The sequence below is a fragment of the Pistacia vera genome, unplaced genomic scaffold (assembly GCF_008641045.1).
Source record: "Pistacia vera cultivar Batoury unplaced genomic scaffold, PisVer_v2 Contig484, whole genome shotgun sequence".
In the NCBI taxonomy this organism is placed as follows: Eukaryota; Viridiplantae; Streptophyta; class Magnoliopsida; order Sapindales; family Anacardiaceae; genus Pistacia; species Pistacia vera.
In genome coordinates, this window is record NW_022196317.1 from 119,291 (window position 1) to 263,469 (window position 144,179).

General features: G+C 35.6%; 5 protein-coding genes across 7 annotated transcripts; 1 reads left to right on the forward strand and 4 right to left on the reverse strand.

Moving 5' to 3' along the window:
* Positions 1-62,747: 62,747 nt before the first annotated feature.
* Positions 62,748-70,979, forward strand: LOC116146892 (histone deacetylase 15). The gene is made up of 16 exons (XM_031432330.1): positions 62,748-62,963; positions 63,134-63,242; positions 64,565-64,641; positions 65,229-65,304; positions 65,437-65,501; positions 65,858-65,913; positions 66,563-66,686; positions 66,773-66,898; positions 67,728-67,778; positions 68,199-68,267; positions 68,388-68,496; positions 69,314-69,393; positions 69,761-69,843; positions 69,959-70,004; positions 70,383-70,554; positions 70,678-70,979. The coding sequence occupies exons 1-16, from the start codon at positions 62,763-62,765 to the stop codon at positions 70,794-70,796; spliced, it is 1,563 nt and encodes a 520-aa protein (XP_031288190.1). The 5' UTR covers positions 62,748-62,762; the 3' UTR covers positions 70,797-70,979.
* A 271-nt stretch (positions 70,980-71,250) lies between these two features.
* LOC116146889 (transcription factor MYBS1) lies at positions 71,251-72,737 on the reverse strand. The gene is made up of 2 exons (XM_031432326.1): positions 72,182-72,737; positions 71,251-71,970 (listed from the first exon to the last, which is right to left on the reverse strand). The coding sequence occupies exons 1-2, from the start codon at positions 72,658-72,660 to the stop codon at positions 71,475-71,477; spliced, it is 975 nt and encodes a 324-aa protein (XP_031288186.1). The 5' UTR covers positions 72,661-72,737; the 3' UTR covers positions 71,251-71,474.
* A 3,870-nt stretch (positions 72,738-76,607) lies between these two features.
* LOC116146888 (protein DENND6A) lies at positions 76,608-81,169 on the reverse strand. 2 transcript variants are annotated; one of them, XM_031432325.1, is made up of 4 exons: positions 80,687-81,169; positions 78,893-80,573; positions 78,549-78,741; positions 76,608-77,345 (listed from the first exon to the last, which is right to left on the reverse strand). In XM_031432325.1, exons 2-4 carry the CDS (start codon positions 80,503-80,505, stop codon positions 77,196-77,198), a joined length of 1,956 nt encoding a protein of 651 aa, XP_031288185.1. In that variant the 5' UTR covers positions 80,506-80,573; positions 80,687-81,169; the 3' UTR covers positions 76,608-77,195. The 2 variants fall into 2 exon arrangements, with proteins under 2 accessions (XP_031288185.1, XP_031288184.1); XM_031432324.1 differs by having other exon boundaries at positions 76,608-77,351; positions 80,687-81,168.
* A 4,399-nt stretch (positions 81,170-85,568) lies between these two features.
* LOC116146893 lies at positions 85,569-93,651 on the reverse strand. The gene is made up of 14 exons (XM_031432331.1): positions 93,355-93,651; positions 91,614-91,704; positions 91,353-91,437; positions 90,999-91,083; positions 89,832-89,901; positions 89,153-89,222; positions 88,429-88,474; positions 88,040-88,289; positions 87,765-87,970; positions 87,590-87,664; positions 86,974-87,043; positions 86,690-86,770; positions 86,214-86,293; positions 85,569-86,086 (listed from the first exon to the last, which is right to left on the reverse strand). The coding sequence occupies exons 1-14, from the start codon at positions 93,612-93,614 to the stop codon at positions 86,008-86,010; spliced, it is 1,548 nt and encodes a 515-aa protein (XP_031288191.1). The 5' UTR covers positions 93,615-93,651; the 3' UTR covers positions 85,569-86,007.
* Positions 93,652-97,073: 3,422 nt separating this feature from the next.
* LOC116146891 (DNA mismatch repair protein MSH2) lies at positions 97,074-106,115 on the reverse strand. 2 transcript variants are annotated; one of them, XM_031432328.1, is made up of 13 exons: positions 106,011-106,115; positions 105,831-105,880; positions 105,475-105,507; positions 103,340-104,413; positions 102,316-102,870; positions 102,136-102,246; positions 101,941-102,030; positions 101,769-101,840; positions 101,369-101,479; positions 100,224-100,350; positions 99,271-99,473; positions 98,023-98,175; positions 97,074-97,716 (listed from the first exon to the last, which is right to left on the reverse strand). In XM_031432328.1, exons 4-13 carry the CDS (start codon positions 104,342-104,344, stop codon positions 97,516-97,518), a joined length of 2,628 nt encoding a protein of 875 aa, XP_031288188.1. In that variant the 5' UTR covers positions 104,345-104,413; positions 105,475-105,507; positions 105,831-105,880; positions 106,011-106,115; the 3' UTR covers positions 97,074-97,515. The 2 variants fall into 2 exon arrangements, with proteins under 2 accessions (XP_031288188.1, XP_031288189.1); XM_031432329.1 differs by lacking the exon at positions 101,369-101,479.
* Between the last annotated feature and the right edge of the window lie 38,064 nt (positions 106,116-144,179).

Sequence of the window (144,179 nt, forward strand, 5' to 3'; positions counted from 1 at the left end):
CTCGGTCAATTGTTCTATATTCTGCCTCAAACAATCTTCTGAAATCGCCCCAAGTCATCAAAGCTGTATCATGAGTATCCTTCATCAATTCCCACTATATATGGGCATCACGCCTAAATAAGAAACTGGCATACTGAATCTTCTCCCGGTCTGTTATAGGGAAAAGTGTTGTCGTACGCTCCACTAATCTGAACCACTCATCTCCCACTATTGGATCCACAATACTCCTGAATTCTGACAGCTGGTGTTAACTAGGCAACCCATATATTTGCTTAATATTATTTTGCACTACTGGGGGTACCTGTTAGAGTAGATGCCCTAGAGCCAATCAATTATTGTAGAATTGACTCTTTGTAATCATGTTTATTGATCAATAAAAGGTGTTTTATACTATATCGCGTAAATCATCATTGTATGTATTGATATATGTCCTTAGAATGGTATAACCGTGACGAGGGTATCAGGTGTTTCAAATCTTGATAGTAAGAACCCTATGAGCACATAGGATGACCATTCTAGAAACGTCCGTAGCCCTAGTATTATTCTGAAGTAAGGGCACAGATAATATGGTAAGGCTATCATAGTGTTGAACGACCATGTCGAAAGGTTATGACTGATCTCACTTGTCAAGGTTGTTTGGTGACAACCTGGTGTTAGAGTAGATGCCCTAGAGCCAATCAATTATTGTGGAATTGACTCTTTGTAATAATGTTCATTAATCAATAAAAGGCATTTTATTCTATATCGCGTAAATCATTATTATTGCAATATGTATTGATATATATCCTTAGAATGGTAGAACCGTGACGAAGGTATCAAGTGTTTCAAATCTTGATAGTGAGAACCCTATGAGCACATATGGTGGCCATTCTAGAAACATCCGTAGCCTCAGTATTATTCTGAAGTACGGGCATAGATAATACGGTAAGGCTATCATAGTGTTGAACGACCCTATCAAAAGGTAGTGACTGATCTCACTTATCAAGGTTGTTTGTTGACAACCTGGTGCAACACATGGGTGCTTGTTGTAGGCGGATATACCGCAGCAAGTTCACTGGACTGACCCACCAGAGGATTCCATTTGGATGGTAACCCCAGTGTATATGGAACAAATCCTCTAACGAATGGTGGTGCATGTGATCCTTAGACTTGAGATCACCGGAGCGCCTTGTGCACCGATTGGTATAGTTTGACACTAGCCTAACGCAGTTCTATTCAGAGCTGTCAGTACGGTGGTGATTGGCTGTATCAAGGAGTGTATCAAGACTATGGTGGATTGATAGAGGATTCATCACTCCCGAGTGCGGGAAAAGTTATCTCACGGCGCAATTCAGTATATGGCAATGACATTAAAACTGTGGCCACAGTGGGATTGAGTTGTTGCTCTATCCGGATTATAATACAGGTCATTGGTCTACAAATTGAATACATAATATCGAGAGTAACCGGAGGTTGACACTGTTTCTATGCCTTCATCTCGTCGAGATAACGTATGATGAAAGGATCGAATTGTACGGTAACCATATCGTTGGCAGGTAGCTACTTTCCTGAATTCGAATCTATCGGGTGGCCATGATGCCTTGCTAGGGCCAATCTTGGTCTGTGTATAAGTGAGACGATTAATTGGTGCTAATCGCGATACTATACACTACCGGTATGATGAGGAGCCTATGGGTCACACACATAGAAGATAATTTAAGAGCTAAGAAGAAAGAAGGGCGTTTTCATCTTTTTGGGCAAAAAGATATTTTGGTAATTTCACAGTGCAATTAAATTTGCTGTGGTCGTAGCCTTTTTTTAATTTGTTAGAAAAAATTAAATAAGTGAAATTACGGTTAAATGTGTGTTCGCACATATTTAATTAAATCATCATTATTGTTAAATGTTAATTAAATATTAATTGATTTTAATTGAGATAATGATGATTTATATTAAAATATCTAATTGGGAGTGTTTGGCAAATTTGGGTGTGTTTGGGTTAGAGCCCAAGCCCATTCCATATGGGAATAGGGCAACTAAAATAAGACTATAAAAGAAAAAGGTTTTAGTTAAAAAACAGAGAAAGTGTGTTATTTTATTATTTCATTTTCATTGAAAAAGGAAAAACCCTCAAGCCCCAAATACTCTCCCACGCCACTTTACTGTTTGATTGAAAATCAAACACTTTCTTTTGTTTTCTTCTTGATTTCTTAAGGCCAAGGAGGATCTAGCAAATCCCTCATTGGTTCTTGTTAATTGTTTTCGTGTGGACCTCTACGGTTCGATCCTACACTTGGATCGATAGCAAACACGTTCAGAGACAATATTGGTCTAGCCTCCAAACGTGGGTATGGTTTCTTAAACCTTGAACTGATTTTTCTGTAGATCTGATTATTTTATACAAACTGTAATTTTTGTACCTGGATCTTGGTTCTAAGGAACGATTCATAGAGTTTATGTTTTTGTTTTCTGCTGCATAACTGGGTCGTTTACTAACACTTGGTGCAACACATGGGTGCTTACTGTAGGCAAGTTCACTGGACTGACCCACCAAAGGATTCCATATGGATGGTAACCCCAGTGTCTATGGAACAAATCCTCTAACGAATGGTGGTGCATGTGATCCTTAGACTTGAGATCACCAGAGTGCCTTGTGCACCGATTAGTGTAGTTTCACACTAGCCTAACGTAGTTCTATTCAGAGCTGTCAATACGGTAGTGATTGGCTACATCAATGAGTGTATCAAGACTATGGTGGATAGACAGAGGATTCATCACTCCTGGGTTCGGGAGAAGTTATCTCACGGCACAATTCAATAAATGGCAATGACACTAAAACTGTGGCCACAGTGGGATTGAGTTGTTGCTCTATCTAGTTTATAATATAGGTCATTGGTCCAATAACTGAATACACAATATCGAGAGTAACAGAATGTTGACACTATTTCTATGCCTCGGTCTCGTCGAGATAACAGATGATGAAAGGATCGAATTGTATGGTAACCATATCGTTGACAGGTAGCTACTTTGCTGAATCCGAATCTATCGGGTGGCCATGATGCCTTATTAGGGGCCAATCTTGGTCTGTGTTTAGTGAGACGATTAATTGTTGTTAATCGCGATACTACACACTGCCGGTAAGATGAGGAGCCTATGGGTCACACACATAGAAGATAATTTAAGAGTCAGAAAGAAAGAAGGGTGTTTTTGTCTTTTTAGGCCAAAGGGTATTTTTGTAATTTCACAGTGTAATTAAATTTGTTGAGGCCGTAGCATTTATTTAATTTGTTAGAAAAATTAAATAAGTTAGATTACGTTTAAATATGTGTTCGCATATATTTAAATAAATTATCATTATTGTTAAATGTTAATATATATATTAAATATATATTAATTGATTTTAATTGAGATAATGATAAACAAAATTAAAATATCTAAATAGGAGTGTTTGGAAACAAGGGGTGTTTGGGTTGGAGCACAAGCCTATTCCATAAGGGAATAGGGCAATTAAACTTGCACTATAAAAGAAAAGGTTTAATTGATTGAGAGTAAGATTTTTCATTAGTTTCATTTCGTTGAAAAGAACAAGCTACAACCCCTTGAAAACTCTCTCACGCCAGATTTGGGTTTTGGTTTTAAATCAAATACACTTCATTTTCTTCTTTGGTTTTAAGGCTAAAGAGGATCTAGCAAATCCCTCTTTAGTTCCTTGCGATTATCTTCGTGTTGACTACATTGGTTTGATCCTACACTTGGGTCGGTAGCAAAATACGTTCAGAGACAAAGTTGGAGGAGCCTCCAAACGTGCGTATGATTTCTTAAACTCTAAATTAATTTTCCGCAGATTCTTACTTTGATATAAACTGTAAATTTGTGCCCTAATCTTGGTTCTATGAAATGATCCATATTCGTTAAATATTTTTGTTTTTTGCTATGTTACTGGATCGTTTCCTAACAGTACCGACCTTTCTTTCTCCTCTCTGGGGGTCGGTACAATAACCAGGGTCTCAACTCTCTCCGGTATGGAGCCTCCCCAATTTTCTGCCAAGACTTGCTGTATAATATCACGAATCCTTGCTTCATCGAGGATAGGGGGAGCACATTCTAGAGGGTTGGAAGGTTCACCGTGCTCATTTCCTTCCTACTGCTTCCTCGGGTTTTACGTCTCATCTACATAAACCAACACTTTTAATCAACTCTATTAACTCATCTACTACAAGTAAGGAAAGAAATAACTTACAGCGGTCGGCTACGGAACATCAACGATGCAGGAGAGGCACACTGCCAAATCCCAAAACCTTTACTCTAATACAAAAAATGTAATACTTTCTTTCTAGCTAGTATAGTCGTAAAATAATCAGTAAAACTCATTAAAAATATATATAAGAAAAAGCACATATAAACAAGTAATAAAGTATGGGTCCATATTTAATTTTTCTTTATATACAAATATTTACAAAATATACTCAAAATAGCAGCTTGACAGTGTAGCCCAACCCTTCCACCGCGTGACGTTTCGAGCGACCGCAACTCACCTATTACCTACAAAAACATTAAAAACAATAGAGTGAGCACTAATTACTTAGTAAGTAAACCCGCTATGCTACTCTTCTCTCTATGTTGCTTAAATTCTGAATTTTCTTTTTCCTTACATCTTATTTCCCGATTATTCTCTATTCTTCCTCTGTTCTTTCTCTATTCTTTCTCATCCTTTCTCTGAATTTTCTAATTTTTCACTACTCACAATAATGAGCATGGTATTATGCATATTCAATGTGCAAATGCACAAATGCATAGATTGTGCATTTTCTTTTCTATTTTTCTTATTCTTATTCTTATTCTGTTTCTTTTTCTTTATTTCTTTCTTTCTATTCTTTCATTTCTTTCTTTCTTTCTATTCTTTCTTTTCTTGCCGATCGGGCTTGGTTGAGGCATGGATTTGGAGCCTTGGCCATGTGAGTGAATTCTCTAATTCTGGGTATAGTCCTCATCCACATGCACTTCTAACAGATTGTACAATTCTTCTTTTTGAATTATGAGGCCACTCAATAAAGGCGGCATACATGTGGGGCTATGTCACTCACGGGCTCCTCATCGCAACAACCTTCTCTTCTTTTTATCTTTTTACACTTCTTTAACTAAAAATTCAGATTTGAATATCTTTAATAATCTCATTTCTTTCTATTTTCTCTTTAACATATTGTAGTGCTTTCTCATACTCTTATGAATATGTATGCATGTAGATTGTTTCATGCTTATAATTCTTTCTAAATTCACATGTTTAAATGCAATTATGCATTATGGAATGCAAACATATCATTCTCTACCATCTATAAACTCATCCCAAAGTAACACATAATCATACTCATACATGCACTTCTCTTTGACATTTCATCAAACAATTCATGTGCACAAATCGACACTAATTCGACTACACTTCTATCTCTTTTCTAGGCCACCAAAAATTGGGAATAAAATTCTCCATAACTAACGCCAAATCTGCCCAAAATACACACTTCAAAATTTCCACTTCAATTCTTGCAAATTTCAACCAAACATTCATCAAGTATCAAATACACCAACACAACTTTTCATGGATAGGTTCTAATCATCAACACCAAATCCATCAACAATTCTACACATAACACATATATATGCATAAAGAAAATTCTCTACACAACATAACTTAAATCATACTCAGGGTAGGATTTACTTACTTTTGATATGAGCAATCCAACCCTTTAAGAATCTCCTTTGATCAAACTCTCTTCCTCTTAAATCCTATGAGCACAAACCATCAAAATTCAACACTTTAAAAATTAAAATCACTTCTTAGTGCAAGGATCTTACCTAAAGATGCTTGGGAATGAAAATCCACTCAAAAATACCCAAAATCTATGAATTTCTTTTGAAAAAGAAGTGAAGAAATTTAGAGGATTTGAAGGAGAAGGTGGCGTGAAAATGGGTTGAAGAGTGGCTAGGGTTTCACTCTTCAATCCTTGATATAACATAAAATTATATATAGTTTCCCATTTTGCCCTTGTACTTTCTTTAAAATTCCATCTATGTCCCTTAGTCAATTGCCATAATGCCCTCAGTTTTATTGCATTCTCCATGAAATTCTATCTCTTTTCACTCCCCACAATTTCAACTAATTTTGAGTGAAAAGACCATTTTACTCTTAATGCAAGTTTAAGGCATTTTCTTCACATTTTGTCAAACTAACTTTAGCAAAACTCAACTAAAGGTATAAGAGCATAAATTAAATTACGTACCTTCATGTGGGCGTTACATTCTTCTAGTGGCCAGGCTTGCCACAATAGAAGCAACTACCTTCCCACCTTTCCCAACTCCACCTATAGGCTTGAGAGCGTCCTGTCCTTTAAGCTTGGGCTTGGGATTGGCCTTGGCCTTTCCCTTGCCCTTACCCTTTCCTTTACTGGCAGCTACCAATAAAACAAGCTTGGACTTCTTCAAGTCTTGCTCTGTAGTCCTTAGCATGTTCAAAAGCTCTGACAGGGTTTTCACCATAGCGTTTATATTGAAGTTCATTATGAACGGTGCATAAGAGTCAGGCAAGGATTGCAGAATTAAATCCACTTGTAATTTTGCATCCAACTTAAACCCCAAAGTCTCAATCCTCTCTATGTGCCCAATCATTTTGAGCACATGAGGGCCAACTTGGGCTCCCTTAATTAGGCAACTTCCAAACAGTGCTTTTGACACCTTGTACCTCTCGTGTTGAGCATTCCCTTCGTAAAGCTCCTTGAGGTGTAGAATAATGGCAGCAACACCCATATTCTCATGCTGCTTTTATAGCACTAGTGTCATCAATGCTAACATCAAGCATTGAACACCATCAACATCATCAAGGAACTTTTGATAAGTATCATTTACTTCCTGAGTGGCATCAAGATCAGGCTCAGCCATGTATGGCTTATCAAGGATATACAATTTCTTTTCGGACTTACGTATAATATGAAGATTACGATACTAGCTCGAAAATTGGATCCATCCAACCTGTTTTCTTTCGTGATTATCGGTCGCAAGTTCATAATGCTCATTTTTAAGTGAATCTACAATTCAGAAAAGTAAAGTCAATATAATGTTTATTATTTCTTAATATGGTCTTTTATTAAAAAAGCACTCCCACTATTTTTCTCAAGCCAATAGCCCTCATTATTAACTTGGGAAAGCCAACGATTGAAATCCCATCTGGCCCATTTAACCTTCGTTGTGGCAAACAAGCCAAAATGGGTTGATTAGGTAGGCCAACAAACTTAATCCACACTAGTTGATAGCTCCCACTACCATCTTCAAATGTGAAGTAAGCCAACAAGCCAATCACACAATCCAACGGCCTAGCCATCGTCCTCAAGTGTGATTCCCAGTATTAGTAGAGTTGACACTACATGTCGCCACGTACACTCAACATGTATACTTCTCTACTATGCCTATGACGTGTTTATCAACCTTCGCTGTGGCAAACCAGCAAAACTGTCATTTTAAGTTGACCTATCATCATTAAGGAAAACTCCAATGAATTTTAACCTCCCACTGGCAGAAGTGTACCCTACGCTGTAGAGAACAAGGTTCCAACAAACAATGGATTAATTAAAACCATGGTGATGGAAGGCATACATGACTTAATATATCTTATTTGAGAGTTTTTATTTAATGTCTCACCAGATTATTATCTTTGTTAGAATGACATTGTTTGGCATGTTATTGAATATTCAACCTTAGCATGCATTCTAAACAAAAAATTAAACATGCTATAACGCCCACATTGAGGTACGTAACTTAACTTATGCCTTTATACCCTTAGTTGATTTTTTGTTAAAATTATTTTGAGAAAATGTAAAGAAAATGCCTTAAAATTTCATTAGGGGTAAAATGGTCTTTTCACTCATAATTAGTTGAAAAAGTGGGGAGTGAAAAGAGAGAGAATTTCATGGAGAAGTTAATAAAAATGAGGGCATTATTGTAATTGACTAAAGGACATAGATGGAATTTCATAGAAAGTGCAAGGGCAAAATGGGACAATAGAAGTAATAAATGAGATATCTTGGGTTCATTCTTGAAAACACTATCATTCTTTACTCCCTCACACGCCACTTTCATCTCCAAATTCTCTCATTTTCTTCATCAAATTTCCAAGGTAATTTACAGGATTTTTGGTTGGATTTTGGTAGATATTCAATCCTAAGCATTCAAAGATAAGAGTTCTTGCAATATGATGTGAGATTAATTTTTAAAGTGTTGAATTCTTATAGTTATATGCTTAGGACTTAAGAAGGAGAGGAGATCTACACAGAGAGAGTTTCTAGTGTGGAACTACCCAAGATCAAGGTAAGTAAATCCAACCCTAAGTTTGTAGGGATTGTACATGTATGTATGTGCTTATGTTTTTGAGAAGTTTTGATGAGATTGATACTTGATGATAATTAAAATTCAGCCATGAGAATGTAGACTTTGCCTATGTGGTGATTGATGGAAGTTTGGTTGAATTTAGAAAGAGTTTGAGTAGACTTTATGGAGTGTATTTTCCTGGCCAAGTTTAGTGTTGATTTAAGGGAGTTTTGCTCCAAATATTGGTGGCTTGAGAAAGAAGTATAAGTGTAGCCAAATTAGAGTTTGAGTATGCATGCAATTTGTTTGATGAAAATCCTAAGAGAAAACATGTTACCATGGTTGCCTTGTCACAGCCGTGACCTTCTAAGTGATTTTTGGGCATCTTACCAATTGAATTGGGTTGAGACCTAAAAAGAAACATTGTATTCCTGTTTCTAAGCTTTAAAACGAGACCAAGATCATAGCAATCCAATGTGTATAACTTGAGATACTCCTTCTTGAATATAACCTGTGCAGAATGATTGATTTCAAGTATGGGAATGTTGTTGGTAAAAAATACTGGTTCTCTAATGATATTTTTATATGCCATAATGCATTCTCACATTCTCACATTTGCATTTAGAAAGAATAGCAAAGAATGAGCATAGTTCCATGCACATACACATGGATGAGAATAGTAAAGAATAAAGAAAAAGAAAGAAAAGAATTAAAGGTACAAGTATTATCTAAAGAAATATACTTAAAGAAGAATTCAAATCTGAAATTTTACTTAAAGAAATGTAAAAAGAAAAGAGAAGTGAAGGTTGTTGGGATGGGGACCCCGTGAGTGATAGAGAAGAATAGTCCCACATACACGCTGCCTTCAGTGAGCAGCCTCAGAATCAGAAAGTAGTAAGTGTACAGTTCGTTAGAAGTGTATGTGGATGAGAACTGTACCAATAGAATTTACCTATATGCACGCCGCCTTTAGTGAGCGGCCTCAGAATCTGAAAGAAGAGTTGTACAGTCTGATAGAAGTGCATGTAGATGAGGATTGTACCCACTCACATGGCTAAGGTTCCGAATCCATGCCTCAACCGAGTCCGATTGGCATAGAAAGACAGAAAAGAAAGAAAGAATAGACAAAAAGAAAGAATGAATAGAAAAAAAAGAATGAATAGAAAAAAAGATAGAAAGAACAGAACAGAACAGAAAGAAAGAAAGAATAGAACACAGAAAGAAAGAACGGAATAGAAAGAAAGAAGAGAAATAGAAAATAGAAAAGAAATTGCATTCTTTATGCATTTATGCATATGCATCATGGCATTCGTATTATTTAGAATTAGTTTCTCCAGTTCTGCTTACTTGTTAGTAAGTGAGAAACAAGAATATAGAAAGAACAGAGAGAAAGAATATAGAAAGAACAAAGAGAAAGAAAAAGAGTTGAGAAAGAACAGAGAAAAAGAAAGAAATGTGTTGTAAGGAAAGAAATTTAGAAGTTGAACAACGGAGAGAAATGAGTAGCCTAGTGGGTTTACTTACTGAGCAATTAGTGCTCACCCTATTGTTTTCAATGTTTTTGTAGGTAGTAGATGAGAGGCGGTTGGAAGGATTGTCAAGAAGCGGAAGGAGCAGGCAACACTGTCAAGACTATTTTGAGAAGTTTGATTACATGATGTAAAGTTTTGTTTAAAAAAAAAAAAAAAAATTGGGCCCATTATTTTAAACTCATCAGCATGTATATTTTCTTATATATATTTAGTGAGTTTTACTGTTATTTTACGAGTATTCTAGCTAGAATGAAAGCATTACATGTGCCAGTACATGGCCCACTAAAACCGATTTCCTCTAGCCTAGAGAAATCGGTAGGTCAACCTAAGGTTTAAAAATAAATCTTGGATCTTCAAGTTATTCCTCTTCATAGCTCCTTCGTTTCTTCTTCTTGATCATTACAAATAATTTTATAATAAAAAAACCTATTCTAATTTACATCAATAAAATAGAAACCTGGCGTTACATACGAGGGGAGTGAGATAAGGAGAAGAAATACATGAGATTTAAGAGAGAGAGGCAGGATACGCATGTCCTATTTGTTTATTAAAAAAATACAAACAAACCCAATAAACAATAAACAATAGGTCTACAGCTCATGTACCAAGCACCATGCAGTTATCAAACAAGAACATGGCATACATTCAAAAAAAATTCAATTTTTGAATTGAGTGGGTTGAATTATCGAGTTACCACCTTAAACGTGTAGGTTTCTTGCCGTGGTGAAGAAATTCTTCGCCCTGGCAAAGTTCATGCACACATGGTCGCTATGGCGAAGTTTTATTTTGCCGTAGCGACCATGAACTTCCAGAAAGCACAAATCGTTCCAGAGAGTTTTATGCAGCGGCAAAGCTTTATTTTGCCGCAGCTAGATCTACTTTTCTGGAATTTCGCCACGGCAAATGTTTATTTTGCCACGGCCAGATTCACTTTTTGCATCTCGCCTCGATGAAGTGTTATTTCACTATAGCCAACGTCGCAAAACTGTGAATTAGGCATAGTAACGTCTTTTGCAATTTTTCACATAAAGACATGGATCCAAATAAAATCGAATGCTTAAACATTCGACCAGGACACCAACCAACCAATACACATTCAATCAACACATTATTTAATCAATTGATCAATTAAGACATTCAACATACAAAATTTTTCCAGACTTAAAAAAACTTCAAATCATGCAATAACATGTTATCAAACATCAATTAAAAATATAATCTAATACCCGAGGCTCTGATACCACTGTAAGTAATTGATCTACCATACTCAGCAGAAAACAAAAATTCAATCGGTAAATCAATTACCTTTCTTTGCCTAGATTCGAGTATAGATTGTACTTATGTACGTTTGGAGGCTCCTTTGAATATCTCTGATTTCGAACAGGGACACTGTTCATAGTTATTGTTGATGTGATTTTTCGCTAATTGATCCAAAGTAGGATCGCACTCATAGAAGTTCACACGAAGATAATCCACAGAACCCTTGATTATTTTGCTAGAACAATCAAAAGCTTCAAGAATCAAGAAAGAAGAACAAGAAAAGTTTTCTTCTTGAGAGAGAAAGAGATAGGGTGGCTAGGGTTTCAATTGAATGAATAATTCTCTAATGTTTTAATTTTAAGTTGCACTTATATAGTGCAACAATTAAAACCCTATTCCACTTAGGAATAGCCATGGACTCCAACCCTAGTTTACCCTTGCAACCAAACACACCTTTTATGGTATTTTAATTAATTAATTAATATTATAATTAAAATCAACTAATATTTAATTAATAATAATAATTCATTTAAATATATACATAGATATATTTAAATATAATCTCACTAATTTAATTTTAATATTAAAATTAAATACAGGCAACAACCTCAGCAAATTTAATTGCATTGTGAAATTACCAAAATACCCATTCATCCTAAAAGATGAAAATACCCTTCTCACAAATTGATTCTTAAATTATCTTCTAAGTGTGTGCCCTGTAGGCTCCTCATCATATCGGCAGTGTGTGGTATCGTGATTAACACCAATTAATCGTCTCACTACACACAGACCAAGATTGGCCCCTAGCAAGGCATCATGACCACTCAATAGATTCAGATTCAGTGATACTATAGCCTGTCAACCGTATGGTTACCATGCAATCAATTCCTTTCATCAACTGTTATCTCATCGAGACTAAGGTACAGAAATAGTGTCAACCTCAGATATCCTCGACATGTTTGTATTCAGTTGCTGGACCAAGGACAAGAATATTAAATTGGATTGAGCATCAACTCAATCCCACCATGGCCACAGATTTAGTGTCATTGCCATTTACTAAATTACCTAGTGAGATAACTTCTCCCGTACCCAAGAGTGATGAATCCTTTATCGATCCACCATAGTCTCGATACGCTTCTCAATGTAGCCAATCACTATCGTATTGATAGCTCTGAATAAAACTACGTTAGGCTAGTGTCAAACTACACCAATTGGTGCACAAGGCGCTTCGGTGATCTCAAGTCTAAGGATCACATGCACCACCATCTGTTAGAGGATTTATTCCATAGACACTAGGGTTACCATCCATATGGAATCCTCTGGTGGGTCTGTCCAATGAACTTGCCTCTAGCAAGCACCCATGCGTTGCACCAGGTTGTCGGTAACCTTCGGTTACTCTTGATGAGATGAAGGCATAGAAATAGTGTCAACCTTCGGTTAGTCTCGATATTATGTATTCAGTTTCTGGACCAATGACCTGTATTATAATCTGGATAGAGCAACAACTCAATCCCACTATGGCCACAGTTTTAGTGTCATTGCCATATACTGAATTATGCCATGAGATAACTTCTCCCGTACCCGGGAGTGATGAATCCTCTATCTATCCACCATAGTCTTGATACACTCCTTGATGCAACCAATCACCACCATATTGATAGCTCTGAATAGAACTGCCTTAGGCTAGTCTCAAACTGCATCAATCAGTGCACAAGGCACTCCGATGATCTCAAGTCTAAGGATCACATGCACCATCATTCGTTAGAGGATTTGTTCCATAGACACTAGGGTTACCATCCATATGGAATCCTCTGGTGGGTAAGTCCAGTGAACTTGCTGCAGTGTATTTGCCTACAGCAAGCACCCATGTGTTCTACCAGGTTGTCACCAAACAGCCTTGACAAGTGAGATTAGTCACTACCTTTTGACAGGGTCGTTCAACACTATGATAGCCTTACCATATTATCTATGCCCTTACTTCAAAATAATATTGGGGCTACGGACGTTTCTAGAATGGCCACCATATGTGCTTAAAGGGTTCTCACTCTCAAGATTTTGAAATACTTGATACCTTTGTCACGGTTCTACCATTCTAAGGACATATATCAATACATATTGCAATAATAATGATTTACGCGATATAGAATAAAATGCCTTTTGTTATTGATTAATGAACATTTTTACAAAGAGTCAATTCTATAATAATTGATTGGCTCTAGGGCATCTACTCTAACACACCTCCCCCTTGGCGAGCACTTTACTCTGCCTTAGTCCCTGCACATCGGTACAAATGTGAGTACCACATCGTGTGCCAATGACCCAAGATGTTGAGGGAGAGAAGTTAATCTCAATCATAAATATACCTGAAGTCAAAGCATCTGACTTCTTCTTACTTGCGAGGAAAGCCTTGCAGTGTTTCCTTCAGTGGCCAAGCTTGCCACAATAGAAGTAGACTACTTTCTTGCCCTTCCCTATGCCACTCTCAGGCCCAAGAGCACCCTGTCCTTTGGGCTTGGGCTTAGGCTTGGGCTTGGGCTTGGCCTTGGCCTTACCCTTGCAGTTACCCTTTCCTTTACTGGCAGCAACCAGTAAAATAGGCTTTGACTTCTTCAAGTCCTGCTCTGCAGTCCTCAGCATGTTCAAAAGCTCCGACAAGGTTTTCACCATTGTGTTCATATTGAAGTTTATTACGAACGGTGCATAAGAGTCAGGCAAGGATTGTAGAATCAAATCCATTTGTAATTCTGCATCCAACTCAAATCCCAAAGTCTCAAGCCTCTCTATGTGCTCGATCATCTTGAGCACATGAGGACAAACTTGGGCTCCCTCGGTTAGACGACTTCTAAACAGTGCTTTTGACACCTTGAACCTCTCATGTCGAGCATTTCCTTCAAAACGTTCCTTAAGGTGTAGAATAATGGTAGCAGTGTCCATATTCTCATGCTGCTTTTGAAGCACTGGTGTCATTGATGCTAACATCAAGCATTGAACGCCATCAGCGCCATCAAGGAACTTTTGATAAGTGTCCTTTACTTCCTGAGTGGCATCAGGTCAAGCTCAACCATGTATAGCTTTTCAAGGATATACAATTTCTTTTCTGACTTGAGTATAATCCGAAGATTACGATACCAGTCTGAGAAATTGGATCCATCCAACCTGTTTTCTTTCTTGATTATCGGTTGCAGGTTCATAATGCTCATTTTGGTGAATCTACAATTGCAAAAAAGATAAAGTCATTATAAATTTCATTATTATTTAATATGGTCTTTTATTAAATGACGCTCCTACTATTTTCCTTAAGTCAATTGCCCTCACTATTAACTCGGGAAAGCCCGTTGACTTTCCTAATGGATTGAGATCCCATCTGGCCCATTTCAAACCTTCGCTTTGGCGAACAAGCCGAAATGGGTTGATTAGGTAGGCTAACAAACTTAATCCACACTAGTTGATAGCTCCTACTATCAACCTCAAATGTGAAGAAGCCAGAAAGCCAATCACACAATCCAATGGCCCCAGCCATCGTCCTCAAGTGTGATTCTCAGTATCAGTAGAGTGGACACTACGTGTTACCATGTACACACAATATGTGTACTTCTCTACTATGCCTATGTCGCGTTTATCAACCTTTGCTTTCGCGAACAAGAAAAACCGCCATTTTAAGTTGACCCACACCATTAAGGAAAACTTCAATGAATTTTAACCTCACACTGGTAGAAGTGTACACTTCGCTTTAGCGAACAAGGTTCCGACGAACAGTGGTTTGATTAAAACCATGGTGATAGAAGGCATAGGTGACTTAATATAATTTAATTGAGAGGTTATTATTTAATGTCTCACCAGATTATTATCTTTGTTAGAATGACATTGTTTTGGCATGTTATTTAACATTCAACCTTAGCATGCATTCTAAACAAAATATTAAAACATGCTGGTACATGGCCCAACTAAAACCGATTTCCTCGAGCCTAGAGGAATCGGTAGGTCATCTAGGGGTCTTGCAATAAAATCTTGAGTCTTCAAGTATGATTGTCTCTTCTTTGATACATCTTCAAGTACATTAGAAAGAACATCATTCTAAATTTACAGTGAGTATAATTATACAAAATTCTTTACGTCAATAAATTTAGAAACCTTGATTTACATTCGAGGGGAATGAGATGAGAAAAGAATGTACATTGAGAAGGGGAGAAAGGCAGGACACGCAGGGGTATTTAATAAATTACAACCATGCATACCCAAAATTTTTAAAACATTCACCATACGTCTAAGGCTCATGTACTGGGCACCATGCAATATACAAACAAGTATATGGCATACATTTAAAAAACAATCAATTTTTGAATTAGGTGGGTTAATTATTAATTACGCCCTGACAATTTGCAGACCCATATTTGGTCCAAAAGTTTTGAAACTTTTCACTTTGGCCCCTACGCCCTCGAAAGTACGCTTGCTGTGGCAATGGATAAGATCGCCACAATGTGCTGATTTACGTCGCGTACATGCACCACGTGTGATTGTTGCGATGATGGGTTATATCATCGTGGCGAGCACTGATTTTTCTCAGCACGCACCTAAGACTGCAATTGCCGTGGCGATGAGTTATATTGCCAAAACGAGTGCTGATATTCAATAAGCGATCGCGGTAAAGACGATCGCCATAGCGAGTACTAATTTTTCAATCAGCGTGTATGTCAAACAACAATCGCCGCCGCGGCGAGCGTACACTGATCTGTAGCATCTGATTAGTTCAAGCAGCCACCAAAAATACGCTAAACGGATTTGTAAAACCCCCATCCAGTCAGATATCCTCTGAATATCCGTCAATAAGAATCCTGGGGATACATGTCTGGAGAACGAGTTATATTTTGAAAAAAATTATGTAAGGATAATAATAATAATATCCAAAACATGCATATAAGATGTCATGCAGGATCCAAACTTATAATTTTATAAAACTTTAAGAATTTATTCGGAAATTACACAATCAAAACATATTTATAGGGTGGAAGCTTTCAAAGGTGTTTCACAAACATTTATCATTTACATTATTTGCATCAAGATAAAAACATCAAGATGACAATAAGTCATCTCCCCTCACGTGTGGCCCCGCTCTCTTTAGCATCCTTCACTTCTGGTCTACTTACAAAGCAATCAACAATGAAAGGGAGAGTGCTAATCACTCAGAAAGGAATGATCCATTCCATTCTAAATGTGCTATTTGACCCTCATTTAAACATATTTGTTAACACACCACTTATCTTTTACATCTAGGTATGCTTCCCTTTTCTTACTAATTAATATGTTTTTCATCATTTTATCCCATAGCGATACAAACATCAATGTATACACATACAAATAAGTATGTAAACATCGTACACACGCATCACATGTCATGATATAACATCTAAAATCATCTAACGTGAGTATAAATCATCTCATGATGTAAACAACATCATAACTCATGTAATACAACCAAATGCATATGAAGCATTTAACATGTAGCCGATCAGACTTTTCTTAGCGTCTTAAGCACTTCATATCATCTAGCCTCAAATTCATCTAGAGTGCATATCATCAGGAGGTGTAACAACTTCTTTCTACTATCATACTCGTAAAATATATTAATAAAAAGACAAGTATATTTATCAAAATGGTTGGGCCCAAAAATTTTCTTTACTTAATAAATACATTCTTTACATAGTACAGCATCATTTGTACAAAAAGACTATCAAAAAAAGTGGACAGTGCAGCCAAGTCTCCCTGCTTGCCGACGTCCATCTGACCATGTCCTCACCTATTATAATGCCCCGCTTGAGGTACGTATTTAAGATTTGCTATATTACTTAAAAGTTTATTGATTCAGTTTCAATTGAGTTTGTATGTTGTATTGGTTAAGTATTTGCTTTGAAATTGGTTGAGATTTGGTGAATTTTGGAAATCCAATCTTCGCCGGGGCGAAGAAGAATCTTCGCCGCGGTGATGAGGTGCTGCACCCACGGGTAGATTTTGCCGTGTTTCGCCGGGGCGATGGAATGTTCTTCGCTGCGGCGAAGAGCCTAACAACAAGTTTCTTGAGTTTTCTAGAGAATTCTTCTTTTGGGGCATAATGACCATTCTACCCCTAATTAGTAGGAATAGTGGGGAGTAAAATGTAAGGAAATTAAGTAGAGAATGTGTTGGTAATAAGGGTGTTTTTGCAAAGAATCAAAGGATATGGATGGAATTTCCAAGGAAGAGCAAGGGCAAAGGCAAAATGGGAAATGATGGTTATAATATGAGTTAAAAAGAGTTAAAGTGTAGAGAAACCTTTTATTCATTCATTTCCACTGCCATAACCATTCTCTAACTTCTCCCAATTTTCCATCCAATCTTCCAAGATTTCCAAGGACTTTTTGAGTAGTTTTGAGTAGATTTTTAATCTAAAGCATCCTTAGGTAAGGATTCTTGCTTTAGATGAGAGTTTTAGTATGTTTTGGTTAAAGTCTTATGTTGTTGTTGTTGTTGTTGTTGTTTAAAGTTGTAGAGAGAAATCAAGCTACCAAAGGAAAGGAAAAGTGTTAGAGAAGCTATTCCCTCACAAGGTAAGTAAATCCAACCATGTTGAGTTTTGAATAAGCTTTTGAGTAGAGATTTATTTTAACTATGTATGTATATGTTATGCCTACTGAAAAATTGAGATGAGATGGGTGCTTAGTCCTAGTTGTTGGGTATGATTAAATTATGAGAAGTGTTTTTAATGTGTGATGAGAGAGTGAAATTGAGTTGAAGTTGGAGGAGTTGTGTATGAATATTTTTGGGAGTATGACTGTATGAGGGAGTTTTCCTCCCATTTTGGATGATTAAAGAGAAGAGTAGAGTTATAGATAAGTAGAGCTTGGGTATGCACATGAGTTGTTTGAGGAAATGCCTAGGTGAAATCTGCCCTGTCACAGCCGTGACTTTCTAAGTGAATTTTGGGCATTTTACGGATTGAACTGGGCTGAGACCAAAACGTCAAAGTTGTAGCCCTGTGTTTAAGCTTTAAAACGAGACCAAAACCGTGGCAATCCGATATGTATAACGCAAGTTATGCTCTTTTTAGTACAACCTGTGCAGAATGACTGTTTTGATGCAATATTGCATTTGGCATTTCATAAGTGCATTAGTGAGCATGAGTTGTCCTTATACATTTTTCTTATGCACTTAAGAAGTAGCTTGAGACATAGTAGAGAATGTAAGTATAAGCTACTTTAAGAGCAAAGAGAGAGAGAAAAAGAGTATGAGCACTAGAGAACGAAGAGAAAAGAGAATAGAGTAGGTTATGCGATGGGGAACCCGTGAGTAATGGGTAGAGTTTCCCGCATGTACGCCACATTGAGAGAGCGGCATGAGTATGAGAGAGAGAAAAGTGGTGTAGCCCATGAGAGCGCATGCGGATGAGGGCTATACCCGAGTACCCGAGAGAGAGATTATACACTCACATGGCCAAGGGTTCCGAATCCATGCATAACCGAGTCTGATCAACTAAAATGAGTAGAAGTCACGTAGAGTGGGAGCGAGTCCCGGCCGTGCCTCCGGTAAGATGAGGCCGTGACTACTAAAGAGAGTTAGTAAAAAGAGTTATGAGAAAGAGAGAGTAGAAGAAGTATAAAGAGAGAGTACATGAGAATTGTAAGGAAAGAATTAGAGAGAGATAGTTACGGGGATAGATGTGTAGAGGATTTACTTACTGAAGTTGTGCTCACCCCGTTGTTTTTCATGTTTTGCAGGATCTAGGTGAGGACACGGTCGGATGGGCGTCGGCAAGCGAAGGGAAATGGCTACACTGTCCACCCTGTTTTGATGTTTTGTACATGATACAACTCTTTGTATTTAAAGAATGTATATATTTAATAAAAGAAAAATTTGGGCCCAACCTTTTTATGTTATTTTATATATATTTTATTATGTACATGTTTTATGAGTATTTGAGTGGAAAGCGGCTATTAACCTATGACCTGTAAAACATAGAAAACAACGGGGTGAGCCCAAAGATGCTTAGTAAGTAAATCTTCTACTCTATAATCCCCGTGCATTACTCGTCCATTCTTTTCGTACTCTTGTCACTTTCTCTAATTCAATCTCTCTTGTTCATTCTCTACTTCTAGTTCTCACTATTCTTTTCTTTCGTTCTATTCTCATCACCCATGGAGAATATCATAACCATGCATGGATGAGACACTAAAGCATAACAATGCAGTTTCTTTCTTTTCTTTTTTTTCTAATCTTCTCTTATTTTTATTCTTTTTCTTTCTTTTCTTTTTTTTCTAATCTTCTCTTATTTTTATTCTTATTCTTTCTTATTCTTCCTTATTCTTTGCCGATCGGTCTTGGTCGATGCATGGATTCGGAACCCTTGACCATGTGAGTGTACTCTCTCTCGTGTATAGCTCTCATCCGCATGTATTCTCACGGCTATACAAATTCTTTTTCTCATTCTCATTCCGCTCTCTCATGGCGGAGACCGCTCTCTCTCATGGTGGTTTACATGCGGGTAACTCTACACTCACGGGTTCCCCATCGCACAACATATTTTCTTTTCTTTTCTGTAGCACTTAATATTCATTTTATTCTCTGGTGCTAATTCTTTCTTTCTCTTTATTCTAAGAGAATTGGTTCTTTTCTTTATCTCTATTCTTAGAGTGTTTCTTTCTCATTTCTCATATTTCTTTCTTATGTCCTTACTCAATTAAACATATGCATATGGATGGCTCATGCCTAGAATCTTTCTTATATGCATTCATGAAATGCAAAAATGCTATGTTGCAAAAAGTAAGGTTCTCTACTTCTACTCATGCTTCTTTTAGGCATTTCATCAAACAATATGGGTGCATACATAAACTCTATTCTAACTTTACTTATACTTCTTTCTTAACTACCAAAATTGGAGTTCAACTCCTTTAAATCATCACGCATCCTGCAAAGAAAGCACACTTCAAATATTCCTCTCAAATTCTTCTAATTCTATCCATACTTTATCAACACATTCCACCCTTCTCATGGTGGAAATTTCTCCATAAATCAACATTAAACTCATTCATAAATTCATCAACTCATTTCAAACATAAAAATACAAGCATTAATCATATATAAAGCTCTACACATCATTCAATCATGCAAATCACAACTTAGGTGGATTTACTTACCTTAGGCTCAAGTAGAATCCACTTAAGCTCTCTACTCTTGATGGCTTGATACTTTCTCTTAAACCTTAAACACAAACTCAATAAGGATCCTATTCTTTCACCAATAAAATTCACATCTAGAGTAAGGATTCTCACCTTTAAGTGCTTAGGATCAACTTGTATCAATTTCTAGTCAAAAGCTCTTCAAAGATCCTTGGAAAATTGAATGAAAGTTTGAGAGAATTGAAGGATGAAAGAGGCGGTGGAGAAGAATGAATGAAAGGGTTTCTAAAGCTAAACCCTTAATATCTCATATTTTCTCCACTCTTTCCTAATATACCCTTACTCTTTCTTTGAAATTCCACCTATGCCCTTTAATTCTTTGCAAAAAACATCCCCATTCAAACTATTCTCCTTGCAATTTCCTTGCATTTCACTCCCCACTTTTCCTGCTAATTAGGGGTCGAATGGTCATTGAGTCCCAAAAGGAAGAATTCTCTAAAAACTCAAGGGAAATTTCAGCCGAGTCTTTGCTGCGGCGAAGATATTTCTTTGCCCCGACGAAAACTCACAGCAGCTACACGGGGGATGTAGCACTTCATCGCCGCAGCGAAGCTTGTTCTTCGCCCCGGCGAAGACTGTAACATTAAGATTTCACCAAGTCTTACAAATTTTTAGGGCAACCACTCAACCAAACCAATACTAACAACATACAGACTCAAATGAAGATAAATCAATAAACATTCAAGCCATTCATCAAATCTTAACTACGTACCTCAAGTGGGGCGTTACAGGAGGCGTGCTTACGCGTTATTTAGCATTTAAAGCATATATTCATCTTTCCTCAACCGGTATACGAGGATATGCTTATGCATTTTCCAACATGTCTATATGCATCCCTATCATGTTTATATGCATCTCTAACATCTTATGGCATGTAAATACATATTTTTTTGAGCTTAATACTTTTAATTCATCTATGGATTATCAATCCATTTACATTACCTCTTGCTCACATACATCATCTTAAAACATGTATTGCATTGAATCTTCATGCCATTTCATAACATTAATCATGCATTGACATCATGACCATGTATATCTTTCAAAGATCATCTAACTAATGGGTAAACATTTGTACATGGCTTAATCACGTCAATATATAATCATTTCCTAATCATAAGAATTAATTATGTTAAATCTTAAACTTTAATAACTAGAAGCTTATACTTCAGGCCATTTTCCATCCATTTTCTAAATGAATTGGCTCTTGGCCTAGACACAAACGTTGTAGGGCTATCTCTTAAATTTCTAGTGCTACAAGAATCATCTCATTTCAATTTTTATAACTCAAGTTATAGTCGAAATACTGAAGCATGTTTAACATTACCCCTAAGCTTACCAATCCGAATTTTTCATATTAAACTATGTCACATCAATTCCTATTGACAATTAACCAATAGGTCAACTTATGGATCAAATAAACCTCCCCTTAATAGTCTTTAACATCTTAAAGGAAGTGTAAAATCCCATTCCTATAATCATCCATTATTGTTATAACATTGTAGGCTAATGCAAACAACATATCAACACTTCTAATAGCAACCATTCAATACCATGTGGCCTCCAATACTACAAGTTTTGCCACAATCAGCATCCACACTTTATTTTCTTCAATCAAACATAACAACTCATAAAACATAAATAGCAATAACTTCATGTATAATGAATTCAAGGCAATAAATAGAATAAATGAGTTCAACTACACTTGCCATCAACTAATTCTATGCCTTAAAGCGTTAATTTAAGGTTTCATAAAAATCTATAAACCCTAGCATAATCCCTAAAGTCATGGGAGGTTTTTCCTTACCTTTTTAAAGAAATCCTCCAACAAATCATTTGTCTTTGTCTTCTTTTATACCTTAATCCTACATATATAACATTATACCTCAACATCTACTTCAAATCTTCAAATCACATCAAAACTAGGGTTTTTAATCCTTACCTTAAACCCTTCAACTTGAAGATCCAAGGCTCCTATCTTGTTCTCCTTGAAAAATTATGCAAAACTCCTTTAAAACTTAGAGAGAGAAAGCTTGTTTCATGGCAAGATTTGGGAGAAAATGGAAGAAAAGTTGAAGAAATGATATCTCCCTTGGCTTGAACGAATTCCTCTCCACTTATAAGAAAATATTTCATTAATTTTCTAAAATTATGCTATTGGCCCAATTATTTTATTTGTATAACTCAAAGTCCTTAATTCTTCATATAAGGACATTTCGGTCATTTGGCACTAAACATAATTATTACTTAATTAATGCCATTAAATGCAATTAAGCCTACTCATCCTTAACTTTTACAATGTTTATCCATAGGCAAAATGACTATTTTGCCCCTAATACCCTTTTATGGATAATTAATTCATACCGTTCCAAATGAATTGACTATTTTGCCCTTTGTTAGATTTTATGCTTTTTAACATAAAATTATCATCTAAAGGACTACTTTGAGTTGGGAACATACCTTTGACATCTTGGGTATTACATGACTTGGTTGGCGGCATTGGAAACAAACATTGGTCCCCACTAGACATTCACCCCTGTGTCTTCTCCGATATTTTTTGCAGTAACTGATCTCACCTTTCCTCTGCTAGCCCTTTTTCTTCATATCCTTCCTGTTGGCTTTAGGTGCGACCCCTTTCTTGCCTTTACCTTTATCGTCCTTGCCAACAACTTGTTCTGCACCACTGGACTGGCCAATCTGGAGAGGACTACTTGCCACTGTTGGGGGAAGAGCTAATCTGGTTTCCTTCCTTAAGTACACCTCTACTTTGATGGCTTTGGCGAGTGCTTCACTATATGTTTGGGAGGGTTGCTAACCTGATATAACATTTTTGGCAATAGTGGGATGAAGTCCACCCACAAATCTCTCCAATCGGGTCTGTGGTGTACTGACCAGTATGGGTGCAAACTTAGCCAAGGAGTTGAACTTGATTGAATACTCTTTGACCGTCATATTTCCTTGTTGCAGACTAATAAACTCTTGTATTTTAGAGGTTATCATATTTGCCTTCCGTTACTACTCTCAAACAATTCCTTGAACACTGACCAAGTGAAAGTGGTGGTATCTTGAGTCTGCTCCATAAGCTCCCACCATGTCATAGCATCTCCTCTCAATAGGTACGTAGCATACCGGATCTTCTCTTAATCTGCCATAGGAAATAGAGCAGTAGCTTTCTCCATTGTTCTGCTACTACTGGATCATTAGTGCCACTAAATTCTGGAGGCTGATGTTTACTTGAGAGGCCATAAATCAGTTCAATCTGCTTTAGAGGAACCTTGCTTCTGGGGTACCCGTCCCTGTTGCTTGACTTGGTACCACATTGGTCATCATGGTTGTCATCGGAGTACTTGTACTTTCTGGTGGGCTTCTCCTTAAAGCTCTATTAACAGTCTCTTGGATCATACGCTCTAATGTTGCAACATCTAAACCCGAAACGCTTGAAGTAGCAGCTGTTGGGTTAAAAGCTTCAAGTGCAGTTGGAACATCTTGTGCATTTGAAGCATCACTACAACCTGAATCCATTCTCTTGGTTTTCCTCATATTTATTCCCTATCACAGTTACACATATAACGTTAGTCATCTAAATCAATCCTTACATAAAATCAGGTAAACATACTTACAGCGATTGGACAACTAGAGCAGCGGAACTTTACATGAGGGATATTGTCATTAACTCTCATAAATGCATGACTCTGCAAACATCTTAAAACACCCTTTTTTAAAGTAACAAAATACTTACTCTGATACCAAATGTAAAACCCCCCTCTAGTCAAGTATCCTCTGAATATCCCTCAATGAGAATCTCGGGGATACATGTATGGAGAATGAGTTGTATTTAGAAAAGCTTCTGCAACGATAATAATAATAATATCCAAAACATGCGTATAAGATGTCACACAAGATCCAAACTTATAATTTCAAAAAACTTTAAGAATTTGTTTGAAAATTACACAATCAAAACATATTTATAGGGTGGAAGCTTCCAAAGGTGTTTCACAAATATTTATCATTTACATTATTTGCATCAAGATGACAATAAATCATCTCCCCTCACGTGTAGCCCCGTTGTCTCTAGCATCCTTCGCTTCTGGTCTACCTGCAAAGCAATCAATAATGAAAGGGTGAGCGCTAATCGCTCAGTAAGGAATGATCCATTTCATTATAAATGTGCTATTTGACCCTCATTCAAACATATTTGTTAACACGCTACTTATCTTTTACATCTAGGTATGCTTCCCTTTTCTTACTAATTCATATCCTTTTCATCATTTTATCCCATGGCTATATAAACATCAATGTATACACATACAAATAAGTATGTAAACATAGTACACACACATCACATGTCATGATATAACATCTAAAATCATCTAACCTGCGTATAAATCATCTCATGATGTAAATAACATCATAACTCATGTAATGCAACTAAATGCATATGAAGCATTTAACGTGTAGCCAGACAGACTTTTCTTAGCGTCTTAAGCACTTCATATCATCTAGCCTTAAATTCATTTAGAGCTCATATCATCTGGAGGTGTGCTTACGCGTTAGTAGCTTAACTTATGCCCTTATACCCTTAGTTGATTTTTGTTAAAGTTATTTTGAAAAAAAAGTGTGAAGAAAATGCCTTAAAATTTCATTAGGGGTAAAATGGTCTTTTCACTCAAAATTAGTTGAAATTATGGGGAGTGAAAAGAGATAGAATTTCATGGAGAATGCAATAAAATGAGGGTATTATGGTAATTGAATAAGGGATATAGATGGAATTTTAAAGAAAGTGCAAGGACAAAATGGGAAACTAATATATAAAATTATGTTATATGAAGGATTGAAGAGTGAAACCCACTCTTCATCCATTTTCACGCCACCTTCACCTTCACCTTCATATGCTCTCAATTTCTTCAATTCTTTTTCAAGGGAAATTCATAGATTTTGGGTACTTTTTAGTTGATTTTCAATCCCAAGCATCCTTAGGTAAGATCCTTGCACCAAGAAGTGAGTTTTAATTTTTAAAGTGTTGAATTTTGATGATTTGTGTTCATAGGATTTAAGAGAAAGAGAGTTGGATCAAACAAGATTTTTTAAAGTGTTGGATTGCTCACATTCAAGGTAAGTAAATCCTGCCCTAGTTATGATTTAAGTAATATTGTGTAGAGAATTTCTTTTATGCATATATATGTTTTATATGAAGAACTGTTGACGGATTTGGTGTTGAATGATGATTATAACTTATCCATGAGAAGTTGTGTTGGTGTATTTGATGTTTGATGAATGTTTGGATGAAATTTGGAAGAATTGGAGTGGAACTTTTGGAGTGTATATTTTGGACAGGTTTTGCATTAAATATGGAGGGTTTTATTCCCAATTTTTGGTGGCTTAGAAAAGAGATAGAAGTGTAGCCAAATCAGAGTTTCTTTGTGCACATAAGTTGTTTGATGAATTATCAAAAAGAAGTCCCTGTATGAGTATGATTATGTGTTATATTGAGATGAGTTTGTAGATGGTAGAGAATGACATGTTGCATTCCATATTGCATAATTGCATTTAAACAAGTGAATTTAGAAAGAATTATAAGCTTGAAACCATTTACATGCATACATATTCATAAGAGCATGAAAAAGCACTAAAGAATGTTAAAGAGTACATAGAAAGAAATGAAAATATTAAAGAATTTCAAAACTGAATTTTTATTTAAAGAAGTGTAAAAAGATAAAAAGAAGAAAAGGTTGTTGCGATGGGGAACCCGTGAGTGACAAGAACAATTTTTCCCACATGCACGCCGCCTTTTGTGAGCGGCCAAGAATAAGAAAGAAGAATTGGTATAGTCCGTAAGAGTGCATGTGGATGAGGGCTGTACCCAAGAAAGAAGAATACACTCACACAGCCAAGGTTCCAAATCCATGCCTCAACCAAGTCCGATCGATAAAAGAATAAGAAAGAATAAGAAAGAAAAGAAAAGAAAAGAATGAGAAAGAAAAGAAAGAATAGAAAGAAAGAAAATGTAATAACTGCTTGATACTACTATACTCATAAAAAAATATGTATAATAAAATACGAGTACATTAATAAAAATAGTTGGGCCCAAATTTTTTTTATTTAATATACATATTCTTTTACAAAAGTCAGTATCCTTTACAAAAGTTCACAAAAGTGTGGTGGACAGTGTAACTACTCCTCCTCGCCTGCCGACATCCATCCGACTGTGTCCTCATCTAGAACCTGTAAAAACATAGAAAAACAACGGGGTGAGCAAAATAATGCTCAGTAAGTAAATCCTCTACTCGTCTATTGTTAGAGTAGATGCCCTAGAGCCAATCAATTACTGTAGAATTGACTCTTTGTAATAATGTTCATTAATCAATAATAAAAGGCATTTTATTCTATATCGCGTAAATCATTATTATTGCAATATGTATTGATATACGTCCTTAGAATGGTAGAACCATGACGAGAGTATCAAGTGTTTCAAATCTTGATAGTAAGAACCTTATGAGCACATATGGTGGCCATTCTAGAAATGTTTGTAGTCCCAGTATTATTCTGAAGTAAGGGCACAAATAACATGGTAAGGCTATTATAGTGTTGAACGACCCTGTCGAAAGGCAGTGACTGATCTCACTTGTCAAGGTTGTTTGGTGACAACCTAGTGTAACACATGGGTGCTTGTTGTAGGCGGATATACCGCAGAAGTTCACTGGACTGACCCACCAGAGGATTCCATATGGATGGTAACCCCATTGTCTATGGAACAAATCCTCTAACGAATGGTGGTACATGTGATCCTTAGACTTGAGATCACCGGAGCGCCTTGTGCATCGATTGGTACAGTTTGACACTAGCCTAATGCAGTTCTATTCAGAGCTGTCAATATGGTGGTGATTGGCTGCATCAAGGAGTGTACCAAGACTATGGTGGATTGACAGAGGATTCATCACTCCCGGGTACATGAGAAGTTATCTCACGGTGCAATTCAGTATATGGCAATGACACTAAAACTGTGGCCACAGTGGGATTGAGTTGTTGCTCTGTCCGGATTATAATACAGGTCATTGGTCTAGAAACTGATTACATAATATCGAGAGTAACCGAAGGTTGACACTATTTCTATGCCTTCGTCTCGTCGAGATAACGTATGATGAAAGGATCGAATTGTACGGTAACCATATCGTTGACAGGTAGCTACTTTGCTGAATCCGAATCTATCGGGTGGCCATGATGCCTTGCTAGGGGCCAATCTTGGTCTGTGTATTAGTGAGACGATTAATTGGTGTTAATCGCGATACTATACACTACCGGTATGATGAGGAGCCTATGGGTCACACACATAGAAGATAATTTAAGAGCCAAGAAGAAAGAAGGGCGTTTTCGTCTTTTTAGGCGAAAGGGTATTTTGGTAATTTCACAGTGCAATTAAATTTGCTGAGGTCGTAGCCTTTTATTTAATTTGTTAAAAAAATTAAATAAGTGAAATTACGGTTAAATGTGTGTTCGCACATATTTAATTAAATCATCATTATTGTTAAATGTTAATTAAATATTAATTGATTTTAATTGAGATAATGATGAATTAAATTAAAATATCTAATTGGGAGTGTTTGGCAAATTTGGGGGTGTTTGGGTTGGAGCCCAAGCCCATTCCATATGGGAATAGGGCAACTAAAATAAGACTATAAAAGAAAAGGTTTTAGTTGAAAAAAAGGTGAATGTGTTATTTTATTATTCATTATTTCATTCTTGAAAAGGAAAAGCCTCTAGCCCCAAAAACGCTCTCCCACGCCATTTTACTGTTTGATTGAAAATCAAACACTTTCTTTTGTTTTCTTCTTGATTTCTTAAGGCCAAGGAGGATCTAGCAAATCCCTCCTTGGTTCTTGTTATTGTCTTCATGTGGACCTCTACGGTTAGATCCTACACTTGGATTGGTAGCAAACATGTTCAGAGACAATATTGGTGGAGCCTCCAAACATGGGTATGGTTTCTTAAACCTTGAACTGATTTTTCTGTAGATTTGATTATTTTATATAAACTGTGATCTTTGTACCCGAATCTTGGTTCTAAGGAACGATCCATAGAGTTTATGTTTTTGTTTTCCGTTGCGTAAATGGGTCGTTTACTAACATCTATCCCTATACTCTTTCTCTTAATTCTTTCCTTACTCTCTTCTCTTCTCATTTCTGTTCTCTTTCTGTTTCTATTTCTGTTTCTCATACTCTTTTCTATATACTCTTTGGTGTATGTCACGGCTTCATCTTACCAGAGGCACGGCTGGGGACTCAACCCACTCTTCGTGACTTTACTCATTTTCTCTTTCTGTTCTTTCTATTTCTCTTTTTTCCCATTCTACTCATGGGAATGTCACGGCCTCATCTTACTGGAGGCACGACCAGAAACTCTCCTGCTCTACATGACTTCTACTCACTTATGTACCGATCGGATTCGGTTATGCATGGATTCGGAACCTTTGGCCATGTGAGTGTATATTCTTTCTCTCTATCTCTCGAATGTCACGGCCCCTTCTTACCGGAGGCACAGCTGGAACCTTATATTCCACTCTTCGTGACAGTCACGGCCTCATCTGACCGAAGGCACGGCTGGGGATCACAAAGCACCCACTCTCGTGACTTTACTCATCACTCACGGGTTCCCCATCGCACAACCTACTCTATTCTCTTCTTTAGCTCTTAGAGTAGTTTAAGCACAAAGGTCTCTACTCTTTCTCAAGCTGATGCTCATAGTGTGGAAATTCTCTACTTTTCTCAAGCTACTTCTTAATGCACAATTAATGCATAGGATGGTTCATACTCATTAATGCACTTAGGAAATGCCAAAAGAATAAAAAAAAAAAATATATAATAGAAATGATTGAAAAGAAAGAAAATGTAAAAGCCATAACTAAAGAATAGTAATGGGTCATGCAATCTTGAAACACCTGTACATAAATCACATGTATGGTTATAGATTTGTCTAAAAATAAAACAAGAAGCATGCCCTCATGTTTTGGTGCACTTTTTCCATAAATATGTGTTGTATGTATAACGGAATAAGTTAAAAATGGCCAAGAAATTTTTGGAAAGAAAGATTTGCTATCTCTTACACTCTGTCTAAGGGCATCTCTAACCCAATTGCTCCAACCCAATACCAAAAATCACACCAAATTAGTATAAATGAATAGTATCATACCAAATTTAGCGTAATATTATTCTTCCACATCAATTTGGTGCGATACTATCCATCTACTACAAAACATATTTTATTTCTTTATTTTTGTCAGTTAATTTTTTTTAATTTGAATTTATGTTAATTATATTATTATTTATAATAAAAAATTCATAATAATTATATAATTCAAAAAATAATGAAAAATTAAAAACAAAACTTCATTCAATGTAAATATTAAATTACAATAACTCAAAATAAATTAACACTAGTTTAAAAACACTAAAATTAAAAGAAAATACAATATAAACTAAAATAATAATTTAGGATTCCAGTAGATTAGTTTCAGATCCTCTAAGATCATCAAAATATTGAATAGCACTAAAACTATTTTGAGATCTTTGACCTTGTTGAACTCTTTTGTGCATAATTTTTTATTGTTTATTTTGAAAAAACTTAGACAGGCTCAGACTGATTATGAAATTCAAATTGTTAAATAAAATGTTGTTATCTTCTTGATATTATGCCAAAGCCAATTTTTTCATTTAGAAATTTACTTTTGTTGTGTTGTTGTTGACTTTTTTTTTTTTTTTTTTTTGGGTAGCATTTTAAATTAGATGTAATGATTTTATATTAAATGTAATGTTTAATTTTATTAAATTAGTATAATTGACAAAGTTATTATTATTTAATAAAAATATTATTCATAATATTTAATTAATATATACAAAAATAATTAGTGAAATAAATTAATTGTTGATTATTAATAGAAATAAAAAAAAAAAAGATTCTTGTATAATATTTGGTGTAATGGGTTAGAGATGCAATAGTGAAATACACCAAAAATCACACCAATTTGGTGTTTGTGGTTGGAGATGGTCTAACATCTATTATTTTGTTGTTGAAAGCCATTCTTTTAATTCTTTTTTTTTAATTAAATTAGAGTTGGTTATAAGGACTCATTTTTTAAATAAAAAAGATGTGTTGATTAAAAATTAAAAAAAAGAATATATATATATATATATATATATATATATATTATAGATATGAAGATTGGCTCCATTTGGATTACTTTTAAATACTATTCAATTTTCCCATAAAATAAACAAAAAAATGCATTTGTATCATATTCTCAAAATCTTATTTTATTATCATTCATAAATATTAATAATTACTTTTTTTATAAAGATATCTAATTTTCTTTTCTTAAAATACATATCTAAAAATCATCTAATAATGAACCGAAGGAAGCCTAATTATTTTTAAACTCTCTTACATAATTGCGTACTAAAATGAAATCACCATGCGGCCTTATACCTGATGCTTAATTGCTTATTATGATTGTACATTGAGGACCTTCATGTCCTTGATAATATGTTCTTGTTTTCTTAGTGTGAGCAGAGAAAAAGCAGAATTTAATAACCAAACAGAATGTTACCGCCCCACGTGGCAAATCTAATCCTTACCCCCCCGCTTTGACTCTTATCTTTAATCAATCAAACAAATCCCAATCACATCCTTGCCCTTGGCCTCACCCTCCTACTCTGTCAGCCCATACTTGTCAGCATTGTCTTTTCTCTCTTTGTGCCATCATAGCCTTGGAGACTTGTACCTAACGATAAGGAATTCAAAGAAATTAGTTTAACGTTTCTTGTGACTTAACTCAACGTTATCTTAAGCAATGCTTAGTTTCAAACAAAGTACTATTCATTTTACATCAATGTGATTGATAATGATTTTTAGGCTTGCACAATGCAACACTGTATAATCACTTCAGGGAAAGATGTCATATATATATAATCAACGTAATAGATACATATATATTGATCAACGAGAAAGAAAAAATAATATAATATTAATGAAGATATTTAGATGTGCATAAAATATGTTAATAATAATAAAATTAAAGCATGATAGCAACTTGTCAATCGATTATCAATGTTCATTATCTCATTAAATTGAAAAAATATTATAAATAAGAATTAAACGATGGTAGTAGTATAGTCCTAATATAATCAAATAAAGTAATTTCTAGTAGACATCCTTTTGTAAATTTGTTAGGACAATGTTTAAATGTCATGTTTTTTATTCTATCAAGACTAATATGGTATTTAAACATGGTTCTCTCAAAATATACATAAGAATGTCTTATTATATATATTAAAGACAAATGCCCTTGAATTAACAATAAAATTACACTTCACTTGCAAGTTAACAACTCAATTATCTCCTTTCCTCCTCTTTATTTCATTCAAATTAACTCATATCATTTGATAAGCACACACCATGAATAGAAGCCATTTGTGTAAGGTTAAACTAGTAAAATCATAATAAATATTAATGCCAAAAATAATCAATGTAATGTCGGTAGCAAACATTTTTGATAGTGATACTATAGTTAAGGATAATGTCTTTTTCATTAATAATTTGATTTTAGAGATTTGGTCATGGGAGGGACCATTTTTCATAGTGTGTTGAAACAGGGTGTAATCGAGCCGAGCCTAAATTGGGTTAAGCTCAACATTTGAAGCTCGGTTGAGCTCAACTGTCTAGCCGAGCTCGAGCTTCCCAATTCTCGGCTGGCTTTTACACTCCTAGTTGACACCACAAGCAAAATTTAGCGGTGTGAAAGGGTTGGGCTGGCTTCTTTTTGAAGTTCATTGGTTAACAAAACCCAAATACTATTTGATCGTCAATTAAACCCTTAAAATGGATCAAACATTGGACCAAACCCAATTGGGCAAACTTGGGCCTAGAGTATCCAATAAAATCAAGCTTCAAACCATAATTATATATAATTTTGGTGAATATTGATTTGCTAGCTTGCTTAGCTCAATAATTTAGAGGGGAAACGACTTATACCTACCCAAAGTTTACTATAAAGACAAATTGGTACTCAAAAGGTTTGAAAATGACAAACAATCACTTTCTGTCATGTTTTGTTAGAAATTTCCAACAAAAATGGTGAAAAAGACTGGAATGCCCGTAGAAGTTTGATATTATATTTTTTTTTTATCAATGTATAGGAAATCAACTAATTTAATTACGTAAATACCCACTCATTATAATAAATTATAATTATGCCATGAAGTTGTTATGGTTTATAAAATGACGTGTTTGTCCTATGAGTTTGTAAAAACTTAACGTTGGGATTTTTGAAAATTGAGAGGTGACAAAAGACCAATTTATCCCTGTTTTGGTAGCAAATTACAAAGTGAAGATATACAAAGAATGCGGCACAATTAAAATGTTTCATTTGCAGCTAAAGCAATTTGTATTGACATTCATCATGATTTAAAAGAAAGAGTAAACGACATGTTCCCACCCAAGGTTTATTGAAACTACAAGTTCTCACCTCAGGTTTCATAAATTCTAAATTCTCACCCTTAAATTAACATGGTTAATAACTTTAAGAATGCAAAGGGTGTTATTATCAAACAACCCTGCAATTTTCTTCATCTTTATATGATCAGCCAAATTCCCTCTCATCTTCTTCTTCTTCATCCGATCAGCCAAACTCCAAGAAAAGATTTTCAGATTTCTCACCCTTTTCAACACTATAATCATCAATCACCAAACACTTCACAATATCTCAAACTACATGAGACTTTTGTTGTTGCTTGATGTGTTTTTGTTGAGATTTAGAAACGACAGGCTCAAAGACGTCAATATCAACCCATTAAAACAGCAACCGTAGTTTCATGTTGAAGAAGAACTATGCAATTTCTCATCATCTTCTTCCACAAACCCCTACTCGATTTCATCCACTGTTCGTCGGCCACAATATCATCATCATCATCACATGGTTCTTGCAATTTTCTTGTCGCTGCGGGCATCGAAAATCAGCCACTCTGCAGCCAATTGACTCACTGAAACCTCCCAACAAAAACCCCTAACAGACCTAACTCTCTCTGTTCGCCGTTCACCTGCCGATTCTCCTTCTAGTGTTTTGCTTTTTCAGAGAAATTGGGGTTGATTGGAGTTTTGTTTGTTGAGATTTTGAAGGAGATTGTTTGTGTGTTGTTTGGAGGTCGTTTGGGATTGATTAAGAAGTGTTTTGAGTTTGTTTTATGGGATTGATTGAATTCGAGGAGGATGATCAAAGCTTTGTAAATTTTGGCACTCTACCTGTTTGTAAAAATTCCCAAGTTTTTAGGTTATAACTCTATATTTGTTATTTTCCAGCCTATACTCTATATGTGCTATTTTCCGGTTGATGGTGATAGTTGTATAGGGTGGGTTTGGTGGCATCTCGTTTTCAGTTTGGATCTAAAATTTGAAATGACATTTTTACCCTTTGACCGTTTAATTAAACAAATTTCTGTTAATTTAAGGGTGGGAATCTGGAATTTATAAATCCAAGGTTGGGAACTTGTCATTTAGCTTTACCTTGTGTGGGAACATGTTGTTTGCTCTTAAAAGAAATCTTCTTTCAAAAGAACATAAAATTTGCAATGAAATTCTTCCTGAGTTACAAATAACACAAAATATGAATTCAATACAGCAAAAGGAGTTTACAGTGAAGAAATACCAAAAAAAAAAAAAAAAACAAAACAAAAAACAAAGCAATTTCAAAATGGTTATGTTAGCAGCTCTTAAATATTAGCATAAATCTTGAACATCATTGTATTTGTTGAGTTACATCTTCGAAAATTCAATTGCTCTTTAAGTCTGGCATGTTGCTCTAACATAGGCTTATAAACTATTTCCTTCATGGGCTTTGCCAATCTGATCTCCAGAAAAGCGTAGACAGAAAGAATATACTATGGTTTTCAATAACAAAACAAAAAGATGATCAGAAAATAGAAATATAGCCTCATCAGATAAGATTAAGAAAGAGTTCACAAACAAATAAAAACACAACAGACTAAGTCTTACATGTGACTAGATAAAAAAACCACAGCTATATTGCAATAATCACAGACTAGAGGATCATGAACTCATCCCTGTGTTGCAAAAGCCACAGCTACAATACTAAACCCTACTTAAATATACACAGGCCTGAAAATTAAGCATCCTTAAGACCATAAACAAACAACCAATTCTTATTAAGCAAACTTATAAATGAAGATGAAACAAGAGACATTCCAATGATAGCTTATTTAAGAATCAATCAATTATCTCCATCCATCAATAGATTTTTTTCAAGGAAAAACTCTAACTTGGAAAGAATCACATAGAGCCAAAACCAAAACCAATGAAATAGTGATATTAATAAACATATCAATATGAAAAATCTCTAGAGTACGTCAAAACCAAAAACAATTCAACAATTTAATAAATTTATCAAATGAAAAAAAAATATAAAACACATCATCAAACACAAAAGGGCATGCATACTGAACCAAATTTACTTGAAACAAAAACTAAATTAGACACATGATAAATGACAATGAAAATCGTCATCAAACACAAACCCACCAATCAAAATCAAATATTGCCAAAGCCCATTGCCCAAAAACAACAATTTTTGGCTTAATCTAAAATTAAGAGAAAACAACATCCAAGGCTTTAAATTTTAATCCATGAAATTCAAAGTCCAACCTACATAACAAAGAATCAAAATCCTATTTTCACAGTAAAGCAATTCCAACCCTTCTTTCCCTTTCGTCTCTCTCCAACACGATAATGGGTTCTTTTTTTTCTTTGTCTCCAAACCCACAACCAAAAAAAAAAAGCTACTGGTTGGCGGCCATGTGAGGAGGAAGTGAAGAAAAAAATTAAGTGGTCATGGCAGAAGAATGCGATTACTTTGTGATCTCACTCGATCTGCCACAGTTTGGCCTTGAACCACCACGATCTGGTCCAGATTGTGGCGGAAACCCTAAGTTGTGGTGGATCTAGAGCAACAAATCCACCGTGATGCGATCTGGTGCTCCATATCGTAACCAGACAGATCGTAGCAGCTGAATTTGTTTCCGGTGGCTATGATATCTTTTTTATGACTTTGATCCGCTCAAACTTTTTTGGTTTAATCCAAGAGAGAAGAAGAAAGAGGGAAACAAAGAGATGGAAGAAAAGAGGAGGAAATTTAACTCGCCAGACCTCCCAGATTTGCATTTAAAAAAATGACCCCGAAAAAATTTTGCAATTTTTTTTTTAAGTTAGAAAAACTGACGTGGCACACTTAGGATTCATTAAACATGTAAAATAGGTTAAACTGAAAAGATTTAAACTTATGTGGGTAATATAATAATTAACAGAAGTTTGTTTAAATTTTGAAAATTAAAATGACCCCTTCCCTTGAAAATCGCTTAATCGAGCAATATACCCAAAAAACTATTGACAAAACACCTTCAATTTCTCTGCAATTTTTGGTGATAAAAGCTCCCTATTTCAGGCCAATATTCGATCCTAAGGATTCGTTACACAAAATCATGACTGATATTCACAAAGAAGAGGAAAACTCAACCCCACTCCAAATCTTAGACTTCGGCAACGACGGCTGTTCAAAGGTTGTTGTAGAAGACGCTTCGGTGGATCATCCGATGAGTCAAGGTGGTCCAGAGGCAAAAGAGACAACGACGGCACAAGAATAGAGAGAAGAATCAGAAAATGGTTTTAAAGAGGAGGATGTCGGTGAGCATTCAAGCGAGGAGGAGGACGCCGATGAAGAAAAGGTACGTTTTTTACTGGTGTTTTTGAATTTGATGAATAATTTGATTGGTTTGTGCAAATTTGGGGGATATGTAGTGTAAAACCCCCCTCTAGTAAGGTATCCTCTGAATATCCCTCAATAAGAATCCTGGTGATACATGTCTGGAGAATGAGTTGTATTTAGAAAAAACCTGTGTAAGGATAATAATAATACTATCCAAAACATGCATATAAAATGTCACATAGGATCCGAACTTATAATTCAGAAACTTTAAGAATTTATCCGGAAATTGCACAATCAAAACATATTTATAGGGTGGAAGCTTCCAAAGGTGTTTCACAAATATTTATCATTTACATTATTTACATCAAGATGACAATAAATCATCTCCCCTCATGTGTAGCCCCGCTGTCTCTAGCATCCTTTGCTTCTGGTCTACCTGCAAAGCAATCAACAATGAAAGGGTGAACGCTAATTGCTCAGTAAGGAATGATCCATTGCATTCTAAATGTGCTATTTGACCCTCATTTAAACATATTTGTTAATACACAACTTATCTTTTACATCTAGGGATACTTCCCCTTTGTTTTTTCCTTTCTATTTCATATGTCTTTCATCATTTTATCCCATGGCTATATAAACATCAATGCATACACATACAAATAAGTAGGTAAACATAATACACACACATTACATGTCATGATATAACATCTAAATATCATCTAACATGAGTATAAATCATCTCATGATGTAAATAACATCATACCTCATGTAGTAAAATTAAATGCATATGAAGTGTTTAACGTGTAGCTAATCGGACTCTTCTTAGCGTCTTAAGCACTTCATATCATCTAGCCTCAAATTCATCTAGAGCTCATATCATCGGAAGGCGTGCTTACGCGTTATTTAACATCTAAAGTATATATTCATCTTTCCTCAACCGGTATACGAAGATATGCTTACGCGTTTCCCATCATGTCTATATGCATCTCTAACATCTTATGGTATGTAAATACATATTTTGGTGAGCTTAATGCTTTTAATTCATCTATGGATTATCAATCCATTACATTACCTCTTGCTCACATACATCATCTTAAAAAATGTATTACATTGCATCTTCATGCCATTTCATAACATTAATCATGCATTGACATCATGACCATGTATATCTTTCAAAGATCATCTAACTAATGGGTATACATTAGTACATGACATAATTACAATAATACATTAATAATCAATTCATAATCATAAGAATTGATCATGTTAAATGTTAAACTTTAATAACTAGAAGTTTATACTTCAGGCCATTTTCTGTCCATTTCTCAAACGAATTGGCTCTTGGAATACACATAAAAGTTATAGGTCTATGTCTTAAGTTTCTAATGCTTCAAGAATCATCTCATTTCAAGTTTTATAACTCAAGTTATGGTCAAAATACTGAAGCATGTTTAACATAACCCCTAAGCTTACCAAATCCGAATTTTTCATATTAACTATGCCACATCAATTCCTATTGACAATAAACCAAAAAGTCAACTTATGGATAAAATAAACCTAACCTTAATAATCTTTAAAATCTTAAAGGAAGTATAAAATCTCATTCCCATAATCATCCATTATTGTTATAACATTGTAAGCTAATGCAAACAACACCTCAACACTTCTAATAGCAACCATTCAACACTATGTGGCCTCCAATACTACAAGTTTTGCCACAATCAGCATCCACACTTCATCTTCAATCAAACATAACAATCATAAAAAATAAATAGCAATAACTTCATGTATAATGAATTCAAGGCAATAAGTAGAATAAATGAGTTCAACTGCATTTGCCATCAACTAATTCTATGCTATAAAACCTTAATTTAAGGTTTCATAAAAATCTACAAACCCTAGCATAATCCCTAAAGCCATGGGAGGTTTTTCCTTACCTTTTTAAAGAATTCCTCCAACAAATCCTTTGCCTTTGTCGTCTTTTACACCTTAATCCTACATATATAACATTATACCTCAACATCTACTTATCAAAACTAGTGTTTTTAATCCTTACCTTAAAATCTTCAAATTGAAGATCCAAGGCTCCTATCTTGTTCTCCTTGAAAAATGACGCAAAACTCCTTTAAAACTTAGAGAAAGAAAGCTTGTTTCATGGAAGATTTGAGAGAAAATGGAAGAAATGCTCTCTCCCTTGGCTTGAACAAATTTCATCTCATTTATAGGAAAATATTTCATTAATTTTCCAAAATCATGCTATTGGCCCAATTATTTTAATTGTATAACTCATAAGTCCTTAATTCTTCATATAAGGACATTTTGGTCATTTCGCACTAAACATAATTATTACTTAATTAATGTCATTAAATACAATGAAGTCTACTCATCCTTGACTTTTTCAATGCTTATCCATAGGAAAAATGACTATTTTGCCCCTAATGCATTTCTTTGGATAATTGATTCATACCGTTCCAAATGAATCGACTATTTTACCCTTAGTTAGATTTTATACTTTTTAACATAAAATTAACATCTAAAGGACTATTTTGAGTTAGGAACATACCTTTGACATCTTGGGTATTACATGTAGTTAGTTTTATTGTTATAGTGGTTGTGGCGTTTTGTCGAGCAGTTGGCGGGCATTGGGGGAGTGGATTTGTTTGGGTTCTAAAGGATAGGGGAAGGCAAGGGAGGCCGTAGGGAGGTTGTTTGTAAGAGGTTGGAGGCTTGGGGATGGTAGGAGGTGGCAAAATAGGGGGGCTGGAGGGCTGCCTTGCATATTGCAGGGTTGGCCACGCACAGCTACGCGTGCGCCATCCTCAGCCATCTTTAGTCATGGAACTTGCCATAACAGCCTCTGTAGGTTTGCATTGGCTTCCTCGATCCTCTTGAAACCAAAAACACCCACTCCTCGATGCCCTCGAAGCCTATATCCCCAAATTGGCAGCTTATTGGTTATTTTGGTTTCTTTTTTTGCTGATATTTAGTTTATATCGATTGTGCAGATTTTTCGAAGCGTAAATTATAAAGACTATGGGTTGGAGGTTGTAAGCGATAAGGTACCGTACTTCTCTTTAAGGATGACAGTTAGGTCGAGTAGGCAAGTTTTTTATAAGAATAAAGGAGATTTTAGAGGAACAAAAGAAGGGTATGGACCGATTCAAAGAGAGTTATTTCGGTCATTTTGTAGACATCGAAGAAAATTGGAAAAAGGTGTTCTGGGGGCAAGGAGTGCATTATATGTTGTTGCACTTAGTTAAAAGCCAAATAAAAAAAAATGAAATGTGGTTTGTGGTGGATGGGAAGCCACTACGTTTTGGGATGATGGAATATGCTTTGATGATAGGCTTAAGATGTGGGGCATTTTCAGATGTGAAAGAGCAAGAGAGAATAACGAAGAGTAGGGCAATAACTTGGCTAAAAAGGTTTTTGGGGGGAAGGCGTCTATTACGGGACGCGATTTAGAGGAGAGGTTAGGAGAATGTGGGTATACCTCTTCAGAGAAGTTCAAGATGTGTCTGGTATGGTTTGTGCATTCGATCCTAATGGTTTCTAACTCAACAAAAGCCGTTAATATGAATTGGGTGAAGTTTGCAAGCAACATGGACTTCTTTAATGCTTATCCGTGGGGACGGGTATCATTTCAGCTAACCATCGACTCCCTACATGGAAAAGACATGGTGATAAAACATCGCCAAGCTATCGAGAAGGATAGACCGAGCACGTACAATTTGTTTGGCTTCCCAATAGGCGATGCAGGTAAATATTAATAGTTTTTTGTTATATTTTTTGTATTATATGTGTTTTAATTATGATATGGACTATTTTTTTTTTTTTTTTACAATGTGGCTTGGATGTATGAGGTCGTCCCTATTAGCTAAGGCGGGGAGGGGGGGGGGGAGGGGGGTGGGGGGGGAGTGAGCCCCGCAATTTTCTAGGATGTTTGGACATCGAGAAGTGGACCCATGAGATTACGATAAATAGAAATGGAAATTCAAGCGGCTCGGGTAAGATTAAAAGATTAATCTTTGAATATGCACTCGTTTTTAAATGTGGTTTAATTTGATTGATTTTTTTCTTACTGCAAGGAGTCATCCGTCCCTTCCTCACCCTACTAGGGGTGAAGTGGAAGGGAGTATGCTATCATTCAGAGCACTAGACGATGTAGCAGATAAAGGGATATACTGCTAATGCAGGACCTAGGGTCACGCATGTAAGTGCAACTGTAAGAATCATGCTTAGAAAGGGGTAAAATTAGTGTAAAACATAGTATAAGGTCATATGACATATTATTGAAACTAAAAGGGTGAAATTGTTACCTTTTATGCTTTACAACTCTTGTAACTTGAAAAGGAGTTCAAGATCTTCAACAAATTTGATGCAAGATGAAGAAAAGAGAGCCGGCCATGAGAGCTTCAGAGAGAGAGATTTTCAATCCAAATGAAAATTAGATTAAATTTGGGAATATCACTTATTTATATACAAGGACCATTTTGCTATAATTTGAAATTGTTCTCAAGTCCTTGAATTAATATGAATCCCATATTAATACTTAATACAAATTCAATATTATTTTCAAGTCCTTGAAATAATTTCAATTTAATATTAACTCTTTAATATTAAATCATTATTGATCCTAAGTCCTTGAAACAATTTCAATTTAATATTAACTCTTTAATATTAAATCCTTGATTTAAACAAATTTATAATCAAAGCATATAAAATAATCCTTTAATATTTAACCCATTATTGAATCCAATTCAATAATATACTTTAGTCCATCATTGAATCTAATCCAATAATGACCAAATTACCTTATTACCCTTGGTAAGTGCTAGCTTCCATGAGTAATCATTTCTCACCAATACATAAATTCTGATGCACATGTTTACATCTGAACATCGTTAACCTTTAATGATATGTATTACTCTCTCTTCTCATATTTGGTTTTTAAGTGTGACCACTTAGGTTCACTGTAACCTAGTTGATGGCCCAATATCACAATCCAATATGTTTCGTCATAACTCTTTATGATCGAAATTCCCACCGATCATGGTAGTTATCTAGCAATGCTTCATAACCCCTAAGCCACAATGAAGTTAAACTCAAATGAACATTTTCCCCGATCGTATGTTTTATGCAGTAAAATCCCTCCATCGTCTAATCCCGATTAAGTATAGGTTCATGGTATGTTAAAACCCTTAACTTAATCTTTATCCGAATTGTCAATCAATACAATGGAACGTGTCATCATGAAACTCCTTTTCATATGACTATTTTGTACTCTGGCCAGATATTTTCTTTTTCTAATGTTTATTGACATTCGTTTGAGAACTTGGGACCAAACTATTTCGAGTCAACAAATCCCATCTTGACCACCACTTGTCCTTGCACATGAATAATATATGACCAAACATGTTTCTTACACAAAAACATGACTAGTCTCGTGTGTATACACCATATGAATCATATGCATCCTATGTCGAGTCCAACTGTGATGTCTCAAGTCTAAGGATCAGTGGTACACTAGTACGATCTTATGATTTATCATTGACCACATTCTAAATGTCCATGTGATTCATTGTAATTGGTCATATTCGATAAACAGTTCACCAACCTTTTATCCATGCCAATGCCCTAGTGATATACCTGTTATAATCATCCACACTAATATCATCACATGATATTCAATGGAGGCATTCAGCATGCCCACTATGCAATATTATTGCCCAATTAACATTACTTACGTAAGGAATGCTTCGATGATTTAATCTTCTAAAGATCCGTATCATCCAGACATTTCACATGCATTATAAATAATACAAATGAAGCAGTAAACAACATGTGAAATCATAACTCTTTCTTCCATTCTCAAAAGAGTATTTACAAGATATAATGCCCTGAAACTGACAACATGATTGGCTCTTAGGGCATCACTAACAGTAGCTGCAGGGATACGGCTTGAGAATGTTGTTGAGGCTGAGGATGATAAAGCTCAAATCGACGGGAGGGAGGAGTAGGAGGAGGATGAAGAGGTTTTTATGCCTCCACCCAATGGAGGAAGGTAAGGAGGAAAGCGGAAGAAGTGGGGAAGTGAAAATGGAGGAGGGTGAGGCGGGATGCGAAGGAAGTGTGGAAGTGAAAATAAAAGAGGGTGAGACAGGACGCAATGGAATTAGGGAAGTGAAAATGGAGGAGGGTGAGAAGGAAAGAGGAGGAAGTGGGCAAGTGAAAATGGAGGAGTTAAAGGTCGATTTGTATAGGCCAATAGATGAGAAAAAGAAAAAACTCTTTTATGCCCATTACAATGATTTTGGAAGTGATGGGCATGTGAAGTGCAATATCGAGGATTATCCCGGGAGTGCTTTGAAAATATGTTAACAATGGGCAGGTGACTCAATGACTCGGTGAGTTATTTTTTCTTTTTTTTCCACGAGGTATTGTATACTTATCATGTTGTTTTTATTTGATGCAGCATATTGATGAGGTATTGTCACTTATGAGGCTACGACAGAGCAGTAATGGTTATATTTTGTATTAGCACCGTGCCATCATTGATGTGGCCTTTGGCCAAAGGCTAGTAACTACATATGACACTTTAATAAAAAAGACCAATGGTGGAGGTGCAACAAGGGGAGGTAAGCGGAAAAGATTGGCCACATATGGCTTTAACGGTGTCTTTGTGATTTTCAGTTTGGTGAGAGGATGATGCAGTATGTACGAGGGAAAGACCAAATATGGCAACAGTTGGGCAAACGTTAAAAGAGTATATTGCATCATGAACATCAATGATATGCATTGGATAGTCGTCATTTGGGTACTAGAGGAGGGCTTGCTACAAATTCTTGATTGCAACCTGAGTATTTGTCGAGAAAGGCAACTGGAGACAGAGTTGCAGCCGCTGTGTATATTGTTCCCGTGGCTGTTGCGCAACAACGGGATGTTTCAACACTTAAGTGATGAACTACTGATGGGAAAATGGCCACTCAAGTGTCTTCTCGTCCCGATAAATTACTCAAGGTAAATTTTGTATAAAACTTACATAATACAATTGTTCTATAAGTTGATTCTAATACTAATGTCTTTCTCCTATTGTAGTGCTGATTGTCGGGCATATGCACTAAAATTTATAGAGTTCAACATGACTAACACCCCAATGGACAGGTTGAATGATGAAACAATGAGCAACTTTTGAGAGCGGTTGGCTGTTGACTGCTTCCATGGGCATATGGATCCCTTTTGGCTGACCAAAACACAATCCAAGTCATTATTGATGTTGCCATCAAAAGGTATAAAAGTTGGACTTAGAGTTTTGTAATTTATGTGAAATGCATTTCTTATTGTGTTGTCTTGAATAATTGGATTGTCTTGAATTGGATCAGCTGGTGTTATTAGGCGTCAGGTTATTGATACTTGGGTTGTGGTGTTGTGTATGTTTTGTGGCCAAGGCCAAGGCTGGATAATGTTGGAAGGGGTGTTGTAGAAGAAGGCAAAGAGGCTACTGATGCTGAAGGTGTGCTGGATAATTGTGGAGAATGGGGAAGTGGCTGAAGAGAATGATGAAGAGGAAGGATGGAGGCTGTCGGCGCTGCTTGTATTTTGGGTGTATATAGGACATTTATTTGTTGTATATAATGTTGTAATTTAATGTAATTGACACACTTCAGATTTGTACAAAAGCAATTTAGTATTTTTTTTCCTCTTTTGAGTTTGAGTTTATTTAGTATTATTGTTAAATGACATTAATGTGTGATGTAATTAGGTTGTCAAATTCAGGAGAAAAGATGAAATTAATATTTGTTAGTGATTTTAGTTTGTCAAAATTCAGGAGAAAAACTGAAAAAAATACGTGATGTCCATGATCACTTAAGCGACTATATATATCGCTTAAGCGATCAAGGGTTTTCTATACATGATCGCTTAAGCGAGATCGTAAATCGCTTAAGCGATCGTGTACCTGGGATAATCTTGATTCTGCCTTGGATTTGATTGCTTAAGTGATCGTAAATTGCTTAAGTGACCAGGGCTAAAAGTGAAGAATCGCTAAACGAGACCGTAAATAGCTTAAGCGATCGTGCACTTGGGATGATCTTGATTCTGCCTTGAACTTGATTGCTTAAGTGATTATAAATCGCTTAAGCGACCAAGGCTAAAAATGAAGAATCACTAAGCGAGACCGTAAATCACTTAAGCGATCGTGCACCTGGGATGATTTTGATTCTGCCTTGGACTTAATCGCTTAAGCGATCGTAAATTGCTTAAGCAACCAAGGCTAAAAGTGAAGAATCGCTTAAGTGAGACCCTAAATCGCTTAAGCGATCGTCTATCTGGGATGATCTTGATTTTGCCTTGGATTTAATCACTTAAGCAATCGTAAATCGTTAAGCGACCAAGGCTAAACGTGAAGAATCGCTTAAGCGATACATAAATCGCTTAAGTGATCGTATGTTAGTAAACGGTCCCGTATACGCAGCGGAAACAAAAAAATAATATAACAGGATCGTTTACATGAGCCAAGATCAAGGGTATGATTTTAACAATTTATATTAAATAAAATCTGCATAAATATACAACATGAGTTAAGAGAAACAAACGCACGTTGAAGGCTCCTCCAAATTTGTCGTCGAACGTTTTGCTACCGATCCAAGTGTAGGATCGAACCTGCGTAGTCCACACGAAGACAATCTCAAAAGAACCAAAGAGGGATTTGCTAGATCCTCTTTGGCTTCAAGATTAAGAAGAAAAGAAAAATCAATTGAATTGATTTTTAGGCTTAAGATGTTACTGCCGTGGGAGAAGCAAAAGGGCTGCTGTGTGTATTTTGGTTTTACAAAAAAAACTCTTTATTAAAATCACACACACTTTTCCTTTTATACTTAAAAATAATTTGCCCTAATCCCATACGGAATAGGCTTGGGCTCCAACCCAAACGCCCCATGTTGCCAAACACTCCCAATTTGATTTATTTTAATTTCCATCATTATCTCAATTAAAATCAATTAATATATATATTTAAATATATATTAACATTTAACAATAATGATAATATATTTAAATATGTGCGAACACACATTTAAACGTAATTTCACTTATTTAATTTTTCTAACAAATTAAATAAAGGCTACGACCTCAGCAAATTTAATTGCACTGTGAAATTACCAAAATACCCTTTCGCCTTAAAAGACGAAAACGCCCTTCTTTCTTCTTGCATCTTAAATTGTCTTCTATGTGTGTGACCCTTAGGCTCCTCATCATATCGGCAGTGTATAGTATTGCGATTAACACCAATTAATCGTCTCACTAATACACAGACCAAGATTGGCCCCTAGCAAGGCATCATGGCCACCCGATAGATTCGGATTCAGCAAAGTAGCTACCTGTCAACGATATGGTTACCGTGCAATTCGATCCTTTCATCATACGTTATCTCGACGAGACGAAGGCATAGAAATAGTGTCAACCTTCGGTTACTCTCGATATTATTTATTCAGTTTCTGGACCAATGACCCGTATTATAAACTGGATAGAGCAACAACTCAATCCCACTGTGGCCACAGTTTTAGTGTCATTGCCATATACTGAATTGCGCCGTGAGATAACTTTCTCCCGTACCCGGGAGTGATAAATCCTCTGTCAATCCACCATAGTCTTGATACACTCCTTGATGCAGCCAATCACCACCGTATTGACAGCTCTGAAAAGAACTGCGTTAGGCTAGTGTCAAACTACACCAATCGGTGCACAAGGCGCTCCGGTGATCTCAAGTCTAAGGATCACATGCACCACCATTCGTTAGAGGATTTGTTCCATAGACACTGGGGTTACCATCCATATGGAATCCTCTGGTGGGTCAGTCCAGTGAACTTGCTGTGGTGTAATCGCCTACAACAAACACCCATGTGTTGCACCAGGTTGTCACCAAACAACCTTGACAAGTGAGATCAGTCACTGTCTTTCGACAGGGTCGTTCAACACTATGATAGCCTTACCGTATTATCTGTGCCCTTAGTTCAGAATAATACTGGGGCTACGGACGTTTCTAGAATGGCCACCATATGTGCTCATAGGGTTCTCACTATCAAGATTTGAAACACTTGATACCCTCGTCACGGCTCTACCATTCTAAGGACATATATCAATACATATTGCAATAATAATGATTTACGCGATATAGAATAAAATGCCTTTTATTGATTAATGAACATTATTACAAAGAGTCAATTCTACAATAATTGATTGGCTCTAGGGCATCTACTCTAACATCGTACATCTAGGATGATCTTTATTCTGCCTTGGACTTGATCGCTTAAGTGATCATCAATCGCTTAAACGATCGTACATCTGGGATAATCTTGATTCTGCCTTGGATTTGATCGTTTAAGCGATCGTAAATCGAATTAGCGACCAAGGCTAAAAGTGAAGAATCGTTTAAGCGATTTATCACTTAAGCGATCGTGGATCTGGGATGATCTTGATTCTACCTTAGACTTGATCACTTAAGCGATCGTAAATCGCTTAATCAACCAAGGCTAAAAGTGAAGAATCGCTTAAATGATGTTGATTCTGCCTTGGACTTGATCGCTTAAGCGACCAAGTGTAAAAGTGAAGAATCATTTAAGCAAGAGACCTTAATTCGCTTAAGCGATCGTGCACCTAGGGTGACTTCATTTTGCCTTGGACTTGATTGCTTAAGCGATCATGTATCATTTAAGCGACCAAGGGTAAAAGTGAAGAATCGCTTAAGTGATCTTGATTCTAGCTTGTACGTGATCACTGAAACGACTAAAGCTAAATATACTAGATCGCTTAAGCGAGACCTGAAATCGCTTAAGCGATCTAGTATATTCAGATGATCTTTATTATGCCTTTCACAAGATTGCTTAAGCGACTTATATTATCACTTCAACGACGAAAGCTTATAAACACTGGATCGCTTAAGCAATCCCTTTTTTTTTTTTTTGGAATAGGTTGTCAACTCCATATTAAATGACGTTAATGTTAACTTCGGATGTTCACAACATCACATGATTTTTAACGTTAATGTTAAACAACATCGGTTATTAACACATATTAAGGCCAATTAAGAAGGATTATTTACAACATAATTCCATCAACACATATTAAGATTATAACCGTATGATATATGGATGAATGTCATAGCGCACTAGTGTGACACGTTAGTAGAAACGTACCTCGTTTCACAAATATGGATAGTGTATCTGAGAATGATTATAGTGCTTTTTTTACTTACCAAAATGCAGTCAAATCTTGTATAATATGGGGGAATAGATTGAAATAAGCTTGAATTTTGATTATACGATTAGTTTAGTGGACCATTATCTATTTTGTATCAACTGATTTGATTATTTATATCACTTAATCCATTTTTTTTAAATTATATTTTAATTAAACTAATTTTTTAACGTGTGTAGATAAACGTGGAAAAGAAATATTAAAGTATAGAATGATTCTATATAATACAAATTTTAATGTTTTTAAAGTACCAAAGTAAATTAGTCTTGATCGCTTAAGCGATATATTATTTCGCTTAAGCGATGTATGTTATCACTTAAGCAATCTTGTCAAATGCAGTATAAAGATCATCCGAATATACTGGATCGCTTAAGTAATTTCAGGTATCGCTTAAGTGATCCTATATATTTAGCCGTAGTCGTTTAAGCAATTCACAGTCGCTTAAGCGATCACGTACAAGCTAGAATCAAGATCACTTAAGCGACTCTTCACTTTTACCCTTAGTCGCTTAAGCAATCAAGTCTAAGGTAGAATCAAGTCACCTCAGATGCACGATCGCTTAAGCGATTTAAATTCTTGTTTAAGCGATTCTTCACTTTTAGCCTTAGTCGATTAAGCGATTCAGGATTGCTTAAGTGATCAAGTCCAAGGCAGAATCAAGATCATCCTAGATGCACAAGCGCTTAAGCGATTTATGTATTGCTTAAGTGATTCTTCACTTTTAGCCTAGGTCACTTAAGTGATTCAGGATCACTTAACCGATCAAGTGCAAGGCAGAATCAAGATCATCCTCGATGCACGATCGCTTAAGTAATTTATGTATCGCGTAAGCGATTCTTCACTTTTAGCCTTGGTCGCTTAAGTGATTTACAATCACTTAAGTGATCAAGTCCAAGGCAGAATCAAGATCATCCCAGATGTATGATCGCTTAAGCGATTTATGTATCGCTTAAGCAATTCTTCACGTTTAGCCTTGGTCACTTAAGTGATCAAGTTCAAGGCAGAATCAAGATCATCCCAGGTGCATGATCACTTAAGCGATTCTTCACTTTTAGTCTTGGTCGCTTAAGCGATTTACAATCGCTTAAGTGATCAAGTCTAAGGCAGAATCAAAATCATCCCAAGTGCATGATCGCTTAAGCGATTTACGGTCTCGCTTAAGCGATCATGTATAGAAAACCCTTGATCACTTAAGCGATATATATAGTCGCTTAAACGATCATGGGCAACACGTATTTTTTCCAGCTTTTTTCCTGAATTTTGACAAACTAAAATCACCAACACATATTAATTCCGTCTTTTCTCCTGAATTTGACAACCTAATTGCATCAACACATTAATGCCATTTAACAAGAATATTAAATAAACTCAAACTCAAAAGAGGGAAAGAAATACTAAATTGCTTTTGTACAAATCTGAAATGTGTCAATTACTTTAAATTACAACATTATATACAACAAATAAATATCCTATATACACCCAAAATAAAAGCAGCGCCGACAGCCTCCATCCCACCTCTTCATCATTCTCTTCAGCCACTTTCCCATCCTCCACAATTATCTAGCACACCTTCAGCATTAGCAGTAGCCTCTTCGTCTTCTTCTATAGCATCTCTTCCAACATTATTCAACCTTGGCCTTGGCCACAAAGCATACATAACACCACAACCTAAGTATCAACATCTTGACGCCTAATAACATCAGTTGATCTAATTCAAGACAACCCAATAAGAAATGTATTTCACATAAACTACAAACTCTAAGTCCAACTTCCATACCTGATCTTATCTATAGATCTTACGGAAGGTTGTTGCTTTCTTGCATCTGATCGATTTGAACCTAATTTTTTAGGTCTGCATATGATTAATTACTTCTCTTGTGGCCAGGTTGCTTGCAAATAGAGCACTTATTCATCCTTTGGGGAGCCTCACAAGGTGATGGAATACGCTAAACTCTTTTTCTCCCTTTTTCTGTCTTCTTGAATGGCGGATCGATGATAATGTCAACCAACTCTAGCGGCACCACCCACTGCTCTTCTAGAGGAATTGAATATATCATTTCTGAAAAAGCTAGCATGTAGTGGTTTGCCATATAGAGAGGGGATCAAAGTTCCATGTAAATTCTTGAACCAAAATTCGGCTTTTGTTGGTGTTTCTGTGATGCTAGTGCATGAGGACAAGGTAAACATTGAATGTCAAGCACAATACAGCTACAAGTTTTACGAATAAGGTTAACTAGGGCATCCGAACCATAGCCGCGCACGGTGAACTCTTGATCATTGAGAGGATAGGCAAACAGTGCATTTGACAGTTCCATACGTTCTCGCAATAATTTTTCAGCTAACGGAACAAGGGTTGTGGTAAAATTATCTGACTCCGTACGACGCTCATGGAATCATCGTGACAATATCCTCTGGATTGCATAAAAAAGGGCAACAATTGGAAACTCTTTTTCTATTAACAACTTCAAATTTATAGACTCGGCTATGTTCATGGTAATGACATCAAACCTTCTTCCATGAAAGTAAGCTTTACTCCATCACTCGAAACCAACATCATGCTCAAGATACTTAACAATTCTAGCATCCTTGATTTGGATTTGCCACAAGTGCTCCTCAAACTCATCAACTCAATAAGTTTTTGCTATCATGTAGTATGTCTGAAGGAGGCCAGCACACTTAAACTTTTGTTTTATGTTCTCGCCAAGGTGCCTCATACAGAATCCGTGATGTGCTTGAGGGTAAATAGTGGCAATCCTCTTCTTTATAGAGTTGTGCCTATTGGATATTATGCACAACTATGCATTGTTAGACACTATCGTAAGTAATTGCTAGAAAAACCAAGTCCACGACTTGCCTTTCTCAGAATCAACCACACACCATGCAACGGGATATGTGTGATTCTTGCTGTCCTGTGCAGTGGCCACCAACAATGTACTTCCATACTTTCCTGTAAAAAAGTAATCATCAACAGCCAACATTTTTCTCATGTTTACAAAACCCCTTATAGCAGCACCGTAAGCAACAGAAAAATATTTAAACCTCATATTCTTATCCTATTTCAAAGTCGTCTTACTACCTTGGTTTGTTAACTCAAGCATATAATGGTACCTTTCTAATATTGCGTACTTGTGCTCTGGCATGCCCCTTACAAAATCTTGTGCATGTTGTCTCCCTTTCCAGCATTTTCAGTAACTAACATCATATCCCAAATCTGTGCGCACAAGTCTTTGAATGTCCTTAGAAGATGGACCTTTCCCTTCAACAAACTGACTTTTGATAAATTGTCCAATAACATCAGTGGAGGCTTGTCGATGCTTGCTTAAAATATGTCCCAACCCACATGTGTGCTCACGGGTATATGTGCTAACAATAAATTTTTTGGACTTCGCCAACCTTCTACAATAAACCTGCCACTTGCACTTTCGGTCATGACATACAACCGTCACTATCGATGAATTAGATTTTTTTGTGATGAACTCAAAATTACCTCTTACGGCAACAAGTTTTAGCTTCCTCACCACTTCCTCATTGTTTTCAAATAAATAACATACGCGCAAGTCCAATCCATCAGTAAAAACGTGAGCTGATTTACTACTACTCGCAATTACCACCTCTGAACCTGTATAGACGACCATAGTGTTCTTTTCCTTACAAACTACACCTTTTGTATAATCTGTATTTATAGGATTCTTTACATCTGCGGGAACATGTACGTGGTCCTCCTCGTCCACATTTTCATTCTGCCCCACACGAACAACTTCTTTTACAGTGTCCTCCTCACCACCCAAATCACCGTCTACCCTTGATTTTCAACAAAGAAATCAATGCCCTCGTAGTTAAAATTAAAACCAGCATTCTCCCCCCTCAAATCACCACTTACTCTTGAACTAACTTCCAAAGCTTTATCCACAACTGAAACTGTTAAAATCGGCCTCGAACCATTATCGCCCACATCAGGCATAAATAACTTCACATCTTCATCAGACATTAATACAACAGGGGGTACCTTAAAATTTCAAAGACCTTTGCTTAAAACATACTTCACAACTATATCACTACGTAAACAACTCAACCCACCTCTTCTAATGATTTCTTCAATCAACTCATTAAAACTAACTTTTGTACTCACAACAATTGCTTTAACTTGTTTGCTCTTCCCAATCCACTTCCAACAACTTTCTTCCTCCACCCACTCACCAAAATATTCAACACTCAAAACCACTTGTCTCATGTTTAATAATAGTCAAGTACCAATAATGCAAGAAAACAAAAATTATTAATCTATATATTAAGGGTTGACAAATTTTAAAAAGCATCTCCAAAGTCGCTTAAGCGATGTGGTGTATCGCTTAAGCGATTTGGTATATCGCCTACTGGATCACTTAAGCGATCAAGTATATCGCTTAAGCAATCTGGTATAAATTAGCCTGATCGCTTCGTTTAAGTGATATGCTGCCATATACCAAACTTATAGTAGATTGCTTAAGCGATCTTCTACCATAAACCTGATTGCTTAAACGATCTACCATCTACTGCATTAAACCAGACATACCATATCACTTAAGCAATACACAAGATCACTTAAGCGATCCATAACACATTTTCAGTCATCTCCACCTACAATCGGTGCTACCACCCTCAGCTACCCACAATGCAAGAAAATATTCAACAAATTTCACTCCTTTGAACTTGCATTACATCAAACACAACCCAACAACCTAAACAACTAAATTAAAATCATAACCCAAACCTAATCCATCATTAAATTTTTGTAAATCAAAATTTAAAATGCAAAGAGGAGATCCACAAACCTGGACGAAATGTCAGGAGGAGGAGGAGGGGGATCTTTGACGGAGAAGATGTTAATGGTGAAGGAAGAAGAAGATGTAGACGAAGAAGAAGATGGAGAGGAAGAAGAAGATGTAGACAAAGCTTAGAAGAAACAGCAACCAGGAGAGGTGCATTAATGGCGGGAGGAAGAAGAAGAATGTGTTTGGGTTTGTTTGCAAGAATTTCGGCTTTTTGGGGACATATTATAATTTTTAAAAGATTACATAATACTTCATTGATCTTAATTAACCACTAATCATGTTTAATTAACCTTAATCAATAATAAGGCTATTTACTTAACACTTTAAAACTACATGACCTTTTAATTAAATTTGAACTTGATTTGGTCTTTTAATAAAATGCCCTAAGAAAAGAGAGACAAAAAGGAGAGGAGGAAGTGAAGGGAAAAAAAAAAAAAAAAGAATAGAAGAGAATGGATACAAAGAAAGAGATTTAAAAATTTAGATGGTATTACTATATTGTCCATTAGCAGACGGAAATCCTTAACAGAATATGACGGAAAGTATTTGTTTGTCATTTCCAAACCTTTTGGGTACCAGTTTGTCTTTATGGCTAACTTTGGATAGGTGTAAGTCGTTTGGCCTAATTTAGATTGTTGGTTCAATTCAACTTGAAAAGTTAGAAGGGTTTCAATTTAAGTTCATGAATATAATGAAACAAATTAAAAGCATTTGGTTACAATCTTATATTACTATGTTACTGTCTTTTATGTTACTCTCTAGTATTAGTATTGATGTAGTATATTTTAGACATGTCGGACTCATATCTATATTAAAAAAAAACTCCAATGAGATAGAATATATCATATTATCAGTATACTCATCAAATAAAATGATTATAGAAAAGTATTTATTTTTCTTTTGTTTATAACCAGGTGCAACCATACTTAGTTATAAAATTAATGCAAATCTATCATTACATTACACAATTGCCCTATCTCTCATCCAAAATTTTATTAAAGAAATAAGAGTAAACGACATCTACCCACCCAAGGTTTAGCGAATCTACAACTTTCCACCCATGGTTTCATAAATTCCAAATTCGCACCTTTAAATTAACATAAAACCGTTTAATATAATTGTCAAACGGTGTTTTAAGTCTTTTTATCCACAAATAATAAACGCTAGTCTCTCTTTTAATTGGTTGAATGTAAAGGTAGAACAAATGGGCCGGGTTAGGCAGGTCAACCCTAACCCAGCCCGCGTATACCCTGTCGGGCGGGTTGGTCCATCATAGGCCAACCCAGCAACCCGACGGGTTATATATATATATATATATATATAATATAAGATATATATATATATATATATTAAATATATATAATATATATATATATATATATATATATATATATAATATATATATATATATATATATATATATATTATTTATTTTAAACCCATCCAACCCGCCAGGTTGGGGGTTTTACCCAGTGGCTTGGACAAAAAAAATAAAAAAAAATAATTAATTTTTTTTTTGCAAACCCATTTACCTTGAAATATAGTCGTTTTATAGCAGTTAGAGTGGTCTTTTGGTCATTTTCTTTTCCCATTTTTTCTATAAATAGGGCCTAAATCTCATTTCCTCACATTCCAAATTCTCTCATTCTCTCTATTGAAATTCTCAATTATTCCTTTGTTGTCAATTTGCTGTCATTTTAATTTTTATTAGTTTTTGCAATTTTCAATTCATTTCCAAACTCCAATTCTCCTTCTTAATTATTCATTCTTACATCCAAATTTTTTTTTTTTTTTTTTTGAACTAGAATGGATAGATATTTTCACCCATCAATTTCGATGATGAAGGAAATTATCCTAGTCCCCGAATTTACTAACGTAAATGCAGCAAATTCAAATAGTCTCGCTTTCCATCCTCAGAATCCGATACACCTTAAATATCCCCCTTCCTTCCCATGCGCTACAACTTAGTGGTTCTAGAAGTCGTCCTCGTAATATCATCCTTGTCCAACTCCGTCTCAAGCAAAAATGGGTCATAACTGCAGTTGAAACTGATGACAGGCATATATCAGACGTTTGGGTGTATTTTGATAAGTTTTATGAGACAGAAAAGGAGAAGAAAGCAAGATGGAAATATTTATTGTAACGCCACTTGAGGTACGTAGTAGATTATGTTGTATGTTGTATGAATACTTACTGTTTTGCTCTTATTTGAGATGGTTATATGTTAATATTGTTTGGTTGGTCTTTGGTTGAATGGATGTATTGGGTTTGGTGAGTAATTGCCTTGGAATTGCTAAGACTTGAGGAATTTTGGAGTATAAGGCTTCGCCGGGGCGAAGAAGAAGCTTCGTCGCGGCGAAGAGGTGCTGCAGCCCACGGAGTAGCTACTGGAGTGTTTGCCGCGGCGACGGGCGGCCAAAAAAAGTTTATTGAGTTTTAGATATTTTCTTCCTTTGGGGCACAATGACCATTCTACCCTTAATTAGCAGGAAAAGTGGGGAGTGAAATGCAAGGAAATTTCATGGAGAATATGTTAGAATGGGGGTGTGAGTGTAAAGATTGAAAGGACAAAGATAGAATTTTCAAGAAAGAGCAAGGGCAATATGGGAATGAATGATTATCTTTTGAGCTAAAAAGGGGATAAACTTCATAAACCCTTCATTCATTCTTCTCCACCGCCTCTTTCATTCTCCATTCCCTCTCAATTCTTCTTTCAAGATTTCAAGGATTTTTTAGGGTTTTTAGTTGGTTTTTACTAGAGAATCAACCTAAGGCATCCTAAGGTAAGGATCCTTGCTTTAGATGTGAAATTGTGCATGTATTTGAGTATTGAAATCTCATGGTTTTATTGTTTAAAGGGTAGAAAAGAAACAAGTCTTGTAAAGGAAAGGAAGTGCTAGTGTGATCTCTTCTTTTCAAGGTAAGTAAATCCCAATCCAAGTTGATAATTGTGAAATCCCTTGAGTAGAGATTTATTTATGCATGATATATATTGTGTTAGTGAGAACTTGGGTTGAGATGAGTATTTATTTATTGTGGTTGTTAAATACATTTCAATTGAGGAGTGTGATGTGTGAGGAGAATGTAGTTTGGGATGAAATTGGAGGAGATTGAGAAATATTTTTGGAAGTGTTATGTTATAGCAGGAATTATTGCTTGGTGAGGGAGTTTTCTCCCATTTTGGATGGTTCAAGAGAGGGATAAACTTATAAATAAAGTGGAGTGCAGGTATGCACACTAGTTGTTTGATGAAATGCCTAAGAGAAGTATGAGCATGAATTGTGAACCTTAATTTTTTGCAACATTACATATTGGCATTTCCTAAGTGCATTAATAAACATGAACCATCCATATGCATTAATTGTACATTTGAGAAATAGTGTGAGAAAGACTAGAGAATTTTGTGACTAACCTACTCTAAGCATTAAGTTACACTATGATTACTAGTTTGAGAAAGAGTAGAGAATTGTGTGAATGAGCTACTCTAAGAGTAGAGAGAATGAGTAAAGCTAGGAGAACGGGTTAGTGCTTTGTGATCTCCACCTGATAGGTATGAGAACGGGTTGGTGCTTTGTGATCTCCACCCAATAGTAGAAACAGTAAGGGGTTGATGCTTTGTGATCTCCACCCGATAGTAGAAACAATAAAGGGTTGGTGCTTTGTGATCTCCACCCGAAAATCACGAAGAGTGGGTTGGTGCTGTGTGAACTCCACCCGGCCGTGCCTCCGGTAAGATGAGGCCGTGATATATAGCGGAAGTTAAGTAAGAGAGCTGGGTGAAAGAGAAAATAAATGAGATGAGAAAAAAAAAAAAAAAAAGGAAAGAATTAAGAGGAAAAGTTACAGGGACAGTCGAGTAGAGGATTTACTTACTGAACATTGTTTTGTGCTCACCCCGTTATTTTCTTTGTGGTTGCAGGTTCTAGGTGAGAACGCGGTTGGACAGGCGTCGGCAAGCGAGGAGCAATAGCTACACTGTCCACTGTTTTAATATCATTTTGTACATGATACTCTGTTTTGTATAAATAATGTTTATATGTAATAGAAGAGAATTTTGGGCCCATTTACTTATATATATTCTACGTGATATTTTTATGAATATCCGAGTATAAAGCAGTCATTACATTTATAAAGCTTATGCAGGTAATGGTATTAGTACGTTAAAAAGGTAAGCTAATAAACATATTACTCAACATGGAAATAGAGAAACCAATCAAACTCAAATAACTAATATGAGTACTACTTGGTGTTATAATTCAAATGTATATAGGGAACAATTAGCTTTATATATTACTGCAACTGATCAACCTATTAATATGGTTGAAGATAAATATTTTGAAAGATTTATTAAAAAATCATTTTTTTCAGGATTTAAAAGTTATTCTAAAACTGCAACTAGAAATGATTTAATAAAATTGTTTGCGAAAATGAAATTAGAATTAAAAAATAAAATACATAGCTGTCATGTTGGTGTGGCTCTAACCGTCGATATTTGGAGTGGTAGAGTTAAACAAGAATATATTTGTATGACTAGTCATTATTTTGATAACGAATGTAAATTAAATAAATCTTTATTGAGATTTAGATTAATAAATGTGGATCATAGTGGTCAACAAATTTATAATAAAATTGTTGAAGTTTTAGAAGATTATAATGTTGTTCACAAAGTGATAAGTTTAATTTTAGATAATGCAAGTGCTAATAGTAGAGCTATAAATTTTTTTAAAATAAATTTTTCTTTTTATGACAATTTGAAGTTTTTTCACCAACGTTGTGCATGTCACATTATTAATTTAATTGTGAAAAGTGGTATGAAAAAAATTAGAAATAATATTGATAGAATTAGGGATTCTTTAGCTTTGATTACTAGTAGTAATAGAAGAAATGCTGAATTTCAAGATGTTTGTATAAAATCAAATATGTCTTCTAGAACTTTTGCATTAAACATGTCTGTTAGATGGAATAGTACTTATTTAATGTTTGATTCATGTTTACCTTATGCAAATTTAATTAGTTATTTTGTAACAAATAATAGGGGTCCTCATTATTTGGTAAACAGTGATTGACATATAGCTCAAAAATTTCATTCTTTTCTTAAAATGTTATATCAATCCACTTTACAACTTTCTGATGTGTGTTATCCTACTAGTCCATTGGTAATACATACAATTATAAAAATTTCAGACTTATTTTAAAAAAAATAGAAACAATGAAATTTCAGCGGGACCAATAGAGGCCATGGAATTAAAATTTAAACAATATTGGAAACTCATTCATTTTTTTGTTGTTTAGTTGCCATATTTGATCCTAGAATTAAATTAGTGCGTTTAGAAAATGGTTTAGACACGTTAAGTGAAAATTTACGAGACGAAACATATGCCAATCAATTAGGAGAGATAAGAGATTCTTTTATAGAGGTATATTTGCAATATAAAAACAAGTATGTGAACAAGCGAAGAGGCGAAATACTCGAGCAAGTACCATCAGAAGAAACAAAAGAAGACTTCGACTCCTGGAGTGCACTTAATAGGCCAACGAGGACCCAAACCCGAAGCACAACCTCCTATTCAGAAGCATCAACAACGAATGTACTGTCCTCCATGCAGCTACAGAGTAATGAGCTTTACCAATATTTGAGAACCCCTGACGTGCTACCAGCAGATCCACAACAAAAAGCCAACTTTGATGTCTAAGAATATTGGAAAACCAGAAAATGTATTTTTCTGGTATTATCAAGACTTGCCTTGGATGTTTTCTCAGTTCCTGTCTCAACCGTCTCATCTGAACAAAACATTTAATACAAATGGAAGAATTTTAAATGAAAGGAGGACTAAACTTTCACAAAAAATGATTGAAGTCCTCACATGTCTTCAAAATTGGGAATGGTCGTGCCATCAGGATCAATACGAGGGTATCGACGATACTTTAATAAAATCATTTTAATTTTGTAATATAGATGATACATATGAGGGAGGTCCTAATCAACCCCCAAATTAGTTGTTTTGTAACTTTGTAATTTGTAAATTAATTGTTAATTATTACATTCTTTTTTCCTTACCTAGTTTTTGTCCCAATTAGGTTTTTCTTGGTAAGGTTTTAATAAGGCAATAATTGTTGTAATTTTTTATTTTATTTTTTGTAAATGAATAAATCTAATTTTTCTTATATTACAATTTAATTGTATTAAAATTGAATTAATATTTGAAATGTTAACAACAAAAATTAATTGAATTGAATTATTGATATTCGAAAAGTTAGTTTAAAAAAAAAAATTTAAAATATAAAAAATTCAAGGTCAACCCGCATCAAAACCCGTCGGGTTAGGGTTGGCAGGCCAGCTTGGGCCAACCCTTCTAGCCAAAAGACGGGTCTAACCCGGCCCGGTATGCCATTTTGCTTAACCCGCCACGGCTGGACGGGCGTGTTATTTTTCCACTTTCAGTTGAATGTCTGGCCGATTTCCGCCCACCCCCTGCGCTCCAGCGACCCAGATCTGTAGTTTCCAGGCGCTGCAGCGACAATTAAAGCTGACATTTGAGACGCTGCATTTAGTCAAACATTCTTAGAACTTATATCGTGGTATGGGAAGACTTTAAGAAGCAGATTGCTTAATAATTACTGGGGATTTTTTTTATGAAAAGTCATACTTCAACTGGAACGAGTATAATATTATACACAAACAATTATAGCCAATTTAGCTGGTTGCTACAAATTTGCTAAAGGTTATTATAATCAAGAAAACATGGTTTTCTGTGTTTTTGCTGCTTCTCTTGTTTCTATTTTTTGAAATCCGTTTCTCTAAAGGGTCTGATACAATCTCACCAAGCCAGACTCTTTCAGGAAAACAGACGTTAATCTCTGCGGGTGGAATATTTGAACTGGGTTTCTTCACTCCAGGGAACTCTCGCAACTACTATATTGGCATATGGTACAAATCATTTTCCCTTGCGCGATTGCCGCTTGTTTGGGTGGTCGTGGTTGCTAACTTGATGGTTTTGGGGGGGGAGATGGTGGTGAAGAAAGGCAGATTGCGGCGGATCTAGGGTCACAGGGGCGCGAGAGTCAGATTTCAATCTAGGGTTGAAGAAGAGGGTGTTATTTAAATAAATTTGAAAGTAATATGGTTATCTTTTAATTATACTGATTTTGGGGGTTAAAAAGAAATTATTAATTTATTTGTTAAGGGTAATTTGGTAGTAACACGTTTTATACCAAAAAAATCACTAATGGTATTAATCTATGGGTGAGAACCTGGAATTTATGGGTCCATTTAGATAGTTGAATAGGGTTATTATTACAAGGTAAAATTTAAAAATTAATTAAAAAAAACCTTATGTTTGCTAATTTAACTAAACACCCTAATATATAAAAATTTTATAAACTGACAAAAACACTCTCACCTACCCACAGTGCTAGATTCTGGCTACTACCGTCGGAATCTGACGTTACGACGCAAACCGATCGGATCTGGCCGGACGTGCGTCGTTCTGGCCAGATCCACCACGAATCTAGCTGGAAAATGCCAGATATGGTCGTCAACGGCTGCAAAAGGTCAAATCTGGCCGTTAGCGACAACCAAAGATATGGCGGTCAGATCTGGCCTTTTTCGACCAGATCCACTTTAGATCTGTTTGAAAAAGGCCAGATCGGCGAATTACCGGCCTGTTTCGGTAGTTTGTAAGCCATTGTGACAGATTCAAGCTACCATCGACGGTGGTTGCCGAAATCTAGCAACTATGGGTGGGTGGGGATATTTTTGTTAATTTTTAAACTTTTTTAATCTAGGGATGTTTAATGAAATTAATAAACTTAAAGGGTCTAAAGAATTAAAAAAATATAATAGTATTTCCTAAATAATTAAACAAACAGTTATTTTGGAAATAGGATTGGGAATAGGGTATGAAATAATTAACCAAACGGACCCTATAAAACCATACGTGGAACCTAGATTTTATGAAACCATGGGTTGGAACTGGTAGATTCATTAAACTTTGGGTGGGTAAATGTTGTTTACTCCAGAAATAAATTCACAAGGGGCGTTAACGGAGAATCACTAAAACCTATTAGGTCCCAACAGTAATAACAAAAATTAGGGGAAAACGTTAAATACACAAAATAAAGAGCGCCAAATGTAAAAACGAAAGATTATTAGAGTCCCTACAACAATATAGCATAATTTTAAAGTCGCCACCTTCTCTCCTCCCTCAAATTTATCGAATTTGCATCGAGACACCTCCCGATTTGCCCTACTCCGCCCCTGGTAAGATCACAAAACCCTTTAAACCTCTGCAAATTCCGATCTTTTTAGCCTTACTCATTTTTCATTTCGTTTTTATCAGTTTATCTTCATCTTCCGGTACAAAATGCTCATGCTTTGCGTATTTTTGCTGTAATTTTTAGCTTATTTCACATTTTATTCACTCATATCCAAATGGGTTTGTTGTTTGTTTTTACTTTCACTTATGTGATAATTTTTTTTAGTTAGGTTTAACTGTAAGTTATTTGTTTACTGTCGCTTTGCTTAGAAAATCTTCCAACTAAGGCAAAAATTAAACTTTTAGTTATAAAAAGAAAATACATTGTTAACCCTTAATTTGTTTTTACTCATTTATAAATGGGTTTTTTTTTTCGTTGTTTTTATTTTTATTTTTTTATTTTACACTTTCACTCGTGATATTTTACTGGGTAAGTTTGGCTGTGACCTGTTTGTTTACAGTCGCTTTGTCAAGAAAATTGTCTCGCAAAAATGAAAAACATTAAAATTCTAGTTATAAATAGAACATACATTGTTAACCCTTTAATGTGTTTTAAAAACCCCTTAAAATTTTTTTTTCATAAATTTTTTAAGTATGAAAAAGGTTGAAACTTGAATTACAGAAGACGAATTTTGGCAAGAAGGATAGAGACGAAGAGGGAAAGAAAAAATAGTTTTATTATTGTGCTATAGACAGTATCAGTCAAAATAAAGAAATTAGTTTTAGTGTTTAGGTTAATAAGTTTTTTTATCTGGTTTGCCTCGTTAGTTTTACTATTGCAGCTGTCGCCTTTAGATTAATTCAGTACACATTGAATCAACAGTTATTAGATTTCACAGTGTATTTTCTGTGCATTCACTGCAAATGGAAGAAGTTATTTTGAAACCTCTGTTGGAAGTAATAGATTTGGGACAAGAGAGTTTGCTTGTATTGTCTTGGCATCATTTGAATTGGTTGTCCAATGTTCAAGGCAATATATGGACCTTTCCTTGCAATGAAAAAAAAAATTATAATGCAATGGATATGCACAAAACAGTTATAATACTTTTCCAATGACATGTAGTATATGAATATGATATATAAAATCGTATTACTTTGGACAAGCTCAGTTTGCATTAACTCTTATGTATTCAGTATCAGGTTTAAATGATTAATTATCTATTTGGAGAGATTTATTACTTTTTACATACTGTCAGAGTAGAGACTGAGATTCATTTACTGTGGCCATTTTATTATTTTAGACAATATCACTTAATGTAGTTTATGTAGATTTCATTTATTCATTTGATTTATCTAGTTGAGCAGACTTTTAGTAGCTGAGATAACATATGCATAGCCAAATCTTGATAATACATGCCAGCTGGAATATTGGTCAATCAAAGTGCTTCGTTGTAATAGCTATGCTTTAATAGCTACAACTTATGAAGTAATCTTGTTTAAAAAGGAGAGGGCCATTTAGTATAACCTATATACTGTATATAGTTAAAATTTGAAGGCTTGTCTGGAATTTGAAAATGATTAAAATATAACCTAATGGTACCTGAGCAGCCCAATCTGTGTGTGCTTTTACACTTTCTATTATAATTTCAACCCTTACAGATCTGATGATATTTGGCAAAATATGATTAGTTAAGCCAGATGGTGGTGAATATTATAAATGTTATGTTGGAATTCAAAATTCAACTTCTTTGCTGATTTGCTGCCTGCATTTTTTCCATTAAGAGACTTCATTTTCTATTGAACTGTTGATTTTTGAGCATTGTAGTTTCTGGTACTTCTTTTACCTGCAAGTTTCCTCACATTCTCTATTTTTTCTGTTTTTACCCACTCTACCCTTTTGGGCCCTTTCACTGCATATTCTTTCTTTTCTTTCGTGTGCTAGAGAGTTGTCCTTTTGATCTAATTTTTATAAAATTTTGAGAGTTTGAATATCATATTAATATATTCAAAATTCTTTGAAATTATTGACTCATGATTATATTTTTAATGAAGGAATGATTTTGGTGGAAAATCACATGTGAACTCTGGACACAATATGGCTACAAAAGCACTTCCAGCAGGTCGTTTATCAAATGGAGAGGCTGAGAACAGTCTTCACAAAGAAGGTTTACAGAACCCACATCAAGAATTTAAAAGAAGACATGCAAATTTGGGCTCTGATGGCACCATTGCTACTCCTGATGCTGAAAATTGTACTGAGGTACAAATGGTATGAATTCAGCTGAGATGCAACTGAAGATGTAGATACGAACACTCAAGCAATGTTGTATTTGTATGTGAAACACTATATGTGTTACACATTAATAAATTTGATTGTCTGGAACTGTGATTTATGCCCAAGTTTTGAATATATTATGCATTATGTTATTTATCTGCAGAAGAAGGCAAGGGTACAGAGGGAAATGACTTTACAAGATATGTACAACCAAGACTCCTTTGATGACGACGATGAGGAAGACAGTGACTGGGAGCCCATGCAAAAGCATGTTGAGATTATGAAGTGGTTTTGTACCAACTGTACAATGGTCAACCTGGATGATATTGTGCATTGTGATGTATGTCTACCAGTATTATGCTTTTAGTGGAAATAAATTGATAATATTTGCAATTGGAAAAAAGAAAAAAAAAAAATCTGTATAACGCAATTCTGACGTTATTCTGCCATTTCATTTATCTGTTTCAAAGAATAATCGGGGCTCTGATTTGGTGCATTTCGTCCATGCAGATATGTGGGGAGCATAAAGAGTCTGGTATTCTAAGGCATGGATTTTTTGCTTCTCCTTTCCAAGATGGTCTTATGGATGTTGAATCAGAAGTTAAAGAGAAATATAAAGGTGGTTTGTTATTAGATTCTTTAGATATGGCTACTATTGTTAAGAAAACCTTTTGTCTTTTTTTTTTTTTTTTTTTGGGCTAAAAGTCTTCTGTATGGTATTTTCATTGTCATGTGGCCAAATCTTATTGAACCCAAATTTTTTTTATTGTTTTCTACCTTTTTATTTTTCTTCTTGAAATATGCCAATGAAGTTTCGTATTCAAATTATATAAATAGTTCTGGATTCTCTAGATAGGATATTGAAATTGCTTTATTGTGTTATGGGATTATTTATTTTGATTAGAAATAATGGTGTTTGTGGTTAATCATGTTGAGGGGGCATCATTTCTGTGTGGACCCTGAGCATGTTTCATTATGACTGAAGCACCGTGGGTCAACCATCTGGCATATTTTGTGTAGTAGTGGAAAAATAGAAGCTTGCACGTGTTGGCCTAATCTGTGGAATTTATCATTTACTTGTTGAGTATTAAGCCCTTATAGAGGCTATTGCAATTTTTCATCTATAATGGCCTTAGTCATTGCTTGACTATCATCAGTTTTTCATTGAACAGGACGCTCTCATTTCAAAACCAGAGTCTTTTATGCTGCACACGTCCTATGAAGCAGCTTTGATTTAATTAAATTATCTTTTTTTTTTTTTTGCGGGGGGGGACTCTGCTTAGAGCATTTAAGGTGTTGTTATCAAAGTTAAGAATACGGAAATCAGGTTTCTACTTTTCTAACCAGTATAGGCATTCAAGCCTCCATTGCTAAACCGTAAAACATCCCTTAGGTCACAGGTTTTCTAACCAGTATAGGCATTCAATTTTAAACATCTGAAATAAGTGATTGCAGTGCTATAACATTTTCTCTTACTACTACACAGACAAAATACTCGCTCGGACATAATCTACTTCATGTTCTTGCTTATAAGTTGACAATACTTTCAATCTGTTATCCAAGTTTGAAGATGGTTATCATTCTCACATATCCACCATTTGAGTATTGAACAAGTATTCCAATAATTACATATTCTATTTGACCAATGGACGAATATGCAAGCTGACGTTTCATGCTTCTTTGAGTAATAACAACGAGATTCCCTAGTATTTCGAGTGACTATATTTCTCTTTAGATATTAAGCTAATGCTATCAATATGGAATTTATCTGATCAGATATTGACTTAATATGTTGTCATATTTTATTATCCTGTGTTGATATTATGGTTTTCAACATTCTCAGTTTCTCTTTCCTTCCTCACCATGAACAAGGATATTAATATTATCCACTGGTATAATTGACATACTGCTGCCGTACTTTTTTTTTCTTTGTCTTTCCAGAATTGCGCTCAGGAGTTTCAGTCTCCAGCAGTTGCACGGCAATAGGTTTTGATGAGAGAATGTTGCTGCACTCAGAAGTATGGTTTTGTGGCTCAACATGCTTTGTTAAAACGTCTAATTGAATTGGGATTGACATGGAATTACGGTTTTTATGTAATAATATGTATGTGCATGAACATTGCAGATGATAAGTTTTGGCGGCCAAAAATTCTAAATATGGAATGATAGAATTTAATTTTTAAATCCCATATTTATTTGTATCAAAATATTTTTAATAACCTTTTCTGATGAAAATGGTAAGTTCCATAAATGGTAGCTTTCAATCTAGTGGATTCGCAATCATTGGTGGGATTCCGTCTTTTTTTTTCTCCTTGAATGGTAATGCACATTCGTTTCATGAACTTGAGATCTACAAAACTAATTCCATGGTAAATTGGTATATGGAAAAATAAAACATTTTAGAGTTCTAGAAATGCATATTATATTCAATTTCATAGTTTACATTTATTAGTATTTTGAACCTTTAAAATTTATGATACCCCATATTCTGTTTATCCATCTTTGTAAGTGGCTGGAAATTGCCTCTCTTTTAACTTTTTTCTCTTCATTTTTTTAAATATTTAAATATTTACACTCTGATCTTCTTGTTGCTTTGCTAGAGTAGGTTGAGATGAAGTCACATCCACATCCTGAAAGAGCAGACCGTCTTCGAGCTATTGCTGCTAGCCTGGCTACTGCTGGTATTTTCTTTGAAGCAAATCTATTTTATGTTAGGGAATTGATTATTGTTGAACTGGTTATCTCACCTCTTCCACTGCTTTCTGCTAATCCTTATTTCAAGTAAACATATTGACAAGCTTCAACCTCTGCAGGTATATTTCCTGGAAGATGCTATCCGATACCTGCAAGAGAAATAACGCGAGAAGAACTTAAGATGGTGAGTGGCCAATTATTAACTCAAATGGCATACTAAGGCTCTGTTGGGTATGCTTAGCCTTTACTGATATTGTTTTAGGGGTTTATGATCTGAAATCATTAAGCAGAAATGTATGGTAATGAGAGTGAGTTTGTCAGTTAGTGATATTCTGGATTGTGGCATGTCGTAGATACAATTGCAATAGCAAGTAAGGTTTTCTGTCTGTGTATTTTGTTCGAGCTGTGGTGCCATGAGAATATGTTACTTTGGTGGTCAACTTGACCATTTTATTTTCTATTCTTTTTCAAGTAGAAATATTTTATTTCTTGGGTGATAAATTTATAATATTTCTGATTTTTTAATTTGGGAATCCATAGGTTCATTCCATGGAGCAGATTGAAGCAGTTGAACTTACAAGTCATATATATGCTAGGTTTGTCAATTGACCATCTTTTATTAATCGCACTCATTGTCTTTCTTTCTCTTTCCTTCACTCAAATAAAACTGTGATCTGCTAGTAACTGTTGTTCATAATGGAAATTGATGCTTGATAGAGAAAGTTTGGTTGGCTTAGTTTTTGTAATAAGAACTTTAAGGTGGTGGATTATATCCATCTAAACTTGAAAAGATAATTAAAGTTACTGATAACTGATTCAGAGAGCTAGTCAATTGTGGTCAGTTTGTACATGTTCCACATTGTAGAAAGTATATTATATAGGTTGAGGGCATCTGTTTATATGTCTAAAAGGTTGGGGGCAATATAAATCTATTTCTAATTCAGTGGGGAGTTTAGACCTGAAGAGGAGGCGGTCAAATCTGATCTAATTTTGCCTTGTAAGATGAGGCAGTCATTTTTTAAATTGTAGTCCTTGGAATGGGTGAAGGGGAACAAGCGATGCCAGTATGATTTTATAGTGGTGAGTATCTCTCATTAGGTAGTTACTATCAAAGAGTTAGTTTGCGATAAAATTTTTTGAATTGCACAATCCCATTCCTTGATGTTGCAGTCTAGTGATCCAGGATTGAAGACTTTGAGGAAATGAGATTGGTTCCTTGGCTAACTGGCTATTCTTGATTGACAGTTACTTTACTCCTGACACATATGCTAATGAGCATTCAGCGCGTGCTGCTAGGCTTGCAGCAGGATTGTGTGCAGATCTTGCTGCAGCAATTTTTTCTGGACGTGCCAAAAATGGATTTGCTCTGGTATGAATAGTTATAGTTTGTATATATGTTGGAATCCTTACCGAATCTAGTGTTAATATTTTCTGTAAAATATTTTAATTTGTCAGGTTCGGCCCCCAGGTCATCATGCTGGTGTAAGACAGGCCATGGGATTCTGCCTCCACAATAATGCAGCAATTGCTGCATTAGCAGCTCAGGCTGCAGGGGCAAAGAAGGTTCTTATTGTTGATTGGGTAATTTTCTTCCTAGGTACTCTTGATGCTAGATTTGCTTTTATTGAAAAACCATTTTAGTCCAAAAAAAATTTAAATAGATCAAGTAGGGTTCAATAATAATATTTAAACTCTTAACATGCCTATCATGTGCAAGCCAGCTTTAATTAACATGCTTTTCATGGCTCAGGTAGAAAAAACTTTCTAATATAAACACAGACATAACTTATAATCTAATTAATATACCAAGGAGATTCACATATATGACCTCATAATCAACCTGCCCCTGACACCTACTGAGAAATCAATAATCCCAGAAGTTTAAGATGATAGGTAAGTGTTTAACAATATTGTTTAATTTGACAACACTTTACATGTCTCAAGGAGCATAATGTTGCAATCTCTTATCCATTGAAATATGTTGGAGGTTTATAGAGCTATGTGTGCATCATCACCTAGACTAGTCTTTTGGGCTAGTGTCTAGCTTATAATACAGCAGTATGAGAGTGAGTCCAGAGTGTTATCTGCTTTTTGGTCTTCTCATTTAAATGCCAAGGGCTTGAAAGGTTTTCAGGTGGGTAGGATGGGGTGAGACATGAAGAGTACGTTACATGATTGGGTGGTAGAATGTTTATCTCATATTAGGTAGAAATGTGTTAGATTTTGGGCTTAATAGGGTAAATGTTTAATATCACCTAATGTGCTAGTCTTTTCTGTTGATGGCAATGGCTCAGGTTGTAGTAACTTGTTCCAAGAGGCATGAGAATAAGAGAGAAAACCATAAGAAAGTACAAAGATATGCTAGGTGCTTTGGGACTTTCAAATAATTTTGTTTTCCTGATTACTGCAGGACGTTCATCATGGAAATGGTACTCAAGAAATATTTGAGCAGAATAAATCGGTATGTTCCATGATAATGAAATACTAATATCAGAATGGATTGTTTTTTTAAGTGTACTACCCTTTTCCATTGAATGTTTTAGTTGGTAAATGTGGAGTGGTTTTGGCTGTGCCAATTTTGTGGTTGGGATAATGAAGAATTAATTTTAATACTGTACTCTCTAGCTTGTAGAATTTTTTTTAACATTGGGCTACTGAAACCAACATGTAATTTCTATATACATTGTTGAGGTTCATAAATACTTTTCTTTTTCCTCAAATTCTGGTAAGGAATAATATGAAAAAAATTAGTGTACTGTAAGCCTTTGAGTGTTGTACTGGACTTATCCTCTCCTTCCTTTTTAACCTTTGCAATGGAATGATTCCAGCTATTGTTGTTTTGGTTCAAATTTTCACTGCTAATCCTTGGACCCATTTATAGGTTTTGTATATATCTTTACACAGACATGAGGGAGGAAAGTTTTATCCTGGTACTGGAGCTGCTGATGAGGTACTTGGTTGCTTACACAATTTTTTTTAGGCAAAATTAAAATGAAAAATCAGATAAAATGCACATTTTTATTTGTTGTTATTTGAACTACATTTTTATTTGATGATGTTATTTCTGAAGGTTGGTATTCAGGGTGCTGAAGGATACTGTGTGAACATTCCGTGGAGTCGGGGTGGAGTTGGAGATAATGATTATGTTTTTGCATTTCAGAATGTTGTTCTTCCCATAGGTTACTATCTGTATTTTATATATTTTTTTTTTTTTTGGTCAATTAAAGAAGAGATGTTCAAATTAGTATCTGTACTGTGGTTTCTCCACTCTTAAGGAACCATTATTAAAGTGGTATTTGCATGTCATCTGATTATCTTAGTGTATGGTATTGAAGAAATTTGTGTTTCAGCAGTGCCAATATTGGCCAACTGCTTATTATCATGGCTCACCAATGGTCAATTAATGGCCTTAAGGAAAAAGTATGAAGGAATATTGTTTGATATCATTGTTGTCGAGTAAAAATCTGTTAGTCAGGACTGAAAAGTGCTTTTCTGTTGCTTTTCCCTTGAGTTCATGAACACTTTTGTTAGAGGCAAGAAAGCAGAAGTCTTGGATATAGAGCTTTACTGGGATCTTTTGTTTGATTTGGAATGTGAGAAACAGTAGGTTTTTTGAAGCTAAGGGAGTGGAAAACATCAGTTTTTTGTGGGAGAGAGTTTGGTTTTTACCTTCTTCATACATCTGAATCTAATCTTGTGATGCCCATGTATTGACTTATGTGTGAGATTCTAAATATAGGTTTCAACTTATAACTGCTGCTGGTTTAGGAGAAAGCAGTTTGAATGGAAGAGTGTTGGTGGCTGTGCATAATGTTTACACTAATCTGTATGTATATTACTGGTGATCATTGGCTTAGCTTGTTGTATACTTGTAAAGCGAAAGGCAGATTCTGACCTTGTGGTGTTAGATATTTGAAATATGTTGCAGGTGCAGTTCTCTGCACTTTATTTACTTCAAATCAAATTTAATGATTCTCCAACCACATTTAATTGCAGCTTCTGAGTTTGCTCCTGATTTCACAATCATATCAGCTGGATTTGATGCTGCCAGGGGTGATCCACTGGGTTGCTGTGATGTAAGGATTTATCTGTCTAACTCTGTCCTTATCATTCCATTTTAGACCATTCAGTTATGTATCACTACTAGCTATGCTGTTGTTTCTGCTGTGCTTTTTGTGAAACTGTTCATTAAACTTTCTAAAAGGTCTAGAAAGATTAGGCAGCTCCTATTGTATTTCCCTTTTAATTGTCTTTCGCTGTTTAGAATGCCCGTAATTGAAGAAAACTTTGAATTCAATGCCTTAAAAATTCACTAGCACACAGAACTTGAAAAAGTAATTGGTTTGTGTGAGTCTGTTGTTTTTTTGGATGTCTGCATCTATAGTTTCCAAATTACCTCCATTTAAAATTTTTGATTTTGTATTTTACATAATTGTGTTGTAGGTCACTCCTGCTGGCTATGCCCAGATGACACATATGTTGAACGTTCTCTCTGGTGGCAAGTTGCTTGTTATTCTAGAGGGCGGGTTTGTAGTTTTCTCCATCTTTGGTTCTACCTCTTTATCATTAACTTAAGTGGAGTTAACATAAATATATGTACCTTTGATTTGTGGATTTACTAATAACAATGTTTATTGGCAGCTACAATCTCCGGTCAATATCATCTTCTGCTACTTCAGTGATTAAGGTCAATGTTTTTCCCAATACCTGAAAATAAACATAGTTTGAAGTAGATAGATTTTCACTTGGATATCTTGCAACCTTCTATTGCCAACTCAAAATCTTTCACTTCACCAGATTTTTTTTTTTTCTTTTTTTTTTGTATTCCTTTTTAAGCGAATGTCACTTAATAGGTTGGGGACTATATGAGAAGTTAGTGTATTTGAAATAACATGTGCTATGCAGATAACTTGTTCCGCTATTCCAAAGCAATAGTGTTTTTCCTGTCTTGGGAATACACGAGTTTTGTCATACTTTCTGTTCACTGATGCGAGTGTCTCTAGTTCGTGATTTCTTTCATAATGCTATATATATTTTTTTTTGACATGATGACTTGGTAATAAAGGTACTGCTGGGTGAAAATCCTGGATGCGAATTGCACCACTGTGCTCCTTCTAAAGCTGGCCTACAAACGGTTCTGGAAGTTCTGAAGATTCAGATGAACTTCTGGCCTACTCTGGCACCACACTTTACAAAATTGCAGTCACAATGGGAAATATATGCTTCTAAAAGCAAAAGTAAGGAATTTGTTTTCAAGCTTCTCTCGTCATTTATGTGTTTACAGTCCAAGTTTAGTTTGTATTCTTGTTTTATACCTTTCATTTTGTTGGATCCCTTACATATGATTCCTTGGCTTGCAGAAAAACAAATTAAAAAGGTACGGCGGGCTGAAGCACCAATATGGTGGAAATGGGGTAGAAAAAGGTTATTGTACAATATTCTTAAAGGGCATCTTCGTGTAAAATCCAAGGGATATTAACTGACTTGAGGTTGTCATCTTCATGTATCCCTTTTATCCTGTAATTTTGTGCATTTTGTATACCAGTTAGGTTCGCCATGATGTTTTAGTGGCATAGGATTTCTTCATGCATCAGTTTGAGAACAACCGTTGTTTTGATCTTTTATTAAATCCTATTGTGACTTGGACGAGAAGTTGAGGAAATCCCTTGGCCTTTACTCTTTTCTGCTCACTGGTTGAAGGTTTCATATCATTACTTATTGATGTCTGTAAGTCCCTAGTTGTGTAAAATTTTTCTCAACGACCTGCATCTCATGATTCTCAATTCCCGTAATGTTGATGTCAGCTGGAATTTCGGTAACTCATTTGATTAGATTTTGATGTCCATCCGCATTAGATTTTTCATTAATGTGTTCCTTCGATTCTGAATTTTGAAAAAGGAGCATGCAATAAATTTACAAACTCTAAGAGACTGCCTTGGCTTGAGTACATTATGAACAAACTTTAATTAGATAGACTGTTTTATTAAAGATTATTTGAAACTTAAAAAAAAGAAAAAAAAAAAAAAATCTATAGCTTCTAATTATGAACGAATTTCAAGCTCCCACGAATTTTCAATACTTTTCTCTTAGTTTCACTTTCACCAACCTCCTCCAAAACTAAAACTGCAAACTGATTTACATGAGAGAAACGGTACTGTTATTGGTGCATTGCCGGTGGTGGTGCCATTGGATAAGCCAACGGAACAACATAAGGAGGATGAGGATGAGGGTGAGGATGATGGCCTGGAGGAGGAAGCATAACTGGAGTCCCAACAGCAGAAGCCATATGCCCAGGAGTTGGAATTGGGTGGCCAACAGGAGCTCCATACATTCCCAAACCAGGCATATGCGGCTGACCCCCCCTGTGCTTCACCGATGCCCCCATTGCCGGACCCCCTCCTGGGTTTGTGTTTCCCTGTTGACCTGTTATAGGAGCTTGATGATGATGATGATGAGACGACACCTCCCCATTGTTCACACTTGTTATATCATGAATGCTCGACCTCCTCCTGTCTCTGTTCATCGAGTTCAACCGTATGAAATACTTTTGTGCATGGCTAGCCACCTGTGTTGGAGTTCTTGATATCACAAAGTTTCTTGAAATGCTTCTCCAATCCCCTTTCCCAAATTTGTCCAAACCAAGTAGAAATAACCTGTCAAACAGATAAAGGATAAAAGAGTAAGCTCTCCAATTTCTGCAAAAAAATCTGACCCAGAAACAAAACAGTTTTCAGAGAACCATGAATCTTAATTGTCGAAAAGAAAAAAAAAAAGCCCCATAAAAGTCAGTGACAGTTAAAGACAGTTAAAAAAAAATTGACCAAAAATGGAAACTTTAATGAACAATAACTAAACAAAAGATACCTATGTTCTTCTTCTGTCCATGGAATTCCTTTCCTCCTTTCTTGGTCAGACCTCGAGCCTCCTTTGCCTCCATGCCCACTTGACTCATGGCTTAGGCCTTTGAACCCACTTCCATAACCACAATTTGATCTCTTATCTCCATTCACTGAGCCTGAAAAGCCATGAAAATCCTTACTTGATGAAGATGTTGCCAACGTTGCACCGTCTAATTCTCCTATATAATTTGGTAGAGGCACGTGTCCGGCCTCTATTGCCTGCACATCCTCCATTAACAACTGGTAATGTTGCTTTAATTCTTCAATAGTTTTAGTAGGAAGCATTGAAGCAATCTTTTGCCATTGCTCTTCTGATGATGATGGTGAGGAGGAGTCTTCTTCACTTGTGGTGCTACTAGTACTAGTATTCCAATGCATTGCTATGGCGTTTTCAAAAGCTTTTTCTTCCTCTCTACTCCAAGAAGAAACTGAATTATTGGACATGGTGCTTTTGTCTTTTGTTTTTGTGTTTGTGTTTTGCAAAAATGTTTTTAAAGTTATAGTTGTGTTTTGTTAAGTTATGGTGGTGAAAATGTGAAATGGGTTTCAATTTAATGTCAATTGTTTTGTGTTAATGTGTGGGGCTTTGGTGGCTTTGTTTTATTGGGAAAAGAAAGAGAAGGGGTGCGCAGGATAAAGACGGGTGTGTGTGAAGAATTGATTGATGAGGACCACTATACTATGTATGGTTATGGTAATCCGTCATGCTCATCTCAAAAATCATATTAATAATTAATAAATACACCACCCTTTTTTCTCTTTTCATAATTAAAAAGTACAATATGTACACTTATTATACATTTATTGTAAATAGTATAGTTTGAATTTGGGTTATATATATTTATTATTTGTGTTGAATTTACAAAGTGGGGAATGATGGTGGATGGGAAAAGAGAATCTTGGCAATGACAACAACCTTTATCACATTCACATGCAATCTTGTATTGGTCCTTTCTTTTTCCATACGCGCATTCTTTTCACTTGCTTCTCTTTTTCTTCATTACAACCATTGTTTTAAAACCCGATCCGGCTCGGTCGATTGAACGAGTTGAATCAAGACCCAAGGCTTTCACCGAACTAGGTTATCAATTTTCCTATTCACTCAAAACCTTATAAATTAGGATGATAATTGACAAACAATTGAAGACTGAGATGTTGAGATTTTTGAAGATGAAGGGTCGGTGAATGCCATGATGACGATGGAGGTGATTTTCGTTGAGTGAATCAGTCGAAAATCGAAAAAAATCAGCGGGGGCAACAGTCGGCTTTTGTCAACAATTGGCAAGGCGAATGAGGGGTGAGATGAGATGGGTTTTGGTCAAGAGACTGAAGGGAGTATTTTCGTAGTAATGGGGAGAGTTGTCGACGCTAGCGATGGTGAGATCTGGCTTGGGTTGTCGACGTCGGTGTCGGTGAGATCTTGCCAAAATTGGTTAATTTCGGTCAGATCTTTCATAGATTTTCTAAGGAATGGGCTCAACGGATGATTGAAATTGTATTTGGTGTGTCGACCGCTGATTTGTATTTGGGGTGTGTTTGCTAAATTGCAAACTTGTAAGGGCTTAACTACTTTTAGGGGCATATTTGTTAAATTTTAAACTTTTTGACATCCAGTTTGATCGGCTGGTCAAACTGGTTAACCCGGGACCTAACAACTTTACCGAGTTTCACCTCGAATTGATTATTAAAACTTTGATTATAACACAAACACCCTTTTTTTTATTTTCTATCACTCTCTCACACTTTTATGAACTTTTTAAGCTTTCAAACACTATAAAACTTAGGATTAAACCTAGAAAATCAATAAAATTTCCTTCCATCTTCGATACTATTATCAATGGTCAATAATTTGTTTCAAAGAAACTCACAATTAAAAATTATATTCATATATAGTTTAGAAAAGGTTATCATCAACCAATCCTATGCGAGTGGAAAGCACGCGCTTAAGAAGAAAGTGGAGGAGCCGACTTTGTAATTTTGATTGAAATGTCTTGTCTTGTCTCATCTACGTGGCCAATTCTCCATTTCTAGTTTTGGGTAAAATTGCGCCACTTATAATTCCTCTACGATTTGGCCTTATTTCCTCTTTCAAAAAAATTAGTAAAGTAATGTTTAATTATATGAAGAATAAAATAATATTAACTATTCAAATTTCGGCTCAAAACTTGATACAAAGTTCTGTTAACGAGTGTTTATAATTATAACATCATTTAAAAAAAACATATTTAGCATTTAGTTACAAGATTATGACCAACTTAAGATAATATGGATAGATGCATGGTCTCATATTTAATTTTTGTTCTAAATATTATAATTTAAATAAAAAGTTATAACAGTATGTTACTATGTTAATCTCTTTCAAAAATTAATCAAAATACATATAAGTTAATTCGGATATCTTAGTTTTAATTAAATAAAAAAAAAATTATTTATTTATTTAATGCAAGCCATTCCAAGTCTTTAAACTTGCTTTTATTGGTCAACTTAAAACTTTGATGGAATAAATTTGTCTGCATTCTAATCAAATGATTATGACCCAGTGACCCACCAAAGAGGTAATATTATTATTATTATTATTATTATTAGTATACATGAGGGTGATAGGTGAACATATTTAAATCTTTAATGAGTTTCAAAAATTAAAAAAAAAAATAGAAATGACAGAAATGTATTAATTCAAAATAAAGAGATGAAATACAATGATTACCTATTTTCACAATCACATTTTCTACACTTTTCCTTACCAATTGAATTCCGCCACTCACATCTATATCATAAATTATTTATTTTACATAAACCTATGAAAAAAATACACATTGTGAGAATTATATAACTACATAAAGAGTTTATGTTAATTAAAGAATCCTATGTATACTATTATCATGATTAATAAAACAACTTTCATATCCAGTTGCAAATTGATTGATCACGCCTGGAAATTGACTCACACTTCACACCATTATATTAGTATTGTTATCAAATATTATAAATACTAATATGAGTTAACTACTTTTTCTCACCCAAATAATGGTTTAATAACACTTTCCCACCTACAGACTTTTAAAATACCACTTTTTCACCCCAAAAAATACACTTTCCGATTCGGCTACGAACGGAAAGCAACTCGTTCCATGATGTTAGAGCTTTTAAAAATGGGAGGCCGATAAATCTTTTGGTTGTAAAAAGTTAAATTTTGGTGGTCGTGATTGGTCGAAATTTGACTTTGGAGGGGCAAATGCGAAAACCCTAATCGCTCGGTTGCCAACGATTGGCAAGATCGATGGAAATAAGGTTTGAGAGGTTTGGGTTAGTGATAATTAGGAAATAGAATGATGGTAGTGTGGAGTAGCAATGATGCCGGAATTGGTTGGCTATTAGCTGGATAAGTAATGTTATACTTACAACTGAGTCATACAACTATGCATACAAATAGACAAAAAACATAGGACAAAGTAGTCATTTTACTTAAATTTTACTCTTTGTAAAGAATAATATTACTCTCATACAACATTATGTGACAAGATATGATTGAGTGAAAGTTTAATTTTAACTTTAAATTAGCCAATCATATCTTGCCACGTAATATTGTATAAAAAATATTGTATGAAAATGATGTATGTGTAATATTACTCTTTTGTAAAAATTTTATCTATTTGTATGTTGATTGTATATCTAAGTTATAAATATAACATTATTCTTAACAGAATAGGTGAAAAAGTGTCATTAAAAGATGGAAAAGTGATATTTTAAAAGTACGTAGGTGAAAAAAAGTAATTAAACCATTATTTGGATGGGAAAAGGTCATTTACTAGTATTAATATATTAAAAAAAAAAAAAATTAATACCTAATAATATTATAAGTTTTAATATATTAAAAAGAAAGCATAAACTTGTTTTCGGTTTAAGTGACCAATCATAGAAAGGCGAGGAAGAAAAGGACCCACCAGAATTTACAGTGAATGGAAATCAAAGATATAAATATGATTGAAAACAGGAACATTTTCAAGAATGTCACCTTCAAAAAATAAATCTATCATACTAGATATAAGACTTCATCTCATTGTGGTCCATCTACACCTTGTCAATCAAGGATGGAATCTAATGAAAACCCTATATGTGAAAAAGTAAATTTCAGAATCTATTGCAATTTGCTTTTGCAGATTTTAGTAAGAGGAAAATTTCACCTATCATTAACATGAAAAAGTCTTTCTTACAATACTTGTATTTACGACCGATAGTATCAGTAAGAAAATAAGTATGAATGGTAAAATTTTAGAGGTTGTTAGAAAGTAATTCTTCCATGAATCTTGCTCATCGCTTGCTGGATTAATGAAAAAAATTCAATGAATAGACCAAAGTTTCCTTCCCCTATTCCTTTCTGACAAAATCTGGAAAAACAAATCAAAACCCAACTGCAAATATTGAAAACAATTTTACATGACAAAAACCAAAACCGGGAGTTCTGCCTGGCATGATCATACAACAGTTGTAGCTTTGCAGACAGTTCCCTGAGGTTGAAACAACATGAATCTTCAACTTTTCATAAAATGGAAAAATGCCAATGCACCATGAGGAGTAATCTAATCAACTTGTAGTTTTACAATGTTATCTCAGACTCAGAAGTGCGCAGGAGGAGTGTGATTCAAGATACAGATAGTGATTCTCACATATCTGGAAAATGACACAGGATCAAGCGAATTCTATTAAATTGCTTGTCGTTAAGGTGAGGAAAAAGTATAATCATTGTGAGAGGATAATAGTCTCACCTAGATGAAAAATTGTGCCTAAAATTGGAGAAATACTCCCATGCCTGGTAATTAAGGATGCTACAATATAACTACAGATGGTCCAATCCTTTGGAAGTATGAGACAACACTCTATACCTGAAGCCACCTCAATTGTAGCGGTTCCTCACATAATACATTAATGAAGCAGATGGTGCTACCTTGACTTGAAAGTGGGGCAGGCAGGAAGTTTTATCAGCTCTGGACTTGTAAAAAGGCTGCCCTCTGTGGGTTCATAAGCAGAAGCTGCTGCACATCCTTAGGAAGAACATTGAACACTGCCTGTAAATCTCCCGTCAGCTTCTGACAAATCGTTGCAGAATCATCAGCAGCCCATCCAGATTTCTGCAACTGAAAATTACATTTAACAAGTAAAAATACTGCTATTGAATAACGTTACCCATTTCATGACATGTACATATGTGTTCAGGCATGAATCATAAAGCATAAAAAATATCATAAGTACACAAATTTCAGTATCCAGTCAGAGCATTGTTTTCAATCAGGTTTCCCATTCATCAAATACTTGAGATGATACAGAGTTTTAGTATCAAGACAGAGAGAAGAAAACGTTTTCAGCAACTTCAGAGTTCATTTTTCAAAAATAATAACTTCCTTTTGGCATTTTTGAATTTTTTTTCATACTTGAAAGACAATGTTTCACAAAAATGTTTTCCAAATCTTATTACCAAACTTTTTTTTGGATTACAAATATGAAAAACACAACCACAAAACAGTGTAAACAGCAACAAAGGTTTTGGAAATGAACCTTTATCTGAAATGCGTCATTGCAAGTCAGATAAATCTAAGAAAACTACTACTGCAACAGCCTGTTGCCCATCTCACATTCGTTAGAAATCTCTGCTTTTGATAAGCCCTCATTTGGAACACTTTTGAGGGTTTTTGATAAGAGTAAAAAGTGGTAATACTATACTAAAACTCTTTCAGTTACGGACTTTTTGCTTTCCGACTTTTCCAGCTTCAAAAAAACATTCAGTTTTCATTTATCTTTATCATTCCTTTCCAACCCTAATCAAAAGAAACAACATCTCCAAAAAGAAATTTGCAGAAACCTGATTGTCATGTAAGCACAAGGAAGATAATTAGAGGAGAGTGTTCAACAAACAATGTATCAATGAGTCAGCCTAACATTTATAATTTAGATGAAATTCAGTACAAATATATTAATCCTTCTTGAACTCAGCCATAATTCTCTAATCCCTGTTGAGGCACATTATTAGAGGAAAGAGCCCTTTATAACCCTATAAATGCTACAACAATCTTTACTCAATCACCTTTTCCTTTGTACACTATCTTTAATGCAATAACAGTTGAAACTTGACCTGTTCCTCCCCAGACCATATGAGTTCTGGTGTAACAAAATCAGTTTTAGGCAGTATTGTTTACAGATTTTTTAAAAATATAGGTTCTCTCTTGAAAAATGGAAAATTCTTTCAGGTAAATATTCATAGATAGAGCAACAGCTTCTAAAAAAAAGGTTCAACCAAACAGAAATCGGCATTTTATTCTGAAGAAAGAGAAATTTACCTGCATTTCTTCAGTAAGATGCCTCTCAATAGCATTGAATGAATCAACAATTTCCAACTCAGACATTTTAGAAATTAGCTGCTGTATGTCTGTCCTCATTCTTGCCAGCCTCCACAGTCTATTCTGTTCTTGTTCTGCAGCAGCACGTCTTCTTTGAAACCATGGCATAAAGTTTGGTCCTTCCAGAAACTTCCTGAGAAGAAACATAAAGCATCTCAAAAGCAAAAAATAAAAAGACAAATTCACCGATGTATATAGAAGGAAGACAAAATTGAAGTGAAGAGCACTATACGTGAGAAAATAAACAGATAGTAAATTATCCAAATGACAAGAAGGCTAACTACCTGTATAAGTCCAGCCAATTGGATCTCATTCGCTTTGACAGAAACTTTCCAACACCTCTAGCTGATAAGCTTGAAAGAAATTCATCAGCAATAAATAAAGGGAGAGGGGGAGGATCAGCATATGGACAAGATCCTTCAGAAGGTGCGGTAGTCCGAAAAAATGGACCAAAAGGAGCCAAAAAGTTGGTAGTGAGCTCCAAGAAATGCCGACGCAATATCTCATTGTTCACGACTGACATCGACTCCTCAACCCTTGGTGACAGCCCAGCATCAATAAGCCTATTCAAGATAGAAGTATCAGGCTTAGTTGTTGCTGCATAACTGCTCCAAATGGCTTCCTTATGTTCTGTCATGAGACAAAGAGGACCATCTCTCCTCAACTTCACAGCATTCAACAAATTTGAAGGAGAAAACTTCTTTAGGGAGAGCTGTTGAAGACCAAACCCTTCAGGTCTACCAGAAAATTTGCCAGTAGACGTCCTGCTGGCAAGTGCACCCCGGTTTGAATTAGGAGTAGGGCTTCCAACCGATACAATGTGGGGAATATTACGAAGAGCTTTAAGGAAAAAAAGATTTGTCACACCCAAAACCATAGGAGGGAAAGTGTCCCCCTCTTGAAGTGAATTCAAATGAGCAAATTCTGGATCATGGATAGTAAAATAAGGCCTAAAATCAATACTACAAAGCAATGGGGCTATTAGACTTACAAGACTAGCAACAGCCTCACAACATTGGGGAGGAGTTGGAGCTATGATAAGAATGGGTTCACCAATAAGTAACAACTCCCATAACACCCAAAGCTGCAATAGAAGGCCCCGAAATGTCCCAAATAGATCTGAATCATGAAAAAGACCTTGTGGAACTGACTGATTGTTAGGAAGAAAAGGTGCCATTGGGGAAACTGACTCTTCAAACAATATTCCACCTTCCAACGGCAAGCTATGCGAAGGTGGCAAGTTCACCTTAAGCATGGCATTCCCAATAGGAAGCTCCATTAACTTACCAGGTACAGGTGAAGGCCACATTGAAACATAAGCAGCAATATGTTCAACAGCTTTCTTTCCGATGTCAAAATACAAGGGCCCCATGATTTGTAACAGTGGTCTAAACACACCAGAAAAAGGCCTGCGAGATAATATCACCACAGATTTTTGTTCCCCACCTCGTTTTAGCCTCTCGTCATGCCTTTGCCTATTAAACACATAACCATACAAATATTTGGTATCTTCTCTATTGTTTCTACTTTTTGAATTTTTAGGTACTTTCTCCTTTGGGATCGTTGGCAACATATTGTCATCAACTCTGGTTATCTCAGATGAAGTCACATTTCCCTGAGGACGATTTTTCTGCCTTTGGAACCGGAAAAAGAATATGCAATCGTGTATACTTGAGCGGTTTTGGTTCTGGGAAATGGAATCCGGAAATGAACTAAAAGCAACCTCAAGCTCCTCATCTTGCGTAAGACAACCAGGTGGGTAACACTCTTCAATGAGCTGGCCTTGTTCGAGATCAAACCGAATAATGCAAAAGGCAACAATCCATCTTTGCAAAGCTTCCGGGTCAGGCTTTAAACCAAGCTCTGGCTTCACAGAAAACGACGGTGACCGACTCATATCCACGGATCTTTCATCAATCAAAAATTCCAACCCTCATCATCTTCACCGACCATTTCCAATAAAACCTCCATGAGTTTTCACTTATCAAAGTACACCAAATCTAAGCACACTAAGCTGATTTTCCACTAAAACTCAACTCCGCTATTCTCTTCAAAACTTGAAGTGAAATAATCAAAACCTCCATGAGTTTTCACTTATCAAAGTACACCAAATCTAAGCACACTAAGCTGATTTTCCACTAAAACTCAACTCCGCTATTCTCTTCAAAACTTGAAGTGAAATAATCAAAGCCTAACAAACAAAACCCAGAAAAATATATTCATGTCAAGATAAAAAGAGCAAGCACCAAGGCTATCAAGTTATAAAACTACAGCAACGCTCAGTTTGGTTGCTAAGAAAATGTAGGAAAAAAGCTGAAACACTAAATTTCAAATCTTAAAGATTCACCTTTTAACTCAGCTAAGCTTTATGCAACTATCTAACTTTTAGTTCAAAATTACTTTTCTTTAAAAGTTATTGCATTCGAAACCACTAAAACTGATTCAACACCATATATTTTCTTTCCTTTTCTTTTCTTTTCCCTCATTTTCCCAGCAACCGAACAAGCTGAAAACAAAAAACAAAATCACAAAATTCAATAAGATCTACAAATGGGTATATAAAAACTTGCCTCAAACAAAGAACCCACGAAGCAATTGTTGCAGAAACCAATCTGGATCACCGAGAAATGAGCACCCAATTGGCGGCCAAGAAGCAAGAAGAAGTAGTTGGGTTGGATGTAATTATACGAATTGGATGAAACTTAACTTGAGGAGTATCCAAATGGTGATGTAATTACAAAGATTTCACTGTGAAAAATGTGTCAAATGTTGTTGCTTTCGAATCGATGTTCTTTGCTTATTCTTCTATAATGGGAAACGACAAACGAGGCTGGTAACTATATCTGGAAATTATAAAATTATTTTGTTCTCTCCGGTTAGGTTGGCTGCAGATGATACTCGTAGCCCTTATGATCTTGCCACGTCTGTGATTTAATAAATTATATGGCCATTTATTCAATTTAAATAGAAGAAAATCTCGTTTGAAATAAATTTGATTAAATTTTGGAGATGAGATTGTTGATGAATTTTAATAACTCTAAGAATGATCTTTAAAATGATTAACCTAATTTAATTTTATTAAAGCCTTACAGAGGTCATTATTATATTCCAAATCATTATAAACTTATGTTAATTATTAAATAAGAAAGAGATAGATAGTGAAAGCATTCTATATTTCTATATTTGTATTTCTCCATACATGGTAACAAAATCCAAAAGCTTCTTGTGATTTTATTTTATTGATGTGTGACAACTGTAATTTGAATTGATTGAGCTAGCAAAGAGATCCATTTCGGGGATTTGGTTTGAATATTATTATATTTGTTGTTAGTTATATTACTAAAATATGAGATTTTAAGATCAAATGAATAAATCTCATAAGATTGGTTGTCGCAATTTCTTTTCTAATACTGGAAGAAATAAATCAGCCTTTAGAATAAACACAGCCTTGAACAAAAATGGACACAAAAGAATGAGTAAAAAGACTTTTTTCCACCTAACTTAATGTGACATTTTTTCCATCTACAGATTTCAAAAATATCATTTCATTATCTAAATTTATATTTCGTTTCTGATTTTGACATCACCACATACCACCGTCATTTTCTTTCTCGATCATCACTCACTAAAACCCTTCAAACCCTACTCTCGTTGATCCCATCAATTGACGGTAATCGATCGATTAAGATTTATGCAACCACTCCTACCAGTCAAATTCTGAGCAAGTCCAACCACCAAAATCCATCTTTATACTACCAAAAGACTCATCAGTTTTCCCTCTTCAAAAGCTTTAACAATCTGAACTAAGTTTATTTTTTGTTCGCCGTCAAAATATAAACTTAGACAGTAAAATAGCATTTTAAAAATCTATGAGTGAAAAATGTCATTAAGCCATTATTTGGGTGGAAAAAAGTCTTTAACTCTAAAATAATTGATTAAACAATGATTGGTAGAACAATAACATAAAAAATATACTAATAAAAGCATCTTCAAATGACTCTTTATATGACCCAAAATCTTTATTATAAAGAGTATCCATAAAAACAAAAGTTCAACAGACTCTTTACCCTTTAAAGAGTCAAATTTCATTCTCTATATTAATTTTAATTAATAAACTACAAGTTTTTATGCATTTTATTTATTAATTTTCTCACCCATTAAGTATTTTTCTTGAAAAAAAAAAAAAAAAATCCTCATTAAATTTAAAGAGTTTTTGTTCTTTATATTTAAAAATTAATAAAAATGCTCTTTACTTATATGAAATATGCTCTTTAAAATAAAAAACATCGTTAGAGATACTCTAACAGTCAATAATCAATATAAAGCTTTCATATTACCTCTCTATCATTCAATTTGTTACCAATCAAGTTACAAGTCTTATGATCGATGTTACCAGGATCGTTCTTTCAATTACTCACAAAAATTCTATATAAAAAACTCTCCAAGAATATAATTAAAATGCCCATCACAACTGAAATGATTATTAGATTCAAGAGGGAGAGGAGGAGGAAGACGAACTGTAATGGCCTAGTGAAGCTAATGAATACAGTGATCACTAAGTCAATATNCTAAGCACACTAAGCTGATTTTCCACTAAAACTCAACTCCGCTATTCTCTTCAAAACTTGAAGTGAAATAATCAAAGCCTAACAAACAAAACCCAGAAAAATATATTCATGTCAAGATAAAAAGAGCAAGCACCAAGGCTATCAAGTTATAAAACTACAGCAACGCTCAGTTTGGTTGCTAAGAAAATGTAGGAAAAAAGCTGAAACACTAAATTTCAAATCTTAAAGATTCACCTTTTAACTCAGCTAAGCTTTATGCAACTATCTAACTTTTAGTTCAAAATTACTTTTCTTTAAAAGTTATTGCATTCGAAACCACTAAAACTGATTCAACACCATATATTTTCTTTCCTTTTCTTTTCTTTTCCCTCATTTTCCCAGCAACCGAACAAGCTGAAAACAAAAAACAAAATCACAAAATTCAATAAGATCTACAAATGGGTATATAAAAACTTGCCTCAAACAAAGAACCCACGAAGCAATTGTTGCAGAAACCAATCTGGATCACCGAGAAATGAGCACCCAATTGGCGGCCAAGAAGCAAGAAGAAGTAGTTGGGTTGGATGTAATTATACGAATTGGATGAAACTTAACTTGAGGAGTATCCAAATGGTGATGTAATTACAAAGATTTCACTGTGAAAAATGTGTCAAATGTTGTTGCTTTCGAATCGATGTTCTTTGCTTATTCTTCTATAATGGGAAACGACAAACGAGGCTGGTAACTATATCTGGAAATTATAAAATTATTTTGTTCTCTCCGGTTAGGTTGGCTGCAGATGATACTCGTAGCCCTTATGATCTTGCCACGTCTGTGATTTAATAAATTATATGGCCATTTATTCAATTTAAATAGAAGAAAATCTCGTTTGAAATAAATTTGATTAAATTTTGGAGATGAGATTGTTGATGAATTTTAATAACTCTAAGAATGATCTTTAAAATGATTAACCTAATTTAATTTTATTAAAGCCTTACAGAGGTCATTATTATATTCCAAATCATTATAAACTTATGTTAATTATTAAATAAGAAAGAGATAGATAGTGAAAGCATTCTATATTTCTATTTTTGTATTTCTCCATATATGGTAACGAAATCCAAAAGCTTCTTGTGATTTTATTTTATTGATGTGTGACAACTGTTGGAAAACTGTAATTTGAATTGATTGAGCTAGCAAAGATATTCATTTCGGGGATTTGGTTTGAATATTATTATATTTGTTGGTAGTTATATTACTAAAATATGAGATTTTAAGATCAAATGAATAAATCTCATAAGATTGGTTGTCGCAATTTCTTTTCTAATACTAGAAGAAATAAATCAGCCTTTAGAATAAACACAGCGTTGAACAACAAATCACAATGGACACAAAATAATGAGTAAAAAGACTTTTTCCCACCTAAATAATGGCTTAAGGACATTTTTTCCACCTACAAATTTTAAAAATATCATTTCACTACTCAAATTTATATTTCGTTTTCGATTCTGACATCACCACTCATCACCGCCATTTTCTTCCTCAATCATCACTCAATAAAACCCCTCAAACCCTACTCTCGTTGATCCCGTCAATCACCGATAATCGATCAATTAAGATTTGTGCAACCATTCCTATCAAATCAAATTCTAAGCAATCCCAACCACCAAAATCCATCCTTATACTACCAAAAGACTCATCGGTCTCCCCTCTTCAAAAACCCTAACAGTCTGAACTAAATTTGTTCTCTATTCGCCATCGAGATACAAACTTAGACAATAAAATAACATTTTAAAAGTCTGTGGGTGAAAAATGTCATTAAGCCATTATTTGGGTGCAAAAAAGTCATTAACTCTAAAATAATTGATTAAACAATGATTTTTAGAACGATAACATAAAAAATATAATAATAAGAGCATCTCTAAATGACTCTTTATATGACCCAAAATCTTTATTATAAAGAATATACATAAATACAAGAGTCCAACAGATTCTTTATCCCTTAAATATAAATTAAAAAGTGTGTTTGACTCTCCACATCTAAAGAGTCAAATTTTATTATCTACCTTAATTTTAATTAATAAACTATAAATTTCTATGCATTTTATTTATTAATTCTTTCTTCTATTAAATCTCTTTCTAAAAAAAAAAATAAATAAATAAATCTTCATTAAATTTAAAAAGTCTATTAACTTTAAATAAAAATTTTGTTCTTTATATTTAAAAATTCATGAAGATGTTTTTTATTTATATGAAATATGCTCTTTAAAATAAAAGACACCTTTAGAGATGTTCACTAATAATCAATATAAAGCTTTCATATTACCTCTCTATCATTCAATTTGTTACCAATCAAGTTACAAGTCTTATGATCCATGTTACCAGGATCGTTCTTTCGATTACTCATAAAAATTCTATATAAAAATCTCTCCAAGAATATAATTAAAATGCCCATCACAACAAAAATGATTATTAGATTCAAGAGGGAGAGGAGGAGGAAGACGAACTGTAATGGCCTAGTGAAGCTAATGAATACAGTGATCACTAAGTCAATATTCAAGGCTAACAAATTTACAACCTCAATTGAAAATACTTTAAATCTTCAATTTAAATATATTTACAATTTCAAAAAAAAAAAAAAAACTGAGAAAAAGATAGAAACTAACCATGTATAAATCATGGTGGCTGCATTCTCTATATCTCCTGTAGTTAGCTTTATGTCGAATTAAACAAACAAGGCAAATACTCACTAGTGAAAAAGTTTCAGCAAAAACTGTAAAAGCAATTTTTTCTAATTAAGCTATTTGATATCCTTACTGCTGTCCAGTTCTTTAAAAGACTGAAGTTAGAGATTAAACATCATATACAGGTAACCGCTCCTCAATAGTGACACGGCAAATCGGGCATTTTTTACATTTATCACAGCAGGTGCTGCACCACAGTTGAAAATAATGAGCATTGCAACCAACCAAAATGAAGAGAGAAAATAAAAAATATAAGATTGGGATTTGATGAGTTAGATGTCGAAATTTTAGATCTATGAGGTAAATGATCATACCTGCAAAGGATGTGATGCCTACATGGAAGCAGAACTACACTAATATCTGCCTCGAAGCAAACTCTACATAACACTTTTTCCTGCAAAATAGTAAGACTAGTTTAGGCACTAACACTTCAGGAAAGAACAGAGCAAAAACGAATTCCAATATGATATTAATTCAAATTTTAACACCAACATCAACAACAAAAAGATAGATGGCCATAATCAAGAAACAATAGCAAATAAAAGGATTGATTTCTTAATTGAAACAAAGTTCTCAGCGTCGAGAGAATCGATTTTTAGTTAAAATAACAAAACAGCATGTAAAAGCTTTACATTAAAGATATAATGATCATGACAACATCTCAACAATAAAGAATGACAGACATTGCACTCAAAGAAGGATTCCCAAAGTGGGGAGCTTTCTTAAGATACTACTTTTACATCACGTATCCACATTATGGTGAACATTCATTCAAGTCTAAGAGAATTACATTTTGAAGTCTTTCAAACTCCCGCTGGCTATATTTTGTGATCTCCGTCTGCTCACCAAGCACTGCTTGGAGTCTCCATACCTGAGATAATTGAGAGTCAAAATATAAGAAATAAATGCAAGCCATAGCAGAATCATACTGATGTCAATATGTTTCAGACGATGAAAATAAAGCGTAAAATTTCTTTACACTTCAAACAAAAAAGGAAAAAAGAAAAAAAGATAGACAAACAGAGTAATCTAGTAAAAATAAGGTGGAAGGAAACACTATAAGTTTGTAATGACCTCCTCAGCAAGATCCTTTTTGGGCATTTTCTTCACCATTTCAGGTGGATAACCACAAAAAGTGTTATACCTGCATGGTAGCAAAACCAAAACACAATCATCAGCCTCTCTTTTTTGTTTTTTGTTTTTGTGCTTCAAATCAGCCCTTTTAGGAATTTTTAAGGGACTCTAAAGATGTGATTCAGCAAATACAAAACTTAAAGCAAGAAAATGAACATGAGACTACTTCATCAAAAATGATTCATAACATGAAATCAAGGATCTTTTATCAATTACATATCAAACAAAAACTAATGTAAGCAAATATTACTCACAGCAGTATACGCAATTAATAATTATATTGCATGCCTTATTTAAAAAAGAAATTCAATTTTAACACTTTAACATATATATTTCATATTTCATATTTCTTTATAAACCTAATAATCTGAGTTTCCTAAGAAAATATATTCTGAAAAGGCAAGAATTTGCTGCAATTGTTATAACTTATCTATCTTCATTTCTCAAAATTATGTTGTTCAACAATCATATTTCACAGAGGTGAACACAAACCCAAAAAATTTGCACCCAAATTGTGCCTCTCCCAAAACCATGATGAAAGTAAATATATACTGACCCAGAAGCACTATCAAGGACAAGTTGAGCCTGCTCTTCTCGACTGCCTTCATCAATTGACCACCAACCCAATAACCTGTTTTTAAATGGTCAAACGAAGAAAATGTTACTCTGCAGTTGTAATCACCAACTACTGAGTAAGTGCACAATTTGTCCACTGAACAAAACATCATTACCTGGAACCATGGTGCAAGAACCCCAAGCAATCACGAGCTCTTGCAGAAAATCTAAAATATATTCCTGTGCCAGCTCCACTCCGTAATAAAAGTACAATTTTCTCAACCAATCTAGTTGTAGCAAATAAGACACCAGCGCCTTGCAGCAGGAAAAGTGGAGAGAATAGGACAGGAAGTGGTATACCTCTAGCACCAGCAGGCGTACCCTGAAATACAGATGTGTTAATAAGGCATAACAATTGATGCCCTTGAACACAAAACAACAGTTTATATACCTCTAAACGCATGCAAAGGAGGATTTGAAACCCTATAATTGGAATTTTCATAATGTGGCCACCAACATCTGACAGGCCGCACAGTCTATCCTGGTTCTGATCTTCCTCTGGAGTAACTACTAAGCCACTATTCCAGTCAAGGTATCTATTAGTCATAGAAGATGAGCTAGATTGTATTGTGCGAGGATTTCGATGAATTACAGGATTAGACCACTTCGTACAAACAAGAAAAGCGAAGCATTCTGCAATGCTGCGGACAACATGTTCACATTCATCAGTTATATGAAAATCCAAAACCTTAATAGAAATATCATGTCACTGTATATAAGGCATCCCAACAAAGTTATAAATCAATGAACTGTACGATATTAGAAGCAGAGAATTCATACCCAAAATTTATAAACAGGTCCCACCAGCCAAGAGCACCTACATAACCTGCAACAGTTAACACATGAAATCATAAACCAGTTGTGATGAAAGAAATTATAACAAAAAAACAATTACCAAGTGTCAATTTAATAAACATTGGATTAAACAATTTAAAGACGTTTTGGCAGTTAAATTATAGTGGTAAAAGTAAAATACGTCAGTATCATGTATCCCAAGGACCAATGAAAAATATTTCTTTTATTGTGATTAGAAGATGTTGAGACTGAGAAGTCAGTACTCGGTAGAGCATCATTAATAAATAAAGGGTAACAAAGGTTGAAACCCCGAAAGGTTCCAAAAGGAAAGCAAACAAGAATAGTTCGTTAACTACAGAAAATTCATCCTTCTGAATTAACCAGTATAAGGCAAAAATATAGGTATCCTCTATAGAATCAAATATAACATCTAATGCAATACAAATCACCTTAGTAAGTCTTGAGGAAATTTAAGTTAGTATTTGGATGATCCAAATCAAATATGTCTTACTAGTAAATTATATGCAAGGAAACAAGAACAGGCACAATCTATGAATCACCCTCTGAAAAAAAAAAAACACATATAGAAGCCTGATTCCGCTAAAAACAAATCATCCTAGAGAAAGATCCATAACTTCAACAACATGCCCATGAATTTGCACACAACTACTTGCAATTCTACATATCTAAAGGAAGTTAAAGAAATTACCGCATAACTTAAGGACGGTAAAGACTGTAGCAGCTAAAAAGAAGACCATAGAAATTGCAACCCAGAAGTGCTACAAACAAAAGGTAAAAATATCAGTAACAATAACTTTTAGATTTTAGATAAACTTGACATATCTGCATCCAAAATTAAATTAACATTCCATTCTGAGAACCAATTAATCTGAGAAAGGCACAAACTTGCTACCATGGTATCCTACCAAAATAAAAAGATCTTATAGTAGCTAACGCTGCTTTTTGTTAAGCAAAGATAAACCCCCCATGACAGCAATTGCAATAAAATCCAGACCATGACAAACTAAAAGACAGTGTTTTCTTTCAATTATTTCCACCTAGGACTATGGCTCCCACAATGTTCCCAGACTCAAGCTAACCAAGGATTATACTATTTCAATGATTCAAAAAGCACAAGGTGGATGAGCATCCATGAGTTATTTTATTTATTTATTCTGAGAAGAAACATATAAATATCATTGATTGATTGAAGTAATTATAAAAGAGTGAACAAGATGTCCACAAAAGTTAAGGAATTTGCTCTTGCAGTGAAATCCAGTAATCATGGAAATTCATTGTTTTGTTTGGCATGGAAAACATCTAACAAACAGGGGGCTAATTTGAGACACTTCTTCCATGTTATATATGACTAAGTCAAGAGAACTTACGGGCAATGCCTCCCATATTGCTTCATCATTCATGCTTTCTTCGTCTCCTGGCATAAGAGCTCTACACATTCTGAAAAACAAATACTCTTCTCGTCATAGCCCATATAATAGTTGATTAAAAATGAAATCACAATAATGAATCACCAATAAGGAGAACAACATAGGGTTTGGATATTAATGATGGAGAAAGGGAAGAATAGAGGAAGTCTCATTTAACTTTCAAGCAGTTGTTATTGTAGCTAAAAATCTACAATGGTCAATCATAAAGTACTAAATCCAGGGGGTGACCATGTAGGTACTGCACACTTCAGAAACATAACAAGAAACCTAAAGATCCATAAATCCCTCGTTACTGCAAAAGCTTTAGTTGATGAAAAACAGGTACTAAACTATCCAAAATATTATTGGATGAGCAATAGGCATGGATGCATTGACATATTATTGCAAGGCAATGGGGTTTAAAGACAAGTCCTACTGCCTCGGCATCATGTTCAACAACTAATTTTCTAACAGTTTGAGGTACTACAGATCAGTTTGATTTATCATTTATTAAGACCAAGACTATTGTCATATTTGGTAGTATCAATTTTTTCAGTTTTTTGTGGGTTGATACCATAAGTATGATGGGAATAGAAGTGATGAAGAGTTGAAAATGGGTGTCATAATACACACGGTACTAGTAATGATAATGGAAGCAATAGTACTGCCAACATGCAGTAAGCTGATAATGATGTTATGTTGGTTTTATTATGAAGAAGGTGTTAGTATAGTAGAGTGATGATGGTTGGTAGCGGGTTTTTCTTTTGCTTTTTTAAATCAGAAATTCATATTTAATTTGTAAGAAGAAGTTTGACTAGCAAGTGGAGCCGAAGTCCAAATAAATAATTAAAACAGAATATCAATAAATATATAGCAACGGTTTTCCATTTAGCCAACACTACACAGTATTGATGTTATGTAATAAAAGTAACAATGATGATAACTATGATGGAGGTGGTGATTCTGACATGAAGTCAACCATGATAATAGTGGCAACAATGGTAATTTTTATTTCATCTTGGGACCTACATGCTAAGCAATCAAAATATTTTGTCTAAACAACAGTTAATAGTACTTGAAACTAGGCAGAACAAAAATTTAGATGAAATTGTCAACTAAAGAACATACCTGAAATTATCTATTAGGATAACTATTTCAAATGCCAAAAGCGGAAGAAAGACAATCTTCAAATTGACAGCCGGCTGACCTTGAGCTGTAAAAGGAAAAAGAACTTTAAACAATAACAATGTTTAAAGCCTTAATAATGCCTATTCTACATGAACATCTATATGCAATGAATTCATATTTTGAGAAACAACTTCATGGGCTGTATTAAAAAAGCTAATAGTTTCACTAACTTATCATATCTTGAAGAAATGCTCATGCATTAGTGAAAAAATGAGAAAGGAAAAGGGAGATGAGAAAGAATCATTGTCAATCCCTCAAATAAAACAAAAACAACAGCAGGGTCTTCATACATACCATATACACTCTCAAGATATGTACAAAGGAGCAGTTCAAATGCAATGAGCAATGGTGTTGCAACAATGGCATGGCATGGAGCCCACTGTCCAAGAAAAGGAAATCTCATCTCAAACTTGACCATGAATTTGATCAATGTCCACAAAAGTAAAGAAAAAAAAAATCTTCTTTTGTATTTCAAGAAAATCTTATTTAAAAATAAATAAATATAACAAGTCTTTTAGATTTTCTCCATCTTGGCAGAGAAACATTTAAACACACATGACGATTATGTGGAACTGCTGGAGCAGGCAATGAGAATCTTCCTCGAGCAACAACTGCATGAAATATCCAAATGGGGAAGAACACTATCCTGCATATCAGAGTCAACATATTCAGCAATTAAAACCAAATTCATCAAAAACAAACTATAGTACCCAAATATGTAGAAAGCTCTGGATTTCAATAATTTTATATTCAAAAAGCATTAAACGACTGTAAAATAGCAGCCCACTCATATATTTAAGCAGCATGACAGAAAAAGAAAAGTAAAATAAATAAGAAGAAAGGAGAAAGAAAATCTCTGCTGTAAAAACATAACGTATAATAGAAGTAGCAAACACTCAGCACTTCTAAAATTGTATTATTCCACAAAAATGACTTCCACCCCTTATACCATTTTAATGACAACAAAAATACAAGGATCCACAGTCCCTCAGCAAGAATGCTTTCATCTGATAACCAGAGGCTCCACCTTGTCAAACAACACAAGCCCCTAAAATTTATATGAATAAAAGCTTACGATGGAAAAATCATACTATATCTCATGGCTGAATCCTCCCCAATCTGACCTTCATACGCACTAACGCCCACACTTGCACAGCTTGAAACCCTCTGAGAGCCCAACCCTCATGGCAGAAAATAACTTATCCATCTCACTATGGCATGCACAATTCACAAGCTTCACTTTATTATCCAATCACAATACATGACCTCCTTGTTTGGTTCCATATTGGCTTAAAATCATAATTTGTTTGATAGTGTTGAAATTGAAAGGAAACGTATATATGCATATTTATATATATTTAAATATGTATATACAAATCAAAGAATAAAATAATATAAGGTTACTCAGAGTGTAAGACTATATACAAGATTCAAACAACAAAGAAGTTAAATTCGTTAGGAACATCAAGTGTAGTTAAACAGTCAATCAAGTGTGTGACAGTCTGAAAGCTAATCCCATCTCTCCTTTTAAGTGTTCTTTGACACTCAACATGGTCATCAAATCGATGACACCTCAGGCATGAAAACTCCAGTCGGAAATTTTTCAATAAAAATCAGAAACTTAACTTTTCCCGCCTTTCAGTACGCAAATATGCATTAAATTTTACACCTTCCGAACTGCGAAAGGTTGTACAATCCCACAACTTCTGGACCAATTACACACACAGAGGGATTTCTGGTTATCCAAGAAAAAAATTAAAAATACAGAAGCACCAAGGTATACAATAACAGTTTGAGAAGCACATCTTCTTCAGAAGATTTCTCACTCATCTCTATCTTAGTTTTCCATGAAACTCAAATTCAAAACAGCGCTATTTTACCTGCTAAAAATTATATTTTTGAAACAAACAAAACTCTCTACTCTCTAACTATAACGAATTCTCTTTTCATGATTCAAAAATTTCCTTGTCCTCTTCTTCTTTTCTTAAATAAAGTCCCCTCTCTATGCATGCAAAGTATCAATTCATCAAATTTTACAATTTTAACGTCCAAAAAAACGACTTACAATTCAATATCTTCGATTCATTCATGAATTTCCTTTTTTTTCAGAAAAATGATAAAAAGTAATAAATAAACTGAATTCCACCTAACAAATCCCGCAATTTCTGAAAATATTTCAACAACAACAACGAAACATGAAAATGATAACAACAACTGTAGTTCAATCAAAATCAAAATCAAATCAGAAGCAAAAGCAAAAGCAAATAATAAAAAAACAAAGAGAAAACGAACTGACCACCAGGAGTAAGAAACGACGTGATCGAGCTTGAGAACAAGCAATAGCGTGACAGTGAAGAGAAGGCTATGTGCAACCACAGCCTGTCCGGACTTCAACACTCTTCTCCAGCTCATCTTCTCCTCCTCCTTCCTCTTTGTCCAAACCACTCTAAATTCAGATAATTCACGGAACGACGACGTTTCAGGTTTCACTGAGTGCCATTGATAATCTGTGTGTTTGTTTGTTTCTTGATTTGATGAACATAAAACAAAACGCATTAACTCTCTCTCGCCCTCATTAACTTCAAACTTTTCATTATTAATATTTTATTCTCTCTCTCTCTTAACTTTCCGTCCACGTCGTCTCAAACGCAAAAGTTCATTACTGATTGCAAAAAGACGCTTCTGTCCTTACATAAAGTTCGTTGACACTATTACCATTTAAAGCCGCGTAATTTCTTGGGGCCTACTGTAACCTCTATTGTCACATAACCATTAATTTGTTTAAATTGAATTTTTAGTAATCCCACAAAGTGTAAAAATCATTTTAGTTTAAAATATAAACCTTCTTTTTTGGTCGGAAAGTACAGTTTACTCGTATAAACTTTTACAAATCACACTTAAAAATATTGATAAATCATATAAAGAGTATTTCATAACTAATCGGTTGAATAACAATAAACTGTTTAAAAATAAATATTTATCGTTTAATCAAGATTTTATATAAAAAGTTCAGTAAAAACAATACTTGAAATGGTAAGTTATAAAAAGATACCGATACAAAGATCAGCTAAAAAAATGTGATTATTAGAAGGAATTATTGTATGATTTAGTAATCCCTTAAATTAAAAATCAAAATCTTAACAAAATACTAACGGAAAAAAATATTATTTTAGATACTAGAGCCGACAATAAGAAATAAAGGATTGCCTAATTTGGTAAATTTAAGCAACGTGTCGTTAATTTAGTTGACATTGATGTGTTTCCAAAGACGGGCCGGTTAGGGACTTAGGGTTTTGAAAGGAGAAGTACTTGACACCTGTCTTTCGGGTGTACAGGAATAGCCAATTGTTTTTTGACATGTGTCTACACAGCTTTGTTTGAATGGTTGGTCACAAAATTTAGCTGACCGGGCTGTGTTAGGAGCATTATTAAAGTAAGGAGCACCGCTTCACTGTTGGATTTTAGCCATCACGTATCGAGAAAAGGACAGGTGTTACTTTCGAAGTGATCCACAGCTGTTTGTTTCCTATACCTATCATCCTATTCAAAATATTAATGTCTTATTATTCTCAAAATTCTTATGCTTAAAATATTTAAGGGTGCCTTTAATTTATTATTTTGGATAATATTTTAGGAATAATATTAGATAGTTAGATAAGAGAGTATTATAAGATAAAATTTAAAAATTTATGAAAAAACCCTTAGATTTACTAATTTAATTAAACACCCTAATATATAAAATGACAAAAACACTCCCACCACCTCCAGTGCCAGATTCCGGCCACCACCACTAGAATCTGGCCAAAAAATTTCGTTACGACACAGACGTAACACGTCGCTATGATTTTTTTCAGCCAGATCTACGGCTAAATATTGTCGTCGACAGTTGAAAAATGTCAAAAGAAGTCCATCTTTGGCCGTCGATATGACCATTGTTTTCGATCAACGATGGTCAAGATTTGGCCATCAGCTCGGTAAACTTTCGACCTTTTCTGGTTAGCAGGTAGGCCATTGTACAAATTCCAGCAACCACAGACGGTAGTTGCCAGAATCTGACAAGTATAGGTTGAGGGGGGTGTTTTTGTTAATTTTTAAACTTTTTTCTGGGGGTATTTAGTGAAATTAACAAGCTTAAGGGGTCTAAAAGTAATTAAAAAATATATAGTAATATCTCTGGAATAATGTGCCAAACAATATTTGGAGAATAAGATTAGGAATATGGATATAAATACTAAACCAAACGCACCCTAAATTTTTTTAACCCATTAGATTTGTTAACTTAACTAAACACCTCCAACCAGCCAATAGTGCACCATTCCAGCAACTTTCGGCCACCCTCTAATGGTGGTGGTCGACTGTCGACATTTAATGAGTAAGTAAGGGTATTTTTGTTAATTTTAAAACTTTTATTATAGGGAGTGTTTATCTAAATTAACGAATATAGGTGATTAAAAAAATAATCTTACCAAATATATTTTCAAATTCAAATCTTGTCATAATAATAATAGTCTAATTCAACTTTTTCAAAAATATTATTTAAAATAATAAAACAAACACACTTAAATTTTGATTTTTCAAAGATTCACATTAAAAATGATTTATATTTTTAATATACAATATAAAAAACGTTATTAGTAATTAAGATAATTTTAATATTTTTCTATCTAAATTCGGATCATTCTTAAAGATTTTCGTATCTAGGGGTTATTTTTATTTATACTTAATATCTTTCTTTGACTTTTATTATTTTATTTATCACTCGTAATTAATCAAATAATTGTGTCCAAAAGTCATCCTTGATTTTACATAAAGTGGTTTGTAACATTATCAACATTATTAAAAATTAACCATAAAAGATAGGTTTAACGGTTAAAGAGATTTGTTCTTTTCTTTGAATTCTCAAATTCAAATCTTGAGACCACCTATCACAATAATATTGTAAAAAGATCTTAAAGATTATTGACGTGCACACAAACTGACAATAATATCCCGGTTAAAAAAAAAAAAAAAAAGGTGACATCATGGGAGCAATAAAAGTAAAAAATAAACAATAAAGTTAAATATATATACAAGTAACATATATCTCAAAGCACATATTTAATCAATATAATTTGGTAAATATTACCTGTTCTTTGTCATTTTTATTTTAATATATTATTGTAAATTGTAAAATACTTGTTTTGCACCTTTTTTATGTTTAAAATGTTAAATTTTATTTATTATTTTTTCTTTTGTAGTTTCTCCAATTTCAATACTAGTTTGTTAAAAAAAAAAAAAAAGAAAAAAACCTTCAGTTGCTTTAGTTTTAATTAATTTTATATAATTTATTTCAGTTTGATTTATTAGAATATTGCAGTACTTAAATATTTAGTTTTAAATTTCCCAAAATGAAATAACGAAATGGGCCCAAACTATATTCATCTTCTTTATATCCAATAGTAAAGTAACATTATCGATTTATCATTATAGATTATGGGGCACACGAGTATGATTACAAGACCACCTCATCATCAAGTAGTTTTAGAATTAAAAAACAATAAAGACAAGTAGAACAAACAAACCTTACAAATTTGATAGTTGATTTATCAAAAACCAATTATTAGTTATAACAATGAGTTTCTAAAAGAAAGTTTGTGAAATTCGTTTGTCAACATAATAATTTCTAAATACAATTATACTCTATTTTTATATTTTTATTTTTACTTTTAATTCTTATATAAACCCTAACTCTAAATTTTCTAAATCATTGAATCTTTATATTAAAAACTTTGAGACACTGTTCGCTAATTGTTGATTATCATATTAAATAAAAATTTCAAGCTATCTGTATAACTGGATACCATGATAGTAACCTTTTTGGCAATATAATTGATATTTCCGTCAAAAGAAAGATATTAAATTTGGGCAAACAAAGAAAACAAAAAGGAAAGATAATGTAGGGTTTAGGGTTTAAGGTAAATGGTGGAGAAAATGAAAAGTCCATAAAAAGAATGAACAAAACACACATTTCCGGCAGCAATTAAACTAGATTTAGGCTTAGTTTGAGATTACTGATTGTTTAAACAAAATAATGTTATTTAGAAAGAAATCCAGAGGTAGAACAAATGCTTTCGCAAAACCATGGGGACGCATATAATAAAATAAGCCAGGAATCATACACACAGAGGGACAAGAACTACTTACATTGTCACCTCTCACTCCGACAAAGGGAAACACAGAAATCAATCTCAACAATGTGGCTACGCTCGATTATATGATCATTTTGAATTTGACCTAAAAAAGGAAAGCTAATAACCACTGAAGTTGCCAGCTGCCACTTCCGATTCCCTTCGTAGTATAGACAAAAATGGAGATCAGGCGCGTTTGATTTGATACCTCTAGCCGATAATCCAACAACCATGTCTCATATACAGAGATGGGATTTACATATGTTCTCACACTAAGGTTTGAAGGAGAACTAGAGGAATTGCTGGAGCCAGTCGCAGTCTACTGCATCTTTCTCCAAGTCATCCTTCATCTTTTTTACTTGTTGCAGAGCCTGCTGCAAGTCCATTTTCTCTAATGGCAAATCAGAGAATTTCTTCAGAAATTCGTGAGCCCGGGCTGCACCTTTGGACATGTCACTGGGATCGCTCACTCTCTTTCTTTTGGATCCCACCTGAAAATAATTAACAGAATCACAAGGCTCATTTGATGGCCAAGAAACCAAAAAAAATAATAATAATAATAATAATGCATTTCCAGTAAGTAAATACTAGATTGATTCCCATTTTGTTACAATATTTTAATTTGTTGTATTTCCAACGAATCAAGAAGCGGCATTATCATGACAATGATTCTAATAATCATTATCAATTTGCTGCTTATTACCATAAACAATAGCTGCCATGATAAAATTAGAAACTGAAGCAACATGGTAAACCATGTCTTATAATAACCATCGTAAGATAACAACAAACCACACCTCCTCTTTAGAATCATTTGAAGTTACTGCAGAAGGCGAGAAATCTTCCAATTCAGCAGCTTTTTCTCTAGCAAGGGCAACAACACTTTCAGGAAAATTTGCAAATTCTGCAACATGAATACCAAAACTTTGATCACAAGCCCCTGGTTCAACCTGAAAAATGTATTAACAGATGGAGAAGTATTACTGGATGCAGTTTTTCTAAATAAAGTATGTGAACCAGCACTAAAGTAGCAAAGGAAAAAATGTAAAGAAAAAAAATCTTGCAGTGTCTCAATCGGTGAACAATTATTTGTCTACCACTTTGTTAAAATGTGTAAAGGTTCCCAATTCATGCAGATCTGCAATATTTATACACAAGTTCACAAGAAAAGAAGTTCTTCTATTTGAAAATCAGACAATTATTTTACTCGGTCACTTATATTTTAAGAATAGTGCTATCACATTCCAAGCTCAAAATTCAACTCCGCTGTGAGAGAAATTACAGCATGAACTACATGCAAAGAGAAATAATTGTCATAGACGTGCTATATAATACAAACCTCCACAAAGTGAATCAAAGAATATCGGTGATGACATATTCCATTGTTATTTATTATACCATATAGCTCTATAAAACACCCTTAAGACGATTGAAAGCATTGTGGACTATGACCCATGACCAATATAGAAATGTAAATCAAGAATCCTTTTTTCACTATTTTTGCTGCAGATACAGAGATAAGAGTAACTTCTTGCTAATTGGAATCTACTATTTTCAGAACCAAATAAATGAAGGCAGGCCCTGACATGCCCCAAAACACTTAGCTGAATGTTTCATCTCAACAACTGCCTATGTCTCAAGCAGGCATTAACTACCTACCTTTTGATAATGCCTAAAACTAATACTTCTTAGGCCTCTCATAGCTAATACAACCCTAAGCAGAGTGATGGACACAACAAATAATCACAATTTTTATACAACAGCAGGTGCCCACTTAAGCCAGATTCACTATTCCTTGTTGGGTTTTGCATTTTCTAAAAAAGGTCACAAACTTTGATAGCTAGAATAAAGTCAACAAAGCTATGTTCTAAAGTGCTTTCAAAATGAGAAAAACTTAGGAAGCAGGAAAAACTGACAGGTGCAGGAAAGTAATAATAGCAAACCTATAAAACTAAATAGATCATGACCAATAAATAGCAAGACATTCTACATATTTTTTTTATTCTTGAAAAGGCCTAAAACAATTACTCAATGAGAGGACCTACCTTGTACAACATAGTCAACTTGCGACTTGACAAGTCAATATGTGCACTGACATGATAGTTGGCCACACCACCAATTTGCTTTGTATGGAGTTCATGATTGGCATTTTCATCAGCTAATGCAGTCAATTCATGGAAGTGGGTTGCAAACAAAGTCGGTGCTCTAATCACTTCAACCAGGTGCTCACATATAGCCCACGCTAAACCTGATAATCAGAGCAAACATATTGTAAACTCAGTTCTGATCATAAAGCATACATCAGCAAATTCAGAGATCTAAAGCAATACGTAAAAAAACATTCACTTTATCAGAAAACTCCAATTGTATGTTCGAAACTTAATTGTTAAAGTAAAATAAAAGCATGACAATGCCTTCCAACTGTAACATGATAACAGCAGAAGAAACCAGTTTCTGAAACAGCCTGATGGAACTCAGATTTTTGTTATATAGATGTCTAACTAAATTAAGCCAAAAGCAGAAGGCTTACATCCCAGCCTAGCCCAAAAGAGCAGAGCCAGAAGGTAATAGTCATGGATGCAAAAGAGACATGGGTGGTGAAAAAATTTGAATACTCATCACCAGCAGAAATTACAAAATGTGCTTGAGTCATGCTGTGATACATTTCTTTATTGCAGGTAGGTTTCAGTCCACATCTCTTACAACTAACAAACAGCTAATCATAATAATTGTTTTCTTCACTCTTTTCAGTTTTTCTCTTTGTTTTTTCAAATATACATAGGTGAAAATGATTTGCAGGCTAGAATAGGATTCTCTAGGCTTCATCTCACAACACCAATGAACCATCAGCTTGTCAGTTATTTTCCAACCCATCACCTTCCCCTAGCTCTACGTTTTGATTTGGAAATAAGTAAGTGTGCGTCTGTGTGTGTGTGTAGAAGATAGAGAGAAAGGGCAACTGAAAGCCTTAAGAAAATAAGCCTTAAGTGAAACAAACCAAATCCATCATAAGTTGATGTCCCACGTCCCAATTCATCAATGATTATCAATGACTTATCGGTAGCTCCCTTCAATATTGATGCAGTTTCAAGCATTTCTTGCATAAAGGTAGAAACTCCACGTAGCTGAAAAAAGAAAAAAAGAAAAAAAAAAAAAAAAATAAAGAGGACCATTAAACTTTATCACAAGGAAATAACATATTATATTCTTCTTTTCATGACAACCAACACAAATCTCTACTTTAGGATCAAAATGGTCAAGCAGTTATATAACATACACTGCACTGAAGCAAAGCATTAACTAGCTAGAATACTAGTGCTTAAACTTATGTTATAAAAAAACAGTCAGTAATGCTTGTAGAACCATTCAATCATCTAGATATGTTCAATTACCCACTCTCTGGACAGACTAGTTACAGATACAATGGCAGAAGCATGGCAGATGGTCCCAGAAGGATGTGGGCCAAAAATAGTCTGACATTCTGCAGTATAATCTATAATTTAGGCAGTAACTTGTCCAGCACTGTCAATGAACAGTGTAGCACAAATATAAGTTTATCACAATAGTGCTCCTAACACTTGACACAAGCAAGCCCATTATCCAAAATAGTTGCAGATCCACTCAGTAAGTAACCAAATTTCAATTTGACCTAATTGGTTAAAAAAGGGTGCTAAGTTACAGTAGTAAAGTTGATTAATCTGATGTACTATTCCTATTCATGAAATTTACGTTTGCAGCTAGCACTAGGTTTAGATTGGACAATATGAAATGAAACAACTTGACCCCAAGAAGTAGTACCTTCACTAAGAGACATTTGAACAGAACTTTTTCACTGCAAAGATATCTCAACCTGAACTGGCTAACCATCATCAAGGTTTTGTAGCTAACACTAATAATAATCAACACAAACAAATTGCGAAGGCATCTCAAGCCATATAGTTGTTGCCACTTTAATCTTCCCTAACCAGCACAGAAATTGAAACACAAATACATAATCCAAGGCGTGAAGGATAAAAAAGACTTCTTACTATTAGAAGAAAAGGTAATAGACTGATAAATTACACAGCAGAAATCTTTGTGATTCAACTTATTATACCAAGATCTCAGAAGTTGAAACTTCAAGATAAAACCAATGGAACTCACTTGGCAGTCACCAGCACCAACACGAGCAAAAATGCAATCACGTACAGAAATGCTAGCTTTGTCACAAGGAACAAAAGAACCAACTTGTGCCATCAAAACATTTACACCAATCTGTAAATGCAACCAAAACAGACATCAGAATTTCTCACCTAGTAATTTAAGAGCTCAAAGAATTGCATGTAAGAAAAAATTTAGATGGTTATTGGTCTTAGATTTGCTACTAAGGGTTGCAAATGATAAAATCATACAAAATAAGCAGCAACAACTCTCTATTGATACTTATCCATCATAAAACAGTAGCAAAATACCAAACACACAACCTTAAAGTCACTAGGTGGGAAGCAATTAATTACTCTGATAGCATTATAGATCCATCTAAATTGAATTATAAATAGCACACCTGCCGAATAAATGTGGACTTTCCACCCATGTTAGGTCCAGTGATGATCTGAAACCAACTCTTTCCTCTGATCTGATACATGAAAAAACAAAAAGGAAATTGTGAGTCACACTAATTTATGAAGTCTAGAAAAATAAAACATCTTTCTCAGTTTGATCCTAAGAATACTCACAAGTTTACAATCATTTGGTATAAAATTCACCCAATCTTGTGCTTCGACACAAGGGTGTCTACTCCCTTCTAATATAATATCTCCCACATCCTGTTGTACAAATATGTGAAACACAGAAGCATTGTATCTAACAAAGAGAAAAATGAAATCAAGGCAAGAAAAACAAAAGGCATCAAATAGTTAGCATATATTTACGGGTGGATTGATGTCTGGTCTTGTGTATGGAGTTGGACAACTGGAAGCTAAATCAGCAAAACTGAGCAAGACGTCCAATTCCGAAAGCAAGCCAGCCAAAGACTCGAATACCTGCAGAATCAAACTTTCTCTGGTCAGAACAAGAACCACCAGAAGCAATAAGTTACTATGAATGAATACCTCAGAGAAACTTGCTGCAGTTTGAACAACTCGGTTAACAAGCTCTTTTTGACAATTCTTGTACTCGTCAAGAACTTTTTGGTACTGGTCCCCTAATTTTTTAAGCTTTGTATTAGTGAATTTCACTCCATCTTTCCGTGTTTCGAGGACAATAAATTGAGTACTGAGCTTTTTCCTTATTTTTGGTTCTTCCTTCTTTGTAATTCTGAAGACATGTCCAAACTGTGTGCCTTTATCTAACTTCAAGGCCTTATCTAGAGGCAAATCAAGGTCATAAGCTGTTTGTTTATGCAAACTGTGTATTTGGCAATCCAGAGACTCCTGCTCATCTTTTAGCGCTGATAAAGCAGGATCATAACTTGATGAGATCATGTATTCTCCATTTTCAAGTTGATCAAGGTCAACAGAAGCTTCTACCAGACCAATGAACTTATTCAAATGATCATCATCAGTTAAAACCTCCAGCGGATCTAAATACCTTTCCTTGATCAACAATGAAAACTGTCCATCATACTGTTGCAGGGCATTTCTAATGTATGGAAGTCGGATACTTGACTGCATCAGAAAGATGAGATCAATTCAAAAACACATGTACCTACTGTTCAAAGGAAAGATATATACTTATCTGGATGTGTAATTCAGTTCATGACTTGTAAACATTCACAAACAATAATGAGCTAGCATATTGTAAAATTATTAACATAATGAAGCATGTAGAAAGAAAAGAAACATAAAAAGGTAATTTTGTAACCCTCAATTCTACCACTCTCTTAAAATAGGAACTGATTGCACTATAAGAGTCCAAGTAATCACTCTTAACCAAGTGATGAAAAAAAAAAAGTAAACTGGAGAAGACTGAAACAACAATTTTAGTAAGTCCAGTGGAGAAGACTTCTGGCTTGTTGCCTACCAATTAAAAACTACTTTTAAGTTGAAAATTTTAAAATCTATCAGTCATGCTAATTGCACATGGCCACCATTACACTCTATCAATTAGATAACATGAACAACTAACAGCACCTACCTGATAAAGTTTTACTATATGCTGCAGACCAGCTCTTCTCCTCCCAAGGTTATGCATCAGTCGTTCTATATCAGAGATTCTTTTCAGATGCTGCCTCAGATCTTGGCGAAGTGCAGTATCTTCAACAAATGCTTGTACCAGGTCCAGCCTGGCATTTATTTCATTCACATCTAATAAAGGCTGCTTTAACCACATATGAAGTAATCGCTTTCCCATCCCAGCAGTACAGGTTCTATTCAGGAGACCAAACAAACTGAAATTCTTGTTTGCATCAGTTTTGCTTTCCATGACATTTAGTGCCCTCATAGCAGCAGAATCCAACCTCATGTAGCTTTCTAGATTGTACTTTCGAATTGAATAACTTCCATAATTGCTCTCATCTGCAAGTAACTCAGCGTAAGACAATAACGCCCCTAAAGAACCAGGAGCAAATTCAAAACAAGAAATCAAATCTCGAACTGGTTCAATGGAACCTTTAACCAGCCTACCAAGATCCTGCACTAAATCCCTTGTTTTAAACTCATTTTTCTTTCTCTCAGTTAACATCACACCGCATCTGGTCAAAGCATCAATCAGAGGTCTACACTCACTAGACTTTCCAGACTCTATAGGCAAAAGGCATTCCTTACAACCAAGAGCAACCAAAGATGATTCCAAATTTGTAAAGTGGCTATCATCAAGAAATTCAGCCACTCCAAGTACTCTCTTAGTTAAATCAATATAACCCAACCCAACAGTGCATCCATTTTCACGGAAGTTTGGACATAGTGCAACTACGACAGGGGAATCCTGCATCTCATTGTTAGCAAACAGAACATCTTCAAAACTTCCTAGATTACCAGGAGTTCCACTTTTCACCAGTTTCCAATTTGAGCCACTACCCTCATACAGCTCAAGAGTGTGGTCTGTTCTCTCCAGAAGAACATCACGAGCAATTGTTTCAAACATGTTCTTAATAACACTTATACTGGAAAGAGCATCAGATCCACTGCCCAATTGTCGCATAGCAGTAGTAGTACGGTAGTATGTCTTTGCAACAAAAGTTGCATTTTCACCATGAGCAGTATAGTAGTCCTGCATATTTACACAAAACTACTTAAGCATGATAACTATATAACACGTGAACTACAAAAAGTAAAATTATCCTAGAGCTCCATTAAAGGAAGAGGAATATTTATAAAGAACATGATATAAATTCCACCAACCAGGGAAATGCTGTAGCCAGAGTGTCACAAGAAATAAATATATATTGTGTTCGTCTTTAAGGTGGAACTTAATTTTATAAACAGTAACAGATCCAACACATTAAACAACAATTTAAAACTAGCATTTTTTTTTAATAGGAAACAAAAAGTACATTGATAATGAGAATTAAAAGTTCAAAAGGGCAGGCCAGGTATCCACAGCAAGTTTGCTTTATAATTAGCATGTTATAACATACAACAAGTGCGAGAGAGAGAGAGGAAGAATCCCATATGCAAAAACATAAGAAAGTTAGATTATCTATCCGATAAGCGCCTTTACAGATGTATGAGTTTGTGTCAGAACATTGCGTGTATGAGAAATGAGAAAAAATTTGAAAACCAATGAATAAAGATATGTAAAATGAAAAAGAGAAATATGATAACACTACTCCATCTAAATATGACATAAAAGATCACATAATCCAACTAAATTTCTTCAAGAGAGATAACTTAGGCATGGCATACATCTGACGTATGAAAAATGCCAACCTTAAAGCAGTTCACAACATTTAGGATGTTGGGTCCTTAAGAAAGTTGTTTTTAATATTGGGTGAGGGTAAAAAGAGTTTTTGCAAACAATACTGGCAAGAAAGGAAACATTTCTTCAAATGGACAAATTGTTAAAGGGAATACACAGCATTATATTGTACTAGGTTTCCTAGAAACAAGTCATCCACATAAAATTCCTTATAAAGGATCTCTGAGAAGAGAGATTTAGTCCTTTTCAAAACAGAACAATTAAAATATTGAAGAAAAAACCAAAAGCCCTTTAGGTTATGCCAGCATCATAATTCTCCAGAATGTGAGACTAGAACTAATTCATAGACGAAAGTATCAAAATCAATATGAAAAGCAGCACAACAGATGTTAACAACCAGAGCATGAACTAACCCGACGATCAAAGAACCGAACAGCCCTCGGGTCCTGCAGCACAAAGAAAGAAAATTTAGAAATTTTAAACATATTTTGATTGTAATCTCACACTTTTACTTAATTACTTGATTCAAAGTCCCACGTTAAAGCCGCCATCAAACAAGCCTGGTTAACAAAAACCTTCATTTATCACGCACAACGACGCACACCAAAAAAAAACCCACAAACCCCAAAATTTGTGGTCTTCTTTCATCATTTCAAGTGCTTCATTTTCTCAGAAACCAAACAGATTATTACTTCTTCTAGGAGCAAAATTTACAGTTTCAGTTCAAACAAAGACAAACCCACATGACAAAAAGGAGAAGCGGGCTTACATTTGGTAGGGTTTTGTAGAATGAAAGAAACCCTCGAGCTTGCTTTGCATCTAACCACAACAACATTCAAACAAATAAAACATTTCACTTCATATTAAGTTGTTAATTTAAAAAAAAAAAAAATCAAACCAAAACATTAAAAACCCAGAAAAGAGAAACATAAGACAAGGGTTTGGTTACCTAGTTTGAGTTCAGGAAGTTTGTTCTGTTCTTCAATAATGTTGTCGCCATTTGATGGCAGAAGAGAAGAGGGTTTTGTTCTGGGTTCTTAGAAGAATGAATTATTTCTTCGTGAGTGTAAACTGAAGTGGGTTCTTTTTTATGTCAAAATATGTTTGTTAATTAATTAATTAATTTATTTATACATGTATGTGGAACGTTTGGTAATGGCGGGAAAGAGTGTGGCGCGGGTTTTTGTAGGGGCGCGTGCATTGCACGCTCCGTGAATGGAACTAGGGATGAGAATTGGGTGGGTGGGTTATGGTTTGGGCCGAATCCAATGTATGAACCATTTTGATTTTCAGTCAATAGAACTGTATTAATGAAAAATGAGAGAATATCTCATACTACCCCTAAGGTTTCCGAATTATTATCGGGCCGAACGACTTGTGCATACCAAAGTTTACCGTAACGACAAGTTGGTATCCAAAGGTTTTGAAACGACAAATAAGTACCTTCTGTTATATTCTGTTAATGATTTTTGTTTATTAATAGTGAAAAGACTAAAAGCCCTTCAAAGTTTCAATTTTTGTTTTTTATAAATTAAAAATTTCTAAAAAACCCCCTAGGTTTGCTAATGTAATTAAACACCCCATATATAAAAAGGTTTCTAAATGACAAAAACACCCCACCACCCCCAGTGCCAGATTCCGGCCACCATCGCCGGAATTGGTCGGAAAACTGCATTACGACACAGATCCGTCGGATCTGTGTCGTAACGTGCCGATCTGGCCTTTTCCGGTCAGATCCGCCACGGATCTGGCCGGAAAAGGCAAGATCTGGCCGTCGAAGCAGCAGCCAGATCTGGCCTTTTCCGGCCAGATCCGTGGCTGATCTAGCCTTCGACGCCGCAGATGGAGTTTTGCGGCGTCGACGGCCAGACTAGCCGTAGATCGGCCTTTCTGGCCAGATCAGCCACGGATCTGGCCGGAAAAGGCAGATCGACGCGTTACGACACAGATCCGACGGGTCTGTGTCGTAACGCAAATTTCCGGCCAGATTCCGGCTGTGGTGGCAGGAATCTGGCACTTGCGGGGGGGTGTTTTTGTTATTTTATAAAACTTTTATATATTGGGGTATTTAGTGAAATTTGTAAACTTAGGGGGTTTTTTGAAATTTTTAAATTTATAAAAAACTAAAATTCAAACTTTTAAGGGCATTTTAGTCTTTTCACTATTAATAAACAGTAATAAACAGAAATCACTAACAGAACATGACGGAAAGTATCTATTTGTCATTTCAAAACCTTTTGGGTACCAACTTGTCGTTACGATAAATCTTGGGTATGTGTAAGTCGTTCTCCCTTTATTATCGAAGACAACTTTTGCTTCTTTTATTAAATAGACCCTCAAAGTTTGAATAATGTATCACTAATACCGTTTTGCCTTATCAAGTTTAAATTATTATCACTAATACCTGTTTGCCCAAACTCGGTTACATTGTCGTTACTCATTAGACTTACAAGGCACTTTATTATAAAACTGAAGTTATAATTTTACGTTAACACTTTCTTAGAAAATGAAAAAACTACATAAATGAAGTCTCGGAGAAATAGGTGTTGTGGAGAGAAAGACTTAATCCACCCCAGGGATTTGGTCTAATATCATGATCAATTGATTGTGAACTTTCAAATACTAGAAGTACCCCTCTTAAATTAACAGCCGATAATCAAATCCTAACTTGAAATAACATTTTTTACCTAAAGACGAGTGAATTATCTTTTCTACCATTATGTGTACAAATGAATTATCTATTTTGTCTTTCAATGGCTTAATATATGTTAGAATGGAAGAATTTATGTAGTAGTTTAAATTGTAGGATATGGAAAAATATACCGCAACCCCAAGGGGTAAATGTATTTATCTCGACATATGAGTGATGTTAATGAGCAGAGAATATTTTGTGTAGATAGAGTTGTCTCTAGTCTCTACTCTAGTTTCAGCTATACATTTCCTCTTTCTTTGGGAAACAGTCATAGAGATGAAGCGCCGATTCCCATCCCATTGGCACTAGGCTGTACCAAAATATAGCAAGCAATCACCGGAGTAATTCCCGGAGATTTTGCTTCAGCAATTAATTACACAGTCAGAAAGGACTTTGACTCTCTTCTCTCTTTTTGCACGCTTTACTCAATCACTTCAATTCGTTTGTAAATTAAAAATAAAAACTTATCGCTAGTAGAAAGATATGAAGTATGAACACGTATACATGACTAAACAATGAATCAAAATTATTACCCCTCGAAGCGATCATGTTCTTACACTCTAATGCAAATTAATGAATACAATGTTATTGAGTCGGTAATATAACAAATCCCTTCTTTTTCAATATGACTAACAATGAATTAAAATTATTAATCATGTGTTTATAATTATCTTTGACTGTGTCAATATAAATATTTGAGAAGAGATATCACAAAAGTATAAATGTATAAAGTTTGAATTATGTATTTGAACATGATTTTTCAAGTTTGAATCCCTTTAATGATAAAAGAGTAAGAGAAAGATCTAAAATGATCTCCCAAGAGAAGAATCTAACATGGTCTCCCAAGTTCAAGTCCCCTTAAGGATAAAAGAGCAAAAGGAGGTTGTTACGCCTGGAAAAACAAGGTTGACTCAAAGCCCAGTCAGCACAAGTGGTCAGAGTCTAGGCAGATCTTGCAACCACGTCGCATGCTGGCGTGAGCAGCATGCTCCTGCCAGTGCAGTGGGTGCGCGCCAGACTGACGAGAGGTTGGAGGTCGTCCACGTGTCCAATCCCTGCATGAACCGTGGAAATCATGCGAGTAGGTGAACAACGGGACGCAAAGGAGGATTTGCACGGTACTTGACCCCTTTTTACGGATTTAGTAATCATTACCTCAATGTATCCCACTATAAATAAGGAGCTTCTCTCCCGTTTGTGGGATTCGCTCATTTTTACTCTTGATTAGCTGATCTCGCTCTATAATAGCTTAGGCTATGTTTGGCTTAGTATTTTTATCCATATTCTGGATCCTATTCTCCAAATAATGTTTGGCACATTATTCCAGAAATATTACCCTATTTTTTAATTACTTTTAGACCCCATAAGGTTATTAATTTCACTAAATACCCCCTGAAAAAAAGTTTAAAAATTAACAAAAATACCCCCATCAACCCAACTTGTCAGATTCCGGCAACCATCGTCAGTGATAGTCAGAATCTGTACAACGGCCTAACTTCCGACCAGAAATGGCCGGAAGTTCACCAATGTGGCCTTTTCCGGCCAGATCCACCACGGATCTGGCCGGAAAAGGCCAGATCTGGCCTTCAGTGACGGCCAAATCTTGGCCGTCGTTGACCGAAAACGACGGCCACATCTTTGGCCGTCGCAAAGATGGCCGTCGTTGACGGCCAAAGATGGCAGTCGTTTGGCCTTTTCCGGCCGTCGACATCCATAACAGACCGTAGATCTGGCCTTTTCCGGCCAGATCCACCATGGATCTGGCCGAAAAAGGCCATAACGACGTGTTACAGCACAGATTCGACCGGTCTGTGCCGTAACAAAATTTTTCGGCCAGATTCCGACGGTGGTGGCCGGAATCTGGCACTGCAAGTGGTGGGGGTGTTTTTGTCATTTTATCTATTAGGGTCTTTAATTAAATTAGTAAACCTAAGGGTTTTTTTACAAATTTTTAAAATTTACCTCGTAATACTCCCCTATCCAATAACCCAATATTATCCCCAAAATCCTATCCAAAATACTAAACCAAACGCACCCTTATTCTCTCTCTCCTTTGTATTCTCAATACTCTAAAGTCAGCTCGCTAAGTCGCGACCTGACCCTTCAAATATAAATACAATATCAGTAGATGTAGGATTCGCTTGTTTAAGCATCCGAACCACTTTAAACATTGTCTTTCCACCATTTACATTCTCGATCCCCCATTCACGTGTGTCTTCTAGGCCAGCTCAACATTTCACACGTGCATTTAGTTGGTGTCAAAATCATGCATCAACAATTTGGCACTAGAAGGATGGCCTGATTTAGTATTCGTCCTTCATCAGGAGAATCTTTGATTAACTGGTCCTACAACAGCAAATGGCTTGCCGATTCGGACTTGAGCGAACCAATCATGGTACTGAGGAGATCCCCTAAGTACAGGAGGACACTTCTCCCGAGGTGCCCTCAGTTCCACAAAATACCGTGGGGGATATCTCTTCAAGCTCACAGCTTGACCCTACCATCATGAGCTATCTAGAGAGGTTCAACAATACTCTCCAAACGGTCAACCAAAGGTTAGACTGTTTGGACCGGGGCATGCCACCCGAATCAAACAGGGTGGTGCAACTGCAAAAAACGCTTGCAGGTCGCGCGAAAGCGCGAAAAAGGGCGATAGCCCAGGCCGCGCGCACTGCAGCACGTCGAAGGAAGGGTAAGCAAGTGAAGAACAGCGGGCCTAAGGGCTCCAAAGGGCCGGCAAACACCGACCACGTCCCGAGTAAGATACCCGTGGCGTTAAGGCTCGGTGAAAGGTTGCATCCCGAGCCGTCCCATGCCACGTTGCACGAGCACTCCTATAAAAGTGATAGACGGGGCGATTCTCATCATCGCTAGAAAAACGATCCCGATCGTCATCGTGCGGGAGGTTCCTACACTTCGCGGGGCGATTCATACCACCGCGGAGGTCATGAAAATTCCCCGCACCATTCATCGCCATCACATGACTTTAGCCAACGTGTGTCAAGGGCGACCGGAACTGCCGGCCAAGGCGAACAGGAATCCGACCTTCGAACTTTCCTCAATTGCAATAGCGAGGGTTGAACTCGCATGGGGGAAAGCAATCCCCAGATAGCTCCGCTTCCTCAAATCGAGGAGCTATAGCGAGCTCTAAATCAGCTAAAAGCTTAGTAAAATGAGCAAGGGCAGGTCGCAGCAGCATCTCCCTTTTCTTCGGCGGTATTAGTCGCCCCTCTCCCATCAAGATTTAGAATGCCTGATATGCGGGCATTCGATGGAAATTCTGATATGCAGGATCACTTGTATGAATTCAATGACCTGATGGAGCTTCACCAGGTTTCAGACTTGGCGAAGTGCCGTTGTTTGGCAGTAACCCTAACCTCTCATGCTAAACAGCGGTTCAGGTCGCTCCCAGCGGGATCGATCAGCTTATGGCCTCAGATGAACGCGACGTTCTTAAGGCACTTCTAAGTGAACCGAAAGTTCTCAATGCCTTTAAGCTACCTCAGCAACATAAGGCAAGAGAGGGATGAATCCCTCTAGTCTTACATCGACCGATTCCACAAAGAACTTAATAAGGTAGCTCATACTCCTGAAGAGTCTGTTCGAACTCTCATCATAGCAGGAGTTTGCCCACAGACCGACTTGTGGAAAGAGCTACAGGCTGAGGATGATGTTTCCCTCACCCGCTTCTACAACCTTGCGAAGAAGTACCTCCGTATTGAAAACTCCGTGGCGGTGCTCCACCGCCGCGACCCCGATGCTTCAGGTCAGGTAGTGCTCCTGGTCAGGGGGAAAGTAAGAGAGTTGATTGCAGATGGGCTAATGATGATCAACGAAAAGGAAAGAAATCACGGTTCGAGCCTAAAAAGTCTTATGCTCCAGTTCCTCGTCGCGATCGCGACAGGAATCAGTATACGCCTTTGAATATGTTGGTCGAGGGGAAAGTAGGAGAGTTGATCGTAGATGGGCTAATGACGATCAACGAAAGGGAAAGAAACCACGGTTCGAGCCCAAAAAGTCTTATGCTCCAGTTCCTTATCGCGATCGCGACAGGAATCAGTATACGCCTTTGAATGCGTCTGTATCGGCTATTCTTGATAAGACAGAAGAAGCCGGCCTGCTTGGAGAGCCTGAGCCTATGAAAAATCCCCCATCAGCCAGAAATAATGAAAAACACTGTCGCTTTCATTGGGATAATGGGCATCACACCGATGAGTGTCCAGCTCTCAAACAAGCAATCGAAGATCTCATCAAGCAGAGGCATTTCAAAGAGTATATTGATGATTCCACTCCCGTGCAGGAGAAAAATCAAGGGGAACTAGGAAAGAAGCGTCGTGATTGCAAGGGTGTCTGCAGCGTCGGCATGATCTTTGGGGGACTGCACCTCGCGGGGAACTCACGAGGTGCCCAAGAAAGATATGCTCATGTAGCCCATCATGATCCTATCAGTGTGATGAACACGACGCGGTGACCACCAAAGGTTCATAAGGAGGAGGAAATTACCTTCTCCGAAAAGGACGCAGTTCGATTGCATCATCCCCATGATGACGCTCTCGTGATCACGCCCCTGATAGGGCGCTTCGACGTCCACAAAATATTGGTGGATAACAGAAATGCTGTGAACATCCTATTCCAGACAGCTTTCGAAAGAATGAATTTGGACAACCGACCTGAAGCCCGCCTCGATCCCCCTATACGATTTTACAGGCGACCACCTGATCCCCAAAGGAACGATCTCGCTTCCAATCACACTGGGTGACTTTGACGAGTTGACCAAAGTAACTAAATTCTTAGTAGTGGATTGCCCATCCGCTTTTAATGGTATCTTGGGGCGACCTTTGCTGAGAGACTTCAAGGCGGTCACTTCAATATACCATCTCAAGATGAAGTTCCCCACCTCGGGGTAGGGGAAGTTAGTAGATCTCAGCGCGTATCTCGCGACTGTTATGTAAGGGCAGTGCAAATGGCGTGCAAGGGGAAGGGCATCCACGTGGCATTTCCCAACACGCAAGGGCGATCAGCCGGATCGAGCCACAGCCTGGCCCAGCCGAGGATAATATGGATCCTCGTATTCAGGAATGGCCTTCCAGTAGGCTAGTTGAGGATCTATCTAAAGTGTCGGTCAACCAGAGTGAGCCCAGCAGAGTGTTGAGGATTAGGAGCAATTTCAACCCCTAACTCGCCACCGATCTGACCAGCTTTCTCAGAGAGAATATCGATGTGTTCGCATGGTCGCATGCAGATATGGTCGGGATCAGTCCGAATATTATTTGCCATGCTTTGAACATCAAAAGTGAAGCCAAGCCGGTTCGTCAAAAGAGAAGAGTGATGGATCCAGAGCGATATGCTGTCTTGAAACTTGAGGTAGATAATCTCCTTCGGAATGGATCCATCCGAGAAGCGCTCTATCCAAGCTGGGTTGCCAACCCAGTTCTAGTAAAGAAACCCAACGGCAAATGGCGGACCTATGTCGACTTCACCGACCTCAACAAAGCATGTCCAAAAGATAGTATTCCCCTGCCTAGGATCGACCAGCTCGTGGATACCACCTCCGGGCATGAGCTACTGAGTTTTATAGACGCGTACTCGGGATATAATCAAATCCCGATGTACGCACCGGACGAAGAGCATACTTTTTTTTGTGACAGATCAGGGGCTGTATATTGCTACAGGGTTTTGCCCTTCGGCCTCAAGAACGCTGGCATAACTTACCAGCGGCTGGTTAACCAAATGTTCTCCGAATAGATCAAGAAATCAATGGAGGTCTATGTAGATGACATGCTGGTCAAGTCGCATGTCGCTTCAGATCATATAGTGCATCTCGCTGAGATGTTTAACATCCTCCGAAAATATAGAATGAAGCTAAACCTTCTTAAGTGCTCATTTGGAGTATCCTCGGAAAAATTCCTGGGATACATGGTTAACCAGAGGGGAATAGAGATCAACCCCGAGAAAATCCAAGCTCTCCTCGATATGAAAAGCCCAACCAACAAAAAGCAGGTTATGAGCCTTAATGGGCGAATAGCGGCACTCAGTCGCTTCATATCGAGGGCAACAGATCGCTACTTGCTGTTCTTCAATGTACTAAGGGCTAACAAGAAGTTTGAGTGGACTCCCGAGTGCGAACAGACATTCTAGAGTGTTAAAAAATACCTCAGGAAGCCATCTCTTCTGTCCAGACCTCTCTCGCAAGAGATTCTCCTCCTGTATCTATCCGTCTCAGTTCGCGGTTAGTGCAACCTTGGTTTGGGAAGAGAACAGGGTCCAATGGCCAGTGTATTACGTGGGCAACATCTGTTGGATTCGAAATGCGGTATCCAGAAATGGAATGATTAGCTTATGCTCTGCTGATCACTTCTAGAAAGTTGCGACCTTACTTCCACGCCCATACGATCCATGTAATGACCAATTACCCACTCAGGCAAGTCCTCAAGAAACCAGAGGCATTGGGTAAGTTGCTTAAATGAGCCATGGAATTAAGTCAGTTCGATCTGAAGTACAGACCGAAAGCAACCATCAAAGGGCAGGCCGTTGCCGACTTCATATCAGAATTCTCATATCATCCGACGAATGAGTCGGAGCAACAGCCCAATGAAGTCATTTAGGAAACTGCCCAAAATCTATCGACCTGGATCCTCTACATCAATGGATTATCGAATAGAAAGAGAGTCGGGGCAGGTCTTCTCCTTTTGGGTCCCGAAAGGACTCGCATTCATGACATTCTTCGGTTCGGTTTTAAGGCGACCAATAATGAGGCCGAGTATGAAGCTCTGCTCGCTGGACTGCGGTTGGCCAGAGAAATGGGTTCAGCCACGATCAGCATCCACAGTGACCCCATGATGGCCGTTAACCAGATTTTGGGGGAGTACCAAGCCAAGGAAGAAAACATGATCAGCTATCTAAAGAAAGCTTAGGCCATACTCGAGCTGTTCATGCACTTCACGATCACATAGATTTCTAAAGACAACAACTCTGTGGCAGATACCTAGGCAAGGATAACCTCGTAATTGGATTTAGATGCACCAGAAAGCATTCCTATTTGGTTCATCGAGACCCCCAGTGTTAGCCTAATTGAACAGGTCGTGAATGTAATAGAATCAGTTTCCTATATGACCCCTATCATTCAGTATCTCAGAGATGGGACCTTACCCAACGACAAGGTCGAAGCAAGGACCCTGCGAATAAGATCTGCTCGTTACACCCTCATCGGAGACCAGCTGTACAGACGAGGGTTTAACACCCCTCTCCTCCGATGTGTAACCAGCGAAGAGACAGATTACATCATAAGGGAGATACATGAAGGGATCTGTGGTAATCACACCGCCGCACGATTTCTCGCCAACAAAGTTGTTCATCAAGGGTACTATTGGCCCCTAATCCAAGAAGACACCTATAACTTTGTCAAAAGGTGTGACAAGTGCCAACGGTTCGCGAACATACAACGAGCTCCTTCCTACCAGCTAATAACCATGACCAGCCCCTGGCCATTCTTCATGTGGGGAATCGATCTCCTCGATCCCGTGGCAGTTGGTTAAGGGGGAGTCAAGTATGCCGTGGTCGCGGTGGATTACTTCACCAAGTGGGTTGAAGCAGAACCGTTAGCCGCAATCACAACCAGAAAGCTCAAGGACTTCGTCTTCAAGAATATTGTGTGCCGCTATGGGATTCCTCATACTCTTATCTCAGACAATGGTAAACAATTCAACAACGAGGAGTTCAAGCAGTTTTGCGACGAGCTGGGTATTCATAAAAAATTTGTCTTAGTCGCAAGACTGCAAGCAAATGGCCAAGTTGAAGCTGTCAACAAAACCATCAAGCACACTCTTAAGGCCAAACTTGGCACAGCCAAGGGGAATTAGACCGACGACCTCCCTGAAGTCCTATAGGCATACAAGACAACTCCGAGAACCTCTACCTCAAAAACCCCTTTTTCGCTAGCATATGGCTGCGAAGCGATGATCCTTGTGGAGGTAGGAGCCGGTTCACTTTGGAGGGACCTGTACAACGAAGCCGACAATGAAACGCTTATGTGTGCAAGTCTGGACCTAGTTGAAGAACATCGCAGCAAGGCTCAGCTAAGGATAGTAGCCTATCAGCAAGGCTCAGCTAAGGATAGCAGCCTATCAACAACGTGCGAAAAGGTTCTTCGACTCTAAGGTCAGAAGAAGAGACTTTCTGGTCGGCGACCTTGTTTTGAATGAAGTTCTTCTCGGTACTAGAGAACTAAGTACGGGAGTTTTGGACCGAACTGGGAAGGCCCATACCGCATCGTCAAAGTAATAAGACCAAGGACTTACCATCTCAAAAGGTTGAATGGTTCCGAAGTACCTCGAGCTTGGAATGCTGAGCATATCCGACCGTATTATTAGTAATTCCGAACTCAATTATTTCCTTGTAAAGATCGGTCTTAATTTTTGCAATCTTTGTAATAGCAAGTGTACAATTCTGATCATTTGTAATCATTTTCCCATATATACAATTCTGTTCGTATAAACTTGTACCAATATTATTGTAAACAGTTAGAATACGATCTCATATGTAAAGAATGCGAAAATTGTAAATACTCATGAAAGATTGTGAAAAGCAATATCTTTGTTTATAAAAAGGAAAAGTACATAGGCATAAAGGGAGAAAACAAGAGAAGCGGATCATTGATCCTCCTTCCTAGGCTGGTTGCCAGCCGCCTGATCGGACACGAGCTCCTTTGGAACGAACTCAGCCTGTTCCTCTTCCAGGTCAGGTTCCCGAGCTGTTTCCCCAGCTTCAGCCTATGCCATGGAAGCAAGCTCGTTCCAGTACTCGTCAGGGAGGTCGGACAGATCCATCTTAGGATTCCTCGAAAGAAGGGCAAAGATGGACTGAATCGTCCATTTTGTAGCCCTATTCTCGATCTCTGCCTCTTACTGCTGCATCTCTGCAATTAGCGAAATGACGCGGCCCCGAGTAAAGTGGAGCTCGGCCTCAAGCGCTGACCGCTGCTTCTCAGTATTCTCCCACAGCTCGCCCCTTTCCTGCTTTGCTCGCGAGGCCCGCTCAGAGGTCGCTTTTAGCTCTTGGTCTTTCTCACCGACCTCTCTGGTGAGTCTAGCCACCATCCTCTGGAGCTCATTCATCTCCTCCCTGTGCCTCTCCAACTTGACCTTCTGAAAGTCTACTGTGCGAAGAGCAGCATTCCTCTCGTTCAGGTACTAGATCGTCGAGGTGGTGGACAAATCTTTCTCTGCTTCAACGGCCGCCAAGTCCCGCTTAAGCCACGCATTCTCTTCCCTCATCTCCACCAATCCCTTCGCAGCCCCGAGTTGGACCTTCTGCAGGGACAGGTGCATGGAGAGCAGGGCTTGCATAGCGAAGAGAATAAAGTTATTTATATTGCATAAGTAAATGTCCTCGCCAAGGGCAGCTCGTTTACTTGGGTTAGGTGATGGAAAGACGTGGTCATCAGGTCCATGGTACTGGAGGCCATGAACTGCTCGAAAGCCTCTGCAAGCCCGCATTCGAGCAATGCGAAGACCACCAGCTGCAGATGGTCCGATAGCTGTCCCATTGACTTTAGGACGGGGGTGCCAGTGCCCGTAACTGGTAGAGTCCCCCCTGTTAGCTCTTTTCCCTAGCTCTTCCCAGGGACTGCGGTTGCATGTTACCTTACCTGCTGACCTCCGGCAGCGATGGAGATACCGGTCACGCCCCTAGTTGGCCCTCCCGAGCAGAATACTTGGTAAGGCTACGACCTCTTGGGCTAGACGCCCAAATCCTCCGGTTCAGACTTCGACTCTTCGGTCAGAATCAGCCTCCTTTTTTTAGGCCTCTTAGCTATGGTTTTCTACTTAGGGTGAGCAGTGCCCTCAGGTCGGGCCAGATCGACTGTCGATGTGCCCTCGTTGGAGGGACCACTAGGAGCCACTCCAGCTGGTCCGGTGGAACCCCTTCGGGGAAGGAAAATTGCCTTGGTCATGGTGACTTGGGCACTCTGGGAGGCATGGTCGCTGCATGCGAACACCGTTAGAAAACAGTTTGCTACGCGAAGGGTCGAAAAGAAATCAAGAAAACTTACTCGGCGGGGTCTCTAAGGCCACGTCTCAGTTGAAAAAATTGTATTTCCGCAAATTCGTAGTTGTCACGAGTAGCCTCGCGTCGCGACTTGCTTTGGGCAGAAAACTGAAGGTTATGATTCTGTCCAGGTCCATGAGCAGCTCTAAACTAGTCGTTTTGTTAACTGCCAGAAAAATAAATAGCTCGTTAGCGAAGAACAAATAAAAGTCAATAAATTCGAAAGGAAAAAGAACCTACTCGGCTCCTGGAAGCTGTAAAGGTTGTCGTGACGAAAGAAAAAGAACTTCGTCTCATACGGTCCTACATTACTCAAGTAACTGTGTATCCCCGCTTCTATGGTAGTTTGCCTGGACAAGTAATAGGAATTCTTGTCTTTGCTCTTTTTTAGAATATATGAGCAACCGAGCTCTACCGTGGTTAGCTCACCCAGCTCGTTCTCACGGCACGCGATGTACATGGCAATGACAATCATGTACGCATTCGGTGTGAGCTGCATTATCACGATCCCAAAATGATCGAGGACCGACCTGACAAAGGGGTGGAAAGGGATCAACCCCCCACCCTTGAAAATGTATCGCGACCAACCCTCGTGGCCGATATCGAGCTATGTGTGCCCTATTGCGGAAGACCTCCACGCTAATAGCGTACTGGTCTACCACCCTTTCAAGCTCTTCCTCGGTAAGTACTGAGAAGATCTCTCGAGTGGGACCCGCAGAGCATCCTACATGGGCGAACTGGTCCCTTTCTCGGCTCTGGTCGTTGGGGGGTCCATTCTCTTGCGGTCTGTAAAAGCAAGAAACAGGGAACCATTAAGTCCTCGTACACTATCTCGTACGATGACGTTGAGGAGAAAATAAATATTTCCTCCCTTAAACCCTAGAAAAACCCTAACAAAATACTTAAAGGGCCACCGTTAATGGACCTGACCCAACCGAGGATATTTCATCTCCGATGAGCTACCAACAGACAATCGTCGCATAGCGACTGTCAAAAGCAAAATCAAACCAAAAATAGGGGAAGGGAATCTTTTTTACCTCTTTAAATGAGAAAGATTGGCTCTTCTGCTCTGAATATCAGACAAACACCACTCTAGAAGGCAAAGAACCAAGATTCGTAAAAGTTTCTTGCTCTTTGTGAGAATGGAAGTACTGTGACTTTGCCTGAAGAGAGCTTGGGGTTTATATAGCTAAGGAAGTGGCGCTTTGGTTTCTCGAAGTCAAACGACGTTTGGGCGGAAAACACATCCGACCGTTGATTGCGACCACGTGTCACGAATCAGCGAGGAAGAGTGACCGTCACGCCTCGAGAAATCAGATTGTCAACCCCTTCCGTTGAAACACTCAAGCGACGACATGTTTTCCCTCCTCCACATTTAATGCGCCCATGTCCGTATTTAATGCTCTTATAGGGAATGTCGTTCCAGTATGGCACGCATTTAATGCGCATGGCTTACACTTATTATGCTCAAGACACGTCTGTCAGAGCAAAAGGTGCTTCATTTAATGTATCCACTGTAAAAGTGCAACGGATAACATCTGAAAAGGTCGTTATGAAAAACACTCTTTGTTTAGTAAGTCGTGAGGCGACGTAACTCTTCAACCTCGTCTCATGTCGGTTGCGAAGCGATGTGATTCTTCGACCTCGACGGGCATTAGCCACGAAGCAGCAACCATTTATCCTCTTGAAAGTTGTTAAGTGTAAACAGGTAGAGGATTCCATCCAAGTCGGAATCATTATTATAGCACTGGATATCCCAAATCCAGGTCGCTAACTGTAAGGTCAAAGATCACCCCAGGTCGCATGCGAAGTGATGTCCTCTCGACCTCCTTCACAATCAAGTCGCTTCGAACAACATCTCTTCAAACACGTCAGATCAAGGCATTTATAATTTCCAAGGTTTGATTCTCAAACCTTAAAAATTAGGGGACTTCTATTACGTCTGGAAAAGTAGGGCTGACATAGAGCCCAGTCAACACAAGTGGTCAGAGTCTAGGTAGATTTTGCAACCATTCAGGCACGGCCATGTCGCATGCTGGCGTGAGCAGCATGCTCCTGCCAGTGCAGTGGGTGCACGCCAGACTGACAAGAGGTTGGAGGTCGTCCACGTGTCCAATCCCTGCATGAACTGAGGAAATCACGCGAGTAGGTAAACAACGGGACGCAAAGGAGGATTTGCATGATACCTGACCCCTTTTTACGGATTCAGTAATCATTACCTCAATGTATCCCACTATAAATAGGGGGCTTCTCTCCCGTTTATGGGATTCGCTCATTTTTACTCTTGATTAGTTGATCTCGTTCTGTAATAGCTTATTCTCTCTCTCCTTTGTATTCTCAATACTCTAAAGTCAGCTCGTTAAGTCGTGACCTGGCCCTTCAAATATAAATACAATATCAGTGGACGTAGGATTCACTTGTTTAAGCATCCGAACCACTTTAAACATTGTTTTTCCACTATTTACATTCTCAATCCCCCATTCACGTGTGTCTTCTAGGCCAACTCAGCATTTCACATGTGCGTTTAGTTGGTGTCAAAATCACGCATCAACAGTTTATAATCATCTTTGACTGTGTCAATATAAATATTTGAGAAGAGAGATCACAAAAGTATAAATGTATAAAGTTTGAATTATGTATTTGAACATGACCTTCCAAGTTCGAATCCCTTTAATGATAAAAGAGTAAGAGGAAGATCTAAAATGATCTCCCAAGAGAAGAATCTAACATGGTCTCCCAGGTTCAAGTCCCCTTGAGGATAAAAGAGCAAAAGGAGGATCTAACATGGTGTCTAAAGTTGGAGTCCACAGGGTTGCTAACAGAGGTGGCCACTAGAGCTCGTACTCGGTTGATAGTTCTAAAGTCTTGGAAGATTAGTTGAGGTAAGTGTAAGTTGACCTGAACACCGCTGATCATAAAAAAAAAAAAAAAAAAAGATTTTAGAAGAAATAGTAGGAGGGGAAAGAAGTATCCAAGGATCAAATGAGAGACGAGGAATTAGGTGAAATATATAGACAGCATCTATTGTGTCAAATTATATATATATATATATATATATATATTATCAATTATCAATTTGTCATCATATGAAGATATTATAAAATTAATTATTATAAATAAAAAAACCTCTTCTCATATTTAGGAACAAATACAAATTTAGAAGGCATAGTGAATTGTTGTATGCCCATCTATGTGAAATATCATTACGTTTTATAAAATATCATTTCTCTTGCAAAAGTCCATAAATTCGTAGAATTTTAGCTCAAAATCTCCATTTCTCATACAGTTTCACACTAATACTATAACAACAATAATAATACTATAAAAAAAACTTAATCCTATAGACATAAAATATTAAGGGTGATCGGTTTTGGGTACCCTATATCTTTTGAAGGAACCAGAACTGACGAATCCTGAAATTTGAAACCGATGGTTCCGGTTTTTAGGTCCCCAAAACCGAAACCTATAACAATAGTTCCATTTACGTTTTGCAATTACGGATAAAATTCTTTACCCCCAAAAGTTTATAAGATGACAAAAAAACCTTAAAAACTTACAATAAGTCCTCCCCCCTCCTCCACCCCACCCCCCTCCCCCTAGCATTTGTTAACAAAAAAAAAAAAATTACAAATACATTATAAAGCCTTCAGGCCTTCCGCCCCCAATTCAACTTTATGGAAACTAAGAATTACAAATTACAATAATCCGTTAAAAAATCATCAAAATTACAAACTCCAAAATTAAAATGATGAAATTATATAACATATAAAATAAGTAACATCACAATTAACAACATCCACTCTTTAATGTTATATATGACAGCAAAATCACAAATTCAAAATTCGTTTGCCTTAAAATCTTATTGAAGTTTGTATATATGACTAAAAATTATAAAACCCCCCCACTCTTTAATGTTATTTCATATCAGTCTCGATTCCCAGTTTTGGTTCCTGATTACAAGAACCAAAATCGGAACTACATAGTATTGGTTCCAGATTTTTAGAATCGAAACCTACCTGTTGATGGCCGATTTTGAGTAAGAACCGGAACCAAACCCAGGGTACTCGCCGGTTCCCATCAGTTCTTTTGAACACCCCTATAAAATATACAAGGAGACGAGATATGAAAAAAGATAGTGTGTGTATATATATATATATCAGAACTACATAGTATTGGTTCCAGATTTTTGGAATCGAAACCTACCCGTTGATGGCCGATTTCGAGTAAGAATCGGAACCAAACCCAGGGTACCCGCCAGTTCCGATCAGTTTTTTTGAACACCCCTATAAAATATACAAAGAGACGAGATATGAAAAAAGATAGTGTGTGTGTGTGTGTGTGTGTGTGTGTGTCTATATATATATATGTATCAATTCATTTTATAAAAGCTATACATTTTATCTAAACAATATAGTCATGATATTAAATATGAATAATGTTTGTAAAGTACAACAAATAAATATTTTAGAAAAATGAAACAAATACCTCCTCTGGATATAGCTTTAGTGGATCATAATCAAACTAAATACCATCATAGTTCAATCCAATTACTTCTAAGTACACTCTAATGGCAAGCAAAAATAGTTGAAAAATGAGTTCACTGAATGAAAAAAAAAAAAAAAAAAAAAAAAAAAAAAAAAAAAAACCTTAGTTGAGTCCTCAACCATCCAAATACCAAAACAACATACATTTTCTAGAAGTGTAGTTTAATACAGAGGGGACGAATAAACATTTGAGTTTTGTAGTGGAGAGTAATGCAAAGGAGACGGAGACGAATAACTTTAACGGGTGGTCCTCGGTGGTGGTGGCAGTCGGTAAAGTTAGAGAAGATGACATACTTGTAATGGATTTGAGGATAAGAAGGACCGAGTTCATTTTTTTCTTTTCTTTGTATAAACCAGATAAATGATCGCCCGGTGAAGTATCGAGCTCCTAGTGAAGTGTTGAGCTTTTGGAAGATGAGACATGGGGTAATATTAGTACTTGGAATCAAGCTTTAGTACTAGTATGTTACTGGTTTCTCCAAACAAAGCATTTGTAAAGTCTTCTTATTTTACACCACTTCTTGTAGGTACAAAAATAGTAATACTAATTAATAATAAATCACATAAAATCATTCTTTTGACTGATGCAATCTCTTTGTCTTATGCATCTGAAGATAATACCCAAAACGCTGATTTGGGTTAAAGCACACATGCATGTAGCATCTAAGAAGTTAAATTATAATTTAAATTACAAGGTGCTTCATCTTTTAATTGATCTTTTAATTTTGTAAATATAGTTATAAACGAGAAAGCAAAATTAAGAAGGATGGATATAGCAGAAATCATACAAAGTTAAAGCAAGCTATATAAATCTGGATAACATCAAATAAATATAAATAATAGTCAAAAATTAAATTTCTAAAAATATATCAATAAAGAATCTGATTAAAAATTTCTATCTAGAATTTGGAATCCAGATCCGGTTGGGCGTTAATTAAAGTAATAATAGCCTTACAAAGAGCCATACAAAGAGTCAAATCCAGCCCTTGAAATTCATGATTGCCTCTTTCTCTCTCTCTCTTTCCCTTCTTTCAAGGGCTGGATTTGACTCTTTGTATGCCTCTTTGTAAGGCTAGTATTACTCTTAACAACCAGCACTCTAACTTAAATTACTTAGCTATCAAATTGATTTCATTTAAATAAATAAAATTTAGTTAATTAGTATGAATAAATTTACCTAATTAATTACTTATATTAATAGATGATTAATTTTTAATTAAGAGTAAACATCAAATGTCATCAATATTAATATTGCTTAACAACAAGAATACAATATCCTAAATTATAAATACCAAAATACAGAACTATAAGTAATTTTCTTGGAGTATTAGGCAAATAAGAAAAATAATTCATAATTTGGAGAAAATTTTAAGAAGAACAATACTTATAAAGAAACAATAAAATAGGTAAAGTATTTAAAATAAAAATAATGAATTAATTTTGTATATCCCTTATCAAGGTTTTAAAACCCGGCCTAGGGTGAAACCCAACAAAATGGTCGGGTCCCAGGTTGACTGATTGAACCGATTTATCATCAGTCAAACTGGTATATTTGTTTAACTATATTGACCATGGTAATTAGAATATAAAGAAATTATAGAGGATAAGGACTTGGAATGAACTACCACTGGGTGCCCTGAAGATAAAAAAGCAAAAGGAGGCTTCATAAGCTTCTGAGTTCGAGTCCCCCTATGCACTAATAAGGGTGGCCATCTAGGCTCTTACCTGGTCGACAGTATAGTTCCAAGGTCTTGGAGGATTAGTTGAGGTGCGTGCAAGCTGACCCGGACAAAATAACCTAATTAACTATAGATTAGCACTATTAATCTAACAAGGCTTGCCTTGGAATTTATCAAATTAAAAGGATTTCAAGATTTATTTATGCCAAATAAATCATAATTTATCAAATTCTAAATAGAGTTTAGTATGTCTGTGGACAGTGTCAATCCAACTTTAGAAATTTTGTCAACTATATCAACAGCCACATGCACCTTTGCAATGAATCAAACATATATTAATTTCACTGTAATTTCTACCAAATAAATAGCAATAAGAATTCAAAAACTAGACGATTACACAATTAGATTAAAAAATGAGAGAGGGGAAATAATTTTTAAATAATCCACATGACATCATAATCCTATAAAAACTAAGTTCAAATTTTTTCATCTTTTTTGTCTTTTTTCCTTTAATTAGTGAGATTTCTCCTTCTACAAAGAAATTGGATTCATACCTTCTTTAAATCACAAGTGTAAGTGATAAGAGTGTAATTTATACATTTTTTATTCCTTCCATATTACATTTTTGTTATGTTTTATGCCTAGTTGAGTTGATTAGAGTTTATTTTGTAAGTTTGACATATTTGGATAGACTTTAGGAAATAATTGAGAAAAGATTAGAAAATTCCAGATTTTTGTTATTCTGACCAGTGCTGCGTTTTTCAGGTTTTTCATGGAGTCAGATTTCTCGATTGCAAAAGTGTTCTTCAGAAAAAGTAAAGTAGACGAATCAAGCATTCCAGGAAGGTATTATGGGCGAGAATCCAAATTCGTTTGGGCCCTCACTAGTTGTTACAAAACCGGACCTAGAATCCTATTTGCGGAAGGATTTCCTGGCTGAGTATTGAGTCTTCGAATGGGCCTAATTGGAGCTTCAAATATCGAAAGCAGATGATTCAAAAGCCCAAATTCAGTGACACATCTAGCACTACAACTTTTATGAAGTGACCAAGCCCAGAAGAGTTCTTTTACATTGCGAGAATCCTGGTGCAGTCTGAAGACGAATTCTGTTTTCCATATCTGATAAGGATTGACAATTTTGGAAGTCTATCTTTTAGGAAAGGTCTAGGAAAGTAATTTTATTTTTTCCTAGGGCAGAATTGAGGAAAAAAACACATTATTTATTTATGAGTTGTTAGGTTAAACATGAGAGAATAGCAGTAGAGTTTAGTTTTTAGTTTATTTTACTTTCTACATCAAGATGTGCGGCAGATCTTTCTTCTTCAGTTCAAGGGGATTTTGAAGCCTGAATTCATGTCATTGGTATAACTTAACTTTAGTAACATTGTTCTCAATCTCATTCTTATTGGAATTGTTTATGTTATTCTGTTTTAATTGTTTATAAATTTTGTTTGGGTGATTTAGTAATGGCCTACTAAATTGTTTAATCGGAATTTTATCTGTTAGAATTAGGAATTGTGATACGCAATTGTCCTCTTTCTATTCAATGAGTAACACATGATGATAGATGATTACGGACAAGTTTTCAGTCTGTCACCTTGAATAACATAACCTAAGTTAAATAATCTGATCTTGCGTGATTGTTGCTTGGATTGATCTATTTTCCTATTTCTTAAGGCTGCCATTGAATTAAACTTAGAGACCTTATTCTAGGTTGTTCAAGGGTTAGGATCTAACTAAAAAGCTTATTTCAGTAGTGACAATTAAGGGAAAATTTGGGTAACAGAGCTTGTTGTTTCCTAGGGTCAATAATTCCATAATAACGAGATAAAATAATGTTACGGTTAGTTCATGTCCAATGCATGTTTAGGTGGATCTTGAACCGAGAACTGGTTGTTTTTAATTTGATATTTTCTACCATTAGCGATTTATTTGTTTCACTTTAGATTGCATTGACTACAACCCCTTTCATTATTGTTGTCATGTTTACTGTTTAGAATTTTGTTTTATTTTCCTGTTGTCTTCGTTGTGGTTATTGGCATAGAATATAGGATTTAATCGAATCATTCCCTGTAAGATCGACCCTTGCTCACCCTATATACAATTTAGTAGTTATGTTAGTAAGGTTAATTGATTTGGTGCATTCGCACACTACCAGTAAGCAATGAGTTTCTTATATACGACAGAAGCAGGTTTGGTCTCCAGATTGGCATGTAAGCGTCAAACCTTGAATGATATCTTGAACCTTCATTCACAATAATATATGTAAAGAAAAAAAAAATGAAAAACACTGTAAATCATAATTTTTAAAGCAACACTGTTTATGCATAAGCGATAAAAAGTTACATAACTAGAAAAAACTTTTACCCATACATTTATTTAGACATATTCTTTTTGTTTTAATACTTATTAGGGGTAGTTTTATTATATCCTGAGATAATAAAAGTTTTTAAAATTGATTATATTTATGCATTTATTTAGGGACCGATAAACCCATAAGCTGCAACCAACAACCCTCAGACAAACCCAAGGGACAAGAAAGCAAAAAAAAAAAAAAAAAAAAAACCTCTATACACTCGGTGAAAGATCAGCATGCTGCATGAAGAGTGGTGGAATGGAGAAGAAAGCATAAAAAAATTGGATTCAAAAAACCGGTTTTCAAACAAAGCTTGGAAAAGAGATTATACATACTCTTGCTTTGGATTGATAAGACCGCCTCAAAGTAATAAGACCTCCACACTTTACACCACCTTGAGAGTTTAGAGAGTGGTCTGGCTTTTAGAGAGAGTTTTGGTTTTGCTTTGATGTGAACATGGGTGTTATGAACAAAAATGCAACCTTTTGCATTTATATATACTTGGGCAATTTTGCAATTATTTATTTTTCACTTCCAAGCCCAATAAAATCTTATTTATAAAGGACCCCACGAATTTAATATGCTACCCTTTGAATAATCAATATTATTCAAGGGCCATGTAAACTAAACTAGTTTCTATAACAACCCAAATTTACCCCTTTTTACCCTTTAACTATTAAAAGGTTATTTTTGTTCATCTCATAAACTTAACACTTAAGATAAAATAATTAGATATAATTAATTATTGCTTGACCATTTTAACCCTTAAAATGTCACAAATGATTTCTATGTAACATTATTATAGAAATCCCGTTATTACCCTCGGAAGGTGCTAGCCCTCTTCGGATAATCATTTCTCTCTCTCATCCTTCTCTAACTTCCCAAGGCTATTGGTGTGACCATGTAGGTCACCGTGGATTAGTCGTGAGCCGGTTCTGGATGAATCCGAAAACCTGTCCGAGGCCCCAACGCTATGGTAAACATCTAGCAATGTGCCATAGTCCCTAACCACGTGAAGAAATACTTCATCGAACCCATTTTAGACTAACGTACCATGCAGGTAAAGTCCCTCCATTGAGATATCCTAATCGAGTATGGATTCATGGAACGTCAAAATCCTAAATCGATCTTCTATCGAATCGTCGATCATATGTTCGGAAACTCGTCATCACAAACTTGCTTTGTATGACTAATAATAGACTCTGGCCAGAGATTCAATTTTCTGACATTTATCGATGTTCGTCTAGGAACTCGAATCCGGATGGAGTCAGCGGTACTCCAATCCTAATTTCCGAGTCAATGGATCCCTCTTGACCATCGTTCGTTTCCGCATATGAACAACCGCATGACCAAATAGGCTTTATTATACGAAACATGATTAGTCTCGTACTTATACACCGTATGAACCATACGCATCCATATCGGATCCGACTACAATGTCTCAGGTCAAAGGACTACATCGTGCACTGATATAACCAATGATAAATCATTGACTACATGCTTTTCCAAGTGATTTGTCTTATTCGGTCACGTTCGAAAATAGTTCACCAACTGTTAATCCATACCAATGCTCTAGTGACATGACTATCATCGTCATCCGTACTTATTCAACTCATGATATCTTTCGGAAGCATCCGTATGCCTACTGTACAATAGTTGCCCAAATTTATATTGCTTCCGTAGGGAACCCTTTCGATAATTCATTTACCTATTAATAATGAATCATCTGGACAATTCATATACATACTTTATTTTAAATGCATGACTGAATAAAGGAAGCATTTACATATATAATTGAAGAACTCTTTCTTCTATTATTTATGATATATAGATACAAGACAAAATGCTCTGAAACCGACAACACGAATGGTTTCTAGGGCATACACTAATATACACTAACAAACTCCCACTTGCACTAAAGCCATTCGATGTTGTATCTCATACCCATCTTCTCAAGATGATGGTCCAATTGCTTCAGTGTCATTGCCTTAGTCAGTGGATCAGCTACATTTTCTGCTGAAGGAGTCTTCAGAATCAAAATCTCTCCAGCTCCAACGAATTCTCTCAAAATGTGATACTTACGCTGAATGTGTTTGGATTTTGGTGTGCCCTTGGTTCCTTTGCCTGTGCAATAGCTCCAGTATTGTCACAGAACATGCTTATCGGGTAAGCCATGTTCGGAACCACACCAAGTTCAATTACGAACTTTCGCATCCAAACAGCCTCCTTCGCTGCTTCCGAAGCAAATGTATTCTTCTGTTGTAGAGTCAACTGTGGTTGTCTGTTTGGAACTTTTCCAACTAACAGCACCTCCATTACATATAAAAATGTACCCTGACGTAAGACTTTCTATCATCAATATCTGATTGGAAATCAGAATCTGAGTATCCTTGAATGTTTAACTCGGAACATCCATAACTCAGAACTAGATCCTTAGTTCTTCTCAAGTACTTAAGGATCGATTTTACAACCGACCAATGTTTCTCCCCTGGGTTTGACTGATATCTGCTTGTAACACTTACAGCATAAGCTATATCAGGTCTTGTACATAGCATTGCGTACATTAAGCTACCACGGCAGACGTATAAGGCACATACGCATCCGCTCCACTCTTCATCGTCTTTGGACCCATCTCCTTAGAAGATGAAGACCATGATGAAGGGCAAAATACCTCCTAGTAGTTCTCCATGCTAAATCTTTTTAGCATTTTCTCTATGTACATTTTTGAGATAATCCAATTACCCTTTTCGTTCTATCTCTATAGACACGAATGCCAAGGACATATGTCGCTTCTCCTAAGTCTTCATCGAGAAGGTTTTGGACAACCAAACCTTAACCTCTGTCATCATGCCTATATCATTTCCCATCAAAAGTATGTCATCTACATATAATATGAGAAACGTGATGGCATGATCTTACCCATTTGTATACACAGGCTCATTCGGATTCTTGACAAAACCAAACGATTTGATTATGTCTTCAAATCGAATTTCCAGCTTCTTGAAGCTTGCTTCAATCCATAATGTCGATGCAATTTGCATACCTTATGTCTTTCAGCAGAGGATACAAAACCTATCGGTTGTTCCATATGATGTTTTCCTCAATAAACCCATTGAGGAAGCTGTTTGACATCCATCTGCCAAATTTCATAATCATGGTATGCTGCGATGGCTAGCATTATACGGATGGATTTAATCATAGCTACAGCGAGAAGGTTTCCTCATAATCCAATCCTTGTTTCTGAGTATAACCTTTCCACCAGTCGAGCTTTGAAGGTCTCTACCTCCCCATCCTTGCCAACTTTTCTCTTGTAGACCCATTTACAACCTATAGGAACTATTCCCTCAGGTGGATCCACAAGCGACCATACTTGATTGGCATGCATTGATTCTTCTCAAAATCCATTGCTTCCAGCCATTTTCCTGAATCTCTATCCAGTATTGCTTCTTCGTAGCTTCTAGGATCATCACCATGATCATCTACTCCCACTAAGTAAGATTCAAAATCTTGCTCATGTGGAACCCATATCTCCTGGAGGTTTCGACATCTAGAAGACTTTCGTACTGGAACCATAGTATCTGATACTGAGGTTCGCTGAGTGGACGTTCCATCTTCAGCAATCTCGGTTCTTGGCTCTTCGACTCTTCCTTGAGTTCAATATTTCTTCCAAGCCGCCTTCCTCCAAGAACTCGTTCTCGAGGAAGCGCGCATTTCTACGATCCAAACTCTTTGATCACTTGGGAAGTAAAAGCAATATCCTAAACTATCTTTAGGATATCCAATGAACCGACCCTTCTCGGATTTAACATCCAGCTTATCAGATTTAACCAATTTAACATAAGCTGGGCAGCCCCAAATCTTCATATAATTCAGACGGACGTTTTCCATACAATCTCATACGTGTTTTCTGACAGTTTTAGACGGACCCTATTAAGGATGTGCACAGCGGTCTGGAGAGCGTACCCCACAGAGTCATTGTAAGTCTGTAAAACTCACCATCGATCGTACCATATCCAATAAGGTACGATTTCTCCTTTCAGACACTCCATTAAGCTGGGGTGTATAAGGAGAGTCAATTGTGAGATGATCCCATTTCTTTTAAGAACTCTTGAAACCTGTACTCAAGTATTCCACCCCCACGATCTGATCGTAGTATTTAATACTCTTTCCAGTTTGATTTTCTACTTCATTCTTGAATTTCTCTGAATTTTTCAAAGGATTCAGATTTGTATTTCATTAAATACAAATACCCATATCGTGACATTCATCTGTAAAGGTAATGAAGTATTCAAATCTCCCCTAGCTAAAGTACAAATGGTCCACATACTCTGTATGTATGAGTTCTAAGTTCTTTAGCTCGCTCTCCTTACTCTTAAGGGAGACTTGGTCATCTTTCCTTGGAGACATGATTCACAAGTTATAGGGTTCGAACCCTGAGTTTAGGATCCCACTTTCTCCAAGCTGTATTAATCTTCTCTCTCCTTTGACCCAATCTATATGCCATAGAATTTTAGGATTTGATTCAGATCGAGTTCTTTTATTAGAAATGGTATTGATTGAAGCAGCTAGTCATTCAATTCTAAGACATACAAACCATTTGTATTCACAGCTTTACCAACTAAAACATTTCCAAAATGTATTGAACATTCTTTCCATTAAACAGTACATAATAACTTGCCTTACACAAAGCAGAAATAGAAATGATGTTTCTTGTGGCCTTTTCAAGTACAATACTTTAAACAAATTCAAAACATGTCCTGAAGGTTAGTCTTAGTGAGCAGTCCCCATGGCCTCGACTGCAACTCGTGCCCCTTTGCCATCCTCAAAATGATCTCGCCCTTTGTCACCTCAGAACTATTCTGCAGTACTCGCAAAGACATACAAACATGAGATGTTCTGCTGAATCTAATATCCGGAATGACTATCGAATTACACTTAATTCATATTCAATCATAAGACATTGGTTCGTACCTGCTTTCCTTTGCCTTTCTTCAGACGTGTTCAGGTATTGAGGACAGTTCCTCTTCCGTGTCCATCTTTTCCACAGTGGAAACATTTTCCTTTTGCATCGGCCTTCTCTGCCTTTGCCGCTAGCTTCTTGAAGCTCTTATTCTTGGGTCCAACTTTTGGACCTCTCTTTGGTAGCACTTTGGGCTTTTTATTGCCCTGCTAGTGGAGGCGCAAAGACATCCTCATGTCCCTTCCCTTCACATTCTGTCCGTGAAATTCTTTAAGCTCATTTAGCAGTTCAGAGAGGTTTCTCTTAATCCTATTGAGATTGTAGTTAGTTATAAACGGTTTATAACTTGGAGGAAGGGATTGTAGAATCAAATTCACTTTGAGGCGGTCTGGCATGACCACCCCAACCATCCAGTCGATCTAATCCATTGATCATTTTAAGATATGATCAGCTGGAGGTTCCCTTCCCTCAACTCATGCTAAAGAGGGATGCACACAATTCATACTCACACCACTCTTGGATTTTCGTTATACAACTCTTGTAGAGCTATGAGTATCATAAGCATTTGAAACCTCTTCATGCTTAGTTTGAAGTTCTCTATTCATGAGGCTAACATGTAATTTTTAGCCCTCCTACTATCCTCTCTCCACTTTTCAAGAGCATCAAGCTCAGCTTGTGGAGCATCCGGTCCAATATCAAGTGGAAGAGGTGCTTCCAAGACATAAGCAATTCTTTCAAATCTAGAACAATTCTAGATTTCTTACAACTTTTAGGTTGGGTCCGGTTAACATTTATTGTCCATTATCCTTAGGAAACATTGTTGCCATTTTTTATTATTTATCACAAAGATGAAACTGCAAAGAAAAGTAATTTTGTTAGTATCTTGTAATCTTTTAAACCTTTTAATGCATAATCAAATTAGCTCCCACTATTTTATTCGAGTCATACACTCCCTTAAATAGGATCCGGAAATTTTCGTTGGATTAAATTTCTTAGGGGGAATCAATTTCTTATCAAATTCAATTCCTCACATATAGAATTCTTGGTCAATTAAGTATAATAAGTAGGAAACTCTTTTCCTTTTATATCACTATATAAGTTTGATTCATATTCCTTGTCCTAGCTTCGGATACCTCACATAATAGAATTCTTGGTACCCTAGGCTAGTTAAACTCGAACCATTGTGCTTTCTTATGATGGCATTTTCATCATGTCCTCACATAATAGAATTCTTGGTCAAGGTGAAAATATCCATCCAAGAACAAGATCAACTTAATTCTATGATATAAAGATTATATCCCTCACATAATAGAAATCTTGGGATATTAAAATTTATATCAAAGAATTTAGTTATCCCACAATGGGAGACTTGGATTTAATAATTTTAAATTGGGGAGTTTAGGTTTAACTTTTAGTTAATTTATTTTAGCATGCCATGTTTAATTAACAATCATAAATATCACATATATGCATAAATTAAAGCATGTGGGTTGATCATGGGGCTTTTCGAAAATACATCCTAAGGCAAACTATTTACCCTAATACTATCCTTCGATTGGATCGTCATTCGGATGCTCTTCGATTCCCTCTAGCCGATTCAATTACAATTGGATCTTAGGCACGCAGGCCCGATTAAAATAAATAAATAAAATTTAATTATTACAAGCCATTAATAAAAGAATATTACAAACACTTTTGAATATTTTGAAAACCAAATGGCGCCCATGATCAACCCTCTAATCTAATATTCATTCATCACAAAATAATATTAACATTCATACCAAATATAACAATTATTTAAAGGCATGAATATAAACAATTATTTAAAGTATATATAATATATAAATATATCTCATATATTAATAGATATTATATATATATGCATGTGGTAATTAATTATAACTTTGGCCATGCAACATTACACATTTCATAGGATCATTACACAAACACTTTTGTCTATTCCCCCAAAGATATAATTATTAACTATTATCATCGTTTCAATATCTTTCACAAAATCATGCATGGCATAGATAAATGGGATATATTACTCCAAGAGTAATCATTCTATGACACAAGTTACTTTTAACTAAAGTATACTTTTATGACACATTTATCTCTCAAAGACAATCATGTCATCTTGCATCATCAATTTTTAAACCATTCAAACAACCAAATATTACATTTCAAAAATATAATAATTTATGCCATGCAATGATGCAATATAAGATAATTTAATCAAATTAAACATCCTACATTAAAATTACCACCATCATACATACATAATATCACAATTCATATATGAATTATAATCCATAACTTTATGCTAACAACAAATTCACCCCTAAACACTTGCAACATTTGCATACATTTTGCAAAAATATACTTTAATCAAATTAAAGATAACACATTTAGCATGTCAAAGCATAAACCATTTATCAAAGTAATGGAAATGAACATGCTAACATTTTTCTAAATGAATCATCATGCAACATTTCCTAAAACATCATTCATCAATACATGAATGAAATGACTTTTTATGGCAAAACTAGTCATGCCGAAAATGACTATAGCATGCATGTAGTTTTCAACACATTTCATGCAATAATCATCATCCAAACATGCTTTAAATCATATTCTAACATACCCAAACATATTAGAGCAAGAAGAAAACATGTTTTCCAAAGATCAAGAGATGGCCGAGACATACACATGCATCAAACATGCTTAACATCAAACACTCATCCAATACTAAGGCAGCTCATTATAACCATTATCATCATCAAACTATAAGAATGAGAAGAAGAATGAACATATACCTCTGATCTATGTATGGCCAGACATGCATGTAAAGATCTACTATGAAAAAACATTTTTGAACCATATCACTAACATGCAAACTCAACCAATTTGATGAACATTGAACACATGGAAAATGCCATTTTAGCTTATAAATTCGACATGCAAGGAGCTTTTAGCTCTGATACCATTGAAAGATCAGCATGCATGCATGAAGATGGTGGAAATGGAGAAGAAGCATAAAAAAAATTGGATTCAAAAAACCGTTTTCAAACAGCTTGGAAAGAGATTATACCTACTCCTTTGCTTTGGATTGATGAAGATCAGCCTCAAGAATAAGACCTCCACACTTTAACACCACCTTGAGAGGTTTAGAGAGTGGTCGTGGCTTTTAGAGAGAGTTTTGGTTTGCTTTGAGTGAACAATGTGTGTTATGAACAAAAATGCACCTTGGCATTTATATATACTTGGGCAATTTTGCAATTATTTATTTTTCACTTCCACCCAATAAAATCTTATTTTATAAAGGGACCCCACGAATTTAATGCTACCCTTTGAATAATCATATTATTCAAGGGCCCATGTAAACTAAACTAGTTTACATTAACACCCAAATTTACCCCTTTTACCCTTTAACTATTAAAGGTTATTTTTGTTCATCTCATTAAACTTAACACTTTAAGATAAAATATTAATAATTAATTATTTTGACCATTTTAACCCTAAAATGTCACAAATGATTTCTATGTAACTATTATTATAGAAATCCCGTTATTACCTCGAAGGTGCTAGCCCTCTTCGGATATCATTTCTCTCTCTCATCCTTCTCTAACTTCCCAAGGCTATTGTGTGACCATGTAGGTCCACCGTGGATTACCGTGAGCCGGTTCTGGATGAATCCGAAAACCTGTCCGGAGCCCAACGACTATGGTAAACATCTAGCAATGTGCCATATTCCCTAAACCACGATGAAGAAATACTTCATCGAACCCATTTTAGACCATACGTACCATGCAGGTAAAGTCCCTCCATTGAGATATCCTAATCGAGTATGGATTCATGGAACGTCAAAATCCTAAACTCGATCTTCTATCGAATCGTCGATCATATGTTCGGAACTCGTCACACAAACTTGCTTTTGTATGACTAATAATAGACTCTGGCCAGAGATTCAATTTTCTGACATTTATCGATTTTCATCTAGGAACTCAATCCGGATGGAGTCAGCGGTACTCCCAATCCTTATTTCCGAGTCAATGGATCCCCTCTTGACCATCGTTCGTTTCCGCATATACAACGCATGACCAAATAGGCTTTATTGTACGAAACATGTTAGTCTCGTACTTATCACAGTATGAACCATACGCATCCATATCGATCCGACTACAATGTCTCAGGTCAAAGGACTACATCGTGCACTGATATAACCAACGATAAATCATTGACTACATGTTTTTCCAAGTGATTTGTCGTTATTCGGTCACGTTCGAAAAACAGTTCACCAACTGTTAATCCATACCAATGCCTAGTGACATGACTATCATCGTCATCCGTACTTATATCAACTCATGATATCTTTCGGAAGCATCCGGTATGCCTACGTTACAATATAGTTGCCCAATTTAATGCTTCCGTAGGGAACCCTTTTCGATAATTCATTTACCTATTAATGAATCATCTACAATTCTATACATACTTTATTTTAAATGCATGACTGAATAAAGGAAGCAATTTACATTATGAATTGAAGAACTCTTTCTTCTATTATTTATGATATATATAGATACAAAACAAAATGCTCTGAAACCGACAACACGAAGGTTTCTAGGGCATACACAATTACACTAACACTTGGCCAAGACAAAACCAAGCTTATACAAGCGGACTATACAACTAAGCTAAAAAAACCAGGCCAGAGCCCAAAAAGGGAGAGCTTAGCCCAACCATGAGACAAAAAAAATAAGGCTAAGAGCCATCACAATCAGCCCCCACATGAAAAATTCACCCCAGGCAACAACCCCAACAGAAGCAGAAACTCATCCCAACCAAAACTGAAATCCTCAGACACTCTACCCACACAAAACCAATAAACACATGAGTTTCCTAAGTTTTATATGAAGTAAAAGTAGAATGAAGTTTTTAAATGAAATAGCAAACTGCATGTGAACTGGATCATGGTCTCTTGAAAATTATCAGGAGCATTCATGAGAAGTTTCTTACCTCTAATTTGTAATGCTAGAGGTGTAGCTAAAGATGACAGTTGTGACATTTTTTGCTCCATAATCTGCAATTTTGCCAAGCATGGATAACCTTATTAATAACAAGTTCCTAGTCTTCCATCAGACCCTACACATTCTCTATTTCAGTTTCCACACAAGGTAAGTGAACTGAATTGTTTAGGATACATATGAAAATATAGCAGATGAATCAGCACAAATAATTGCATAATGAACTACCTAAATCAGTCAACCAGGATATCATTAAAGCTTTACATAATTGCTAAGTTAAAAGAATACCGCTGGTCAAACCAGCTGACAAAAATTTTAAAATTTAGCAAATACACCCTAAAAATTTTGAAGTCCTTATAAGTTGAAATTTGCAAATACGCCCCTAAAAATTACGTTAAGTCCTTATAAGTTTGAAATTTAGCAACAACCCCCAAATACAAATCGGCCAGCGACGATTCGGCGGTAGGGAACCCTTAAATGGAACCCCAATCGTCCCTTGAGTCTTTCCCTAAAAATCTACATAAGATATGGCCGATATCAGTTCGATTTTGCCAATCTCGCGACATCAACGTCGGCATTCCAAGCCAGATCTCCCCGATGTTGGCGTATAAAACCCTCCCCACACCACCAAAAATATTCCCCTTTTCTCCCCACCAAAACCCACCTCACCCCTATAGTAGTAGATGTCCTGGAGCCAATCAATTATTGTAGATTCACTCTTTTGAATAATGTTCATTAATCAATAATAAAAGGCATTTTATTCTATATCGCGTAAATCATTATTATTGCAATATGTATTGATATATGTCCTTAGAATGGTAAAACTGGTGACGAGGGTATCAAGTATTTCAAATCTTGATAGTGAGAAACCCTATGAGCACATATGATGGCCATTCTAGAAACCCTATAGCCCCAGTATTATTCAAAGTAATGGCACAGAAATACATAAGGCCATCATAGTGTTGAACGACCCTATCAAAAGACAATGACTGATCTCACTTGTCAAGATTGTTTGGTGACAACCTGGTGCAACCATAGGTGCTTACTGTAGGCGAATACACCGCAGCAAGTTCACTGGATTGACCCACCAGAGGATTCCATATAGATGGTAACCCTAGTGTCTTGGAACAAATCCTCAACGAATGATGGTGCATGTGATCCTTAACTTGAGATCGCCAGAGCGCCTTATGCACCGATTGGTGTATTTGACACTAGCCTAATGCAGTTCTTTTCAGAGTTGTCAATACGGTGGTGATTGGCTGCATCAAGGAGTGTATCAAGACTATGGTGGATAGACAGAGGATTCATCACTTCCGGGTACGGAAGAAGTTATCTCATGGCGTAATTCAGTATATGGCAATGACACTAAAACTGTGGCCACAATGGGATTGAGTTGTTGCTCTATCCAGTTTATAATACAGGTCATTGGTCTAGAAACTGAATACATAATATCAAGAGTAATCGAAGGTTGACACTATTTCTATGTCTTCGTCTCGTAGAGATAACATATGATGAAATGATCGAATTGTACGGTAACCATATCGTTGACAGGTAGCTACTTTGCTGAATCCGAATCTATCGGGTAGCTATGATGCCTTGCTAGGGGCCAATTTTGGTCTGTGTATTAGTGAGATGATTAATTGGTGTTAATCGCGATACTATACACTACCGGTAAGATAAGGAGCTTATAGGTCACACATAGAAGATAATTTAAGACTCAGGAAGTAAGAAGGGCGTTTTCATCTTTTTAGGTGAAAGGGTATTTTGGTAATTTCACAGTGCAATTAAATTTACTAAGGTCGTAGCCTTTTATTTAATTTGTTAGACAAATTAAATAAGTGAAATTACATTTAAATATGTGTTAGTACATATTTAAATAAATTATCATTATTGTTAAATGTTAATATATATATTAAATATATATCAATTGATTTTAATTAAGATAATGATGAATTAAAATAAATATCTAATTGGGAGTGTTTGGAAACAAAGGGTGTTTGGGTTGGAGCCCAAGCCTATTCCATATGGGAATAGGGCAATTAAAATGTTACTATAAAAGAAAAGTTTTAATTGTAAAAGTTAATAGATTTCATTTTCACTCATTCATTGTAAAAGAGAAAAACACACAGCCCCTTTTCCTCTCTCCCACGCCAGACTTGGTTTTGATTGAAAATCAAACACTATTCATTTCTTTTTGATTCTTAAGGCTAAGGAAGATTTAGCAAATCCCTCATTAGTTCCTTGCGATTGTCTTCGTGTGGACTACATCGGTTCGATCCTATACTTGGGTCGGTAGCAAAATACATTCAGAGACAACTTGGAGGAGCCTCCAAACGTGCGTATGATTTCTTAAACTCTAGATTAATTTATGCAGATTCTTATTTTGATATAAACTGTAAAAAATGTACCTGTATCTTGGTTCTATGGAACGATCCTTGTTTTTATTTTTTTTGTTTTCCGCTGCCTCAATGGATCGTTTCCTAACAACCCCACCCCTATTAGCCTTGCCAATCACCACTTCACCAGCAAAAGTCGCTTGTTGCTGTCGCAAGTGTTTTTTGATTTCTGGCCGATTTACTCATCAGAAATCAAATCGTCGCCACCATTACAGTCAAGGGAACTTTATCTTCAAAAGTCCCAATATCCCGACCTTCAATTAATAGCCGATCATCATCCCAAATTCTAGGGTTTTGGGTGAATAAGAATAATGTAAACTCGACCCGGTGAAGCTTCTGGGTCCTGGTTAAACCGGTTAAATCGGCCCGATTGGGCTAGGTTTTGAAACAATAGTTTTATAAAATGAAAAGTCAAAGTCAATGGGGGCGTCTTTGTAAAGTTTGAAATGTTGTTTGCTTTATTATAATATTGTTTGCTTTATATTGAAACAATGAGTTTTTTAGATGTTTAAAACTCTCCGTTTCAATATAAAGCAGATAATATTAATATAATCAATTAGGTTTATATAAGCATATGCTTCAGTGCTTCACACAATTTATTTCTCTCTCTTGGTTATTGCCAACTAAACCTTTTGTTCTTAAACTCTGATTGAGAGAAGAAAGGAATTAATATATAAACAAATATTTCAGAAAAAAGAAACAAATACTGAATGAAAAAAAAAAAAAAAAACCTTAGTTGAGTGCTCAACCGAAACCAAAACAACATATATACCTTTTCTGGAAGTGTAGTGTAATGCAGAGAGAACAAATAATGATTTGAGTTTTCTAGTGGAGAGCAATGCAGAGGAGATGGTAGTGGTGGCAACCGGTGAAGTTGTAATGGATTTGAGGATACAAAAAATGAAGTTCATTTCTTTCTTCTCTTTGTATAAACCCTGGTGAGGTATATATTGAGCTCTAGAACACTAGACATCAGTACTAATCAGTTAGTCTCTCCAAAGAAAGCATTTGTGGTGCAACACCACTTCCTGCATATACAAAAATAGCAGTATTAATTATAAAATCACTTTGTCTACTTTGTCTGAACTCTTATGTGTCTACTTTGTCTTAACTCTTACGCGCCTGAAGATAATAGCGCGTGAAAAGTTTAATTAAAATTTAATTTAATTTTAAATTAAAATTATCTTTTAGTTGATATTTTATACGATCATTTAATTTTTTACATTCATTTTTATTGATATAATGTAAACATCATTTTTTCTTCATAATATTTGCTTAATTCTTTCATTAATATTCATCATTATTTTTTCCTATTTTTACAAAACTATATATCTTTGTGTTAACTGTAACAAACTTCAGCTCAAGTAGTTAAAGTTCGTTTCTTAGATGTCAACACACTTTTCGTTTTCTCTTCAACAAACTGCAAGTGGATCAAAATCAGTTAAACAAGTTGACAAGTTGCGGCTAGGAGTGAGCGGTTCCGGGTACCTTGCATTTTCCCGGGGAATCGGAACTGTACAGTGTAGGTTCCCAAAAAAAGAAACCGGAACCGAAACCGCACAGTGCAAGTTCTTAAATTTAAGGAACCGGAACCTAAAATGCAAGTTCCGATTCCTTTCCCGAGTACCCTGTAAAAAATAATCACCCCCCTATTAGTTTAGAAATGACAAAAATACCTTAAAAGTTTACAGATACACCCCTAAAAAATTTTGATTACTCATTCATTTGTGTCCAATGTAACTCATAACCTGTAATCTCTAGGAAACACTTGAATTCAATCAGTTCATCACAATTCACATAAAATTCGTTAATCAAAACCAGAACACAAACAATTATTCCCGGGTGCCCTGTAATGTTATAATTAATTATGTGATCATATTATAATGTAATGTTATAATGAACTAAGTAATCATATTATAAATCTATAATTTAATATTGTAATTAATTAAATTTCTAATCATTTAATTAATATACTAATGTTTATAATGGAATGTTATAATTGATTAAGTAATCATACTATAAATATATAAGGTAATGTTATAATTAATTAATTTTTTAATCATTTAATTAAGTAATGTAATAATGTAGTAAATTACTAATGTTTATAATGTAATGTTATAAATTCATAACTAATTATGTAATCATTTAATTATGTAATGCTATAATTAATTAAGTGATCATATTATAATGTAATATAATAATGTTATAATTTAATTAAGTAATTATTTAACTATAATGTAATGCTTAATTAATTAAATTTCAGATCATTTAATTAAGTAATTATTTATTTATAATGTAATATTACAATTAATGTTTATAATATAATGTCATAATCAATTAAATAATCATCTAATTATGTAATATTATAACTAATTATGTAATCATACTATAATGAATTAAGTAATCATACTATGAATCTTTAATATAATATTATAAATTTATAATTAATTTGTTTATAGTAGAATGTTATAATTAATTAAGTGATCATTTAATTATAATATAATGTTACAATTAATTAAGTAATCGTATTGTAAATTTATAATGTAATGTTATAATTAATTAAATTTCTAATCATTTAATTAAGTATTGTGCTAATGTTTATGTAGTAAATTAGTAATTACTAATGTTTATAATATAATGTTATAATCAATTAAGTAATTATTTAATTATGTAATGTTATAATTAATTAATTTTTTAATCATTTAATTAAGTAATGTAATAATATAGTAAATTACTAATGTTTATAATGTAATGTTATAAATTTATAACTAATTAAGTAATCATTTAACTATGTAATACTATAATTAATTAAGTGATAATAATATAATGTATTGTAATAATGTTATAATTTAATTAAGTAATTATTTAACTATAATGTAATTTTTAATTAATTAAAATTTTAATCATTTATTTATAATGTAATGTTATAATTAATGTTTATAATATAATGTCATAATCAATTAAATAATCATCTAATTATGTAATATTATAATTAATTATGTAATTATACTATAATGAAATGTTAGAATGAATTAAATAATCATACTATAAATCTTTAATATAATATTATAATTAATTTGTTTATAATAGAATGTTATAATTAATTAAATAATCATTTAATTATAATATAATGTTACAATTAATTACGTAATCATACTATAAATTTATAATGTAATGTTGTAATTAATTAAATTTTTAATCATTTAATTAAGTATTGTGCTAATGTAGTAATATTTATGTAGTAAATTAGTAATTAGTAATATTTATAATACAATATCATAATCAATTGAGTAATCATTTAATTATGTAACGTTATAATTAATTATGTAATCATACTATAATGTAATGTTATAGTGAATTAAGTAATCATACTATAAATTTTTAATGTAATATTATAATTAATTAAATTTTTAATCATTCAATTAAGTTTGTACTAATGTTTATAATGAAATGTTATAATTGATTAAGTAATTATACTATAAATAATAAATCTATAATGTAATGCTATAATTAATTAAATTTCTAATTATTTAATTAAGTAATATACTAAATGTTATAAGTCAATTAATGTAATGCTATAATTAATTATACTATAAATCAATTAAGTAATTATTTAACTATAATGTAATGTTATAATTGATTAAGTATGATATTTAACTAGTAATTAAATATATTAATGTTTATCAATTTATTATATATAATTAATTAATTGCTAATTTATTATAGATATACTTAAAACTTGATAATTGAAGTAAATAACTAAATATATTATTATTCAATCAAATATACTATTTTATTCAAAAATAATTCTTTTAATAACATTAAAACACTTTTAATTGGATCATAATTCCAGTTATTCACTTAATTAATCAAAACTTTAATATTAATATATTATAATATATTAAAGTTTTTAATATGGTGTAATTTATATGTAATAAGTATAATTGTATATTTATTTAATTAGGTTATTCTAAAAATTTAACTTTTTCTATTTTAAATTTTTTTATATGTAAAATAATAGAAACCCCCCATTATTCACATTTTACAAATATTTCATATTTTTATTGCAGTCCAGGTTCCAAATAGGTTCCAAAAATTGGTCCCAAAAATCGGTTCTTTTTCCAGGTTCTGGTTTCGGTTCCAGTTCCTCCACACATAAAAACCAGAACCGGAACCGCACATTGTCGGTTCCAATAAAATGGAACCAGAACCTACCTGCACAGTGCCAGTTTTGGGTAGGTTCCGGTTCCGGTTCCGGTTCTACCCCCAGGTTCCAGTTCTACCTGCTACCCGTGCTCACCCTTAGTTGCAGCAGAAACTGTTATGCAAGTTGACAAGTTGCAATCCATCTGTTATGCAAATTGACAAGTTGCCATGCAACTTGTATCAAGAAAAACCAATCCAATGGCTAGAATAAAAGCTCTGCAATATAGATTGAGCGACTAAGATGAATGTGAACAGGGATCATCCCTGTTTCATTTCTCTATAAATTGTAAACGTAGGGACATATGATATCAACGTGAAAAATACAATGCTTCAACCTTTTTATACCTGTTCTTACTCTCTGTTTTCTGAGTTTTATATGGTATCAGAGCTGAATTTGACAAACGTCAAATGGCTGATCCTAAGTCTCTTGCATCAACTTACATCAATGCTGATGGAAAGCTTTCAAGCTCAGTATCATCCTTTCCTCTGGTGAATGCTCTACCAAATGTCATCGTCAAATTGGGAGAGAAGAACTATGCCTACTGGAAATCAAAAGTACTCCCTGCATTGAAAGCTTATGAACTTGAAGGATTCGTTACAGGTGATAAACTGTGTCCTCCAGCTCTCTTAATCTCTCCTAATGATAATTGTAGAAAGATTATTAATACAGAATACACTATGTGGAAGAAACTAGATCAATTCTTGTTTGGCTGGTTAATATCCTCTATTTCTGAAACAATGTTTAGACATGTAGCAAATTGTGAAACAACCTTTGATGTTTGGAAAACTTTAGAAATGCACTTTCTTGCTGATTCAAAAGCCAGAATATTGCATCTGCGAAACCTTCTACAAACTACTAGAAAAGAAAACTTGAGCATCAACGATTATGTACTAAAAATGAAAGAAGTTGTTGGATCATTAACTGCCACTGGAGTAGTTGTTAACGATGAAGAGCTGCTTATGTATATTCTTGATGGCCTAGGAACCGAATATGATGCGATTGTGGCAAATTTAACTTCTCGAAGTGGAGATGTTTCTCTTCAAAAAGCGCAATTCCTATTACACAAGCATGAGATGAGATTGGAGAAACAACATTCAACTTATATAGGATTTCATGAAGCAGCAGCTTTTCTTGCAAATAAACAGATTGTGAACTCTCAACCACATCAACCAAGCTTCAATGCATTAGCTCACCAATCAAACCAACCTGTGCA

What these genes read in the sequence shown, in the direction of transcription:
- LOC116146888 (XM_031432324.1), bottom strand. Translation starts at nt 80,505, where the DNA reads ATGAGTCGGTCACCGTCGTTTTCTGTGAAGCCAGAGCTTGGTTTAAAG. An exon ending in AATTGGCTGGACTTATACAG is followed by an intron (nt 78,742 to 78,892) that starts GTAGTTAGCCTT and finishes GTTTCTTCTCAG; the next exon opens with GAAGTTTCTGGAAGGACCAA. An exon ending in ATCTTACTGAAGAAATGCAG is followed by an intron (nt 77,352 to 78,548) that starts GTAAATTTCTCT and finishes TGTAATTTTCAG; the next exon opens with TTGCAGAAATCTGGATGGGC.
- LOC116146893 (XM_031432331.1), bottom strand. Translation starts at nt 93,614, where the DNA reads ATGCGTTTTGTTTTATGTTCATCAAATCAAGAAACAAACAAACACACA. An exon ending in ATATCTTGAGAGTGTATATG is followed by an intron (nt 91,084 to 91,352) that starts GTATGTATGAAG and finishes TTCCTTTTACAG; the next exon opens with CTCAAGGTCAGCCGGCTGTC. An exon ending in TTCTTGCACCATGGTTCCAG is followed by an intron (nt 87,665 to 87,764) that starts GTAATGATGTTT and finishes ATTTAAAAACAG; the next exon opens with GTTATTGGGTTGGTGGTCAA.
- LOC116146892 (XM_031432330.1), top strand. Translation starts at nt 62,763, where the DNA reads ATGCATTATGTTATTTATCTGCAGAAGAAGGCAAGGGTACAGAGGGAA. An exon ending in GAATGTTGCTGCACTCAGAA is followed by an intron (nt 64,642 to 65,228) that starts GTATGGTTTTGT and finishes TTGCTAGAGTAG; the next exon opens with GTTGAGATGAAGTCACATCC. An exon ending in ATATGCTTCTAAAAGCAAAA is followed by an intron (nt 70,555 to 70,677) that starts GTAAGGAATTTG and finishes CTTGGCTTGCAG; the next exon opens with AAAAACAAATTAAAAAGGTA.
- LOC116146891 (XM_031432328.1), bottom strand. Translation starts at nt 104,344, where the DNA reads ATGCGACAATTGGGCAGTGGATCTGATGCTCTTTCCAGTATAAGTGTT. An exon ending in ATATAGTAAAACTTTATCAG is followed by an intron (nt 102,871 to 103,339) that starts GTAGGTGCTGTT and finishes TTTCTGATGCAG; the next exon opens with TCAAGTATCCGACTTCCATA. An exon ending in AGTCCACATTTATTCGGCAG is followed by an intron (nt 101,480 to 101,768) that starts GTGTGCTATTTA and finishes TTGCATTTACAG; the next exon opens with ATTGGTGTAAATGTTTTGAT.
- LOC116146889 (XM_031432326.1), bottom strand. Translation starts at nt 72,660, where the DNA reads ATGTCCAATAATTCAGTTTCTTCTTGGAGTAGAGAGGAAGAAAAAGCT. An exon ending in TGGACAGAAGAAGAACATAG is followed by an intron (nt 71,971 to 72,181) that starts GTATCTTTTGTT and finishes TCTGTTTGACAG; the next exon opens with GTTATTTCTACTTGGTTTGG.